General features: G+C 28.7%; 2 protein-coding genes across 2 annotated transcripts in view; one reads left to right on the forward strand and one right to left on the reverse strand.

The window, feature by feature from the left end:
* LOC107443667 (serine/threonine-protein kinase PLK1) overlaps nucleotides 1–25459 on the forward strand; it is a 184303-nt gene extending 158844 nt beyond the window's left edge. Inside the window, exons 4-13 of the mRNA XM_043051302.2 lie at nucleotides 3262–3485; nucleotides 5341–5436; nucleotides 5521–5796; nucleotides 8435–8516; nucleotides 11222–11318; nucleotides 11932–12012; nucleotides 15263–15425; nucleotides 17295–17424; nucleotides 18429–18539; nucleotides 22906–25459. Coding sequence (XP_042907236.1) covers nucleotides 3262–3485; nucleotides 5341–5436; nucleotides 5521–5796; nucleotides 8435–8516; nucleotides 11222–11318; nucleotides 11932–12012; nucleotides 15263–15425; nucleotides 17295–17424; nucleotides 18429–18539; nucleotides 22906–23106 — 1461 coding nt within the window. The 3' untranslated portion in view covers nucleotides 23107–25459. The remainder of the gene's footprint in view (nucleotides 1–3261; nucleotides 3486–5340; nucleotides 5437–5520; nucleotides 5797–8434; nucleotides 8517–11221; nucleotides 11319–11931; nucleotides 12013–15262; nucleotides 15426–17294; nucleotides 17425–18428; nucleotides 18540–22905) is intronic.
* Nucleotides 25460–32698: 7239 nt separating this feature from the next.
* LOC107443668 (metalloprotease TIKI2) lies at nucleotides 32699–121482 on the reverse strand. The gene is made up of 10 exons (XM_043051304.2): nucleotides 121137–121482; nucleotides 97926–97997; nucleotides 92995–93202; nucleotides 91664–91807; nucleotides 87413–87609; nucleotides 72950–73093; nucleotides 70538–70703; nucleotides 64766–64856; nucleotides 37600–37830; nucleotides 32699–34575 (listed from the first exon to the last, which is right to left on the reverse strand). Exons 1-10 carry the CDS (start codon nucleotides 121185–121187, stop codon nucleotides 34395–34397), a joined length of 1485 nt encoding a protein of 494 aa, XP_042907238.1. The 5' UTR covers nucleotides 121188–121482; the 3' UTR covers nucleotides 32699–34394.
* Between the last annotated feature and the right edge of the window lie 6524 nt (nucleotides 121483–128006).

A 128006-nucleotide genomic window follows, 5' to 3' on the forward strand; every position in this document is an offset into this window, starting at 1 on the left:
GTTATAAAACAGTTTCTTAAAAATGCTGTAAAATGATAAAAAATAAAAAAGCTAATGGGACCTTTTTGCATTATGTAAAATTTACTTGGTTTGAAGAACGCAATTATTTGATTATTGAGATTCTGAAATTTAATACCCGATAATAAATTAAGTGGCTCTTCCCCCGCCTCGCTTTGCTCATCCACCCACGCGATCATTTTATTTTTTGACAGTAAACAAATTATTACCTTAAACTTAAAAATTATTCCATTAAAGATACCAAAATTATTTATTGTATTAACACATATTTGCCTTTGCATATTTAGTTTCTCATTTTATCGGGATAAAATTTAAACTTTATAATTTCATCTACACGAAAAATATGTTTTTGCAAAATTATCGCACTGTATGGTAAAAATATTTCTGGTGGAAATAATATTGGTAATAAAACCGAAATATACGTCATTCAAACCATTCATTTCGTAATTTTCCTAATCGTGTGGTAGCGTTTTACCAGATATTCTTGTTTTTAAACTTATAGTCCTTATTACCAAACATTTAGTATTAATTGAAAAGTAAATTTAACCGAATAAATGGTTTTTATACCATGCTCTATGGTATCATAATAACAAATTTTACCGAATTTTAACACAGATTATAAAGCTATATTTTATTTTTAATTTCACCCAAATCATTTCCAAGGCGGTTCTTTAAAAATAACCGTGCATTTTGGTGTTACCATGTTGTCAGAAACATGGTAAATTTTACCACATTCGGGTAATTTTGACCATACTTTTTTCTCGTTGTACTGTTTTTTTTTTAAATTTTGATTTAATTTTTGATTACTATAAAAACTTGTTAAATAATTTTTTCCAAAAGAATTATTGAGCAATTCTACAAAAAGTTACTAACATATCATTTAATAAAAGTAAAATAACTAATGATTTTTGTCGTAAGTCTCACACATTAAGGTAATGTCATGCGATTGCATTATAGTATTATATAGAAACAACACTTTTAATTTGAAAACTATATTTGTGCAAATCAGGAAATAATTCTAAAAATTAAATCAAGAAAGTAATAATAACAGAGAACAATGTTAAGACGAAATGATAATATCACAATTAACTACAGATACACATGGAATAAATTAATAATTTGCAGGTAAATAATGTCATAACATTAGTTAGTCCAAACTTTGGATCGTTCACCTGACTAAACTATGGAGACCATATTTTCCAGACTGCCGCTGCCCACTATATTTTGGATTGATCCCGTCGAAAAAAGTATTTCTATGCAGAGAAAGAACGTTTTTGTGTCTGATTTCGTAATTTAAAATATCGTCTGCACTTATTAATTAGCATATTTAAGGTCACCCCCTCGAGCCATTGAGATTGAGTCCTAGAACGGGAAGATTCGATCATTAGATCAAAAGTTACTCAAAATGGTCCCTTTTTTTGCGCTCAATGTACGGTTTGTAGCATCTACTTAGGACAATCAGGTTCTTTTCCATCAAGTTTTAAAATTAGTTCTGAAGCTCTTCAACGGATAGCGCTGCTGGTGAAAATTAACCACAAAATAATGTTTTAATAATGTTCAGTCCTTTGCTATTTGCCCTAACATAATAACGTTCTGAAATGTAGCAGAAACCTGAATAATTTAAATTGGAATGATCTGAGTAACAGCAATAAAAAAATAATAACAAAAAAGAAAAAAATCGCCATTGTTTTACAGCTTATTTTAGTGAACGGTGCCATCTGGTGGCAATTTTTGAAACTAATTTTGAATTTCGTCAGGAAATTTATGTTTACTTAGTAGACGGTGACAAATTATATGTTTCTATCTCCTTTCTTATTGCTATTGAATTGATTTTTCAAATACACTCATGTCCATAAATTAAGGATAATGAAGTTCGAGCACAGAAAGAGACAGAAGCCAAACAAATTTGACTTATTTGTAAAGTCTATGTATTAAACAAAAGGTAAAGAGCAAAAAAGATGCTATATGTTTGACATAATTAATAAAAATTGCGATTTTTACTCCCTGGAGCAAATTTCAAAAAAGAACCTATGTACAAAAAACAGTATAACATGGTTAGTATGATGGTTAATACGGAGTATGTCTCCCGGACGATGCAATACAGGCCGTACAACACCTAGGCATGCTGAGTATCGTTTGCACGGTGAGGACGGACGTTGTCGTCTATAAACAGAAATTCAGCACCCATGGCGCCCCGAAACAAGCGTACATGTTGTTCCAGAATGACATCCCTATAGATGTGGCCTGTCATCGTTACACTCTGAACATGCAGGTCAGTTCTGGAACCAAAATTATTCCTCCCCAAACGAGCCATCCTGCACCACCGTAACGGTGTCGTTCAATGGTGTTGTCTTGGTGGTAACAGGTACCTGGCGCTCTCCACATGAAAGTCCAGCGAGAATCAGATTGCAAACTAAACCTGGACTCGTCGGAAAACATCACACAAGACCACTGTTGCGGTGTCCACAATGCATGCTCTCTACTCCAGGCTAATCGCAGGCGACAGTGAGTTGCGGTAAGTGGAACACATCTGACAGGCCTACGAGGATATAGACCTATGTGCCCTAAGCGTCTGTACACGGTCTGCCTTGAAACTGTCATACTGGTAGCTGAAGAGAGCTGACGAGACAGATCTGATGCTGTGCTCCGTCTGTTTCTTTTGGCAGTAACTGCCAAATACCGGTCTTCATTCGGCGTTGTAACTCGGGGGCGACCTGTGCTGTAACGTCTACTCACATTACCATCATCTTGGAATCGTTGCCAAAGCCTGGAGATGACACTCTGGGAGATTCCAAGTTCCTCGAATACTTCCAGCTGGGTACGTCCACATTCCAGTCGTCCGATGATTCTGCCACGTAAAAAATCATCCAAATGCTTCATTTGTGCCATAACTATGCTGTTATTGCACTGAAAGGCTTTTAAAGCGCTTGTGAACAATTTTACTTCTTTGCCACCATTCCTTATATACCCCTCTCTTACACTCTCGCCATTGTGACGTTCTACCAGCGTCATCTAGTGGTTTCCTGTAATTTGCATATTCTTCTTCAGGATGTGTGATAATTCTACAGGTGAAATTTTAATTTTAGAGTTTGATTTCCGAGTGATTCTGAATTATCCTTAATTTATGGACATGCGTGTATATTGGTTACTTTTGGAACATTCGGTATTTATGCCTTGTGTGTTTTTACACTTGATATTTTATTTTTAACTTTATGTTTAACAAGCTGGCTTTATTTTTTTTAGTCTCTCGTTCATGTCCTGAGGAGCAGAAAGTTCTTGACTGAACCTGAGGTTCGCTACTTCATGCTTCAGCTAGCTGAAGGTGTACAGTATACGCACTCTCAAGGAGTAATTCATCGCGATCTGAAACTGGGCAATATGCTTTTGTCTGAAGAAATGGAAGTGAAAATTGGTGATTATGGACTCGCCACTCATATTTCAAATGTCGATAAGTGTGGTAAAAAATTGTGAGTATTTAGAAACATTATTCTTAAATTCTGAATTACATTCTGAACATTCTTACATTCTGAAGCCCTTTTTAACGAAGAAAATGTTTTCACTGCCCCAAATGTATATGTTATAACATACGGTGTGTTCCGTTACAGCCGTCCTCATTACATGCAGGTCCACAAAATTCCGTATCTACCCTCTTAACTTTCGAATTTTTGTCTAAGTATAGTAAATTGATGTCTAGGTATAGTAAAGTTTCTGTGTGCAACTAGATGAAAGCGTTTATAATATATAGAGAGTTAGCGTCTCTCAAATCGGCTCGTTTGTCAAAATCTGTATGATAGAGAAAGAAAGTAAATTACATATTTGTAAGACATCCATTCACTTTGTGCAAGTAGAAACTTTGTGAACATTAATGCGTATCAGGAATGACTCGTTTAAAATGCCCATTTTTGTTTGATTTCTTACACTGAAATGTCAGATTTAAAAGAAAAAGAAGATAGTTTCTTCATTTTCGACCGAAACAAATCAAGTTTGAGCAGTGAAAATAAAAATTTATTTTGTGATAACGAATTTTTTTTAAAAAATAAATAATAATAATTAATTGTAGAGCATTTGGGTAGAATTGTTCTGAAATTACCCAGCTGCCTTCTCCACGTGGAGAAAACTAGTTTTTTTTGTACAGAAACGCTACTAATTGGAAGTTCGGAGAAAGCTAGAACTAGCACTTGGTGTGTTAAAGCGTATTATTTATATCATTATAATAAATAATGCTGTAAGATAAATTAATTAAAAAAATATAGCTTAAACTTTTGCCTGCTGCCCCAAGCTAAGCAATTGAAATTAGTTTTCCAGAAATTTATTCAGAGGATTTACTGTTTTGTGTCTGCTTTCATAACTTGATTAATCCTTTCTTTTAATTAATTTGCCATCTGTTACTCGAAAACCCGATCGTTACATCAAAAATTATTTTAAATATTTCGGATTTTTTCCCCCACTTCCTTAACCAGAACTGCGCATAACAATAACAATTTCCCAAAAATTAAAAAAATTAATAACTTAAACTAAGTCATTTGATGCATCGATTCAACAACGTTTGGATTTGTTTCTTCTTCATCCCCCCTTTTTTTTTTATTTATTTTCGAAAATTCTATTTAATCCTTTAATTAATAATTTCTGTTTTGAAGTTATTAATTAAATTGCATTCCCTAAGTATGAAAAATATACTTTTATAATTTGAAACACGCGTTCTTAGTTTCCATTATTTCACTTAAATTATATCTTCTGCACATGAAACCTTAGATAAAATCTGTTAAACCCGTTTTTTTTTAAATTCATTACGTACATTTTATTATGTGTTTACATTTTCTATATTTCTTTATACATTAATACTATGTTAAAAACCTCCTATGATACTATGTTAATACCTATGTTATATGACCTAAATTATATTTTCTAGACATGAAACCTAAAATAAAATCTATTAATTTCATTTATTTTAATTCGTCATTACTTATATTTTTTATATGTTGAGATTTTCTGCTTAAAGCGTTAAGCCATATCGCTGGTTCAAAGTTAAAACGACACTTCTGCACTCACTTCTCATTCAAATAACATGAGAAGTGAGTGTAGAAGTGTCGTTTTAACTTTGAGCAAGCGATATATTGATACTATGTTAAATACTATATTACTCATGACACTATATTCCATAATGTTAAAATAATTTAGAGTTTATATTGGTATAATTTGTTAATTTTTTAATGAATTGTAATTAGTATCATTAATTTATATAGTTAAATTTGTGCGGTGTGTTGTTAATTCATTAAATTTTCATCATAATGTTATTTTAATTTGGCTGAAATTTTCTTTTAGCACTGTTTGTGGAACACCGAATTACATAGCTCCAGAGGTTCTAAATATGCAAGGCCATAGCTTTGCCGCTGATGTTTGGGCAATGGGCTGTATTATGTAAGATGAATATTCCTTGTTTGCTATAGATTTTTGTCAACAATTTATGCGTGAAATCTAATTTTCTTCCATTTTAATTCTCAGGTATGCTATGCTGGTAGGACAACCACCTTTTGAAACTTCCACACTAAATGAAACCTATTACCGGATAACAACGAACAAATATACAATTCCTAGTTCAATGTCTGAACCAGCTCGCCATTTAGTAGTCAGAATGTTGCAGTGCAAACCATCTGACAGGCCATCTTTAGATGAAATAATAAAGCATAGATTTTTTAGTTCCGGTTATTTGCCAACTTCTTTACCTGCCACATGTTGTGTTACTATTCCTAAACTTCCAATTGGTGTATTTATTAGGAGGTGAGAAATTTTTTTTTATTAAAGAATTATTTATTCTACAATATTGCCCTATAAAAAAATCACAAATTAGTATTAATTGTAAAAATGAGATATTTGTGTGGTTGTTTGATTGAAGAATTATTCACAGCAACTATTAAGAATCATATCAAAAGTCAAACTTTCCCGCTACTTATCAATATCGAACGTTACAAGATGTACATCTACTTAGCCGCTTTTTTGTTCCCCCAAAAAAACTAATTTTGATATTTATGCAAACTTGATGAAAAATGAACTGATTTCCACCATTAGCAAAAGAAGCAAGGAGGAAAATAACACTTACCTTGGATTGAGAAGTTCTCTTTTCGATTACGTCAAAACGTAATAGACAAAACTTGTGGTATAAAATTTATGCTCGAAAGCTTGTAGAATTTTTTTTGAGCAATCCCTTTGAATTTTGAAAGTTCCAAGTGTTTACATTAAAAACCAACAAGTTAAAAGGCTTTACCCATCACGCGTTTCTATTTCTATTTAATAAAATTGTTTCGATTTTATTCAATCGGTTAAAAAGGGCTTATTTCAAATGCAAATGAATTATTTAAGGCATTTAAGTTTTATGATTGTGAAATGACTTACATTTGATGAGGTAGCGCACAATATGCAATAATTATGCCGCAAATGCTTGCACAACAACAATGTTCAAAAACTTGTTATCGGTAAGTACGATTTTCCGTTGTTCTGCAAGATTTTTTGCTGTTGCTATTTTTACCATTAATTATTAAATTGATTATCCTGCTTTTTAATCCCCTCTTTGTAGTTGTGTCCCGCAGGGGTCTAATCATGAAGTCACAGTTCCCTGTAGAACACCGAAGTCAATCATCACTGGCTGCGATCAGTAAGCGAGTAGAATGACTATTTTGGTCAGCCTGCTTTGGGACTGAGGATGCGCGGTATCGGGTATCGGTCTTCGTTAAACTGTTCTACCATAAAGTGCTAGACCTCACTTACAGGTCTTTGGTCTACCTAAGCGGAGGAGCCATCCTCTCTGTAGAGGATCAAAATTGTGATGTCGCGTTTTTTGATCATCCTTTGGGATGTTTCCTAGACCTTCGCCAATAGTACACTGTGCAGTACCTACCTACATACAATACGAGTTTTTCATAAGTAAATGAGGATACATTATACAATTTTTCCTCATTTAAATTATCAACATTCACTTTTGAAGGTTCTCGTTCACATCTCCGAATTCGCATACGCGACCTACGATTTTTAGCACGCAAATACATTCGCATATCCTTGAGTTATTCTTCATGAATGCAGTGAGAACGCTAGTTTGTTTTTAAGGTCTCTGATTTTGGTTTAATGAATTTTTTAACAGAAATAGGCAATTAGTAGCGTATTGATTCATCACAAGTTCCTTTCTTAAAAGTAAACAAAAAGCTCATATTTCAGTACTTCCTTTCGATCCACTTTTAAAAATTAAAACATTACAATTAGACAAAGAAAAAAAACATGTTTAAACCATATAAGCTACATTTCTTACTTATTTATGAAAAGATAGTATTATTTGGGCTAAATATGTTGAAAATATTTGTTAAAAATTATGATTCTTTATTTGAAGCTCTTAGAATTAAAGATGTCTTATTGTTCCGAACATAACGTCACTCCATATCCTGGTAAGATTGTCGTCAAAATTCATTTTCAATTTAAAATAACACAACAGATATTATATAAAAATTTCAATGTCCGATTTCTCTGTAGATTTCTATTGCTATGGGGGGCCTGATAGGTTTTGAGGCAACTTTAATGTAACAAACAAAATTTTCGTGTTTTTTCCTTTAAAGTTAGAATTTGGCTGCTCTCTCTTTTTAAAGAAATAATATGTCTGTTCAGAGTGGTCTAACTAATACTGTAGAATTCAGCAGCTTTCCTATAAGTCGTTTCCCCTGATAAAACTTGCAGCAGTGTTAGTACGAACTGCTGCATTACTTTTATACTTTTTGCTTCTAATTCTTGTTATTAGTTAAGTCTAATGAGTTCCTAAAATAAGAAATATTAACTATTAATAAACACAGATAATATAAATTAAAAAATATTTTGCATGCACAATATCTTTTCGTTGAAAATCTATTTTTAATAAAGATTAATTTTGTATATGTAGTGTCCCACTGGTTTTGCATATGTAGTCTATAGTGGGCCACCTCTATCTGTCCCAAGGTGCACTATTTACCTAACATGAAATTTTAAACTGTCATACTTTTAGACTTAGCATTAGAACAATTAAATTTGATATCTTCTAAAGAGAAAGCTTCATACTTCATTATATTATCCTTTATTAAAAATAATTTCATTTAAATTTCTTACTACAACTAATTAAACTTTAATATGAAAGTAAGTAAATTTGCTTCAAAAATAAAAATCTTAATAAATTCTTACCTGCTTAATCAATAGACTCAAATTATGTTCCAAGGTTAGATGATGCTAACATTTATCTGAATCTAAAAGAGCTAAAAGATAATTTAAAATTTAAGGCCAAAAAAAAATGTTCCAAGATGAGCCACCCTACCTAATAGTTTTATGTTAAATGCTACCTTAATAATTTTTTTTAGTCTTTTTTTTAATCTTTCTGCCAAGTTTTAATAACTATTGTATTTACTTTTAGAGCTTCCAGTGAACGTGATGTGGATAAAATTGCCAATCGTGTTGTAAACTTACAACTTAGTCCAAAGCCAGATGTACCAAAGGTATATTTACAATCCATCAGTTGATATTCCATCATTGAATAATTTTTTTTGTTTTTTTTTTGTCAAATTATGGTTGTGGCCCAGAGGCCAAATGGGAAACTTAAATGGTGAATGTAGGGCTTAACTAAAAATTAACTTGAATATCTTATAACTAAAAAAATGAGAGACACAATTTAGCTACCATAGGATGTTTCATAGCTGTTCTTTTTTAAATAATTTCTGTATGCTTTGTTTCAAAATTGCAAAATGAAAATTAGATTTTAATTCAAGATTAAACCTTTTAACTTTAATTTTTTTTTTTTCAGAAAACATTTTCAACCAAAACATGAATGTAGTAAAGGGTTAATTTAAAAATGGAAGATTTTAGTAATTTACATAGAGTAAAAATATTACTTTTTTCACAGAGAAAGTTGTAAAGATATTATAATTAAATTTTAATAAAAGAGACTTGGTGTGGAAAAATTAAATTAATTTTTAATTCAGAAATATTTTTCATTTATTTTGTCTTTAAATTTTTTAAGTAAATTTGTATAGTTCTTATTATTATATTTAAACTGATTATATTGTGATTCTAAAAAGCTGTAAAAAAAGATTGTGCACTTTTATATAACGACACATATATGACTTCATTTTCCAAATAACACACTTTAAGGTAATTTTTGAGTAATGTTGCTAATATTATAATGTAATATTATAATTTCTTCTAATTTATTTTAAAAACTGTATGTCAAAATAAACAAATCTCATAAATTTTAAGTGTTTAAGTTACTTTTAGTTAGAATTTCAGTGACAGGGATCATATTGCCTTGGGGTTAACATTGTTTATTCTGAAAACATTAATACTTTTGTATGTTTTTGGTATATCTTTATCTAAGTTATTGGTGTTTTAGTATACTTTTAAATCTTTTACTTATTTAATTTCATAACTCTTTGTAAACATAAGTTTGTCATATCATTTATTCTAAAAGCATGTGATTTTTTTTTAATGTACTTAGCAAAAAATTATTTTTAATGTTTAGGAAGATATGTTGAAAAATTATTATGTTACGGTTTAATTGATTTTCAGGACTACAGTCATGTATAATTAAGTATTCTTTCTATATAAATTTCAGTTTTTACACATAAAGTACGTAGTTTAGAAAATTAAAATATTTATATAACTTTTAATTGAAAAAAGTTATTATTTATTTTTGTAACATAAATTTTTGTTTTTAGTTTTTTTCTTTTTTCAGATAATTATTTAGAAAAAAGTTGTTGCATTTAATAATTTACAATAAGAATCTTTTTTTCCATGCTGTTTATGGATTTTAAATTTTTTAATGCTCTATCTCTATAAACTTCCTAGTTTCTATTACTTTTTTTTTCAATTCAATCCTAGTTTATTTATTATACATTTTAATCTGATTTATTCACTATAAAATGGTTGTAGCATAAATATTATTTTTTTAATAGTGTTTGTTATAACCCATTAGAATTAATACTATAAACTATGCATAGTATCTTAGTTTGTTGCTCTTAAACTTTATTCAATTGTATTTTTTTTTGGATAAAAATAAAATATGTGTTGCATAAATATAATTTTTATTAATATTGTTTGTTATTAATCGTTAAAAAGTTTCATCTTCTCTATTGAACAGGGATGTGATTCTTCCGCGGATTCGTGGATTTCCGCTTTTTTTCAGATTTTTCCATTTTTTCCGCTAATTTCCCCTGAAATTTTTTTTTTCTTGCACAAGTTAAAATATTTTATGAGGAATTAAATTTTCCGCGAAGCGAAAGCATTGAAGTCCTCATTCTTCCCTCAAACATTGATTTTCCTATTTACCTGATTTAAAAGTTGAATGTTGCGATTCTTAATCAGACGATTTAAATGTCTTACATTGCGATTCTTATTTACGAGATTTAAAAATCCAATATCGCGATTTGTAATTACGCGCTTTTAAAATCCTATGTAGCGATTCGTATTCATGCAAGCTTAAAATACAATGTCGTGATTCGTTTTTGCGGTTGTAATATCAAGCATCGATTTTCCTATTTATACGTGCTTTAAAAATTAGACAGTCGGATTCGTATTCGTGTTCACATGATCTAAAAATTACGCATCATGATTTGTATTTTCGCATTTTTTAAATTCGATATAGAGTTTCATATTCACGTGATTTAAAAGCCTCATTTCGGGATTCATATTCTCTTAATTTAGAATCATGCATGTGATTCATATTCATATATTCATACAATTTCAAAATTAATGATCGGGATTTATAATCACATGGTTTACAAGTTTAAAAATTGCACTTTTTTGTCAAATTTTTGTCTGATGTGTATATATATATATATATATATATTTATATATTCGTTCTTGAATTTCCTCTTTTTTACTTTTCAACTACTCTCATCCCTGAATGAATCGAATTTTAGGTAAATTTCAGTATTTTATAGCTATTGAAAACGAAAATTGTATTGCTTTTAAAACCTAATTAATGTTAATCCTTTTTATAAGGCTTTAAAATTGTTTAAAAAGTTAAAGTGAAACCAATATGTATAAGTTTAAAAGTAGCTTTTGTTCGAAACAAAGCGTCATTTGAGTGCTTTATTGTGAACGGAAAATTTTTCCCAATAATATTTCTTTTTTTTTTATTATGTCATTAATAATTTTATTTAAGTTTATAAATTTAATAATAAATAAAACTCGTTCTTTTTTTTAGATTCATGTAAAGTCTGATGAGAGTTCTTGTAGAAAAGATAACTGTTTCCCTTCAACTATCAGACAAAAACTGACTAATGTTCTTTGTCCAGATAAAGGTATGGGTATAGTAATATTTTATGTTTACCATAATAAAAAAAAGTATGAGTATATATATAAACCCGCTGTTTTTACATACAAAGAAATGTTACATAGAATTCGAGAGAACTTCCTATCAGACAAATTTGTTTGTGTAAAAATATTATTTGTTGCTAAGTTTTATTTAAATTTTTCCTGAACATTGAACTTTTTGATGTATTTATTTTTAAAAGAGCGTTGTGTAGTAGTATTTTAACAATATGTGCAATTTCATTTGTCCGTGATTTAAACTGTATATTAAGGGTTCGTTTCAGATGAAAAAAAAATTTCTTCTTTCATATTAACCTGTCAGATATTATAACAATTCAACTTCATTACTTACAAGGTTATTAATTAGTATTTTTAAATTTTTATTTATTAAAACTCTTTTATTGTACTAAGTACCAAAATTTTAAGTATTTTTTCAACTTTTTCAAAGCTATAATAGCAACTTCGGAAAAGCTTTAGGAAACCTTAAAATTTTTAATTCTATTACAGGGAACATTGGAATACTTTAAAATAAAACAAAAATGTGTTCCAAAATTCTGAAACGATGTCTTCACTGTCTAATTCCTTTTTTCTTTCTTTTATTAGTTATCAAAAAACCAAAAGAAAGCTCTAGTTCTGCTTCGATGTTTCATATGTTATTAAATGTTTTAGAATCAATACCCGAAGGTAAGTTAAGATGGCAATCTTATATATTGTTCTTATTTTCACTTTTGTACTACTGCAAAAATTTATAATTATATCTCATACTATTCAAAAGTTAATAACGAAATGTATTTCTGATGTTTGGAATTTTACCAGAATTTAATAGCTAATGATGACTTTTTTGTAAACTTTTACTATTTCAAAGGAAAAAATTTATGTATTTTTAATTAATGTACTGCCTGTACTTTTAAAAATTTACATTCAACCAATTGAATTAATTTGTTATTCTGAAATAAATATAGTCAAACCCCGCTATAGTCAACACGGTTTATAGAGAACTCCCGGATATAGTGAACGAAATGTTCGGTCCCGTGCCTTGCTATACACGTATAATGTTATTTTTTGTGGATATAGTGAACTAAGAAAGTGAGGAAGTTAGATATAATGAACTTCTTTCTGTTTTCGACTCATTTTTTGTGTGATAATTTTGAAATTTCTACTTCAAAATAAATACATATGCCGATTTTTAAAACCATCTATAGAGGGGAATGTAGCGATAAAATTTTTTTTTCGTGTTTGCTTCTTTTATCTCACTTTCCCATCCCTAAACAAACCAAGCAGATGTTTCCATCTCAGGCAGATGATGCGCCTGCAAGGTGTCAGTGGGATCAATATGCATTTTCTGTCAGAGGGGATGAGTAATTATTCATTATTATTCACAGGATTGGACACTAATATGTGTTGATAAGGCCCTCATTTCAACTCCTTTTTACTATCCAAATCTGCAGTTTCTAACATATAGAAAAAAATCAATTAATAATTTCTGCTCGTGAAAAAAATTTAGATGGCAGAAAAAAGTTGAGAAAAGCGGATCACAAGGATGTTAAGGAAGCATTACTGAAGTGGTTCACCATTCGAAGAAGCTGCAATCTCTGGACAAATGTCGATGAATTTGCTAAACGATTTTATGGTAATACTTTTATGTGCGCGAATAGCAGGTTAGACAGGTTTAAAAAGCCGAATAACAGAAATTCAGGAAAAAGTATTTGAGAGTCGGGAAGTGTTTCCGTATCTGAGGTTGAGGATTGCTCATCAGCTGAAGATTACAAAATTTTTTTTTTGTACACAAGACAAAGAGTAATAAAAAGTAACGCATTTTTTGCTACTACGTAATATTTTTCAATCATTTATTTGAATAATGTGTAATAAAAGGAGGAGTTTGGGAACCATTAGTTGAATTGCCTGCGTAACGGATATAGTGAACTCCCAGTTTTAGTGAACCGAAATTTCGGTCCTTTGAAGGTTCACTATAGCGGGGTTTGACTATATGTCATGAAAAGTCCTTGCCATCATTTAGAGTGATCTAACCAAACGAACTGAAATAAAATCATCTGACAAAGGATGGGCATCACATATATTATTTTGTTTGTAGTTTTATTTATTTGTTTATTTTATTTTTTATTTATTTACATACATTTTTTTTTGTTATATATGATACTTGTCATGGATTAGGTTATATAAAATTGTAATATGTTTTTGATAATATTAAGTTTCTGAAGTTCATTTTTAACAAAATAATTTTGAGTTACAAAAATAATAAATTATGTCACAATACTTGAGAATTTTGTGCTCTGGGAATTTTTTAAAAATTAAATTATAATTGCTGAATATCGATAATTATGTTACCAAACCCATTTACTTGAAATTTATAGCTTTGAAAATCTCTGTATACATTAGAAAAAAAATTCTTATGAGTTTTTCATTACTGATTTTGATGTCTATTTAATCGAATGGAATATTTAGATTTGATTTTATTTAGTCATTCGACGTGTTGCTTTTATTTTGTCTAAAAAGTTTTATTATTTCTAAACTATTATGATTTATTATAGTCGGCTATTTTAAATTTACATTTTTCTAAATACTTTATATTTATTTAATACATTGTAAAATTAGATAATTTCGTAACTGCAACTATCTGAAATCATTCGATTATATTATTGACTGTTTCAATTGACTTTTTCTCACAAATCAGTCACTTTAATTTCTAAGTAGGTGGGTAAACTGAGAATAACGTTGTTTTACTGTCTGTCATTAAAATAATTAGTTATATAAACTGAGAATAACATAATTATATTTAACATTTATAATATGTATTATATTTAAAAACTGTGAAGTGTTCTCTTTAATATGATGTACTTTACTTTTCATTATTTTTATTATTATTTTTCAAATTTAATACATTTCTGCTGCAAGTTCTGCTTAAAAAAAGAATATATATATTTATAAATATAGTCTTGAAAATNTATTTATTAGACTATCTATATAACTATGATTATCATTATAGCAAAACTGTCACAATATTGTAGCATTTTTTTAGAAAAACAAGGTAACTTCAATCTTTTTAATAAAATTAAAAATTTTACTAAAGAATTCTTAGTTGGATAAAAAAATACCCTAAAATTCATAAAAATGCAATTAATTCTACTACAAGCTCAGCTATTCAAATATATATGTAATATAATGAAAATTTAATAAATGTTTAAATGTCATTATGTGTATCAATCTTCCAGAGGGATATGCAACATTAACTTTATATTTGTCAAAAGTCAAGTTTTATATTTTATTCAAAAAAATATTTTTTTCTAAATTGAAGATGTATAAATGTATGTTTATTTAATTAGGCGATTGTTAATTTTCTAACTTGAAGCAGAATAGACCAAATTTCTTCGCAGTTGTATGCGAAAAAATATCTTATTTAATTCATAGAATTAGCATTTTGAGAATGAATTAGAACATAAAATTTTCATTCATATTGATCGGGAAAAAAATTCCTTTGAACACATTAAAATCTTAGAAATTATAAGAAATATAAATATAATTTAATACCAATGTTAAGAATATAAGAAGAATTAGAATATAAAATTTACATATTGACCTGGAAAAAAATTCCTTTGAATACATCCTAATGTTAGAAACTATAAGACATATAAATATAATTTAATGCCAATGTTAAGAATATTAGAAGAATTAGAATATGAATTTTACATACATATTGATCTGAAAAAAAATTCCTTTAAAAACACATTCAAATATTTGAAACTATAAGATATATAACTTTTATCTAATGACAATCATTTGCAAATTTTTATCACTATATTGCATTGCTTTAAAAAAATTTCAGCTTTTTGTCAGTTTATTATAAGTCAATAGTATAGCTTTTAGAATTTGTTTTGATTGTGTATTTAAATATGTTCTTTACTTTTTTTCATTTTAGATTGCAATAGTAATCCACCTCCACTCAATTATAATTTAAGTCCTTTTATTTCAAAATGGGTTGATTATTCCAATAAATATGGATTTGCTTTCCAATTATCCAACCATAGTTTTGGAGTCATGTTTAATGATTCAACAAGAATGAGCATGTCTGCCAATCGATCGTAAGTTTTCTGAACTATTTAAACTTCATTGTATTTCTGTTTGGTTTTTGACAGATGATAAGCTTATTAATGTTTTTGTCACAGTAGCATGTTAGATTTATATGAAGATATTAAGCATTCATAAATATTTTATATAATTAACTGCAGTACAAAAATATTAATATATTTAATAAATATTAGTATACATAATATACATATATTTAATATCTATGAACTGTAGTATGAAGTTATCGAGCACTCATAATTATTTAAGCTAAATCTCAGTTGAAAAAAATTACCATAATAATTTAATGATATGTTTACATAAAAGTAAAATTAGGAATTTGATTTGCCTCTTGATGTAATCTTTCTTCTATTCTCTTATCTCAGATTATTAATTATTAAGTTTGAAAGTTATTTTTGCTTTTTTTAATGAATGTCTGATTGTTTATATAAGTTTTAAAAAAATCTCTGATATCTTAAAGGCTTGTGTACTACTAGTTTCCTTCACTATTTGACAAGTAGAATTTTGTTTTTTATTAAATGGCGAAGGTTGTAACAGAAGTTAAGTTTTTCACTGATAATGATGATTACTTATAACATTGATATAGCTATCGCATGTGATAATTTAGGCTTCTTTTGCTGTAAATGTTTTATACTTATATGTATTTTATAATGTATATGTTTTATACACTTTTATAATCAACATATTATTGTTAAAAAATAGTATTAATCATTTATGAAGTTATATTTATATTGTAAGTTTTTCATTTATTTAAGGAAAAGTGATAAATATTTAATTTTATAACTGATTTTAGGTTATGCATACCTGTTCTAATGACTTTTTGATTTACTTTTTTGTCATAACTGATAAAGGAATTTGTGTATGATGATACTATTAAAGAAATATTAGCTAAAACTGCTTTGGTTTTGAAGTTTTTAAAATTTGTGCAAAATAAATTATAGAAGTAAATAAAAAGTCAAATTTTTAAATGATATTGGATTTTAAATTTTATCTAATGTAATCATATCTTTATTTTAATTTAATTTTTTTGATGAAAAATTAAAATTTGTATGAAATTTGTATGTTGAGAATAGTTTTGTAAGTTTGTGTTAAGTGTTCTTGTAAGTTTTCTTAATGTTCTTTTGTCTATTTCCCATCAGAGTTAATAGAAAGTTTTAGTATTTCAGTTACTATTATAATTTTCTTAATTTAGAGAGCATTTACTTTTAAATATTTTTATTGAGTGATTATATATTTCTTTTGCATTCTCTAAAGACTTATATAATCTGACATAATGGCTAATTAATGATAGTGAAATAATTATAACTAGCTAATTATAGTGAATATTACTGCTGGTCGATAAAATTTTTTTAATGCTATATATTGTCATAAAATGCAGACATACACTGATGTATTATTTTTATATTGCCTTATTTGATAATTATAGCATAATTAAAGAATGGTTTATGTCCATGAAATCTAATTCAACAGATGACAGTTAAATTGTCATTTTTCTGAAAAATGCTTACGTTAAAAATGGACATAAATTGTTTTTTCACTTGGCCTTCAATTTTCATTATTGATTATCATTGCAACTTTATTGCATTCATAATCATAAGGAATACAGAAATATTATATTTGCTTCTAATCATAAAACATGGTTGTGGCCCCCTTTAAAATACATGTGACCAACAAGTGGTTAGCAAGCATTTTATACTCCAAAAATGGAACTTAAGGTTCTCACTGTTTCACCTCTCCTTCTTATAGCATGGTTGTCGAAATATAATTTTCTTTTTTTTAAATGTATATTTTACGATATGTTGCTGTTTTTTTTTATACTGGAGTGAATTTAGCAATTAATATTTGTTTATAATAATCTGTTTTAGAAAAGTGGAATTTTATGATACAAATGGTAAAAGTAGCACTTACAGTCATTCCAACATTCCAAGTCATTTAGAGCCAAAGTTTACACTATTCAAAGACTTTGCTGAATACATGGATGAAAACCTCAGTGAGGTAGGTAGATTTTGTCACTTTTACATTTTTATTATATGGCATGATTTTTATTATTTTTTTAAAATACCAGTGCATTTTTTTATTGTCTAGTTTCAATTTGTTGCATTTATCCATTTTATGTCTATAAAAATATCTTAACAATTAAGAAAAACTTGATCAAATAGAATGTTGAATGCATAATTAATAATGCATAATTTGTGTATACTAAAACAAAAAACTTTAAAGTTTAAGAAATGAATAATTTCAGACTATGCAATTAACTTCTTAGCTCATTCAGTTAATTGTCTTGCGTTATTCATTAACTCCACTACAGCATACAGTGAATAAAAAACTTAACAATTATTAGAATTTGGTTCCAGTAGAAAATTAAATGCTTAAATTTCAAGGTGTGACTTGTATGCACTTAACAAAATATTTTATTTGTTAAATTTTATAAAAGGCAGAAATAAATCATCACACAATACTATTTACTACATGATTACTATTATCTTATCTCATGCATTAAAGTTTAAATTTTGAATTTCAATATAACATAGTTTTCTCTTTTAATTTTTGTCACTAGGTGGAGCCACTAGATTTAAAATGAATATTTTACACTTCAATTTGCTCAATCTATAGATGAAAAATTTTCTGTATACGCTAAAAGAACACTGTGTATTTTATTAAAATGGTGCTCCAGATGGAGCCACCAGATTAAAACAAAATACTTTTTACTTTACATGCTCATACTATAAAAGAAAAATATTCTATCAAATACCTTATTTTAATATTTCTTATGTAATTTATTCTGTTGATTAAAATATATTATTAATTTATTTGCTATGATCTGTATTAGTTTTTTAATGGTTGCATTAACATTTAAAAAAGTTTTTTTAAACGTATGTTGATTTTGTATGTTAAAGTATCCTTTATTTTATTCTTATTTCACAATTGTTATAAAAATATTGTTTGGTTATGAGTATCATTTTCAATATGATTATTACATTGTTTGATCATTTTTTTAGGGGGGAGAACTACAGTCTCAAGATCTAGTCCGCAAGAAAATACCTTACATGAAACGATGGTTACGAACAGCTAATGCTGTAGTCATGCAGTTAAGTTCTGGTACTCTTCAGGTAATTGAATTAATTTTTTTATGTAAATTATTTGCCCATATTATTCGACAGTGATTATTTGTTAAGAAATCCATTCTTGATTACAAATATATCTTTCAATATAATACTTAAGCTTACTCTGTATTTAATTAAAATAGTTGATTTTGATTTAAAAATTGAATTTCTATCATAATTATGTTTTTTTAAATGCTATGCTAACTTTTTAAAACATTTTATTGCAAATTTAACCTATTGTTTATACTATCCCTAGAAATTTTAAACCTTTTTATTAACACTTAGATTATCCAGTGGGGTTCCTCGTAAAGAAATTAAATTTATAACAAAATTGATTTTGATTTGGAGTCACTGAAGGACTCCACCTGGTTATGGTCACTGAACAAAAAGCAGCGGCAAGAAATATTGTACAGGCAAATAATTTGGTTACAAGCATTATGTCATTATTATTGTCATGATTTTTTCAGAATGACATAATGACAATGATTTATTAAGTTTGATTTTATGTTTTGCATACAAATTCCTAATCTTAATTTAAATTTATCATCATTTTATTTTTAAGCTAATTTATTCTAACTGTTATAAATATTATTTTATGATTTTAAAAACTAAACTGAGCTTCATTTCATATTAGAAGTAAACATGTTTTTTAATTAATGGTATCCATATTAATTAATGATATCTTTTAATTAATTATGTACTTAAATATCCTTTCAAGTTTCTACCTTGTCATCCAAATGCTAAATTAAAAAATTTCGCAATTGTTAGAAAATTGCTACAACTATGATTTTCTAGCTATTTGAAGCATTTAGTTTGATCATATGAGTTCCAAGTTTTGTTTTCACAAACAATTTTATACAATTTAAACAATTCCTAGAACCAAAAAATTTTTTTTTCCATCTTGAAACTTAAAAATTATAGTGTTCTAAATACTCAGAATTAAAAGCAACTATGTTATGGTTTTAATGTTGAAACACTTTCCTTTGTTATGTTTACATGCATTGTAGAATTTTTTTTCAGACATAAGGATAAATGTGAAGGGTGGGATTTGCCTTAAATGGAAATAATAATTCTTTTTTCAGCTTTTATATCATTATTCAAATCGTAAATGTTTTTAAATGCTTCAATATAAGTATATATTTCTAATCTCTCTCTAAGTTTCTTCTATAATTTGAGCAAGTAATATTTTCAAATTGAGGAAATTTATCATTAATAGAAAGTGTAATTATAGTATTACATTTGTTGCAAAATTTTTTGTTAAAACTGCACAAATTTGAGACGATGGGAATTTATTTTTAACTAACTTTTCCTATAAAATGACGAGCATTGCTCTGTTTTTATTTCTGAATGATTTTTCATAGCATAAACTTTCCGATTTGCACCCTTATGCAACTGAAACTCGCTTCTTCGATTCAAACTTGTTTGATTTCTTTTTGATAGAGGCCATTGTCTTAATTCAACTGTAATGTTAAGTTACTGTTGAAGTAAAAGAGTTGTATGTCAAAGAAACTTATCTCTTTTGGCAGGTCACATGCACAATATTCTTTTTCAGCCGCTGTAAAAATACACACACATTTTCTCAACTATGGCTTTGGAGAATAGTTTGTAACTGTGGCTTTCAAATTTGTGTCTGTAATCATCTAAAATATTACTTTAACTCTTTAAATATTTGAAAGTATGAACAACATTCTTTTTTAAGAAGAATTAGGCAGTTAATTTGATTTAGAATGATTATTTAAAAATTTTTTGGATACAATGATGATGAGTTTTAGTTTTTAGAATTGTCGCTATTAAATATTTTAAGTTCTTATGATTACATATTTTGAATATTTAAAATATGCAGAGGTGATAGTGCTCCAAAAAAAAATCAGAATCTCCAGATTATTCGCTTACTGCAATCCTGAAGTTTCAAGAAATTATCAATTACATTTATGTATGAAAATGCTTGTATATTTTGTTTAAAAATATTAGAACTAGAATTTATACTTGACATCTCTTTCATTTGTAAATATTGTTTCTGGTTGAATAATAAATGTGATTAGAGATGAAAGTAAACTTATAAATAATTGTTCATTTAAATTCTGCTGTATATAATTTATATAGAATTTTATGTTTTGAAAATATCAATGATTTAAATGTAAAAAGACATTTATTTTTTGAAGTACGTCATTAACGATTTTACTCAAGAAATTTTCAGGATTTTTTAGTTTGATTCACTATTGCCCCTGAATATGATAAAAGTACTTTTTAACATTTTCTTAAATAGTAATTTGTAATTTTTAATCTTTTTATAATTACAAAATACTTATGCATTAAAAGACACATACATCTTTCCATTACTCCATTGTCATGGAGTATGTGTAACATATAACCAAGTTTTTATCTTCCTATGCCTTTGATTTCTCTCCACTAAAGCCATTAAAATAAAGAATGTCTTCTCTATAATTTTTCAGAAATAGTTCTATAGTACTTAGTCTTCAAAATCGAACTATCCTGCTGGTTTAGAAACTTTTGTAACATTACAGTTAAATCTGGAAACAGAAATTTTTTTTTGAATAAATCGAGCTCAAACCAGTTGTTCGATCGAATTTTGTTTTAGATGCATAATGGTCTAACTTTATTGTACTGATGTTGGTGCTTAGTAAAACTTTCTATAGAACTTAGCCTTCTATAGAACTTAGAATAGTTCTATAGAACTTAGCCTTCAAAATCAAACTATCCTGCTGGTTTAGAAACTTTTGTAACATTACAGTTGAATCTGGAAACAGACATTTTTTGAATAAATCGAGCTCAAACTAGTTGTTCGATCGAATTTTGTTTTAGATGCATAAGGGTGTAACTTTATTGTACTGATGTTGGTGCTTAGTAAAACTTTATTTGCAAAAAAAAGCATTTTAATAAAAAAAATAAGCTAGTCTCTTATTAGTTGGCGTGTGCAAAGGGAAAGTTGATGTTGGTGCTTAGTAAAACTTTTTTTAAGAATTAAAAGTATTTTAGAAGAAAAGCGCATGTGTGCTGGGAAATTTAAGTGCACCATTACAATTTATTCCAGTGACTAATGAAAAGAAGGCTAAAAAATAGGGGGAAAAAATGGGGAATCTGTGGAAAGTTAATATAGACTCCTTATTTCGTGCTTAATAGACAAACAAATAAAAACCTAGCTTATTTAAGGAGCTTTCTATCATAGTAATCCAAGGAATCTTAAATAGTATGTCTGTTTAGAATTCACTCCAAAGAATGGTGCTCATATTTTGCGCATTTTAACAGGGTAATTTAAATGTAATTAATTTTAAATGCCTTTTTAAAAAGTGCTTAAAGGTACTTATTTTAGGTTTTCGTTATTTAAAAGCCCTTCAAGGTGCTTTTTCCATGGGTGTTTTTAAAAGGTGCTTAATTTTCCTTTTTCTTTTGTTGATTTTCTCCACAAATTATGCAAAAAGACGTCCTATTCAATTTTTTTGCAGTTAATTCAACCCCAATCTATTTCGGCGTACCTTCAATCTGTAGTTTTCCGTCCTCTGTACTACAGGGTGCGTAGCTTTTTTAAAAAGTGCTTAAAGGTGCTTATTTCCGATTTTCGTTTTTTAAAAGCCCTTAAAGGTGCTTTTTTGTTGAGTGTTTTTAAAAAGTGCTTCATTTTCCTTTTTCCAAAATGAGATTTTTCCTTTTCCATGTAAATTTTCGCTACGAATTATGCAGAAAGACACAGTTCATACACTATTCAGCGTTTTCAAAATTAATTCAACCCCAATCTATTTCGGCGTATCATCAGTCCGTAGCATATGAAAATGGCATTCGATTTACGTGATTCAAAAATTTTGACAGTTGTCAAAAACAGTGCCAAAAGGTTTTTTTTTTGACAAGACGACTAAAACCAGATAAGGCCGTCAATTGTCAAAAACTTTCTAACCCTGCCGAACTATGATATTTTTTTTAAGTGCTTAAAAATATTTTTTGAGTGCTTGAAAAGTGCTTAAAAGGAGCTTATTTTTTGTTGAAAAATCTGGCTACGCACCCTGTAATAGAATCGAAAAATCTCTCGACTTTTTGCTGATTATGGGGACCAACTAAACATTGTAAATTTTTCCCCTCTCTAATAGCGATAAAAAAATTTCATTTCTCTTGTTAATTTCATTGTTTGTGACATGCCATTGTCTTCGTCATGGCAAGCAGATAAAACCATCAATTGTCAAAAACTTGCCAACCCTGTCTAATTATGATATTTTTTCAAAGTGCTTGAAAATATTTTTTGAGTGCTTAAATGGTGCTTATTTTTTGTTGAAAAATTTGGCTATGCACCCTGTTTAATATTCCTAATCAATGGAAAAGTGTTTTGATACAATTAAGTATAAGATATAATTTTTTTTTCCAGATTAATTTCTTCAAGGATCATACGAAGATAGTGATATGTGGAGATGGAACAGTAATGTATATTGATGAAGAGAGGCATTCTACTACTTATTCCTTAAATGCTATTGGGCAGCATGGGTGCAAACCGATCTTCCTATCTCGTCTCCAGTATGCAGCTTCTGTGCTGCATGATTTTGCTCAACTGGAAGGCGATTTCCTCTAAATGGAATGGCAGCTTCTTCTCTTCCTTTTATTATTTTTTTTTTACATCTTAATGTGTAAATCATTCAATCATTCTATACATCATCCATGTATGAGTATCAGTACGAAAAAGATAATATAACTGTTTGCTTTAAATTAGATTATTTTAAACTAGTGTTAATTACTTCAGTGTTCAGTATTAAAACTCATAGTTGACTAATATTCATTTTTAATTTTGATATCTACTTGCTTTTAAAATTTGATACTTAGTATAATTTTTTAATAACTGTGATTTTTTTTGTAAAAGATCATTAAAAATTCTTAGGATATTTATTAACTTGCAAAATTTAGTACTTGACTTAATTATTTGATTACTTTTTTGTTATTTTCTTTTATATTACATTAATTGTTTTGATTAATATTATATATTTTCAGTATTAACAGTCATCAGAATTAAAGAAAATTATATTTAATACACAGAATTATTAAAATTAACTGTAAATAATTCTTTTAATTTTTTTCATTAACATATAATTTTGTTGACATTAATGTATGTAATTTTGTAGAAAAAAAAGTTTTATTTTTTTATCTTTAAAAAAAAACATTTGATTTAAAATATGAATTGAGATTTTAATCAGTATTTAACTCATACGAGGACAAACCATTTGGTAATGAATAAATGATTGAATGTCATATTTTTATGGTCTAATGTTACTTTGATTTATCAGTTCTTGGAATGATCTGCTTTCATCCACTAAGTGTTATTTAACTTATTTGTATCTTTTCTACTTAATTGTTTTTGCATTTTTTCGTCATTTAGTCTTGTCTAAGGGTAATGTTTCACACTAAATGTCTCAACAACTTATCTTTTGACTTCTTTATGGAATTTTTATAAATTATTTTCTATGGAAATTTTATCCTTCCTAAAATGTTTCCATTTATATGCTAATGATATCTACAATTCATGTAAATCTGATTTGCTTCTTCTTTTTTTGTTAGCTTGTGTATTTCCACACAAAGCCTGTCACAATCATGATTTTCATTGTAAAAATTTTATTGAATGAAGTCTTCCATTTATATGTAGGAAGCAATGTGTAAAAATATGTGTAGAAAAACTCCACTTCATTGCTCATCATAATAATCTTATCTTCCATGCTCAGAACAAAATAGAAAAGATAATATTTTTTTTTAGTATGAAATACATTTAGAGAAATGTAAATTTAAGTAAACAAAAAGCAGTGAAATTGCTGCATAAAAATGTGTTTTTAAAAAATCAGAGTGATTATTTTGTTTACAAAAAGTACTGGGCCATAGTCAGATTTCATTTTAGAAGACCTTTGTAATTTCCATATTGATAACTAACTTCAGGAATATTGTAAGATTTTTTTATTATTTACGCTTATCAGTTCTCTTGTGCTATACTGTACCTTTTTTTACAAAATATTTTAATTTAATATGAATTATGCCTTATGCTTTCCATTCATATTGTACTCTAAAATTTTATTTACGCTTAAGAACTTGAAAGTAGATTATTAAGTAATTGTTTTCCAAAGACCTAAGTTTAAATAAGAAACAAATTATTTAAAATCAATGTGTTTCATAAAATATTGACTGTTTTATTCATGAAAGAAATATATATATATTTTGCATTAATACTGCCTATGGCCCTGATAAATGTCTAATATATCTATTTAATATATTTATGTCGCCAATTTAAGGGATAGTAATCTAAGAAAGCTAAAAGAACTTTACTTCTGACATTTTGATGGACAAAGTGTAATTTTATATTTCATTAAAATATTATTCAAATTTCTAAACTTATATAATTTAATACTTTTAACGATTAGATAAACCATCCATGTAAAATATATGTCAATAATTTATAATGTGAGTGTTTTAAGCCAATCATTGTTGAAAAATCAGTGATATTCATTATGCATTTGGTTGAACAAATGTGCCAAATGTATGGCAGTTTCATGTTCTTCCATTGTAGAATTATTTGGTGTGCCAAATGTAACTTCTCTTATCAATGTAATCAATTTCATCTTAATTCTATTTGTGAAAGTATTTTTTTTATTTACATTTGATTTCATTTTTCGTGCTATGCAGCTGAAGACTGAATCGGTTTTTAAAGTAACTGCTATTTTATATCTTATTAAGACTGATATTAATTTAGTTTCATAGTGATGAAAATATAATTTCATTGAATTATTTTCTAATTCATTGAAAATTTATTTAAATTGTATTGATTTAAAAAAAAAAGAAGGAAAAAAAAGAGTAAGCAATTGTGGTATTTTAATCTAAAAAATGCCTTGTTATGGAAAAAAAAAAGACTGTATTCCTTTTGTGTATTTTAAATAAATGTGTATATGTAATTTGTTTGTCTTATTTTTATATACTTTTTACGTTTGGACCAATTAGACAGCTAACAATTTTTAAATTAAAGAAGATTGATATTTATACCTTATGCACATTTTCATAATTATCTTTACATAATCACTACCCTTAATGTTTAGATTCGTTGTCCAAAATATATCTTAAAATTATTAAAAAAAAAAAAAAAATACCTACACATCCAGGTGGTTGCATATTAACAAACAGCATAAGGATATAACTTTATATATACAGTCAAACCCCGCTATAGTGAGCACGGTTTATAGTGAACTCCCGGATATGGTGAACGAAATGTTCAGTCCTGATACATGTATAATTTTTTTTTTTTCTGGATATAGTGAACCAAAAATTGAGGAAATTGGATATAATGAACTTTTTTCTGTCTTCGACTGATTTTTTTTCTTCATTTTTTGTAATAATTTTGAAATTTCTACTTCGAAATAAATATATATACCGATTTTTAAAACCATCTATAGAGGGAAATGTAGCGATACGCAATTTTTCTTGTTTGCTTCTTTTATCTCACTTTCCCATCCCTAAACAAACCAACCCAGGAAGATGATGGTGCACCTCTAAGGTGTCAGGGGGATCAATATGCATTTTCTGTCAGAGGGAATGAGTCATTATTGGTCAAAGGATTGGACACTAATATGTGTTGATAAGGCCTACATTTCAACTCCTTTTTGCTCTCAGTTCAGTTTAAAAAAGTCTGCAAACAAGTCTCTCAAATTTAACTATGGCGAGCAGTAAACGTAAAACATTCTTCATTGATGATAAAATGTGCTTAATCAGAAATATTGAAAATGGATGCAATCAAGCTGATATTTGCAGAGAATCTAAACTATCTGAATCTGCAGTTTGTAACATATGAAAAAATAGGCAGTTAATAACTCATTAAAAAAAATTTAGATAAAAGAATTTAATTTATTAAAAAAGAATTTAGATAAAATATTAGAAAAAAGTTGAGAAAAGCAGATCACAAGGATGTTGATGAAGCATTACTGAAGTGGTTCAGCATTAGAAGAAGCTGCAATGTGCTAAAATGGCAGGTTAGACAGGTTTGAAAAGCGGAAAAACAGAAATCCAGGAAAAATCATCTGAGAGTCGGGAAGTGTTTCCATATCTGATGTTGAGGATTGGTCATCTGCTAGAGATTACTAATTTTTTTTGTACGCAACACGAAGAGTAATAAAAAAAATAACACATTTTTTGCTACTACATAATATTTTTCAGTCATTTATTTGAATAATGTGTAATAAAGGGGAGGATTTAAGGAATCATTAGTTAAATTGCCTGTGTAACAGATATAGTGAACTCCCGGTTACAGTTAACCGAAATGTCGGTCCCTTGAAGGTTCACTATAGCGGGGTTTGACTGTATATATATATTTACATAGCAAAGGTAAACATTTTATCTAAAAATAATAACAAATCTTTTCGTAATAAATACTTTTATTATCTGCAAACACGATATGTATCCTTATTTACAACATAAAAAGTCTATAAACTGACAAAGAGTTCTAAATTTTTTTTATTGCAATTTGATACTTGCGAGTAGAGAGAAAAAAAGTCAGTTAAAAAATTCTCCAAATCTTTCCTTTTTTTCTTTCTTTACATGGCATTGAATAAATAATTGAAGAAGTTCAATAGCAATAAAACCTTAAAATTTATGTACACTGTCAGAACTAAATATAAATATTTATACAATTTTTAATAAACTTATTTTAAGAATTATAACAATATAAATAACATAATGTATAAAAGGGAAGCAAAAAAAAAAAAAAAAACACTGTTAAAAGGTGTCTGGGTCACCCGTAATATTTATTTTCATAGTTTTTGTCAAGGAAAAAAAAATACATATATACACATTAGGGTTCTAAATTAGTATTTAAGTGAAGACTAATTAATGGCATAAAAAACATCAAATCCTATTTGATAACAAGAAAACGACTATTTTTGCAGAAAGCGCCATTCAACTCTACTGTTTCTTACGGAAATTAAATGGAATTTTAATCGCATGGTTATTCTCACTGATGATGTGTCAGGTTTCGATAGTTTACATTTTTCAGGGCTGATTGTGCTCCGGAAAAAATACGGTTTCCGGAATTTTCCGGATATCGAAGGTCCAGATGTTTCAAAAAATCATTGATCACAGAAGTTTCCGGAAATCAAATTTTCAAAGGTGGAACTTAAAAACACAGTTTATTTTGTTTGTTTGTAAGGGAGAGCCAGAGAGATACTTTATAAGCTTATATTAATGATTAATATTCATTTTTTATCAGTAAATAGTTGTGATAATCATAAACTCAAGAAAGAAAGACATATTTGTAAATTTTAATTACTTCTCCAGGTCATCATAGGTATGTGTAAAATTTTAAATATATTTTAAGTAAACTAAGAAATATTGAGAAAAAGGAAGAAAAAAAACTTGTTTAAATTTTTTTCAATTTAAACTATTTTTTTTTTTTTTTTTAACTCAAGAAATTTTCCGGAATTTTGACTTGGGCTCACAATCACCCCTGCATTTTTCCTTTGCTTACGAAGAACAAAATTATATTGGAAATAATTTGTGACCGTTAATATTTTTTTTCAATTCATTTATGACAACAATTCTAAAAATAAATATGAAGGGATGTGATTACAGAATGTATACGCTCTATTGTGTCGGAAATTATTCAGTTTGAGGTGTTGTCAAATCGTTAGATTTTTTATTTCGATCACTATTTAAAATTTTCCAGTATATATGTTATAACTGATAATAAGCCTTGTAGTCACGAATATTTTAACTCTTCATAAAACAAAGTTTATCTACAATTTTTTCTTCATTTCTTTTAAAGCCCTTTATTAATAGATTTACGAAAATCAGCTTTTGAATATGAAATAAAAAATATTTTCCGTTTAGAACCACCTTATTTCAAGAAGTATAAAAATTAATTAGATTTCTGTGGTTACACCTGACTATGACGATCTTTTTAAATTCGGAAATTTAAGTATTTTAAAATTTCCATTTATTATGTTGTCTTTTTTCCAGCAAAACTTGCATACAGTTCGATTTAAAAGAATTATTAATTTAAACCAACGAAGCAGGTTAGTTTTTATTTCTCAATTTACCTCACTTCCAGCTATTTAAAAGGTGTCACGAAAGTTATTTCCCCCCCCCCTTTTTTTTTTTAATGAAGGTTAGTTATATTTTGATACCACTTTCTTCTTAAAGATCTTAATCTTCATGAAGTTTGTACAAAGTAAATTGCAACTGAACTAACTACTAACAAGAAAAGAAATTTAAGAAAGAAAAAAAAGAACAAATAAAGCATAATATTTCTAAATTTTTTGTTATTTGAGGGTTATTACATTTTCGCTAAACTTAACTTTTTATGCGCAGAATGTAATGGTAAATACCCTGTGCATTTCTATATGAGAAAAGTTTCTGAGATAATTATTATTTCTTATTATAATTAGATAGTAAAATAATGCTAACTACAACAAATACATTTAAGGATGTTTTATGCTTTTCAGATAAACTTATTCTGGTTGTTTTTTACACAAAAATTTTGGTGTCTTATGAACTTTTCGAACACATAAGGTCATGGTTGTAAAAAAAAATATGTTCACATCAAATACAATCACTTCATAATATGTAACATAATTCCATGAATCGACACCCTCAGCAATCTACTGAAAGAGTCGGACATTTTATCCCACTCTAAGAAAAAAAGTATAGTTTGTCTAAGCTGAGAACTCCTCCCGCCACAAAGTCTGAGGCCGTCTAGTTCTGTGGAAGCAAGAATGGCGCATTTTAAGGAGGGTAGCTTCACTCTAGGACTAACACAATAGACCGAAGAGATTCCCTCTTTCTCGCCGCCCCCAAACCACTCCAAAACAGGGACCCCGCACCCCTACTTGAAATAGTCATACCTTNGAGTAGAGAGAAAAAGAAGTAGGTTATAAAATTTTACAAATCTTTCCTTTTTTTTTCTTTCTTTACATGGCATTGAATAAATAATAGAAGAAGTTCAATAGCAATAAAACCTTAAAATTTATGTACACAGTCAGAACTAAATATAAATATTTATAAAATTTTTAATAAACTTATTTTAAGAAATATAACAATAGAAATAACATAATGTAAAAGGGAAAGCAAAAAAAAGAAAAAAACACTGTTGAAGGGTGTCTGGGTCACCCGTAATATTTATTTTCATAGTTTTTATCAAGAAAAAAAAATACATATATACACATTAGGGTTCTAAATTAGTATTTAAGTGAAGACAAAACATCAAATCTTGTTTGATAACAAGGAAACGACTATTTTTGCAGCAATCGCCATTCAACTCTACTGTTTCTTACCGAAATTAAATAGAATTTTAATAGCACGGTTATTCTCACTGATGATTTGTCAGGTTTCGATAGTTTACATTTTTCAGGGCTGATTGTGCTCCTGAAAAAATCCAGAATTTTCGCTAACAGTGATCAGGAAGTTTCCGGAGATCGAAGGTCCAGATGTTTCAAAAAATCATTGATCACAGAAGCTTCCGGAGATCAAAAACACAGTTTATTTTATTTGTTTGTAAGGGAGAGCCAGAGAGATACTTTATAAGCTTATATTCATGATTAATATTCATTTTTTATCAGTAAATAGTTTTTATAATCATAAACTCAAGAAAGAAAGACATATTTGTAAATTTTAATTACTTCTCCAGGTCATCATAGGTATGTGTATAATTTTAAATATATTTTAAGTAAACTAAGAAATATTGAGAAAAAAAACTTGTTTAAATTTTTTTCAATTTAAACTGATTATTTTTTTTTTTTTTAACTCAAGAAATTTTCCGGAATTTTGACTTGGGCTCACAATCAGCCCTGCATTTTTTCTTTGCTTACGAAGAAGAAAATTATATTGAAAATAATTTGTGACCGTTAATATTAATATTTTTTTTCACTTCATTTATGTCAACAATTCCAAAAATAAATATGAAGGGATGTGATTACAGAACACTCTGCATATTCTCTATTGTGTCTGCGAACATTTTTGTTTGTGAATTTAAAGAGGTAAATCACTAAATATCGCTGTCTACATCAGTCGGAAATTATTCAGTTTCAGGTATTATCAAATCATGAAATGTTCTATTTCTATCACTATTTAAAATTTTCAAGTGTGTATGTTATAACTCATAATAAGCCTTGTAGTCACGGATACTTTACTCTTCATAAAACAAAGTTTATCAACAATTTTTTCTTCATTTCTTTTAAAGCCCTTTAATCATGGATTTACGAAAATCAGCCTTAGAATATGAAATAAAGCATATTTTCCGTTACGAATCACCTTATTTCTAGAATCATAAAAGTGAATTAGATTTCTATGGTACACCTGACTATGAAGATGTTTTTAAATTTGGGAATTTAAATGTTTTAAAAATTTCCATTTATTATGCTGTCATATTTCAGAAAAACTTGTATACAGTTCGATTAAAAAGAATTATTAATTTAAACCAACGAAGCAGGTTAGTTTTTATTTCTCAATTTACCTAACTTCCCGCTATTTAAAACGTGTCACAATAGTTATTTCTCCCTCTTCCCTTTTTTTTTTTTTTTTTTAAATGAAGGTTAGTTAATTTTGATACCATCACTTTCTTCTTAAAGATCTTAATCTTCATGAAGTTAGTACAAAATAAATTGCAACTGAACTGACAACTAGCGAGAAAAGAAATTTAAGAAAGAAAAAAAAGAACAAATAAAGCATAATATTTCCAAATTTTTTGTTATTTGAGGGTTATTACATTTTCGCTAAACTTAACTTTTTATGCGCAGAATGTAATGGTAAATACCCTGTGCATTTCTATATGAGAAAAGTTTCTGAGATAATTATTATTTCTTATTATAATTAGATAGTAAAATAATGCTAACTACAACAAATACATTTAAGGATGTTTTATGCTTTTCAGATAAACTTATTCTGGTTGTTTTTTACACAAAAATTTTAGTGTCTTATAAACTTTTCGAACACATAAGATCATGGTTGTAAAAAAAAATATGTTCACATCAAATACAATTACTTCATAATATGTAGCATAATTCCATGAATTGACACCCTCAGCAATCTACTGAAAGAGTCGGACATTTTATCCCACACTAAGAAAAAAAGTATAGTTTGTCTAAGCTGAGAACTCCTCCCGCCACAAAGTCTGAGGCCGTCTAGTGCTGTGGAAACAAGAATGGCGCATTTTAAGGAGGGTAGCTTCACTCTAGGACTAACACAATAGACCGAAGAGATTCCCTTTCTCTCGCCGCCCCAAAACCACTCCGAAACAGGGACCCCGCACCCCTACTTGTTACCATACCTTGTTACCATAGTCACCGCCACAGTTCCAGACGAAAGTCAGGAGGAGTTCTTATTTTAGACAAACTATATATGTTCTTAACCAACGGTTCCCAATTTTTTTCGGCTATTGAACCCTAAATTATCAAGCTTCCTTAGGCGCAATCCCGACTTTATAAATAAAGTTTATTAAGATAATTGTAAACCTTATAACCTATAAAAAGCCATTTTTACAATATTTAATTAGAGAAATGAAGATTTTTCATCGTTTTACATTAATATTCTTAAATTAGGTTTCATCTCCAACAGTTAAATGTACAGTTTTTGTTCTATATCTACAGTTTTTGTTCTATGTCTACTTATGAATTTGTTTTTGGTGCATATACATGAAAGAAAATAAGTAGAATAATACTCCGAGATGAAAACTACTATTGAAAATGGGTATTAGGGAAATATATTTCTTTATTAAGGAATTATTTTGTATCGAAAAGCGCGATCGGAAATGCTTACGCAATACTTTATAAAAGCTTGTTTTTTTTTCCCTAATTTATTCAATATATTGTTATTATAATTATTATATTTCCTTTTAAAAAATGTAATTTCCATTTCGTTGGAATTTTACTTGAAATAATTTTATAAAAACAACCGAAAGGTTGATTCTGAATATAATCGGAGATTTAAAAAACATTTCTGTATATAAAAAGTATTAACTTGAAGAGCCACGTTCACATTTCCACGGAGCCCAAGGCTTCCGCAGAGCACCAATTTGGGAACCGCTACCTTAAAGCATGGCATAAAAATCATTTATTCGTTAAAATCTACTTTTCAGTTTAGTATTTTTTGTATTAAATGTCTAGACATAGGAACTATATATTTGAAAATCATATGAATGAAAAAATTACCGTAGATTTTGGTTGTTATTACTGGAGTTGTTGTTGTAGTTTATTTACGTCACACTAGAGCTGCACAATGGGCTATTGGCGACGGTCTGGGAAACATCCCTGAGGATGATCCGAAGACATGCCATCACAATTTTGATCCTCTGCAAAGGGGGTAGCACCCCCGCTTCGGTAGCCCGACGACCTGCACGCGAAATTGTTGGAGTTGCTAGGCTTTTTCTTTTTATTACTAGAATGGTCAATTCTGTACAGTATGGTAATTTTAATAAAATTTTTTTTTTGTGTGCGTGTAAAAATGGATTTTCATATACCTCTTAAAGCCGACGGGTCTGTGTAGGGGTTAGGGAACTGCCATTGCATCAGAAAGGTTCTGGGTTCGAATCCCGGGCAAGGCATGGATGTTCTTTCCTTCTCTGTACTATCTGTCCTTACTGTGGGAGCAACGTTGGCCCACCTAATATGGTGCCCCTGAAAGAGTGACCAACAAATCTGCCCTTAGATGCCCAGGTGGGTTATTCTAAAAAGGTGGGAATTGGAGAAAAAAAAATATAGCTCTTAAAGCTATTTGCGTTTTAATTGAATCAATTTTAGGCCCACTTTTAATGCTACATTACTTTGATGAATTTTGTTAAATATGTTACAAAAATTATAGTAGTATTATATTTTTTCGTAATTTTTTTGTTATTTTTATCTTGGCGTCTAAACACAGTTGCTGATAAACAAAAATTCAAGAGTTTTATATCTGTGTTTTGACAATTTGTTTCTCACTTATGAAAGACTTAATAAAATGTTTTTACATTTAAATTGTAAAGATAAAAAAGTTTTTCGAAAACATATTTTTTATTTACAAGACACTTTTTTTTAAAAAAATTCCTTCTTTCAACCCCTCCATCCTCCTTAAAAAATCATTCTTGCTATTTTTGACTTTCCTGTCCTCAAAAAACTATCTAAAAAAATTCTGATTATAAAGGATTAAATATTAAAAAAAAATTTTTTACAGACTAGTGACGTAAGCATTTTTTAATGTATTGAAACAACGATAAATATTGTGTTTTGACATCCAGTCGGAATATAACTACAAACGCTTTCCTCCACTAAAAAAAAAAAAAATTGCAGGATTCAATAGAACTTGATAAACTCTGATTTCAAGAGAAAATTAATTTTAAATACGTTTTAAGATTTAATCAATATAATACTGCTGATAATACGAAACACTTACATACATTACAATTCCTATCCTGTGAAAGAAAAACTCAGTAATGTGGTACAATTGTTCTAATAGAGTTGTCGCATATATACAGATGGATTGATTTAAAAGTATAAAAAACAACTATTTGTCATGCAAAAGTTTCATTTGACAATCAGCATGAACACTGATTTATCTAGAAATAACTTATTATTTATAATAATTGAAGTTTTATTAGATTAACTTCACTTTTAAAAAGTTCAAATTCTTAGTCATCTCCCAAGTGCTTTCATTCAATAACTTCCGCGTCAAACATTCGAAGCAACACGCTATGTCACGTAATTGCCATTTTCTGAAAAGAAAATCTTGTCAAGAAACTTATTTTCAACTTCACTGATTCTTCAGACGATATTTTAATCCTTTTTGAAAAAAAAGCAAACGATCTTAAAGGGACTAAAACAACAGCAATCAGGCTTGATAATACAATTGGGCTTTAAATACTTTTCGCTTGATTGCGTTTCAAATAGTTAGTAACTGCCTATAATATTGCATAAATGTCAGGCATGCAATCCATGTAATTCTTTCTAAAATTAGGCTCTGGGCTGAACTTATGCTGTTAGTGGTTGGATGCCAAATTTGTGTTTTTTTCTTGTATTTTCGAATGCTTTCAGATGCTTCCTGATCACTCTGATCACTGGACCTGAAAATGAGAATTATAGATATAATATGCTTACAATGACATAAGCACACAAAGCTATTGTAATAAAACTTTCATTTTGGGAAACTTTTACTTATCTGTTTCTGAAAAAGTAAGAATATTTAAAAGCAAAATTTAATTCATTACTTACGAAGAATAAGAATTAATTTATTAGGAGCATTATACATGTACTAGGAGGCTCCGCCCCCTGCTCGCTAACGCTCGCCAACCCCCGAGAATTGCTACGCAATCCTATGTGGTTCACGCCGTGAACCATGGCTCGCTGCGCTCGCTCGCCAATGAACACAATGTTCTAGCACAAAGACATAATATATTATCATCAAAGACATAGTATTTTATCATCAAAGACATAGTATTGTACTTATGTAGAAGAATTCTATCAATGTTCTTATTGGCTTTTAAAAAAGTATATTAGCTATTTAGATTGTACATGGTGAAAAAATCAAAACATTAGCTAAATGAGAAACATATTAGCAAAATAAATTATCAAATATTGCAGTTACTCACCTAAATTCAACTAAATGTGTATAATAAATTAGTTAATGCTAGAAATTCTGAAAGTTTTAGAAAAAAATTTTATTATTTAAAAATATAAACTTTAAACCCTAACTTTTCCTTGTGAGATAATAACCCTCAAAAAGTCTTTCATTTTCAAGAACACAAAAATTTGTTTTATCGCCAAATGAAATATTTTTTGGTGATCAGCATTATTGAAATCAATTTCTATATTAATTAACATTTGTGATAAAGTACATAACATTTTAGAACAAAATAAGGATGTTTTACATACAATAAATTAAAATGCATGGCTGTTAGCATTACCCGAGAAATACCACGTGGAGGTCGCCATGCTGCATTTCTAATCGGGGAGTTTTGATTTTGGCAGTTCCCCTTGCCTACTGCCAATAGAAGTTTCAATTAAATTTTTTCCAAAAAACATTTTTTTCTGCAAAGCTCTAAGAAATTAACACTAAGCATTTAGAATTTCTTTGAAAACACAATTATAGATTTGGCATCTTGGAGCAATTACTGAAAGGCTGTCAAATGACTTAACTCTTGACAGGCCAACATAAAGTTGTCCATGACTAAAAACTTGTTTAGTCAATACTAAACTGATTTTCTCAAAAGTCTGACCTTGTGACTTATTTATAGTCATGGAGAAGGCCAGCCTAATTAATTCCTAATTGAGTTTAAATTAAATATTATCATGTTTTTAGGGCATGAATCTGAATTGAACAACCTGATAATGCTCACTCTGGTTATTGTTTCCGTTTTTAAAAGCGCTATATGTTGAGCCACCTCATGTGACATTTGCCATGTGACATTTTTAGCAGCAATCATTGGTCGATTTTCTAACGTTGCCATTCGGGGAGTTGCAATGAGGCTTTTTTTTTTGGTGCCGTGTAAGAGAAATATATATATAGATACTGAGATCGATGAATAAGCATTGTTAGCGAAGTATAGTGCTGCTTTATATATCTATAAATTAATCAAGCTATTATCAAAATATTTAAAATATATTCTTTGTCCTATAATAATAAATAGAAGTTGTAATTAAATTTAATAATTTTTAAAATTAAAAAATAACGAAATTCTTTTTTAAAAAAAGTATATTTCCATGATCATTGGAAATTTAAAGGTTAGTTTCAATTTGTTAAAAGGATTTAGGATTTATATATTTATTTTTAAAGAAACTTTTACTTATCTGTTTCTGAAAGAGTAAGAATATTTAAAAGCAAAATTTAATTTATTACTTGCGAAGAATAAGAATTAATTTATTAAGAGCATTGTGCAAGTTCACTGAGATCAATGAATACGCATTGTTCGCGAAGTATAGTGCTGCTTTATATGTTTATAAAGTAATCAAGCCCTTATAGAAATATTTAAAATATCAATGTCCTATTATAATAAAGTTGTAACTAAATTTAATATGTTTTACAGTTAAAAACTATCAAAATTTTTTTAAAAAAAGTATATATTACCATGACCCCATGACCATTTACAATTTAAGATGATGTTTCAATAAGAAGAGAATTTTTAATTTTTTTTTTGGCTCGTCGAATAACTAATATTTTAAATTACATTACGACTTAAGAAAACTTTTGGTAATAGGGAAACGATGTCCAACCAAATCACTTGAAATGTGATATACTAACAATTTTCTAAAGAAACTGGATTTTGATTAATTAAAGAAATCTATGAAGATGCCCTTAAAAATCGCAAAAAATACGCTTAAAAACATAAAATAATGTCCTTAAATTAAGTAAAGAATTAACAAGAAGTAAACAAGAATTTCAGTACGATTTTTTTTTCTAAATCTACATATAATAGGATTAATGTTGATGCATTAAGAAATGGGAGACAATGTTTTCAAAATTCGCACCTCAGTTATTAAAATCTTAAACTATTTTAAAGTTCAATATGAATTTGAATATTAAGTCGTTCGTTTCGATACCCTGAAAATATTAACTTCGACCGAAAATAAAGTATTCAAAGTTTTTATTTAATTTAATTTTCAAATGCAGATTATTTTGGATAATTAAAAAATTTTTTTTCAAAGAATTCATCAAAATAGAGTTAAATTTCTTCCAAAAGCTTGAAACTGCAAGTTACTATTTTTTTTAATTATTATTATTGTTAGAAGTAATAAATTCAAAGAGCATACATTATTTTTTAAATGCTATTATTTAGTTTCATATAAAAAAAAATTGTCACGATCAAAATTAAATAAAGTAATAGCGAAAAATTGTCTGTCTGTTAAAATTATCTATTACCATATCTATTACTCATTATCTATTACTTATGTGAAAAAAATTTCTCGCATGAAAAGGGAATTAAAATAAAATAATAGTGATAAATAAATTGAAAAAAAAATGCGAGTCGAAATTTACGTAACTGGAAAATTATCTATTTCCCATCCCCATAAAAAAGTTTCTCTCATATATTAAATGGAACTAAAATAATAATAAAGAATTTGATTGAAAGAAAATACAAGTGGAAAATTACCTATCTGGATGATCCAGTTTCACCCACAAATCATTAAATTGTCTTTGCTGATTCGATTTAACTTTAGGTGTTGGTGTAGTTGTTACGGATCTGAGTAACTGTACACCATGGTGATGGTGACCCCTCTTCTTATACCGCCTACGTGAGCTCTCGTCCCAAGGGTTGGCGTTCGACGCAGAATGCTGATGGCTCGAGCCTCGTTGGCGATTATGATGATGAGGTCTCCTAAAACTACAAATGAAATGGTTATTAAGTATTTAAAAATATAATAACTATCTCACTAGATTCATAATCTTAAACAATGGATAAGCTTATATAATGCCATGTATAAAGAATATTTTTTTAACCGATCAGCGTTGCCCCCTGGTTTAGAAAATGAGCTAAGCGTGTCCCCTCTTCCAAAGAAGTTAACCTTATAGTGATATGATTGTAAGACGTATAGTGACATGTTCCCAGTAAAAATCCCACATCAGATTAAAATATCTCTGGCTAAGGTCAATGACCATATTGATCAGCTTGCGTAGTGACTAAGGGGTATTGGTCCTCGTAAAACTGCTCTATCCTAAAATACTCAACTTAACTTCGTGCTCATCCCAACGGGCTACCGAACCGGAACTTCCAAACGCTCTCTAGATTAAACTCATCATCATTATACTCATAGTTGGCCAGCCAGCCCAATGTGGGCCAATGTCTTCCTCAGAAAATTTATCCATAATGACTTCTGATTTGTCTTTGATCTCCAATTCTTTTCATTAATTCCAAAAAAATCAGACTCCACCAAGCCAGCCTATCTCAACTGGGGCCTATCCCGCTTTCTTGTTCCAATGGGACAAAAAAACAATATCTTTTGTATTGTATTGTCATCACTCATTCGAATCACGTGGGCCATCCAATTCATTCTATTTATTTTTATGTATTTAATAATATCGCGTTGCTTATAAAGTTCAAAGTTAAATCTACTTCTCCAGTTATTGTAATAACGTTTATAAATAATGAATGAAATAGATGTTAAAGAATCTAAAAGTTGTGTGTATTCTGTTACAGTCGCTTTCACACAAATGATAAACAGAAATGATGTTCTACAGTTTTCACTTAATTTTCATATTTATAACTCACACAATGAGATAACACCTATACAAATTTTTCGGAACTTTCCCTCCCAAGAAAAGAATAAATAAAATAAAGCAAATAATCCAGCATAAATAAGCTTTTAAAAGATAATTAACACTTCTAATTCACTCTTTAGGGCATAAATTTAACTTATGAAACACATACTTTTTATAAAGAGCGATAAGTTAATATCACACCAAACAAGAAAGAAAAAACCCAAGGGAAAAAGTTAACTGGGTTGCGCAACTTGGGCGGCATACATCAAAGAAAATAGAATTTTCTTCTTCCCACATCCCCCTGGGGGTTGCCGGCATGACCCCAGATCTGACCTTCAATAGAAAGTATCCAGTGGAAGCGGTCAGGTAAGTTTCACGCTTATTTTGGGGCGGTGCACATCAAAGAATATTGCAGAAAAAGGTTTCTTTTTTTCCTTTCTTTTAAAAGTTAGCCCCCGGAGATCCGAAAGATTACTTTTATTTCAGTTGGTTTATTTTTATTTTATTTCATATATTATTTTTTTTTCTTTTGATCAAAGCCGTGTTACTTATTTTAGAGTTTTATACGAACTGCAATCTTTTTAATGTCGCATTTGCAGCTGCTGCCCAGAGTTTATCTGGAACAGTTTATCTAGAATGCTTTCAACGGGTAAAATGTATGACTAAAGGATAAAATTGCTGTGAAGAAATGCAAATATAAAATGGTACTGAAATTATGTAATGTTATTGTGTGTTTTAATTTGCTGGACCAAAATATTAATTCTGTTTTTGCACACTAAAATTTCATTAAAGATTTCCATTAAAAAAAAAAACTCAAAATTGTTGAGAAATTTTCAATCAAGAATTTTTGGGAACCCCCAAAATAATAAAAAAATTCCTTAATCAGGACTTTTGATTGCTACTAAGAATTTTATTTTCCTTTTTTTAAAAATAAGCATGATGTCAAGTTAAGAAATAAAACCATTTCAAAATAAATGTTCAATTTATCGAACTTATTTTTATTTTTTATTTTTAGAAAGTGTATTACATTTGCTTTATTGCAGGCGAAAACTAAGTTATATTTTTTAATATTAAAACATTATTTTTTCAGTTCCACCAATAGAAAAGTACTTAAAATTTTAAAAAACTATTTGGAATAATAAATTTGATTTGCAGAAATGTTTCACACATTCAAGGCTTTTGAATAGTCTTAAAAATAAATAAATGAAAAAAATAAGTAAATAAATAAATAAATAAAAAATCTCAAAATTATTGAGATATTTTGAATTGAAAAATTATTTAACCGCACAAAAATAATAAAAATTTTCCCAATCAAGTTTTTTCATAACAATAGAAAATTTTCATTTTCTTTTTTTAAAATAAGCATGACGTCATAATTAAATATCACAAAGAGAATGAAGTTTAACGATGACAATTTTAAAATTAAAACCATTTTAAGATGAATGTTCAATTTATCAAATTTATCTTTTTTTTAGAAAGCGTATTATATTTACTTTTTGTTAGTGAAAACTAAGTTGTATTTTTTATTAAAACTTTATTTCTTCAAATGGGTGCTTGCAACTCGAGACTATTTTTAACTACTTTAATAATAAAAAATTTCTTAATCAGGACATTTTTACTACTGAGAATTTTTATTTTCCTCTTTTTAAAAAATAAGCATGATGTCAAGTTTCCAAATAAAACCATTTCAAAATAAATGTTCAATTTATCGAACTTATTTTTTTATTTTTAGAAAGTGTATTACGTTTGCCTTATTGTAGGCGAAAACTAAGTTATATTTTTTAATATTAAAACTTTATTTTTTCAGTTCATCCAATAGAAAAGTACTTAAAATTTTAGAAAACTATTTGGAATAATAAATTTGATTTGCAGAAATTTTTCACACATTCAAGGATTACTAAACAGTCTTAAAAAATGAATAAATAAATAAATAAAAAAAATAAATACGTAAAAAAAATATGAAAATTATTGAGAAATTTTGAATTAAACAATTATTTAACTGCACAAAAATAATAAAAATTTTCCCAACCAAGTTTTTTTTATTACAATAAAGAATTTTCATTTTCTTTTTTTAAAAATAAGCAGGACGTCATAATAAAATATCACAAAGAGAATCGAGTTTAACAATGGCAATTTTAAAATTAAAACCCTTTTAAAATGAATGTTCAATTTATCAAACTTATCTTTTTTTAGAAAGTGTATTATATTTGCTTTCTTGTTAGCGAAAACTAAGTTATATTTTTTAACATTAAAACTTTATTTCTTCAAATGGGTGCTTGCAACTAGAAAAGCAAAGTGAAGTGATTACGTCTATCCATGTGATTTAAATCAGATTTAATTGTATACTTGAAAGCGTCGTTACGCATGTTGTCGAACCTGATTGGTTTATGAATCAACAAATGCCACGATTTACCTAGGATGACGTCACTAGCAGGTATTTAATTCCATCAGAAGAAAGGCTCTTAAAATTTTAGAAAACTATTTGGGTCCATAAATTTGATTTGTTAAAGTTTTTCCGCGTTGTTGTCACAATGTCAAAAAAAAAGTAGTACATCAATTATCCAACAGTTAATATCTTTATGACTTAAAAGATAAAAATGATTAAATAAAATTTTCAACAAACTTAACTTTACCAAACAATACCATTGAGTATTTTTTTAAATCTTAATTTGGAAAGTAGATTCATTACATTTGATTTATTGCATTAATACATGATCCATAAATTTTAGTAAAAAAAAAAAGAATTCAAAAATTTTCGAGAATTTTTGAATTAAGATTGTTTTGATTTTAAAGTTTTTCCCCTCTTCGATCAAGGCTTTAAACTGCTTAAAATTGCTAGGCAATGAATAATAAAAAAAAAATATAATAATGTACCGTAGACTCATCATCAAATGTCTGTTATGAAAAAGAAAAATGTCTCAAATTGATTTAAAACTAAAATCGATAAATTGAAGTAATTTTAACTAAATAAACGAACTTTATCAAACTTAAGTTCATAAAACAAAAACATAATTATAACGTGACTATCAAATTTCTCAAAACAAAAAAAGTTCTCAAAATTTACCAGCATTTTTAGATCTCGTTTAATTTGATTTGTTATATTTTTTCTCTCTCTCCACATTCAAAACTTTTGAATATAACAAATACCAGCCAAAGAGCTTCGCAACACATCTTTGTTTTTCTTGGTCATAATAAAACTTCTTGATCATAATAAAACTTTTCATCATTACAGGATAAATCCCTACTATCTCAAACAAACTTAATGTTTTGAACTCCACTTTAACTGGTGAGACTGCACCGATTTCTTCATTTATCTTTTCTTTTGTCTAAGTAAAGTTCGAAAATGATGCAGTTTTCTTCCATTTCATCGTTACAAAATAAGTAGATACTTAAAGATAAGTACTGCCGTAGAAACTGCTTATTTCCGATATCAAAGCAGTAATCAGAGTTTCGTGTGGGCAAGATTTCATCTGATTTTTTTTCTTCTTCTTCCTTCTTTAAAGAAGATTTTTTTCTTCTTTCTTCATAATAGGAACTCATCTTCCAATTTTCATGTCATCAAAGCAGGAGAATTTCCTATATGGCTCTTATTATTTAATGCCCTTCTATCGATAAAAACAGGTGCAAAATGATACCGTATCGTCTGTTGCCATTTCTAATTGTAATCATTTCCAAAAATTTAAAAGAATGGTATATTTGTTTTATGAATAGAAAAAGTTTTGTTTTCGAATTGCATTGATCGTTTTTCTTTTATTCTTTCTCTGAATAAAAGTATTATTATTCCTTCGATCATAATAGAATAACGTAAGTTCAGATTTAATGCAGATTTTTTTTTAAATATTTATTTTAAAAGTTAGATGGTAGGTTGTAATCTAGACTTAGCACTCAAACTTAATTTCACTTTTAAGTCTATAGTTTAAGTTTTCTTTTACGAAAAAAATTCAACATTTTTAAATTTTACATCAGAAATGACGTATGAAGGTCTGTTAAGAATGTTAATATACAAAAACAAACTATATTTTTGATATGGCTCTTACTACTTAGTGTTCTATCGATAAAATAGGTACAAAATGATATAATATCGTCTGTTGCCATTTCAAATAGTAATCATTTCTAGAAATTTAAAAAAAAAATACTATTTGTGCAATGAATAAAAACAAATTGCATTGAACGTTTTTTCTTCTTCATATAAGTATTTTTATTCCCTCGATCATAACAGAATAATATAAGTTTAGGTGTAATGTAGAAAAAAAAAGAATTTATTTATTTTAAAAGTTAGATTTTTGGTATAGACTAAGCCTTCAAACTTAATTTAACTTTTATGTCTGCTGTTTAAGTGTTCTGTTAAGTATGACCAAATATTCTTCATTTAAATTTTCCATAAGAAATGAGGTATGAAATCCGTAGATTGTTAGTCAACGAAAACGAACTATTGTTGTAGACGAATTAGCAATCCAAAAATTTCTAACTTATTTTATTAAACAAAGGCGTTTATAAATTGAAAATTAGAAAGTTACTCAGAAAATTTATTATACACAAAAACGTTTGATCAGTAAATTGTATTGTTTTCAACCCCCTCATATTAAAGTCATTTTTAATTTATTTTTATTTTCTAATAAAATAAGCATATTTAGCTTTCTTGGTAACAAATTGTTCTACAACAGAAAATTGTAGTACTCTGTTGCATTAAAGGAACCGTTATAGAGTCAATTTCTCAGTAAATTGCACTATTTTTTTAATGTAAGCTAAATTCCTTTTTTCTTTTTTTACATTTTTAAATAAAATAAGCATATTAAGATATTTTTGAAGGTAACAGATTGTTTGACAAAGGTAGTTGTGCAAAATTTGAAAAATAATTTTAATTTTCTATTTATAGAAAATGTTACAGTAAATTTTTCCAATAATAAATATTAACAATAAATAATAAACGGAATGGTAAAAAATTGTTCCACAACCGAAAAATGTATCACTAGTGTTACCCAAAAAGTACCGTTATAGAATAATTTTCTCTGTAAATTGCATTATTTTTTTCATGTAAACTAAATTCCTTTTTNTGTTAATTTTCCAATAATAAGCAAAATGGTAGCAAATTGTTTTACAACAGAAAATTGTAGCACTGTGTTACCCAAAAAGTACCGTCATAGGGTCATTTTGATTTAAAGTTGTTAACTGAAAAAGCATAACTATTAAACAATTCTAACTTCTTACAGCATAATTTGCTGGAAGGAAGAAAAAAACAACTTAACACTTCTTCGGAAACGAATTATTGATTTTAAGTTGTTGTATTAGGCAATAGACACCCTATTGAAACTAACATGCCAGAGTTAGAAGAAGAAGAATGAATGAGAAACACTATATCCTGCTATCGCGGCATTTATGACATCATATCAAAATCATATTGACAATTACAATTTAAAATCTATAATTGGTTTCCACATTTTCTGAAACGAATTTTGATTTAAAGTTGTTAGCTGCAAAAACATAACTATCAAGGTATCCAAACTTCTCATTGCACAATTTGCTGCAAGAAAATAAAAAACTTAACACTTCTTCGGAAACGAATTATTGATTTAAAGTTGTTGTATTAGGCAACAAACACCCTATTGAAACTAACATGCCAAAGTTAGAAAAATAATAATGAATGAGAAGCACTATATCCTGCTATTACGACATGTATGACATCATATTAACATCTAGAATGCCACACATAAGCATGACAGATGATTCTCTTTTCAGCTTTTGGTCGGAAATCATTAATCGGCTACACATTCCCGAGAGATTCTCACTTTCATCAATGTGTAAATCCAAAAATAATGAGGTGGCCTAGAGGAACTTTTTAACGAAGACATATTTAGGCGAGACAGTCTTGGTTTCATTGTTGGCAGCAACAGATTATGTAGGATTTAAAGCATGGAGTTTCGAAATTATACTTCAACTTCTGGTAATGAGGGAGATCTGTTATATTAGATATTGCAAATTTGCCTCCATTCAATTTATGGTAAGAAACTAATAGCGTTTTCTTTTTTGTCTTTCTTTTTGAAACAGTTAACATATGTTAACGGACAACGTAACATAAAATGGTTATTTTTCAAGAATTAAAATGGGATTATAGCGATTGACATAGTAAAATAAAAATGCCATGTTGGGAAAATAAGGTCATAAGATATATGAAAGTTAACAATCACAATGACAATTTGGTATAATTTTTCGGGATCCGGAATGGGGTGAGAAACGATTTTTTTTTGTTTTTTTGATTAGGCTATATGCAATATATTATAGTTTTATGTTGTATGTGTACATCAAAATAATATCACAAAAAACTCTGGACAACAACTGGTTACGGTGGAGTTAATTAACTCAAGCGAGCCATTGGCAGGAGTGACAATGCGTGCATGTTCCCTCAATAATTGGAAAATCCCTAATATCCTAATTTCTAATCCCTAATAAGTTGTACTAGATATTAAAAATTTAACTCCAAATCATTCAATTTATGGTTAAGAACAAATAAAGGTTGCCTTTTTTTAAAAAAAAAATCTGAAAACTGTTAACATAGTGAGGTATATGTTAACGTACAACTCAAAATAAAATGATTATTTTTCAAGAATTAAAATGGGATTATAGCGACTGACATAGTAAGATAAAAATGTCATGTCGGGAAAATAATATCATAAAATATATTAAAGTTAACAATCACAGGGACAAAAGTTGTATAACTTTTTTGGGGGTCAGAAATGGGTTGAGAAACGAGACTGTTTCGGGAAAGATTTGGTTGGGCTATGTGCAATATATTGATAGTTGCATGTTGCTTATGCATATCGAAGTGAAGTACTCCCACAAGAAGCCCTGGACGACGAGTCCCTGGACAAGAAGCAAGAACAAGAAGGCCTGGCCCAACGAGTTAATTTGAGAAATGTCCCCTCAATAAATAAAAAATCCTTCTCAATATTTCAGACAAATAAGGAAAATTTTCAAAAATTATCACTGATTCCACTTAAGTTATGTGAAGCTAATCATTTTGAAGCAATTTAATTGAATCTAATAGACTATTTTGAATTCAATTTAGCAAATGAGGAAAATAATTAACATTTTTGTGTAGTTGAAGTTAGAGAACTATTGTATCTGTGTATTTCATCCCCTCCTTCCTCGAATTGGACCTCCAATGATTTTAATATTTAGATAGTATACAATTACTATACAATGTTTGAGAAAAAATTAATTTGGGAACTAGTTCTATTACAATACGGTATATAATTTTGTACACTTTTATAATTTTGTTTTTACTGGCTAATGTAATTCACTATCTTAAATATTAAATGAATACCAAAAATCCATTTATTTGAAAGTGGAAAAATTATAAATAGAAAATAGCAACCTTACATTTTTTCATACCTTCAATTTTTTACAAAGTAAAACAGTCTTTAAAATTAAAATATATAAGACACGCTGACCTCTACGTTTTAATTTTTTAAAACTTGGAATCTTTTTTAGCAATTTCTTGATAAACGATATCAAAATTATCAAAACATTATTTTGGTACGACGACAATCTGCTATTATTAAGAATTAAATCCTTAATATAATTAAAAAATTAAAAATAAATGCTATTTAAAACATTAAAATGTAAACTAAAGATTAAAAATTGATTTAAACAAAAGAAATTTTAAAAGATAATCATGAAAAAATTAAAACTATAATAATAAATTTAATCCATTTGATAACTCTAAAAATATATTTGAACTTTTATTATTAATGATTTCGAGCAAATTGCACACAGCACTATAACTAACTAAAGCAAATTCAATGTAACGATAATAACCAAAGCGATAAATCCCAATTTAGAATAAAAATTAATAATAACAATTTACAACGAATTAGTTGCATCAAAGAAATTAGTTGCAAAAAAGAAAGTGGAACAACTGGTTAAAAGCAGTTTACAACGTTCTTGAACTTGCTTTGAAAAAAAAAAAATTAGGCTACGGAACAATAAAAGAAAAATATAAATTCTTTGATAAATTACAGTTCGAAATGAATTAGAGAAAATGAATGAGGAAAATCAATTCCAATCGGAGGAAGTTGAAATTATTGTTCTGGATTAGGCTTATAGCGTAATGATATTGGCATCAACTAATTACAGATGATGGGTAATAATTTTGATTCGATCATCTTTTTTTTCAAATTTTTTTTTTTGTATTGTTCATTTATCTATGTAAGGATTATCACGATAAAGTTAATGATATTAATTGAAAGATTCGACCGAGTTCAATTGAATGTAATTAACCGTGATAACTTAATTGGATGCAATATTTACTTTTATATCGAGATTCAAAGCGTATAGGCTAAGTTCGCCAACGAAAATTTAAATTTGCACAAACTATATTAATAAGTATAGTTTTTATTATTTATTTTATTTATTTATTTGATATTTAGAGCGGTTAAACCATAGAGCGGTTAAACCATAGAGCTTTAATACAAATAAAGCAAGTCCGCTGTTACAATTCCCCACCTCCCAAACATTAGTGTCCTCTGTTATGCTTCTCTTTCAGCGATTTAGGCATTGGAAAAAAAGAGCGTCGTACGTAAATTGAGATATGTTCTCTTTTCTGTTCGATTCGTGTTTTGAACTTGTAAAGGCAATGAAGAAAATTTAAAATTACTATTATATCCGTTATAATGACGGAGCTGTAAAATATTGGATAAATTTTCGACAAGGCTTTGTTGGATATAAATTACTTTAGAATTCATATTTTTTAAAGAAATAAACTGTATAAAATCATTTGAATTTTACAAAATTGAGAAAATTTTAATTTTAAATGGTTTTAAAGACGTTAAAAATGATCTTCTGATAATTCAGTAGTGTTCTGGAACACCTGAAGTTATTTTGTAACAGCCCTGTATGATAATTTTTTTAATGATTTATCGATATTGAAACACATAAGAAACGCGTTTAGATGTTTATCTAACATAGATTTTACAATAGTACTACATCTTGTAAGAGCATGGATATCTTTTCAAGCTTTTTCAAAAAATTTAAAAGGATTTATAAGAAATGATTTTAGATTCGTTAGTTGAAAAATGAAATAAAACTTCGGTGTAGAAAAAGAGCTGTAATGAAAACTTAAAGGGAAAAAAAATCGCATCACTCTTATAAACTTCCAACTTTTATACCGTTGATAGGATTCTTAATTTTATTTCATGTATTATTGCTATTTAAAAAAATGAGCACAGATGATTTCAATTTAAAAAGATCTGATGATTTCAACAGTGGTGCACTTAGCAAATATGATAAAACTTTGCTTTATTTATCGAATAATTTTGTAATTGTCTTTCAGAACCTCTCTTCTCTTTGAGCAAATGTATTTTATTAACTAAATTAATTCAAAGCAAGCTGCTGAAATTAAAAAACATTGAAGAAATCATTCTTTCAAAATAATTATAAAGAGTAAAAAAAATTACAACGCAAATAAATGAAGAAGGAAGAAACAAGAGAAGTCACCAAAACTTCACCTACTAAATTTTAGCACTAAATTAAAAATCTATACACATATTGCATTAATAATCAATAATTCTATTACCTTATTACTAAGTTGTGTTTTTGTTCGTATATCTTTGCTTGGTAGATAATTGCAAAAAACATAAATCTGAATTACAGAATGAATAAAATGGAATAATTCGATTCGTAATGCTTTTAGGAAAAGAAGGACGTGCTAAAAGCTCATTTATATAGTAAATAAAACAATTGTAATTCCAAAAAGTGATAAATTAATTTACCTATGAAATGTATTAGGTCCTTTAACAAGAGAACGATCATCCAAGTGACACAAAATCGAAGTGCTTCTGAATAAGAAACTAGGGAAATTCTATCAAAAATAATCCCGATGATCTCAAGTAGGGAAACGTTAGTAATTATAAATGGTCCATAAGATAAGTCAGAGGAGTAATGTGGTTCTCACGGTTAGTAAAGGGAAAACGTTGAAAATGTTAGTTCATGCATATATTTTTTATGCATGAATTATATATACTTACATGGTATACTTGCATGGTATTAAATTTTATAATTTTAAAATACATATGTTGCTTTTTTGCGTATTGCTTATTTAAACGCGTATATTTGACATATATACTTTTTTCCCTGCCTCTTTAAATATTTATTTTCTTCGTATTCTCCATTTTATATATATAAGGATTATCAGATATGATGAAATGATATTAGTTGATTGATAATACTGAGTTAAACTGAATGCATTTGACCATCAAATAATATTGATAGAAACATATCTCCTTTTATATCAAGATTCAAATCATGATTTGTGCAGCTGATTTTTTTTCATCATTTCACGTAAAAAATTATATTTTTTTTTAAAAAAATGATATTTTAAAAGAAAGAAATCTTCAGACGCAAATTTTGCGAGAAATTTTCAGAAATATTTGAAATAATAAAACATGTATAAGTAATTTTTGGTACAGTTTTTTTTTTCCTTTTGCTTTGAATCAGATAAATTGTTGCATGAAAGAAATATTTTTGTTATAGCAAATAAATTCTCCAATGTATCACAATAAAATTAAAACATGAGGCTATCTCATTCCATAAAGGTGGAAAACGCCCTGATGCTCTTTACAAACATTTTAAATTCCCCAAAATCTATCACAGATCGTAATACTTTTCATCAGAACATAAGTTTGAAAAATCGTTCAAACTCAATATTATGCATATAATGAAAATAGAATAAAGAACGTTTTTTAAACGCTTTTACGTTTCCACTTAAATTTCTCTAAGCTCATAATCAGATCAAAATATGGATAATTCTGGTAACTAGGAGCGTCTAAACAGTTGTAATTGCTGATCAATCTACGTATTACTAATACTGTTAAGAATAATAATTTAATCTTTTAAAATCTTGAAAATAACTTTCATGAAAGCTGAATATTTAATTAAGCTTTCAATACCTGGAACATTAATAATGACGAACAATAAAAACAACAAAAAGCTCATTTTAGCGAACATCCATACAATAAATCATATTAAATGTTCACTCATAACTGCCAAACAGCAAATAGAAAAGGGCATTTAAAGCATCCACGGTCCATTAGAGAGAATGGAGATGGTTGTCACCCTTCCCCCTACCAGATAGAATTCCGGAAACGTTCTAAGTTCTAGAGAGCCCGGAAATAGGCGCTTAATCTCAAAACTGGATGCGATGGAGAGTTTGAGAGTTCCCTTTATCGAAAGGATCAAATAGGATGACTCACCTTTAGAATATATGTTAAAAATGAGCTGATGCTAGGAATTGGGATCAAACTGAGAGAGGGAATTTCGATGTCTAAAGGAGATTTTAGACAGTTTTCATACATTCAACTAAAATTAAATTATGAATTAAGATTACTAAAAATGACACGTAATTGTTACTTTATGGAACATGTTACAGCTTTCATATCCTCTAAAGCATGGATGGTCAATTTCAAAAACTCCTCCAAATTATCAATTTTCACGCGTTATCACAAGAGATGCTTTGAAGCATTAAACTGTGTGACGGATTTACACTTTTAGATGCTGACTGCAAGAATTCCGTAGCAAGTGTATATTAACTAAATTGAATTTGATCTATGTTATTTTTATATTAAGATAGTGAATTTGATAATGTGTTAAAAATTAATGATACCTTTTCCAGCCATTGCAATNATGGTTACGAGGAAAGGTCACTTCGAATAGGGGTGTGGGGTGAATAGTTTTGTCTTAATCTTAGCGTAGGCCGTCATAAATAAACCAATCGACACCTTCTTTCCTCCCTTTCACCCCCATTAGAAATGTGCTCTTGCTTGTTACCATAGCAGCAGGCAGCCCCAGACTTTCAGTCTTGAGGAGTTCTCCTCAAAGCCGCACTATAGGTTGTATTTAGTGAAGGGGAATCATCTCGTGATTTCTATAGACAGTGTGGTGTAAACAACATACTAGGTTCAAGTACCAAAGTTAGTGACCTAACGAGCCTGTAAACTTCTATGCGTTATCAATTTATTTTTGTAATCTTCTTCCTGAAGTATAACGAACTGAACTGAATTTCTATTGAAAGAAATGCATATGTACCATCGTAAAATTTTGTTCCTTCTCTCTTTTGCGCTTTGCTTTGCATCTGTCTTTTTGTTCTGCGAGTTTTATTATAACCCTTGATATTTTTAATTTAATTGTTAAAATGTTATTAAAGTTACGTTTCAATTTCATATTTTTTCCTTTACTATCTTTTACGATTGACCTATCTGAAATGCAGAATTTGATTCACGCAACCTATCTCGCCAAAACAGTATATTTCACAATGCTCCTAGTTGAAATTCCCTGTAAGGTTGGATATGGTATCTCAACTGTAAACGATAGCCACATGGAGCCACACTCTGAGAAATAAAACTCTCATTCTTGACCATTCGGCATCGTTAATTTTGAGAATAATTCCGTTCTGAAATCCCACGATTTGCGACAAAACGTGAACTCTCAAATAAATGACGAAAATGTTTCCTCAACTTAAAATCTCATCCTAGTGCAACGTAGGAGATTGTTAACTAGAATGAAAAAACTAAAATGAAGACTAGACGATCGAAAGTAAAGCGACGAAGTAAGCTGATTGGTCTATATGATGGTCAAGGAGTTGGCCTGTTACAGAAAGATCCCGGTATCGAATCCCGTTTAGTAAAATTAGATGCTCTGGGCGCTGCGAATTGTCTCTTTAAAAAAAATAGAATGAAGAAATAATTTTTTAATTTTGAGGAAATTCATTTTTTTAAAAGAAATAACGATGTTTATTACTGCTACTTTGACGTAAGCTTTGTTCGGAGTATGAACCAGGAAACGGTTTCGTCAAAAACGGAAAAAGTTTAGTTATATTTGAGTATCAATTTTTTACAGTGCAGTAACGTTAACGTAACAGTGCAACACGTCTTTACTTTTGTCTTGAGCTTGAACAACTATAATTTACAACAATTTTCAAATAACTTCCTTAAATCCAAAAATATTCCTAATAACTCCTGTTTGTTTCTCAGTAAAAGAGGTCAATGGTATTATTTTATTACAGTAAATAAATATTTCAGATGGTAAATACCGTTTTTTTTTATTCATTATTTATTTATTTTCCCGATTTTTCCGACCATGTCAGATATAACTAGGTTTTAGCATACTTTTAAGAATAATTAATTTTTTTCTTCAAAAACTTTTTCCTTTTGCATTAAATAATTTTTTATTTTGAAATTAAAAGGCAATCTTACAACTGAAACAAATATTTAAGTAATTTTAATTACAGAGTTTTTCTGGGAAGAAAAATAAATTATGGACTCGGTTAGATCTAAATAATCTCTACAGTGGATACTAAATTAGCTTCATAAAAGTTAAGATGGCTTCTTTCTTCTTCATAAAAACAAGTCTATTTACTACCAAAATATGAAATAAAAGCTTAAAATTTAAATTTAATAAGAAAAGCCAACCTAACATAATCTGAGGTAGGAACTCCAAAAGAGCGATGTTATTTTGTTGACGTGAAAAACAATTTAGTTTCAAGTTTCATAGTAACAAGTATAAAGTTACAACTATAAAGTAACAAGTATAAAGTTACAAGTATAAAGTAACAAGTTTTTTTTAATAAGATTCCTGCTGTTATTTGAGTATTTACTTCTGTATCTCTCTCTCCCTCTCTCTATCTTTACACATTGAGGGAAATAAATGTAAATTTGCAAAGTAGATTCGATCTCACATATAAGCACAACATGACGTTTAAAGAAAGGATCCATTTATTACATTAGGCGTGTCATTTAAAATGAAAATTACCAACCTTCAATGTTTACCGGTTTCATTGCTTTAAATCTTATCAAAGAAGAATGATTACAGGATTCAGAGTTTCCCCAGTGTTTTAGAGATTCAATTTCAATTCTATTTTTGAATTTAAATATGTTCTGGTGTAACTGCATAAAAATACGGAATGGACCGCTTGATATGTTTCCCCATTTATTTCCTTGTGATAAAAAAATAAATAAATAAATAGACAGCATACCAGAGAATCGAAATTGAGCTCACAGATAGAGGCAACTGTAGTCGATTTTTTTCTGCCCATCGTCACCGTGACAGGGCGTGACGGTTACAGTGAACTACTGTGATTTCTAGAAAATACGAAAGCTCATGATGAGCCCACCCTTTTCGAAGTAAAGAAAAAAAATTCTCTAATGACTCTCAAGGCATAGAAGTAGCAAAAAGGAAAAAACACCTTGGACCAATATAGGCCAAAACGGGAGTGAGAAATGACAGTTGGAAAAAAAGATGGTGATAAATTGTGAAAACAGAGCGTTGCCAATTTTTTTTTTCTGGTCGTGAAAAACATTCAGAAGTGCTAAAATACCCCGTCGTTTGTCAGTTTTTTTCTGCGACAAAATTTATCATAATATTTAACCTGTTGTTTGTTTCTTTATAATTACTGGCTTTTTTTCTTATTTGCTGAAGTAATGTAACAGCGACATTTGCCTAACTCAGAGAGTTTGAAGTAAAAAAATAAATTAATTTAAAAAAGTTTCTCACTTATGAATTGTTATGAGCATAAAATAACATTGATTTAGCACAGTTAAATATAAAATCAATGGTTAGGTAAGAAAACGCTTCACATGGAAATTTGAAAAACATAAATAATAATCATAAACAAAGATATTAGAACATTTTTTTTTTATTTAAATATCCTTTATCGAAGCAAGCACTTTATGATTTAAAAAATTGTGCCATTTGTTTGTAATGTAAAATTTGTACTACCCACAATTTATGGAAGAAGTTAAGAAGCTTGTATATTCTTATTATTTATATTTGTCCATAAACGATGACACGCTTGAGGGAAAAGGTAGGGGTTCTTAAAATTGGGACAGTTAAAAGGGAGGGGGAAAAATTTAAAATATCCTTTTACAAAGCAAGTAAGTATTTTATGATTTTAAAAATTCCATTTGTAGTAATGTAAATTTTGTACAAGTCACAATTTATTGCAGAAGTTAAAAGCTTGTATATATTATTTTAATTAAGGGGTCGCTCATAAGAAGTGTTGAGCTTGTAGGGAAGGGTTTCTTAAAATTGGGACAGTTCGAATCAGTTTGAGAGGGAAAATTTTGTAAAATATCCTATTGCAAAACATGCACGTATTTTATGATTTCAAAGATGGTGTCAATTGTTGTAATGTACAAGCCACAATTTGTTGAAGAGATTTGGAAGAAAGAAAATTATATTCTCTTAATTTAATGGTGGTCGCCTATAAGCGATACCACGCTTGGAGGGTATGAAAGGGTTAAAATTGGGACAGTCTGAAGCGAGGGAGAAGTTGGGGATACCAAGAATTGTAATTTCCCACATTTTGATTCGAGTTAAAACATTTAAAACCAGCAGATTAAATATTTTTACATAATTAGTTTTTACATGTTTCATATCAAAGCAACATATAATATTTAACCATTGCACATATAATATTTCACCATTGTTGCTATTCTCCCAAATGTCATTAAAACATATAGTTAAAGTTTAAAAAAATAATTTGATATGTGATCTAAAACATGAGTTTTGTTTCTCAGCTGCTAGCATGTGTTTATGCAATATAGCATAACATGCGACAAATAAAGTACGGGGTGTAAGAAGAAGTGACACTTAGTCACAAAATGGAGGAATGCGTCCGAAATATTCAAGAAAACTATGACATCATTTATGAACATTTCTGAAAACATTATTTCATTCCAGAAAAAAAAAAACTCGATATTACCAAGTTAATTGTCAAGCTTATTATTTCTGTCAATAGTTAGACCTAAAAATTTTAATTTTCAGTTAGTAGACTCTAATGAATTAGTTGCCACTTTTTCCTCAAAACTAAGGAGTCGGTGACCGATACAGATAGGTCTTTTTTCTCTTTTTGAGAACTTTATAGTTGCTTGGATTAAGTTTTATTTAAAAAAAATATCATATTTGAAATAATTAACGGCATTAAAAAGTTAATTCAACAATAAAAAGAAAGGAAATGTGTAACAAAATTTAGTTAAGCATACGAAGTTGCAACTTAAAAATATGTGAACTGTTAAAGAATTCTCCGTTCACATGAGTTTTTTTTCTTCCCCAAATTGATGGATTCTGAAGGATCAAAATTTTGAATTGGTAATTCTGTTTTCCGGAATTTTTTTCTGCATTGATGTACTGATGTACTTTTATCATTAAAAGATATTTTAAAAAGAGGAAAAAAAAGCAATGGGAAAAGTGATTGGGTGTTTAGTTTATATAAGTCGCTACTTTTTTTTCCATGAATCACATGTGGTGCGTGGTTATTTTCAGGTTTCGCAATAGTTACTAGTGCTGCAAATAACAAGATCGTCAGATTTCAAATGACCACAAGCAAAACTTTCTTCATGGTGTTTTAAAATATCTTAATTTAGAAGTTAAATATTTCAACAAAACGGCAAACGAAAGCATACATGCTTAGATTATTCTGTTGTTGTTGGTAATATGAGTAATTTTTCATTTCCAATTTAACTCACGTTTTTGGATCATATTTCAGTATTTTTTTATTCTTGACTAAACCATGCAGCTTAATTGAAAAAATAATTCTAACTTCTTAACACTTCCCTACCTGTTGAGAGACTATCCACCCACTCAATTCGTGAGCACCCTTTCCCCCCTTTTAATTCCCCTCCCCTCGAATTCACCCTCTAGTAGTCCTCGACCTGCTAGTTGGAATAATTGCTGCCGATGGAGAAGAGGATATCAGCATGAAGTTTGCTTGTTAGCACCGCAGGCGGGACTCATGCTGTCAGGTACACCTGCCACTAAAGTGGCTGAGGGTGAAGAAAAATATTACATCACCCCCTTCTGATGGATTGCCCAACTATCAAGTGTTGGGGGTGCAATCTCTTTCACGATCCTCCCTCCAAAGAATTACGAAAACTCTTGGTGAAATTTTACTCAAGCGTCATTGTTTAGAGTAATGATGCCAGGACATTAATGTTGGTGCATATCTATAACTGCGAAGATATTAACATTTCGTGTTATTGCATATTCAAACACATTGTAAGCGTTGGGTTATTAATGCGTATGCTTAGTGGTTGTGTTTAAGCTTCTTAGTGATATAGGAGTATTTAGAATGAATACTGAGTTCATGAATATTTTGAAATGCAGATGAGAAGGACAATTAGAGAAATATAAATATGTTTCGAGAATGGAAATTAATAAATTTTATTAATTTAAGTCAAAGTTAGTGTTGTAAATTATACGGAAATATGAATTAACAATACCAAACCTTCTCACAAAAAAAATGAAGATTTAGCAAACTCATATTTAAATGATTATAAAAAATATAACAGTCAATATTCCAGTGTCTTTAAATTTAAAGTGTTAGTAAATTATCCTTGGTTCGTTACGATTTTTCTTCTTCTTCTGAACTGCAAAATAATGAATATTTTGAGTTGTAAATATTGAAGAAATAGCAAGATAGTTCCTAAATAATAAAAAAAAATTTAAGAAAAGTCCTACTTTCTAACACATTAGTTTTTCCGAAACTATTCAACTAATTTCGTTCAAATTTCGGTTTTTTAAGATTTGAAATTACGTTGTTATAGAGTAGTCAAATCTGAGGCATTGTAATTCAAGATATTTAAATCATTAGTAAATTATATGATTAAGTAATTAGTAAATTAAAAAAATATTTATTACAAAAAATTATTTTAAGGAAAAGGCACTTTTAAAAGGATGCAAAATTTTATTGTTTATGTGTAATTCCAAGAGATATAGTGAAAATCGCCATTCTTTAAACATAGTTGCAAAGACCCTATTGATTGGAACTATGTTCATTATTATTTACCTTCCTTTGCATATTTAAAGGGGGGAAATGACGAATTTGTCCTAAAAATTGCATGCATATTTCAAGAAAATCCGCTTTAATGACTGATTTCGTATTTTAAATTTTTGTCTGCATAAATTGCATTTTATTATATTAAGCTCTGATGATCAACTTGCTTCGATTTTTATCTAACATATTGTACGTAATACGAATACGACAAACTCCAATTTAATTTTTCTTTTAGATGTAATTTTATTAAGAAGAGTGTAATAGTAATAGACAACTAATTACTCAGAATTTCATTCGATTAACATTTATTTGTATTTAAAATCCATCAATTTCCTTTTTATGCATAATTATAAGTTGCTGTTTAAATGTAAATTAACATTGCAGTGATTTTTTTAGGATATTTTGTAATAGTGCTCTGCTTAGTTTTGTTTAGAAAAAAAAACTATTTCTAGTTAATTTTAAAACAATAGCTCCCATAAAAACCGGATACAGCCCGAAAGGGAGGAATTTGCAGCTGTGACATAGGTTTAGGGATTAAGAAACCTCTCACTTGCAAGAAGGGTTTTGCTGAGGGGTAGGAATACGCGCTTAAGCCGCACCCACAGGAAATACACCCGCTGTTCAAATCATAAAAGCCAAACGAATTTCAAGAGATTGATCGATAAATAAGTGAGGACAAACAAATAAGTAAAAGAATAATTTTAGTAAAATAACAAAATGAGATAAATTATTATTATTTATTTTATACCAATCAAGTCATGTAGATACCAAATCAAGTAGATATGTACCATGAAAATCCCCTTTGAACCTCAAATAATAACTATATAATTATTTCAAACATTTCGAAATTTCAAAATTTGATGATAATATTTGAAGACCAACGGAGAAGAACAGTTTGTGACTACTTTTTGCAAAATAGACGATAAGAACGCCATTTGTTGCATTTTGAGGATTACTAAGTTTTGAAAAATTTTTACGTGAAAAACCGTTTCTCTCCGAGAGTTATTATACAGTGAATATGGGCTGTACTGGGAAGGAAAAAAAACCTTTCCTTGCCGCGCGTAAAATCGTTTCCTCTACGAAACGGCTTTTACGGACATAAACCGTTCTTCAACAGTAGCCTACATTTTTAAAAACTAAATTTTAAATCAATCTAAAATTATCATTTGATTTAGTTTCAATTAAGATACAGTATAAAAGGAAATAAAGCTGAATTTATATACTAATATGCAATCAATAAAATGACTATCAAGTTAGAAAAAGTACAAGAAAATGTATTCATTTTTAGTGACTAATTGGTGTTTGGAATATTTATTGCAGAATTTAAAAATGTAGCAACAAAAGCAAATATACATACAAAATAATAAACAGTTATGTTTTATATAAGACTTTATTATTTTCACTTTCGCTATACAATCTATACTTAAAGATTAAAATACAATTTGAGGTAACCCAATTTAAATTTCAGTATCGAATTTTTATTAGACCATTCAGTCAATCGTTGCAGGCTACAAATAACTGATCTCTGGTTTAAAATTTTTATTCACTCCAACTTTTAAAGGAAATAACAATTTTCAAAGAAAATGTTATTTCATGATTCATTTTGGACGTAAGCTCCAATCCTTATTAACAAAATTCAAACAAAGTATGTTTTATGATTTATTTTAAGTTCAAATTTCAATATTAACTACATACGGAAGCCATAAAAAATTTCAAAAAAGATAAATAAATAAATCGTGTTTTGCGTTTCATTATTTTAGAATCCAACTTCAATTATAAAATTGAAAAAAAATTGCGTTTTGTGTTTTATTATGACTCTTCAACTTAAATGATAAAAAGAAAAAAAATATTCATGAAATAAAATTTGTGTTTTGCGTTTCGTTATTTGATACTCCAACTTCAATAATAATAATGAAAAAAAACGAACTCCAAAAAAAAATAAATCATTTTTTGCATTTTATTTTAGACTTTGGCAAATTTAAAAAATAGAGACTGTTTTTATGAATTATTCGGATGATAACTTTATTAAACTTCAGGAAAAACTTTAAGATAAAACTATAAACTAAAACGATAACTTTAAGAATAACTAATTCGTTGTTTATTTTAGAATCCAATTTCAGTGATAACTTTGCAAAAAAAGGAAAACGAATTTATAAGAAAAATCTAAAGATAATTCATTGGATTTGCTTCCTATTCCAATAATAACTTTGCAAGAAAGGAACGACAAATTTCCAAAAATATTTTCACCATATCCGAATATCGATTTTTAGGAAGAATTATTCGCAGATGTATGAAAAAGATACAAGGAACTTCCAAGATCCGATCTTTATCTCCTCTTTTTCAACTCCAAATTTCTCACGAATATAAAACGTTGACCTTTCTGGTTCAACGTAAACAGAATCATAAAAGGCAAATTTTAAAAAGATATAAAGTCGCCAACTGGCCAAGTGTCTCACCCACTCTTCAGGTTTCTTAAATGCCTTAGCTTTATCAAAGGTGTGCGCCACCACTTTGTGGTGGACCACCAGGAAACAAAAATTTTTGTACTGCTCAGCAAGGGGCTACAAAAGTCACCAAAATCAGCGGGGTGGTGTTTATAGGAGGTCCTCCGCTCCACCAAGTCTTGAAGACGATCTTTCTTCCATACAATGTTCCATTTTATGTCACTTTTACGGTCTACCTGTCTATCCTTTTTTGTACTGGTAAGGTAATCCATTTTACCTGTCCGGCCTTAAATGGACAGAACTTTAATCGCTTGCTTTTAAAAGGAAGTTGTACCTGATAACCATTTGTCGGAAGTAGTTCCCTCCTTCCTCCATTTCATAGGTTATAATACTAAAATTGTGTAAAAGAACTTCCTGATTTAAGTTCTCTTGTCCATAAAAAAAATTGGAGAGATAGTCTTTTTAGAAAAAAATCCATGCATTAAAAATATTTTGTTATAAAAATGAAGATTGGAACGGAAAAAAAAAACTGCAAAAGTGTATCCAGAATTGACAAATAATTAAATAAAATTAAAATTATGGTTAAATTTCAATAGAATTAAATAAAAAAATAAAAATTTGCAATTGAATGAGAGAGACGCATCGGACATATGGTTAAATTTCAATAGAAAAAAAAAATAATAAAACTCAATCCAGAAATTTAAATTTAAAAATAGACAAATAATTAAATAAAATTAAAATTATGGTTAAATTTCAATAGAAATAAAATAAAAATAAAAAAATTGCAATTGAACGAGAGAGACGCATCGGACATATGGTTAAATTTCAATAGAAATAAAATAAAAAAATAAAACTCAATCCAGAAACTTACACTTAAAAATAGACAAATAATTAAATAAAATTAAAAATTATGGTTAAATTTCAATAGAAATAAAAATAAAAAAAATAAAAATATGCAATTGAACGAGAGACACGCATCGGACATATGGTTAAATTTCAATAGAAATAAAATAAAAAAAATAAAACTCAATCCAGAAACTTAAATTTAAAAATAGACAAATAATTAAATAAAATTAAAATTATGGTTAAATTTCAATAGAAATAAAATAAAAAAATAAAAATTCGAAATTGAACGTGAGAGACGCATCGGACATGGAATTTTTTAAAAATAATTTTAAAATTAGTTTAATTTAATTAATTTAAAAAAAATTAAAATCGCCACTGAGTTAAAAGAGGGCGTGCATCCGAAAAAAAATACAACCCTAATTTCAAAATAAATAAAGATTTGCAACAGAATAAGGTTAACAGACTGTGTCCCTAAAGAGTTATATTTTAAGTTTTAAAATAATTAAATAAATTAAAATTACCTTTTAATGACAGAAAGGGATTGCGGGTACTTTTTGCCAGAAATCGTTACATTGTAGATATAGATCTGCATATTTTAAAGAATCCCTTTTAAACGTTTCACTGACGTAATAGAAGTTATATATGAGTTGATTAAACATGATAATTCATCATTTTTTGATTAGATTTTTTCTCGACAATATAGAAATAAAATTTTTTGGCTACTAGACAATCCTCTGAAGAGAAAGATTCGTTAACTTTATCAACTGCTAAAAATGTCCCATGCTAAATACTGCTTGTCATATGAATTTGTATCCCAAATAGAAAAATAAAATCAGCAAAAAATTTCAATTTTTTTTCTCTCCATTCAAATTAAAAAGAACTTAATACAATCGATACCACACTAAAAACATCATGTCAAAAAGTGCGAAAAAAAATGGATTTTTTTTTCAGTTAATACTCGTGAGACCCCCGAGGGTTGGAAAAGAGAAATAGATGGGGTGGACTTCAGCTTTGAAGTTGCTAATTGGAGGTCCTGGGGATGGAGTGTGAAATTCCTCCCCAGATCATCAGTCAACCTTTAATGAGGTGACAGTTCAGTCAAGAAGTCGGTTACCGAATCTTCTGATGGCTTAAACAGGGAGATAGCAAATCTTTAGAGAGTTGGGACAAAGATCTGATTTGAATTCGGTTATCGGAATTCTAGAACGCCTCGTTTTAGCTCGTAAATTATGCATTTGAATTAAAATTATTTTAAGATTACTTGCTACAGGAAAGTAAAGTTTTGAAATGATGTTTAACTTCGTTATAACTCTTTCTAAAATTGAAATTAATAAAGCAATAAAAAATAGCATTTTTTACGAACTTATTCCTAATTTACGTTCCTGGAAAATATTTCCTAAGGTGTGGAAATCAGAAGAAAGAATAGATTTAAATGCTTAGAACAGAAAGAAGAAATTTAATGAAAGATTCTAAATTTTTCCAGAAGCATTGAATTATTAAATATAATCGAACCTTATATTTGAGTTATCTATCTTATTTCGTAATGCATTGAAAAATACTACTTACGTAAAGAATTCGTATGAATATGCGACGAATTTGCAGAAACGATTTATAAAGAAATTACAGAATCGACATTGTTTTAAAAATGATAAATTTGTGTTAAGTTACTTTATATTTTATTTCATGCATTCTATTTTAATTATTTAACTGTAAAATATTAAATATATTCTTTTATTTTTATATACATATGCGTATAGCATGTCTTTTTTCAAAATTGTATTTTATTCGCTAAAATCCTGATAAATATCTTATTTTGTTTTATTATTCTTCTTCTGCTTACCAACAAAAACTTCTGCTACTCCCCCTAAAGCTTGGTAACATTTAGTTAGATATATTTATTTACATATTGGGAGCACTTTTGTCCGAGTATATAATTTTTACAAAATTGCTCTGTGAAATACTTTGTATTTATATATGCAATTAGTTTTACTTTTATTATAATAAAATGAAGAGTTTGTCTGCATGTGTTTCATAGTCCTGAAATTTGGACGTCGCTGCAAGGAACAAACTTAGCCTCCGATCTTATAATTCGTTCGAAATTTTCAATTAGTTCGTTCGCTAGAACCGTCATTGGCTTAGAACTTGCCAATGATAAAAATGAAACTGCTGTAGGTGAATTTTTTTCTTTCAAATATTTTAAAGATGACATCAGTGATGTTTGCTAGTTTTTTGCACGTTCTTTCATATTTAACTATGTTTTAGTCGTTATGTCGGATAAACTCGTTCAACAGCATGAAGTTCTTAAAAACTAAGTTATTCTAAATTTATTATTTCTAAAGATATATTATTATCTATTATTTCTAAAGTTCTTTGAAACCATGTGTTTATTTTGTTTATAGTTGTGTTTTTGAAACATGAATTTCTATAACTAAATAATTCAAAATCGACGGTATTTGAAATTTAAAAAAAAGGTTAAATACTGAAACGCAAAATTAAGGAAAAAATGGTACAAATTTGCATGCGAGAAGCATAAAAAAACACCATACGAATATTGACTCCAATAATGCTTAATTTCATATCTAAGAAAAAAAAGTATATTCTAAAAAGCAAAATTTATGGAGAAAAGGCAGGAATTCTTTTAGGGGAGCTGTGAATAAAGAAATTTCTTCCCCGCATCCAGACCAACGACCTATCCAACTAATCGATAGTAATCACATTTTTTAATAATTACTTCAACTAATGTAATGACATTTACTATATTGATTATTTTTCCAATAAAATCTATATCCTCAGCATCCGATAGATATTTCTAAGAAAACCAAAATTCTAAAAAGAGGTAACATAGTGTAATGGTCCTAATATATATTTAAATATATAAGCATTTAGGTCCTTCACAAGCATTTTAAGCTCTTCAGTTCTAAAAAAAAATTAAAACTTATTTTGCGAATGTATGCAATTAACCTATATCTAAGTTCCAAAAACATAGAACAAGCGGCATTGAAACAAGTAAAGAACTTCTCACTTGATATCCATCCGTTTGGATCACTAATGACACGCGTACTCAAAAAAGAAAGGAGATGAGAGCAATTAATCGATACTTCCCACAACAAATTCAATGAAAGACCATAAACCACTCTTTCGAAAAAGTAATTTCATTGGAGCGATGATCAAAAAAACTAGATTGCAAAACTCTAGTCATTGAAAAAGGTTACATTGAAGTTGCAAAACTTCCTATGGGGTTTTATAAGCACTTACCCCAGTTTCAGTAGAAAAGTGCTTAAAAAAGAAGAAAAAAGGGGGCTTTCGTGAGACGTGTGGGGGAGGTCGGGCCACCAACAAAGCTGTACTATATGAAAGTGCTGCTGAGATTGTTATCTAGGTCTTTTGTATCTTTCAGACCCCGCCCTCAAAGTGTCTCTAGAACTGAAGGAGGCCTAGCAATGGGTTATAAAAAAAAAAACAGTAACAGTTTAGCCATTGATTCAAAAATGAAGGAAATTGTCATAAAATCTGATAAAAGACCAAACATATTATGATTTTTTATCTAAAGAGAGAGAGAAATAAGCAGAAATTTAAGAAAAATATGCTAGCAGTTCATTTAATTAAATTAATTTAAATTGATGAATATAAAAATTTCTATGAATACATACTAGTGAGGACAAAATCGAAGAGGTTAATATTCATTACATGAGAGATTTTTTTAAAATTTTTTATAACCGTCGTTGAACAGCCGACCCAATTTAATGGGTTTACGACTATTGATGCACAACTCCGCAACCTTGTAATTTTGAACCCAATCCAGAAGACAAGGGAGCTCCTGGATCGAGTATTGAGAGAAATTTGCCTTCGTGGAGGACTTCTGGATGGAGCTAACCCGCATTTGCGCTACATGGAGAGGAACACCACGAGAACCTCTTACGGTTAGCCTAATGGCAAGGGGACTCTAATCCATGATCCGTCCACCACTGAGGATATTTCACGTCAGCGCTGTGGTCGGTGCAAGCCGGATGAGGAATTCGTATCGACTGGGATTCGAACCCGGTTTGCCGCATTGGAAGACTCTATCTCCTGACTATTGGACGCTCTATCCCCTGAGTCATCGTGGCTCTACATTTAATATTTAAATCATTTAAACATATTATAACAAAGATGGGAATCAATAAAATTGCTTTAAAATATGACCTCAATTAATACTTGATTATGGTTAGCAAAATCAAATTAATAGATTTTTTTAAGACGTATAACATTACTATAAGCAGTTTAGATTTGTACTATTTATTATATTTTTAAAAAAAGTATATGAAGTCTTCAGTTATCAGAATTGCTAAATGGCAACAAAACTTTTTGTAATCTATTAAGGATGCGTCATGTGATGATGACGTCTTTTCCATAGTGTATTAAAATTTAAAATAAAACGTTAGTCGTAAATCCATAAGTTTAATTTAAAAAAAAACCATTACAATAAGCTATTAAAGTAAAATTCAATTGCATAAATTGTGAATTAGAATTTATTAAAGTTTCAGAATGACTGGTTTGAATTCAGTTTTTGAAAGCATAAATTAGTCTACACGCGAAAAAAAGTAAATAGATAAATTTTGTTGTAAAGCTTCTAAAATGCTACTTCACTTACAAATAAAAAGAAATAAATTTAAAAATATTAAAGTGTTTTTTTTTTTTTAGTGTTTTTTGAAAGCTTTTCATAATTTTATGACTAGAAATCGGTATAAATTGCACGAATAATTTAATAATAAGTATTTATAAGCATGCAAAAGATTTAAAAAAATAGGAAAAGCTGTTACTGTTTTAAATACAAAACTAGCTCTTAGATTTTCCATCTTTCTCCCCTCCCCCCCCCGTTTTTTTAATAAAATTTCTAAACTTTTCTATTTTTAGATTTAACTCATAATAGCAAATTAAATAAATGTGTTCAGGGAATAAAAACTACTTACTTTTTGATTTTGGCATATGGAGCAACTTGTTCAACTTGGTAGCCTTCTTCTTCAATATAATCCAGGACACTACCATTTCCAAGAAAATGACCTGAACGTAATAGAAAAAAGTTTCTTTTATCATGCGGTTAAAAAACATTTTATTTTTCCTCACTTAGTAACAAAGAATTTCTGACTTCAAGCTTTCGTTGTACTGTTATAAGTGTTTAAGAAAGTTGGTTGTGATTCGATTTAACCTTACTAGGCGATAAAATGCATCATAAAAGACCGAAGTAGAAGAAAAAAAAAGGAAAAGAAAAATGGATGCCTAAGTTTAATTTTTAGCTTCCTATGAGGAAGGAACGAGGAAAAAAAATTGGAATTTGGCTATTAAACAGCAATAAACGTTTCGAAATTGTAACTTGAATGCCTTACGGTGAAATAATTTTATTTAGTCAAAGGTGAAAATATGAAGAATTTTATTTTTTAAAAAAGACAAGAATATATATATATATATATATATATATATATATAGGAAAAAGAAATAAACATTACAAATGAGGATTGACAGAATGCTAATTAATAAGGTTTTTTGAAGATCTTTCGCCAATCAAAATTAAAAAGCCACAGTTTTGTGTTTTAGACTTAAAGCAAAACTATAATTTTAAACTATATATAGACCATCTCGCCGTGAAGAGTTACTTATGATATAGAACAGAGATATAACTTAAATATCTTAAAAGTTATCGAACTTTTTTAAAAATCGCCAATTTGGCGATATATTCCGACCCATATGAAAATTATCAAAATCAATGCCTTATTCTCATTTTTTAGAGCCCAAATAATGCAGCATAAGAGTAAGATTTTAGACCTGAAAAACTTTGATCGCAAACTCCTTTCATTTTCTGAAAACTGTAACTTTTCCTCATATTGAAATTTTTCGCAATTTTCCGAATTGCAATAGAGCGCGCTAACTAAAAAAAGGTTAAACTTGACTTAACAGCCATAAGTAACTGTTACGAACTCAAAGGAGTTATGAAAATAGCATTTTATTCACAAAAAAGCATGATTTCATGTGATTATACATAGGCTTACAAAAAACAGCCCTAGAGAATTTTCAACAATGTGCGCAAAAAAAGGCAAAATTGTATGGAACATGTATAGAGTGAGTTTAAAAAACACCGGGGAGAAAGCCTTTAGAAAAAAGCACTATTTTAACAATTATATGAATTTAACAGCCAAGTCGATTCGGGCCGTTAATCCCGAATTTGAAGGAATTAAAAATAGCAGTTAATCGTTTTAAAAAAATCAATTACTGTACAATAATTAATTTTAAGCTCACTGTAAGGATTTTTAATTATTTTTTATTGTATACCTTAAACAAGTATTAAATTAAAAATGAATCAATATACATTAGTCTGTTCGGAGTTATTCTGTAATGTGCTAAAAATGTAAATAAAAATAATTAAGAATTTTATTTCAATACAATTTTCGAAAATAAAGTAAAATTAAAACTATCATTTATGAACGAATATCAAATCACCATACGATACATCTAATTAGCAGAATTTGGGAAATTGTACAAGAACTTCTTAAGAGTCCTTATCATTTAGTTAAAAGCTATAAATGTGAAAGGTTCCTTTCTGAAAAGCTTCAAAAAACATGTTTCTAATTAATGTACAAGGATGAATTAATTTTTTTAAAAAATATCAAATAATATTTAAATAAATATCGAATTACATTAATTTCAGATTCAATGGTTCGTCGTTATATTCATATATAATTGCTTGTGCTTTTTTTCTGATATTATATTATTTTTTCTGATTATTTTTTAGGTCTTTATTTTTGTGCTTTTTTTAAACTCTAAACTTCTACGAAATGTCAACAAATTTTAAGTTTTCACGAAATACTTTCGTAGGATTAAAAATTCTTTCTGGTCGAATGGATCCTTGGAATGCGTATATTTTTCACATCATACTGTAATTTTTGCTACTGTAATGGTAATAATAAAATTCATAATGATTTTCTGGACTGAAGATACATTACTAAACTCTAACTTATAATATAAAAAAATTTCAGAAAAAATTCAATAATACAGGTAAAAATACTAATATTGAAGTTTTATCTTGTACGCGTTTGCAATTCTCATTAATTAAGTACACATTCTATTTATCTAGCAATTTTTTTACACGCTATATTTAGGATCATTTATTGATAAAATATGAGACTTCGAGTGTTTCACAACTTTCAAACAGAACAAAATTACACATTTTACTTTTCAAAACCTTGAAATTGAACGACAGTGAAAGAGAAACGAGTTTTTAACTAAAATTTAATCGATATAAAATGACACCTTATGAAGAAAAAGGAACTAAAGCTTTCCCCGTTACATCACATTTAATGAATAGTGAAACTGAAACAAGCTGTGCAATCATTATCGTCATGGAAGGTTTCGAAATACATAATCTTCTGACCGCTCTTATAGCCGCACATGTATTACGGCTTTTGACTAATAGATACTTAAGCAATCTCGATAAGAAGCCGCACTTCCAGTGACGTAAACAGCCATGAGAGTCGCGTGCCCATTCATAAGAAGATAAAATTCTTTACGATAAAGCCGTCGGTGTGTTCTTCTCTGTTATTAAGAATAACTTCAAAGGCACCGCAAAACATAACCCTTCATTAGCAAGAATGAAGAGAAAAAAAGAAAGAAAGAAATAAAGAAAGAAACTTGATCAATAGACTCGTACTCGGCGCCCTCAGTTGAACAAGAAAGTAGAACTTTTCATTTAAAATGAATGGCAACTGTGGTGGAATCAAACGACATTTCAAATGATACGGCATTGCAGCCGCTTTTTTAATGGTTGGATTCCATCGAAGTCAATTTAGAATTCAATTAGCATTGATTCTATTGGATGTAATTCAGAGAGGAATCTTGTAATTGATATACTCATGCAATATAATTATTATTTATAATTAAAAGATCAGTATCAGTTGTTTACACCGATTTGATGTGCAATTTAATGAAACTGTTGGATTGGCCTTAGTATTTAATTCATTTATCTTTATGATATTGAACTTCTTTTGAGGATGCTGCTTGGGAAATAAATTTCATGTGATGGCGCAATGAAATTTTAGAGGACTTGAAGAATACGCTCATAGTAAAAGATAACCGATAAAGTGAGAAATGCTTATAAGTTAAAATTATTTTGCAGTCTCACGTAGCTGTTTAACCATTCACATTCGCAGTACAGCTACAACAGAATAAATTTGCTTCTCAACAGATCTTGCACAGAATCAACGCACATAATCATGCGGGAAGCTACGTGAAGATGAAGAAATCTCTTTCAAGGAGAAGAACCTACGAACATGACCGTTTCCACACGTCACGTACGTAGGTACTGCTCAAGCTCTATAAAGAGCCAGTGAGATTCTGCACTTTCACGTAGCATTCTGTACAGTTGCGTACGTAGGTTCTGCGTAATTTCGGTAGAAAACTGAGGTTGTTCTGTTGTAACTGTATAGTGCAAAACCTACGTAGGCAAATGTGAAGTTGAAAATACAAAATCTTTCTATTTTTATAATTAATACAAATTCAATTGTTACATTGGTGTTTCCTTTGAGTTAATGCGAAAAGCATTTTATATAGACAGATTTTTAAATTGTTTGTCATCAATATTATATTCGTTGGTAAAACGTACATTTCAGGGATATTCCAAAAAAAAAATGTACCATAACCTGTTCTTTTCCAAGATTTATTTAGATAATAAAAATAAAGAAAGAGAGAAAACCTAATATAACATAGATATTTATTATTTCAATTGATTTGAAAGGTATCTAAATCAAAAAGTATGTTTTATGTAAGACTGATTTATAATAATTTTATGGAATTTACTAATTTTCATTACAAATAAGGGGAACTTTTATTAAAACAAGGCTATTTCATAAACTGTTAAAAAACATTAGTTAAATTTGAACTACGCTATCAAATTTACTGAATATTTTGTAAAGCATATATTAGTACAAGTACGCATCAAACGTAAAGCATATATTAGTACAAGTACGCATGAAACAAGTACGCATCAAAAAATTTTGTGTTTTTTTTGTTCTTTTTAACCCAATATTTATAAAATTGTGATTACTACAACAACTATTAATCAGGTTGTACCTAATACAAAGAATAAAACTTTCATATTGCTAATTGAAAATTTTATTGAGAGTTATTAAGTGAATATTTAACAGCATTTCAATGGAAAATTTTATATTCTTGAAAAGATTTGAATCCTTATCGAAGACTACATTTTACATATGGATTGAAATCTGCAAAATTGTATTAAAATTCGGTGAAAATAATTTATGCAATTCATTTAAATTATTTTTAGATCAATGGCTCAGAGAAAATTAATCTTCTTTGAATTTCTATCAGATCTAATGATATTTTACGAATTCAATTTAATTTTAGTAGCTACGTGGATGATGCATGAAATAAATTTTTGATCAAGTATTATTGTAATTACCTGTTCGAAGTGCAAAAAGAAAAACTTTTCGTTTTAATGTTGATAGATAAATGTTCTATTAAATACATTTTATATAAAATATCACGTTTTTCCTCTTTTAATATTTTTAGTTAGATCTGATACAGATCTAACTAAAAAACAGTTGTGATACACAACTCATACTCAAATAGAGTATAAATTTTAAACATGCGAGAACTTTTACATTTAAGGCTCAAGTTTAGGAGGAAAAAGTTCTATAACACTCTATGCGGGGAAAAAAATTCTGGTAAAATTACCTTACTGTACGGTAATGTCATTTCTGGTAAATAAAATATTAATTTTCGTTAATAAAATCGAAATATACTGTGCTTAAATAATTCATTTGGTAATTATTCCTTTCATTTGGTAATGATTTACCAGAAATTATGGTTTACAAAATTGCAGTTCTTATTACCACACGTACCTCAAAAGTAAATTTAATCGAATTAATGATTTTTATCGTCTAAGGCAGAGTTTCTTAAACTGGGGGTCCCGATTCCAATGGGGTCACGGGAACTGCAACATGGGTCACATAAAAAAGGTTAGTAATTTTGATATTTCTTCAACATATTATAATAACTTTATAATTACCAAATATTTTTGCACCATCTGTCTGAAAATAGATATAGATGAGACAATAACAGACGCAGAAAAAGCAAAAACGTTTCGACGCGTTTTTATTCTCACGCATTTTTATTATATTTTTAAGTTTGTTATGTTATTAACATTTTCATATTATTCTATGTTTTAAAATTAAACGTTAAAGCCATGAAACTGCAATAGTATATTACAGTACAAGAAGAAACTGAGAATTTCACTTACGCGTTTGTTAAATTTGCGCAAGGCTTATGGGGTGCACAAAAAGTTTCGTAAATGTAATGGGGTCCCCACACTAAAGAGTTTAAGAAACCTAGATTTAAGGTATTATGATAAAATTAGCAAATTTTACCAAATTTTGTCATAAATTTTAAAAACCATATTTCATTTCTAATTTTGCTAAAATCATTATCAAAGCACTTCGGTAAAAATTACCGAGCTTTTTGGTGTGCCCATAGAGCCAGAAACACACTATATTCTTTATTCGGATTTTTTTTCCTCAGAGCATGGGCATAAAATGGATTGATTTGACCCGCAACGACATTGCTGGCAGTACATACCTTTCTTTTTTATCGAAGTCAGATTTGATGATATTCGATTAAGTTTAAACAATTGTATGATACATAATATTAATGATTGGTCAAAGTATCATTATAGTTACCTGTTCCAAATGCAAAGAAAAAACTTTCATCTGGATGTTGCCTCAGTAACTGGAGGACTCTATCGGCCATTCTGGCGTTTCTTTTTTCAATCAGTTCCCTCCGAAAATATCGGTTGATGTCCCTGGATAGTAACAGTTCATCGGCCGAGCTGTCGTTGTCAGAGAGCTGTTAAGAATAAAGACGACTTGAGCTGGGTTGTCCATTAGTCTCTATTACACAATCTTCATTAAATTTATGTTCTGGTCGGTTAATGACTGTTTACCAGTTTCTCGATAAGCCCTGAACGTTGCATTTAAGGAAAGACTGGAGGCAATTATGTACAATGCACCGTGGGCGAGAGAAAAAACGCCCAATAAAGTGGTAGATTAAAGTATAGCATGGATTAAAGTGCTAGCTTCTAAGAAAAACGTAACTGGGCTTGTTTGCATTTCGATCAAACTATGATAGGTTTACTCGCATTTAGAAATTTATAACGTGGTTAAGAACTTTGATTTGGGTATTGTTTTGCTAAAAATGACAGTGTTAAAAAGGGTGTTTACAGTAACGTACGTAGACTCTCCTGCACCCTCTGAAAAACTTATGAGGGACTTGCCATAAAAAATTTTGAAATTACAATGTGAAACAAAAGCACTGTGTAGAAGAGATATTGGAATATTTATAATCATTAGTTTTAGTTTAATTTAAGAAAATGAAAACAGTAATTGTGATAAAAAGGTAGAATTTAGGTAATAAATTGAAACACTGCAGTTAACGCATTAGCACAACATTCTGCTTCATATGAGCTATTTTTTTATGCGTCTAGAGTTTTTTCTAAATTAAATAATATCCCTGAGAAAAATTAAATGAATGAAATACGCTTTTGTAAAATTTGAAAAATGTTTGCCCAAATTATTATTATTCTTTTTTTAAAAATTTGAAATTTTTTTAAACACTTGTTAATTAATTTCTAATATTTTTAACAGATTTGTTTACATTAACAGCATTTGTGTTCCAAATATACACTTTTGTGTTGTTTATAAACATTTTTACTGCTATGTTTTATTCAAGCATTTTTAAAAGTTAATTATAACAAATGATTCAAAAGAAAATGTTATTACTTCGATATTTTTAACAGAGCCAAGGTATATAAAATAAGAATACAGAAAATGTGAACATATTCTTAAAAAAAAAATATGAACATTACAGATGACATTGTAAGGTTTATCTTAATATCGAAGCAATAAAACCCCAACAAGGTTTATCAATGATTAGCAAATAAACCAAGCAAGCTTGAAACAGTGCTAGTATACGAGGAATGAGGTTTGGATTAAGCTTGTATAAACAGCTCTTTCTTATCGAGATTGAATCGAAGAAAACTGCACATCACCATTTAAAAGAGTTTGAGAACCTTAATACACAAAGGAAAAAAAAAAGTTCAAGAATAAAATTTGCTATCAAAACTAAGAAATTATATACAGATCTATATATTTTATGAATGGTTTATGGGTGCCTTTATTTAATCTTTACAAAAATAATATTGGCATGTAACATTTCTGCTTTGTAGGAATAATAGCTAACCAGTCGACCTTATCGTACCAATCAAAAGAAACCGCAAATGCAATGAAACCCCCAGGAAAGACCAAGTGACTTCCTCTATGTACGACCACTTTTGGGAAGCAACGAGTTTTTTCCATAGACTTTGTATAGAAGAAAACCTTTAGGAAAAACCATCAAAACCTCTCCCAGCGACTGGAACAACGTCTAAACCAAATGCGGAAAATATCGAATCAAATAAGTAGACTAAAAATGTATTCAAAATATTTATATGAGGCTCTTATTTAGAAGTTGAAAGTTAAATAAGAAAAAAAAGTTATTTTAGAAAAACCTACGCATCTCAAGCAAGCAGACATCTTCTCATCTTTTAAAACTAACGGTTTTTTATGATATAAAGTTAAATGCTGACTTACACAAAAACGTAATTGTTTATTTATTTAAAATAATTTTATCTTTATTAAATGGTTTTATCATTCATAGTTGGTAAATTTGTTTTTACACATAATTATATAAGTTGGGATCATTTTTATTGATGGTAAATTTTATTCACCGATCCGATTTTCACGAAGCCAACACAAGTGGCATTTAAACACCAAGAAAATGACACTAAATAAAACTTAAATCGTTTGATAACATTTCAGAGATAACCCCTAAGAACGACCAACTTACATTAACGACCATTTTACTATGAAACGAAGAGTGGTCGCTAACGAGAGGTTTCACTACTACGTTTGCCGTGAGTTTGCTTGCTTTTTTGTTTATAAATATATTCTCATTCAAAATATGAACATATTCCTACAGAATTAGGAAATTAGGGAACAACATTCTTACGTAAACAAATCGGCTAACTAATTATAAATCGGTAAAATATGTCTCACCAAATCTGTGTTTTTGAACGCATCAGAACTGAGATTCCTGCAATTGTAGTTTCGGACCAGTTCATCCGTGTCATACATGGATGATGTATGTCCATTCCTAAGTTTCTCTAGCCTCATCAGAGTTTGATTTAAGGCAAATATGACCTATTTGAAAAAAAGAATATTGTGGTGATACAATAGATGGCAGAAAATGTATTTTGAATCATTAATACTGAGATGCCAACTGCTCCGGGCACGCCAAAATAACTTAAAAAAACGGTAAATAACTACAAAGTATATTTTGCAATTATTTTTCCATTTTTGCTAGCTTTTTAAAAGGTATAGCATGACAAGTACTATAAAGTGCTGAATTATATAAGCCTACGAATTGTTTAGAAATAGTGGTGGATAAAAATCTACTAAATTGAATTTATTAAGCAAAGAATCACAATTGATTAATTACCACTTTAAAATATATATTTGCTGTCCGGAGCAAGTAGGCATCTCTGTCAATATATACACAAAGGGAAAACATTAGAGAAAAAGTAATAATTTAATTAATTTTTTTGCATTATTAACTCCCACACAGAACACATTTAAATAAATAAAATATAATAATAAAATAAGTTGAAATGAATACATTTATTTAAACTACAAATATACAGAGCATATTGCATGAACACACACGGAGAAAAAAATTCTGGTAAAATTACCGTACTGCATGGTAATGACTTTTCTGCTAAAGAAAACTTAATTCTGCTAATAAAACAAAAATATATTATAAACAATTTATTTGATAATTTTTCCGCTCATATGGTAACGATTTACCGGAAATTCAGGTTTACGAAACTCATAGTTCTTATTGCCAAACATTTAGTAATAAACACAAAATTTAAAAGTAAATTTAACCAAATAAATAATTTTTATGCCATGTTTTAAGATATCATGATAAAATACAAAATTTTACCATATTTACTAAATTTTAAATCATTATAAGGTAAATTTTACCAAAGCAGTTCCGCAAAAATTACCGAGAGTTTTGGGGTTCCCATAGAGTTAGAAACATTGTAAATTTGACCATATTCTGGTAATTTTGACTGCATTTTTTTCTCAGTGCGAAATATTGTTACCAGAAAGTATACTGCTTGAATGAACAAGAATTGGAGAATTAGAAATCCTTTTGAAAATTTAATTATTTCTTAGATCGGAAAAAAAACATTTATAGAACTATCAGTAGTATTTTACTTGTTCAAAGCTGCATAAATTCAAAAATATTTGTGACGTAATATTTGTGCTATATATAAATGTTAGAAACATATAAAACGCAATTAGTTATTTTTAAAATAAAATTTTTTCAATTCCTCATTTTTTCTCTTTTTTTTATTTTTAGTTTAGTACCAATAAATGTAAAAATTATGTACAAAATTTAACTGATTGTACCTCTTAAATGCACTTCGAATAAAAATATAGTTAACAAAAATATTAACATTAATTAAAATATTTCGAAACAATGCAACTTCGTCTTATAGCAAAACAAAAGTTTTACTAAAGGATTTTACCATAGAATCCTAAAATTAATAGTTATATCAAGTAGCTAGCTCAAAATATTCAAGTCTATTCTATTAGAAGAAATAAATTATAAGAACTGAAACAAAATAAAATTAAAAATTGCATTAAATATTGTTTAAATTATAAAATAAAAATACATTTTGGTAAAATTGTTATTTTACTGTTTGTTATTTTATTCGTCAAAAGAATTAGTTTAAATAATAATGTATTAGGCAATTCAACTAGAAAATGAATTTTGTATAAAAATTTCAAGCATTAATTTAATTTAAAAGTTATGCCAAAATTTCAAATGTCGAAAAGTTATTTTTTTTCTGGTAACTGAATGTCAATAATTATATTTCATTTGATTACGATATTATTAACAAGTTGAATCTTTGGGCTCTGGCGTATACTGTTTAAAATTAATGTAGCAATTAGATGTTTGCCAATCACATATAAACACCCCCTTTCCCAAAGCAAATATATTTTCTGGGGTTTCTCCAAAATTATCATAATTCGTAGGACTTAATCTTCAACACTACATAATCAACTAGTCAGCAATTAATTATGGATCTCGCGTCCATTTTCACAGACGGAAATCAGTTCAGCTTCCCTAGCTTTAGTCATTTGTGATTAGATTTAACACCTACTGAAGTATCTGTTATTAATCTCCCTATTTGAATCTTTGGTATTCTATTAAACTTTATAACCTTATGAGCTACAAACCTTGATTAACAGGCAATTGATGATATTGGCTGTCATTTCGAAAGAATAAATGACTTCGTAAACGGAAATTTACCTGAACTGAAATGAGATTAATAATCATAGGAAAATTCGTCTTCGTAGAAATTGCGCAAGGATAACAAAACAGGGAAACTTCTGATATATGATTTAAAAATAGTAATTTAATTAGTTTTTGTCTCTCTTCCAGAGTTTTTAACATAGAAATAGTAAAAAGTTTCAAATAGATTGATAAAATAACAGTAATCCTTAAAAATTTTATTTCTTATACTTCTTATTGACTTTAAAAACTTATAATTGTAATTCCCTATTTCTAAATTTGTATTGGTTTAATTATCTTATTTATTTAGCATTTGATTTTCTGAATTTTCATGTCCTTCCTTTTTACCTCTTCTTAGCCCCGAACACCTCTCTCGTTAGCAGACATTCACACTGCCTCGAAAGTGTCCACCTTCATTGTAAAGAAACTGATATCGGACATATATTTCGGATGTATACATATAATCGGACCTTGAAAAAAAAATAGCCCTCGCACATGGATTTCAAAAATTACAATTATTTTAATGAATAGTTTTAAGATCACTATAATTTTGAATATGATTGTGTTGTATTTACACGAGTGTTAAACAGCACTTGATACCCGGTAAAACTGGTACCGGGAAGGGAAATTCCTTTGCTGGGTCCTGGTAATAACCGGTCAATGAAAATGTGTCAGCTAACCTAGTACGTGTCTAATAAGTTTACATTTCAATAGTTTTTAATTAAACATTGTTCAAGCACTCAAAAATCATTATTTTCAACTTATATTATGTGCATAGGAAAAAAACATTTTAAGGACGAATTTTGACTCTGAAAGTGTCAGGGCTATTGTGACAGGGCTCTGACAATTATTTCTTTAATTGTCTATGAAGAAATAAAGACGTTAAAAGGTCAATTGATGATACAGAACAGTGGTTGCTTGGGGAATAGAGAGTTTGCCTTCCAATGAAGTGAACCGGGTTCGAATCCCAGCTATGGCTGGTCGATACGAATTCCGCACCAGTCTCGTAACGACCACAGTGCTGACGCAAAATATCCGCAGTGGTAGACGGAACATAGGCCAAAGTCTCCTTGTCGTGATGCTAACCGTGGGAGGTTTTCGTGGCATTCCTCTCTATGCAACGCAAATGCGGGTTAGCCACATCAAAAAGTCCTCCAAGAAAGCAAATGTCTCCCAATACTTGATCCAGGTGTTCCCTTGTCTTCTGGATTGAGTTCAAAATTACAAGGCTACGGAGTTGAACATTAGTACTAGTAAGCCCGAAAATTGGGTCGACTTTTCAACGACGGTTATAAAATAAAATAAAATAGATGATACAAATTCTGTTACAAATTCGCATAATGGGAAATTTAAATAATTAAGAAAAATGGTAAAGAGTGGTTAGATATAGCGTTTTATGTAAAGTAGANCGTAAAACTACAATAGGGTCGACTTTTCAACGACTGTTATAAAATAAAATAAAATAGATGATACAAATTCTGTTACAAATTCGCATAATGGGAAATTTAAATAATTAAGAAAAATGGTAAAGAGTGGTTAGATATAGCGTTTTATGTAAAGTAGAAAGAAATAAGTAGTATTTACGGGCTAATCCAAGGCGAATTTTGAACACTAAAGGCTCTGGTAACTATTTCTTTAACTGCTTTTGAAGAAATAAAAGCGTTAAGATATCAATAGAAGATAAGAATTCTCACTATTCTCTAATGCATTTACTCTATGGGAAATATAAATAATAAATGAAAATAAAAATTTAATGTTCAATAATAACATATATTTACGTTTAAACTTAAAACGAAATGGCAAAAAGTATAATAAATGACAGTGTACGGTGTAAAATAGGGAAAAATATAGTGTGATAATAGAATACTTCGAGACAAATTTATAACACTCGGGTTCTGGTAACTGTTTCTTAAACTGTCTGTGAAGAAATAAAGGCTCTAAGAGATCAACAGATGATATACAATAGAATCTACTAAAAGCTATTTGGCAGCCCAATTCATCGAATTTCCTTTTTTGCTCAGACGATCAGTTAAGCTGATGGTGACGTTTCAGGGAAATTTCCGTCATCAGCCCACCAGGCAATATTTGGTTCCGGAAACTCTTCGTCCATCACTGCGAGCGGTGTTTGCCTTTACCGCGCTATCAGAAATGTCTGCGTTGACAAATTGAGGGGGAAACGAATTTCCCGTGTTTGTTCGAAACAACCCCTGGTTGAGAAGATATTTTTATGAACATTCTCTCAGTTGAGATGTTATAGAGAAGAAGCAAAATAGAATTTGTCAATATAAGTGGAATAGATAAAGGTCTAGCTGGGGAGACATTATTTTGTTTGCTAAGAGATCTATATCTGAAAAGCAATATCTGAAAGATTTGTTTGGGCTGCGAATGACAGTTTTTGTTGAAATTTCGTGAATTCATCCTAAACACTGTTCTATCTTTTGACGAATGTCAGGTTATTAGGCTCACTTCAACCTTTTTTTCCCTCCAAAGTGTAGTGAAAGAATTTGACTAATTTTGAAATTTCTCAATAAATTTGTATGGAGCCGTTGTGGCTCAGGATGTTCGCCTCTTAATGAGGAGATCCAAGTTCGAATCCCAGGGTTGGCAGGTTCATGTGAATTTTTCACCCGGCTCACATCGGCCACAGTGCTGTCACAAAATATACTCAGGGGTAGACGGATCATGGCTTAGAATCTTCTTGCCGGCATGCTAACCATGGAAGATTTACCTCTTCTTGCCGGCATGCTAACCATGGAAGATTTACCTCTCCTTGTAACGCAAATGCGGGTTAGTTCCATCAAAAGTCCTCTACGAAGGCTAGTTTGTCCTAATTCTTGATCCAGGAGTTTCCGTGCTTTCTGGGTCGGGTTTAAAAATTACAAGGCTGCCCGGTTGAACATTAATAGTCGTGAACTCAGAATTCTGTTTAACGCTGGTTTTAAAATAAAACATAATAAATTTTTAAGAATGTTTCGATTTTTCTTAATTTACGAATTTCTTTTGCTTATTCGAAACGCTCTTGTGTTAATTTTTTTAACGGGAAATTTTACGATGAATACCAAGTGTTGCGTGAATAGCAAAAAATAGTCTTCGATAACTATTCATTTTTTTTTCAAGAAAAAAAATGGCTTAATATTTCATAATTCATAAATCCTTTTTCCATCTTAAAAATTCCCTCCTTTTTAATTGAATTTTTTGTTCAGTAGTCTTGTTAATAGTCATTATGTAGTTCGAATATTGGCTTTGGATTTCAATATACTCAATTTGATTCGTTTAAATAAAAAATAAATCATTTCAGCTAAGGAAAGGCGAGGCACAATATTTCTTAAGATCAGAACGCTTCCGTAAAGAGAATGTGCTTTGATGCGAATTTCAATAAAAACTAATAATAAAAAGAGCTTCTTTTGCTGCCACTTGAAATACGTAATGAATCTTACATAGTAGCGCATAAATATTAACATACATGAATATATATAATTTCATTGAGAAGGCATTCGGAGTACATAAAACATTGTCATTCATAAAGAAAATAAGAATCGTCAAAACGACATTCGGAATAGCCTATAAAACAATTGAATAATGCTGAGAGCCATTGAAAACAGAATTATATATAATTCAAAATATCATGTTACCCTCATAAGGGTCATTTTCCCTTGATTGATGCTGCAATAACACCATCATCACTCGAACAACACATTTCGCCTACCCTTTCATAAATTTTCTAGACACACTATCCAGAATGTTTCAAGCCACCCAGAATAGAAACACTCACAAAAAAAGACGACTTTTTTTTTAAAGTAACAATTTAAAGAAAGTAAAAAATTGCAACCCTGAATCTTCTTGTAAAGAAATTCCCTAAGGCCCACATATTTGGGTAAAATATATTAGCTGGGAGAAGTAAGTCAACATTTGAAGGAAGGGAGGATCGCCCACGAAGTGTGAAGTCGGGAGAAAAAGAACTGAGACCAGAAGCTGGTAGATTGTTTGCTAAAGGGATTAAAAAAAGTGCTCAGGAATTGTAACTAATTAGATGGAACATTATTTGTCTATAAATTTACGTCTCACTAGGGAGTATTCTATAGTTTTTGAAGAATTACCATGTCGTTTCATTTTTTTATTTCTGTATTAACCCATAAAAGGGTGGACTATTGAATTTCATTATTATTTTTAAGTTTGGGAAAATGAAAAATTTTCGTTCAAAAAATCAGTTTACTAAATGGCTTAATGACTAAAAGATTATTTTGAATAAATTTCAAATAGACTTTAAAGGGCCATTTGAAGCACTGGGAGAATTGAGGATGGACCCGCTTCACTCTGAGCAGATTTCGAGGAAAGCAGGGCAGAACCAAGGTTAAATATGTTTCATTTTATAACCGTCCTTGAACAGCGGTCCTACTTTTTGGGGTTTGCAACTACTAATTTTCAGCTACGTAGCCTTGTAATTTTGAACAAAATCCAGAAGACGAGGGAACTCCTGGAGCAAGTAATGGGAGAAATCTGCCTCGTGGAGGACTTTTTGATAGAACTAACCCACATTTGCGTTGTATGGAGAGGAAAACCACGAAAACATCCCAAGGTTAGCCTGAATGCAAGGGGACTTTAATCCATGATCCATCTACCACTGAGGATATTTTACGTCAGCAGGTGGTCGGCGCTAGCCGGATGCTGAATTCTTATAAGCCAGCCATCGCTGGGATTCGAGCCCGGTTCACCTCATGGGAACGGGAACGCTCTTTTCCCTGAGCCATCACTGCTCAAGGTTAAGTATAGTAATAGAATATGACACTATAATATTTTTTTGTATAATATATAGGTAGATAGAGTCATGGTGATTCAGAGGAAGAAGCGTTCGACTCGAAATAATATGATCCAGGTTCAAATCCCAGCGGTGGCTGGTTGATACGAAATTTGCTCCCGGCTCGCACTGACTACAGTGCTGGCGTAAAATAACCGTTGTGATAGATGACTTAATAGATTAGAATCCCCTTACAGTGGAACTAACCATGGCGAGTTTCAATGATATTCCTCTCCGTGTTACGCAAATACGTATTAGTTCCATCAAAAAGTCTTCCATAAAGGCTAGTCTGTCCCAATGCTTCATCTAGTGATCTTTTGGGTTGGGTTCAAAATTACTAGGTAAAGGAGTTCAACATTTGGCAGTCGTAAACTCAGAATAGGCTCGGCTTTTTAACGCCGGTTACAAATTAAAATAAATCGGCATGCAAATTAATAATATAATCAATCAATAATGATAATTTTTTTTACAATATGATTTAAATCATGTACTTTAGAAAAAAAAGATCTACCATGGTTTGGATCGCATTGGGTCGAACTAGTATGCGTTCAAGTTTTTAAAATTCTACCACTGACCTTGATTATAATGAATGAAGTTTAAGTTTTTTGTCAGCTTTAGAATATTTGGAACTGAAAAACCGAGTGGATCAAAAGAATGTGTGTGTTTTTGAATAATGGAAAAACTAGTAAAATTCACAAATGTGTACGGATTTTGAAGTATGCATAATGAAATAAGCATATTAATAAGTATCAATTTCAATAAATAACCCAACTACATTACACAGCTGTTTTAATGTTATATTTAAAAATCTCATTATAATATGGAGTAAATTGATTAAAATAAATTAACTTAAAAATTATAGTTTTTCAAAAACCACTTTCATTTGGTTCTATTTTTGTTTTTTATTTGACTTTATTTTGTATTTGGCCCAGAAAACCTTTTTGGTATTGTGGTAATAAAAGTTTGGGAAATCGTTGTTTGGATTCAAAATAAGCCAGGACGTCACAAATACAATATTTCTGTGAAATTACATAAAAGTATTAATGAAACAATTGCCGGTGAAGTATTAGGAATACGCCAAAAATTAATTAATGAGCCAAAGGAATGCACAGGTGTATCACGCCTCATAACAGATCTCAAATATCGCATCAGAGGCGGCGAGTGAGTGTATTTTTATACCTAAGGAGAGCTTCAGATGATGGATTACAACTGAAAGGTGAGACTAAAGAGAAAAAAAATAGGAAAAAAAAGAAAGGGCAATCATCTTCACAGCGCACCCAGGAAAAATCCCATTTTGCACCCTAGAAGTGTGGGAGTCGAAAAAGGAAAAAAATAAATAAGTAAAACAAAAAATAAGAGGAAGAGGAAAAGAGATTGCAATCTGGGGGATTGAGGGTGGAAGACTTTCCCCAAATAGATGCGACTTCCCATTCTTTAGTTCCTTAAAAAGTCTTTGTGCGAAGTCGCAAGGCTCTCTTCAATTTATTGGGGACTTCCCCGTTCGACTAATCCCTGCTGCAAACTTCGAGGAATGAAGCTAGGGGGTATAAACTGTGAATTGTTGTGCAAATACTCATGCGTACTATGCGTGCCTTTTGGGAATGTTTTATTGTTATGTAAATGAGCGAGAATGAAACCCTTGGGGGTATTCAGAAAGGGCTGCTGGAATGAACTGCGTGGGTGTGAGAGCCGACTGATTATGATGATTTGTTCCCAGTTTCGTAGAATGGAAATTCATAGAGATGCAAGTTATTTCGCCGTTTTGGAAGATATTGAGTTTTTGAATATAAAAGTTGCCGATCTTGTGATGAATGTCGGTTTCTGAAAATCTCACAAATAAAAATACCGAAAGTATGCACACATTGGAGCGATATTAAAATAGAGTAGAAAAATCGTTGCACTTGCAAAGAAGAATAGCATGGTTTTTGTATTTTGTGAACACATAAAAATACAAAAATGCGAAGAGGTTCAAACTATATTTATGCTATAAATATGTAAATGGTTTATTCAAATTTAAACTATGTGAACTAAATTATTATATTCAAAGCATGTATCATCAAGTTATAGCTGATTTCTGAATAATCATAGTAACTGCGATAATCATAGTAATTATAATGCGTAATTTAAAGAGAGAGATACATAAAAATTATAAAAAAGCAGGGTTGTAAATTTTGGTTTTGTAATTATATTTTATCTCTTCTTATAGCAGTGCGTGATTAAAATAGTCGTAACAAAATTATTAATTAGTTTAATTTAATTGAAAAGATTAGAATTTCCTAATAGTAACAAAATGATGGAGAGTTTTAATATAAATGATAAAAATTTTAAGGAAATAGCTTGTTGTGTTATTATTTAGCCACATTATACTACATATTGATTTCTGCATCACAGAAATTAAATTTTTACTACATTGGTGCTATTGGTAATTTTTCTTAGACTTCAACAAAATTGTACTTTATCGCTCTGACTGATTCCACTCTTGTTAACTTATCTAAAAGATTTTCAATTGAACCGAAGCCTTGGTTTCCATATTGCTTGTCTGAAACCATTATGTTTTGCGAAGAAATTCATTGTTTTGCAGAATGTGAATGTGCATTTTGAAAAATAGCAATATCTTGTTGGAATATATCCCGGCTAGACCCCCTAAGTGTCTTATCGCTACATTCCACTCTATAGATGCTTTTAAAAATCAGTATAAATATTGAAGTAGACATTTCAAAATTATTTTTAAAAAAAACGAAGAAAAAAAAGCCAGTTGAAGACAGAAAAAAGTTCATAATATCCAACTTCCTCACTTTTTAGTTCACTATATCCACAAAAAATAACATTATACGTGTATAGCAAGGCACGGGAACTCACATTTCGTTCACTATATCCGGGAGTTTACTATAAACCATGAAGAACTGTAGCGGGGTTTGACTGTATATATATGTATATATATTTACTGCCGGAGCTTATCAGGCAACCCTATTCTAAGTTAATGACTATCAATGTTCTACTCCATAGCCATGTAGTATTGAACCCAACCCAGAAGACACGGAAACTTCAGGAATCGAACATTGGGACAAACTACCACTCACGTTATTACGTTACATAGAGAGGAAAACCACAAAAATCTACCACGGCAAGCGAATTCCAACCCATGACTCGTCTACTATTGAGGATGTTTTACATCAGTACTGTGGTCAGTATGAGTCATGAGCAGAATTCGTGTCAACCAGTCATCACTGGGATTCGAATCTGAGACATCTCCTGGTGAGGTGAACGCTCTGTTCCCTGTGCCACCACGGTTCTGATTACTACATTACCCCAAAGTGAAGCTTAAGCATTTAAAACGCTTTTCAAAACGAACATTTTGAAGAGGTATCTGTAACTAGTTCGAATATATGCCGCCTAGTCTATCTAAATATCCATACACGACATAAAATATTGTTCTAACAATCGCCGATAGGGAATAGATACATTATATTTCGAAATAAAATAACTGCATATCACAGGAGATAGTAGACGAAATCATGATGGGCAAAATATGAAATTTTGAAAGGGACTAGAATCATGATGCATACGTAATCTGTTTTTGGAATCAGGGATATTAAATACAACAAAACAATTCTGGCATTTATGAAGCACACATGCTATGAAGACTGAATTATGATGATGAGAGTTTTGATGAATATGAAATCATGATAGAGAAATGGTAAAATCAGTTCTGAAATTTCAGATAAACTATTCATCGAATCAAAGTATTTCCTAATAACTCTATTTTAGTTTGCGTAATGTTTTGTGTTATATGGCGGCTCCACACCAAAGACAATATGAAGGGACAATTTCATAGGTGTTTTTATAAATACGAATAAAACTATTTTTAGGTATTAATATTTGGTACAAAGATATTTTGGAACTTTCGAGTAATATATTAATTACTTGTATTAACGGGACCTTGGCCAAAGAACGGGACAATTAAGAGGGGGGGTTGAATTCCCTAATTCTTAAGTTTGGCAACAAATTTTTCCTAGTTATAAAGAAACTTTTGTAAGTTATTTGTAGTAGTTTTGTAGAAACTCTGATGATTGGAACTCGAAGTAATTGTAATTAAAATTTCGCTTCTTATCTGAAATATTAATTGCTTGGTTACTTCATGTGCGGTACTAAGTAATCAGGGGTCTGTCGAGGCCGAATTTACTACCGTTTAGCGGTACCTTCACAAATTCAACTTTAGGACAAAAAGTAGTTTCACAAATTCAATTTTAGGAAAAACGAAAGTTTCACAAAATACTTTTTCTTAAAATTTTATTTTTGTATCCCTTAAGAAACGATAAATCCATATTTTTTGTGCTGATATTTTAATATAATTTTTAATTTTTCACAAATTATGCCTAAATTTTCACAAAATAGATACCTTTCAGAAAAACCTAGACAGACCCCTGGTAATGTAATTGGGTACCCGCAAACGTGGGTATCGAACCCAATTGGTCCCTATATCATGGCGTTTTCTTATGCCACGAGTTAATATAGTTTGACATCCACGTGTGACGTCGTCGCTTGAAGATACCCAATAAAATCTGATAAAAAAAACTGACACAGCTTGATTATAAACCAAACCAATAAACCAGCTCTTTTCAATTGTCTTCTTTTTCTCGAGTTGCAGGAATCCAATTGCCCTGCTATTAAGTTCGGTAATAAATAATAACTGATCCAAAGCTAACTCTTAAACGTTATTAGATTGTAGCAACTCTGTTAGTTAGAGCAGAGATAATTCATGTTTTATATGTAATATGAGACATTTATAGGAATCTCTTTGTTCAACTTTGAAAACATCAACAATTTGCATACAAATCAATACTGATTTGATTAAAACTTTAAAATTTTATAAAAGAAATTCATTTACATGTATAACTGACCTTAAATTCGTTTGTGCCCTTTGAAAACCTTCTACATTAAATTTAGATCATCTTCCAAAAAGAGTTGATATAGTGCTTTCTCGCAAGGCTCTACCTGATGAAAAGAATAAGCCCACGATGCATGTATTATTCTTTTTTTCTTCTGATTCACGTTTTTTAAAAGTTTTATCGCTGTTACTCTTGTTGACAGCCTAGCTTGACGGATGGTGGGTAATCCTTTCCTTCAATGCCGCTGATTGCCCCGCACATTAACACCGGTGCATACCTACGATGATAATCTGTACCTTACTCAGCCTTTGGCGCTATTTGTATCGAAATTATCTGCCGACTTATCTTTTTGGAGGGCACCCTCGCCTTTACACGTTAAACTTGGAACTAAAAGTGGAAATGGGTAGGCAAGTTCAAGAAGAAAAGAGTTTGTATTCCTCATCTTATCCCAACCTAACGAGAGAGAAAAAAAGAAGCTTTTTAAGCTTTTGACTCATTAAGATTTTGATTAGTTTTTGTGCCAAAACAGTGGAAGCAGCTGAAATATGAGATTAAAACTGACTGTTGTCGAGGATTCGGTATCGAATTTTTCTGTTTCAATTTTTAATTTCGGGAAGAATAGGGATTATTTTTGGAAAAGGGAAAAAGAGAAGAAAAAAAAAGTCTTACAAAAGTAATTACGGAGACAAATTATAGAAGACTTCCTCACTTGATCTACAACAAAGATTGTGAGTCATTTGTTAGAACAGAGGGAGAAAAGTCTGTCTTTTTTCATTTTTTTCAAGAGACATTTGTATTAGATAAAACAGTTTGGCAAAGAATACCAGAATGCTTCAGAAATTTTGAAAAATGTTTAGTCGAAAATTTTTCATTTATGTTGATTTATGTGTGAAAAATACAAAAGGAATTCATATGTATTATTTAACCTCACATAAAAAATACACCAATTAACAAATATTTTTAGATTTAGATTAGATTTTCATTGTTGAGAATGACATAGCAACAATCAGTGGTTTACAAATTCCAGCCACCACGATTCCTAAATTTTACTATTTTGTGCGCCTAGTATTTTAGCAAAATTTAACCTTAAAAAATCCCCCTGAAAATCCAAACTGGTCATAACGCCAACAAATTTTGACTGAAAATGTAACCATGAATAATGTAACTCGGACCTCTTATATTTTTTTGCGTGTTTTGTAGATTATTCCCATCAAATATTACGTAGACGCAGGATTTACATAGCTTTAATAATATTAATTTTGTTTATAGTATCTCTTATAATTTTGTGCGAGTTCAACGATTACTCACATCGAACATTGCGTGGACGTCGACCTCATAGCTTTTATAATACTATTTTGTTAACGTTTGTCTCGTTGCATATATCCCCAAGTCACAAAATACGCAAGTAATAGCATCTTCATACTTATATCTTCATTTCTTTTAATTTTAAACGCTGTATTTCATCTTGAAAGACATTTTTTTAAATCTCTTCAAAAATTTATGTCTAGAAATTGGCGACAACTTTTATAAAAGTAGCAAATAATATATTTTTTTTCGTTTTTTGGCTTCATAAAATCGTTGCTTTAACAAAAATAAGAATATGGTTTGACTTGCAAAGTATACAGCATAATTGATCAATATTATTGGTTAAGCCTGTTGCAATATTTTAATACCTACATTTGTTGCTTCATAATAAACAAAGCAATAATTATAGTAGAAATACGCATATTTTATTGCAAAACGTTTGTGATTTGAAAATTTAAAACTAGCATCAATATTTTTATCTCTGCAGCGGAGTTACTAATTTATCAAACGTGCATGAATATCTTCAATAAAAATTGTGGCTTTACATTTACATTGATTACTTCATGATAAGAAATATTTTCACAATTTATTATAATTGCTTTATGAAGCAATATTTTTAAGAATGTAGAAGCATGCGTATTTTAAATTCAAAGCGTCTCTGTCAATATTTTGGAAATGTTAACTTCATCAATAACAATGTTAACTACATTTTCAAAATAGTAATGGCGTAACTGGTTTGCTAAACGTGTCTTAATATTAAAAAAAAAAAAAAATAAAAAACTATGGCTTTAGAATGACATCGATAGCTTTATGATAAACAAAGCAATATTTTCAAGAGTCTAAGCATGTATATTTTAATACAAATAATAAATATAGCAATGGCGCAACTGGTTTACTATATAAATGTGTATCAATATTTTCAATTAAGACTGTGGCCTTATGCAGGCTCAATTAGAGTCATGATTGGAAAAAAATGCTAGGTATCTGGCTAAAAAAAGTCCCAACTTTTGTAATGTTAAACTATAAAAGATATAATATCTTGTATTGAACTAATATCAGATCATTTACGAAAAAAAAATATTACCAAAATGTTTGTTTTGTTCTTAACACTTTTTTGAAATTACTTATGCATAACAAAGATATACATTTCATCAACAATACTTTACCTGTGAAACATCCAAGCCATTCAGAGGTAAGCACTGTTCTTCAGCCCGCTCTACAGCTCCAGATTTTTTACCTAACCTAGTCGCTTCCCGAGCCAAATATAGATCTAGGACAGGAATGCCTCTAGTTCGAACATCACTTTCCGTCAAGGAATTCAACATGAGCATCACCCACACGGGTCTTTTCTTCTCCCAGTTACCTGAAAAATAAATAAATAAACTACTTGACCACTTCAATAATGCCGAAATTCAACCTATATTGAGAAAATTGAATATTTAATCTTATTTTTAATTGGATACTTGCAAATGATGTCATCGTAGGCAAATTGTAGTTTGTTGACTCTAAAGCCAATCAGGTGGGACGCACACGCGTGACGTTTTTTACAGGTATCCAATTAAATCTGATTTAAGTCACATGATTAGGCATAATCACTTCACTTCCTCTCGAGTTGAAAGTGCAATTTAAAAAAAAAATTAAATTTGTGACTAAATTTACCTCTTTGTATGTTAAATATTTCATTTTTCTTAGATATAATAAATAATAATTCAAAGACATCAAATTAATTTGAATTAATTTAAATTATTTTTAGGACCAGCTACTGGTAGTTACTATCGGCACTGATTCAACAGCGTGGAGAGAATTCGAGTTGAATATTTTTATAAATGGTAAAACCGAGTTTCAATTCAGTGAATACTTTATTGGATTGAAATCTTGATTTAACAAAATACTAACAACAATACTAAAACAATACTAAAAGTGAAAGTTTATGCCTAACTAGCTAGTTATGATATTCACCAAAACGGCGACAAATGATGATCTGTAATAACGCTAAAAGTTTGGAGAAAACATTTTGCAAGGATCGTTATCCAAGTCTCGGCGGTCCTCTCACAATTACACACTGTGGAACAATTTTGTTGTTGCATTTACACAAATATTTCCTTTTGCTTAATTCGGGCGTGGGACATCCAATCATAAATTATTTTTGCCCCTAAAGCTACATTATTTTACTAAATGTCATTTTAAGGCTATTTTTTGTCGAAATGTGTAGATTTCAAAACGTTATATATTACAATGGGTCGCGTAAATGTTGCTATAAACTTCTAAGGGAGTTAGGGCACATCATCAGGATCAAAATTGCATAAAAACCCATGCCTTTAAATGCCGTCGTATATGATTCAGGGCGCTTCCGTATTACGACCTATTCAGAACTAAAAAAAGATTACTTCTTAATAGGGAAGCACCCTAGCTGCGTATGATGACATTACTTGACATTTTCTATGCAGTTTTAATCCTGGTGTTGTGCCCTAACTCCCCTAGAAGTTTCTCTCAACATTTAAGCTACTCATTGTTATATAGAACATTTTTAAACTTGTATATTTCGACAAAAAATAGAATAAAATGTCATTAAAAAAACAATAACTTGGTGAGAGAAATCAATTGCATACTTGATAGCAGATTGGAAAAATATCCGAGATCCATTAAAAAATCTCACGCATCAGAGAAAAAAATATGTTCTCCAATGTGATTGTTTTTTTTTTTTTTTAATTTTTTTTTTAATTTTCTTATTATATTATTTTTTTTAATGCACTCTACAATTTTTCGATGTTGTAGGTTCGTTTCCAAATTAAATATTTAAAATTGGGAAGTTATAATAATTTTTTTTTTCACCATAATAAAACTGCTCATCATTAGTTTGTTTTAGTTTTAACAATTGACTAGGTATCTATTTTAAAAAAAAATAAAAATACATGTATTCGAAAAGATCTCAAGATAGAAGAGATGTTATCTCTTCTTTTCTTAACTCATTCCAGGAAGTAAATGAATTTTTTTTTAAATCTTATTGTTAGCCAGTTTCTATTTTTAAATTATTGTTTACACAAACAATCCTTACTGCAAAAAAGCAAAGGAGAAAAGCAATTTAGCCAGTTCTTTCGGTCGTTAACGTTGTATAACAGTTTAGAGAAAATAATTCAGTCGCTATATAGTTTTGAATTAAATTTGATCCCTATTTATATTATTATACTATATTTCATACGGAGAAGACGAGTAAAGATATACTTAGTGGTTTTACTATTTTATAGTGCTGTCACTAAGGGCAATTCCACCATTTGCGAATGCCATATTTGTAGACCTAAAAAGAATATAGCTCAGTTAAAAAAAAAAAAAAATCCAGAAGCTCTTATAAAATTTGTTAAAAAAAATCTTGCTGTCATTTACACTTACTCCATTTTTTATTAGCCTTAATAAGTTTAAAAAAAAAAAAAACTTTTTAAAAACTAAAAACACGAGGTACAAAGGACGTAGTGCACAGTGTTACAAATGTAACTGTCAGTTTTTAATTTCTAAAAAGAAAATTAAATTTCTGAAACTTAATTACAAAAAATTAGAGCAAGATACCAAAAATTATTTTAACAATAATTCTTAGAACTACTTGACTTTTTTCTGACACATAAGCAAATTAAAAACTGAACTATACGTTTGCATTTCATTTTAATTACATTTATAACGCTATATATTTTCTTAAAAAAATATTTATTCCTTATTGCTGAGTTTTTTCGGCAAACGTTATTTTCCGGCAAAATATTATTTTGAAAATTGCTTGCTTCAAAACTGAATTCTGTACAAGGGAAACATTTTTGATTAAATTCCTTAGCGACTTCAGATGGAAAAAAAAACTCTCCCTCTATATATATAAATAAAAAATAGAGTGTTTTTTCCTTATTCTTGTAAAAAAACCAAAATAAAGCGGGAAAACTGTCACTTCTGCTAAACTTCGTTCGCGTGATAAACAAAGTTGACATGCCGCAAGGATGAAAGAAAAAGCATCCTGGCTCTGCATCAAAGAAAATTATGTCAAAGTTGCGAACAGTAAACCCCAAGAACAGATGTATAATCGCAATTTATTAGTTGAAGCCTTTTTGCTCATGTGAATCTATCTTACATTAAAACATTTAGAAGTGCTTGATTAAAATTGGATTGTTTATGCGAAAATAACAATAAGTCCTTCTTTAAATAATTATTGTTGCCTCTCGTCTGAGTGAAGAATGAATTTCTTTCCTTCGTTTGATGTATCTTTCTATAATTGACTTGTCTTTTTCTGTGAGTGACTTTTCGAAGTTAACTCAGAGCAACGTACCAATTCAAATAATAAAAAAAATTAAAAACTTTCACATTTAAAACAAGTAACTATTTTATAAATAATCATTAACCCTTTTGCTTTACGCCATTAGAAGTTCATTTAGTGTTGCATACCAAATCAAAAAAAAAAATTTTTCTGTAAAAAATCATGTCATTATTTTAGAAATAATAAATAGCCTTTTTAGGGTGCATGCCTTTTGAAGTTTATTCAGTGTAGAGTACCAATTCAAAAAAAATTATTTTTTTAGTTAAAATTTATGTCATCAATTTTACAAACTACCAATAACCGTTTTGCTGCATGACTTTCGAAATTATATCTTCGAAAAATTCAATGCCAATATTTATTCGGCAAATATTGAGCATTAATTTCCAAAGATTAAAATTTTGTAAAAGTTTAATAATAATATATTTATTTTATGATCGAGACATTTAACAATAAACCTGGAGATAGCACAGTTATTCCTATAGAAAAACAATTATCGAAAAAGTTACAAAATCGCACAAATTTATTATTAAGATTAAAATAAATTATTTTTACAGCTATTCAAATAACTATCACATTACAAAATTTTGTTACTTATAAGTATTCATTACTCTGTAAAAAATTCCGAATCAAATTACGGTATAAAGTCTCTGAAACTTTGGGTGCATCATCCGTAAAATCCATTTTTACAGTAAAATATCATACCGTAAACTTTACAGTAATATTTATTTAATTAGAGTGATTTTGCGATTATTACTGTACAGTATTACCGTAATTTTTATTACTGTAAAAATTATGGTATATCAGATTTTTGTTCCGTAATATGTTCCGGTAAATATGGATTTTACTGTATAAGTGCAAGCACCTTGAGTGCTGGTACTTTTCACCGTAATTTGGAATGGAAATTTTTTAAGTATATAAGAAAATTAAAACTATTATAAAAGTTGTTATTAAGGAATTAATATTTAAAATTTCATTCAATATTTATTAAAATTCAATCATTTGGAGTCAGCGTCAAGAGAAATTTCGTTATACGCAACCGTAAATTAACTCACTCTAAGAAATTACTTTATACAATATGTGAAATAATTCTTTTTTGAAAGATTTATAATTACTATATAAAATAACGTACCAGCCATTGCCTTAAAGAGATATTCAGCAAAAAGTCCTCTATGTTCATCTTCCATCCAGTTTGGAATCATAAGCTTCACATAGTCCAGGTGCCGTTTTAATCGACGATAAAGCTCTTCGGGAAGAATATCTGATAGAGACTTCCCTGTAGTTGAAAAGCAAAAGATATAATATCTACAGAAACACTTTCTTCACACTTGACACTTATTGAACTATTAATAAGATGCAAAATGAATTATTGCGTAACCCTACAAAAGTATTGTTTTTCTTAGCAGTGAGAAATTTTTAAATTTATCTGGAATAAAATTGATGAGTTGGAATTGAAGATTGAAACAGTTTTTTATTGCCAAAAGTCCAAGATTCGAATCCCAGTGGTGGCTGATTGATACGAATTTTGCGCTCTGCTCGTGCCGGTTACAGTGCTGATGTAAATTATCTTCAGTTGCAGGCAGATCATGGGTAAGAATTCCCTTGCAGTCAATTCCACACAATTCAATTCAATTTCACTATTATAATTTACAATTATATAACTTGAAGCTTAAAAATATTTCAAACGTAAATACTGATTGATACCAAACCATGATTGATATGAATTTTGCGCTCTGCTCGTGCCGGCTACAGTGCTGATGTAAATTATCTTCAGTTGCAGACAGATCATGGGTAAGAATTCCCTTGCAGTCAATTCCACACAATTCAATTCAATTTCACTATTATAATTTACAATTTTATAACTTGCAGCTTAAAAATATTTCAATCGTAAATACTGTTCACATCATCGTAAAAGTAATATAGTAGAAATTCATGGGAGTTTACGGAGATGATATTAACAAAAAATTTCAATTTCATTACCGGGACTACTTATTCAATTGCAATTACACATTAAATATTCAAACAAGAGATTTCAAAGTTATAGTTCTTATTACTACCCCTTTAGTAAAAAAATACAAAACTTAAAAGTTAATTTTACCGAATAAATAGTTTTTATACCAACCAAAGAATTACCAAATTTTACATAGTTTACCAAATTTTAAAACTATTTTATATAACAAAAACATATTTTATTGTTAATTTTACCAAAATATTACCAAAGCTCTTCGGTAAAAATGACCGAGTTTTGGCGTAGTAACACAGTAAATTTTACCATATTCTGGTAGACCATACTTTTTTCTCAGTGTATACTATAATTAAATATATCGTGTATATATTTAAATGTCATATATATTTTTGAAGGTTTAATATATTTAAACATTATGCATGTTTAAATGTTTCTATAATTTAAGCGTATACAACACATCTATTCCATGTCAGTAATATTCTCGCTGATACACTTACCCGTCGGTAACATCTGACAGCTAGCAAGCTGTGCCACTGTTTCAGGATCGGATAAGTCAAGCTCAAAAAAGACACTGTCAGCTCTTTCGAAAGACTTCTTGGCTGGAAAAGGAATGTGGTCCCATACCATAGTGTACGGTACATGGATCGTACCGAAGAAATACACCGGCGGTACTCTCTCGGACAATGTCCATAGAAATGAGGTATCCTGAAATTAATATCAAGAACTTAAATCTTATTTCTCATCAGTACTTTCTTCTCTGCATCCTTGTAGGAATTTCAAATAGCGTTAAACCATGATATCGTGAAAAAAATTTGCTGCAACATTAAAATTGTGAGAAGTCTAACTATATTATCGTGAAAATTAATAAATTTTAATTTGATTACATGATAATATGGTTCAATCTGAAAGGCTACATGGTTCAATTTTGCTCTTTTTCGAACATAAAATTTAATAGAAACTGTTTCGAAAGAACAAAAGTACATAATGCAATTGGATTACTCTAATTAAAATAAAGTGAAATTGTGAAATTACACCAATAAGATTACGCTAAATTTTTAGTTGCTGAAATTTTTTTTAATATTTGCTTCGTTTGGAATATGAAGTGCTGCTTTCTTTTTTTTTAATGCTAAATTGGAAGGAAAAAAAATTAACTTCAGAAGCTTATAAAATAATCAAAAATAAAGGACCAAACTGTTTTTTCGCTGCACAGAATTATCTGTAATCTCTAAAGAAAGAAAAAAATGTCAGCTTACTAGTTTCCTTATCTTGAATGATTAAAGCTGGAAAAAAATTTCACTGATAATTTGTGTGAAATTTGAAAATTTTCATGTATTGCCTCTGGCACAGCATTGTGTTGGTTTAAAATATCGAGTTTTGGAAAATTATTTTAATCCACTATTTTGCGTATTTAAACTTTTTCCAGAAAATAAAAAAGGATTAATTTTTAGAAGAGTTTAAGAAGGTGTAATTTCGTTTAACTTTCTATTTCAATTTATATGCATGGTTCTAAATATTTACTCTAGAGTATTCTTATTTCCAAAACTATTTATATGTATAAAAAAGGTTCTACTTTAAACCCATTATCAAATTTCGTGTAATGCTTTCGTGTACAAAATCTTCCTAGCGAACAGTTAGGAAAAACATATCACAATAAAAATTTTTTTACTCATTTGCGGAGTGTTTCGTAAACAACACCCTTACATTTTTAAAACATGGCAGAAACTGAATTTAAAAAACTATGCTCGCTGACGAATCATTATTGAAGAAGACAAGATAATAAATATTAAAAAGAGTTTGACTTTCAGAAGAAACGGAGGAATTGATAGGTGATTATCAGACACAGTTTAAAACAGAAAAGCTAATTTTGATATTTTTAATCTTATCATCATCATTCACGATTCTTCAATTTTCCATAACGCTATTTTTTTAAATTTTATTTGCTTAAATGTTAAGTGACCTCTAATGTGAATAGTTTTTTGACTAGATAAGGTATTTAAAATGTTATATTAAAGGTGGTCATTGCGATACGCCATACATACAAGATTTATACAAATTTACTCAAGTCGTACAAATACATTCAATAAATAAACCATCAAATTTGCAGAGGGATACAATTTCACAATTATAATATACAATAAAAATTTTGGAAATTAGACCAATCTAGGCATATGGTAAAATATATTTCACCGAAAATTAGCTAAGTCATTCAGTTATAACTTGAAAATTATGGTGAAAATAAAACTGCATAGTAATAATCGATAAGTGTATTGATTAGAGAAATTGAATAAAACAATTTCATTTCCTTATTAATATAAACGGATGCCAGCGATAAAGATTGCGGCGTTTTCAATTGATGCAGTATTATCTGTTCCCAAAATAAAGCTCATGAAAATTTTCTTAAGTTTAAGGACATTCCATGGACTTAAAAACTAATAACCACGTGTATGCGGAGATCATGATCAGTACACAAAAAACAGAGACATTGGCACTAAAAACTGATTTAGTGCTGACATTAAATTTAATGATGTGGCAAAAGACTAAGCCGCGTCTTTAACATTGACTGACTGTTCACTTTTGGCGCCAGTGTCATTCAGATTGGAGGAGCGGCAAAGCGCTTTCTTTTCCTCCTTAAACGTTTAACTTTGCCATTGTTATCATCAACAAATATGCGTGAATTCAATAATGAGTTTGTTCCTTAGAAATGATTCGAAGTTTTTTTTCTCATAGGTTGGTTGATAAAGTTCTAGTTAGTATATCATTACTACTTTTTGGGTAAAATTTGATTCCCTTCCACGCCCTTATGATTTCATTTTCAGAATGATCTAATGGTATCGATTTTATTAATCTACGAGCAAACTTTTAAGTTTAAATTTTATATTTTTACTCCTAATCAGATAACGATTTTTTTATAAATTTGAATTCTTAATAGTCATATTTTGTGAAATTTAAGTTTCCATTAGCTCACATTTTCTTACGCATTTATTACGTCTAAATTACGATTTTTGCTATAGCGTTGTGATAATGACAAGAAATATTTACATGTACCGTCATGATAATCAATGAACAAATATTTTAAGTCTTATTTTTTCATTTTGACCCTCTCATTTTGAATAAATTTAAATTAAATAATTATTAATACACACCTTTAAATTCTTGTTATTTTACATTAATTATATATTATTATATATTAATATAAACTATTGTAATATAATATAGATTTATTACATTTTTCTAATAATTATTATATTTATTTTTGTCATAACACTGCGATATCATCACCAAAAATACTTACAAATATCGCTCTAATAGCTAAAGAACGGATATTTTAAGTCTTAATTTTTCACTTATATTATCTAAATTTAAATTAATACTTAATACAAACATTTAAATTTATATTATCTTACATTTATAACAGATNACCTTTAAATTCGTGTTATTTTACATTAATTATATATTATTATATATTAATATAAACTATTATAATATAATATAGATTTACTAGGAGGCTTCGCCCCCTGCTCGCTGACGCTCGCCCACCAACGGAACTGCTTTCGCAGTTCATTTCAGATTGCTTTGCAATCCAATGCTCGCTTTGCTCGCTCATTGGATACGTTCTTAACGTCTAGCTTTTGTATACTTTTTTGAATACTGAAGTTCCGAAAACTTTTCACTGTAGAAAATTCTGAACCTGTACATTTCAATATAATCTGGGCATTTGGCGATACAACACTTATAGAATTGAAAGATTTATTACTTCAAGCGCTCAGGTATCATAATTTTGATCTAGTTGCGCTTCTATGTCATTTTGATTTATGTTGCTAAGTTAACTTTCAAAAAATTCGATGGCTGGCAACAGCATTTTTATTTTTAAAGTTGTTTATTTTTATTTCTTTTAGAATTCGTTATTTTTTTAGCGATACGTTTTTTGACCGAACAAAATTCTTTACCGACTGTTTTCTGTATATATGAAGAAAATAAAGTAAATATTTAAGTGCTGTGAAAAGAATCTTATTTAGTTGTACAAAGTACTTCCTTAAAAATGAAAACTGTTGCCACCGGCGGAAAAGAAATACAGCCAAAATTTGGGAGCCACGTAAGGGAATTATATATATTAGATTACATTTTCTAATAACTATTATGTTTATTTTTGTTATAACGCTGCGATATCATCACCGAAAATACTTACAAATATCGCTCTAATAGCTAAAGAACGGATATTTTAAGTCTTAATTTTTCACTTATATTATCTAAATTTAAATTAATACTTAATACAAACATTTAAATTTATATTATCTTACATTTATAACAGATTTATTACACCGAATGACCAATTCACATTGAAATAAAAAAAATGCTTCCCCGTGGTTACATTTAAAATTTAAAGAGTTTGATACAACCTTCGTAATCATTTTTAAACTCTTATGTACAATACAAACTTCCTATCCCATTTAAATTTGACTGGGACATAATAATTGCATATTTACGAAAGATGATGGATCAAATTCCAATAAAAAACTAAATATTATATTCGAATTAAATTTTTTCTTCAGAAAATCAATAAATAGTTTTTAAAAAAATGGTAAAATTGTATGACAGTCAAGAATAAACTGAGTTTTTAAATGTGATTTTTTAAATTCGAATTCTTTCAATTCTCCCACTTATCACTTTTAAATATCCCCTATATTTGAATCAAATTTCAATTAAAAGATTTTCAAGAAATCTATCATAATTTTTTCTAAACTTCCAAAATAATATGACTCCCAGAAATAAACTAAGTTTTTAAACGTTATCTTATGACATGTTTAATAATTCATATTCTTTCAATTCTCCCACTTATCACTTTTAAATATTCATTATATTTGAACCTAATTCTGAATAAAGGATTTTGAAATACTCAATAATAATTTTTTTAGAATAATAAGATTATATTACACTAAAAAAAACTAAGTTTTTAAACGTTGTTTTATGAAATACTTGTAACTTTGAATTGTTTCAATTCTCCTACTTATTACTTTCAAATATTCACTATATTTGAATCCAATTCTAATTAAATGATTTTCAGAATTTCAATTATAATTTTTCTAAAATAACAAAATTATATTACACTCAAAAAGGAACAATATTGTATAATATAAATAAATCAAATTTTTAAATGTTGTTTTATGACACGCTTTTTATCTTCGAATTCTCTTACTTATCACTTTTAAATGTCTACTTTATTTGAATCTAATTTTAATAAAAGGATTTTCAGAAAATCAATACAAAATTTTCTTAAAATTGCGAAATTATTTAACATTAAAAAATAAAATTAACTAAGTTTGTAAACATTGTTTTATGGCATGAATTTCAATTCGAATTCCTTCGATACCCATCTTAAAAAATATGAGAATTTTAGAAAGATTATTGAATAAAAATAATAATCACCCACTTGTTGTGATTGTTCGCATGATAATTGTCGTTTTTTATGTCTTTTAGCAGTAGACATGGTCAATGACTGGACCTAAAAAAAATGAAGGAAACATTATTCAAAGCAAAATATTACTCTGCTGAAATTGAATGGGAAAAACTTTGTTCGCAAGAATGAAATGAGCTTGTTTGTTGTTTACTAAAACTAAAATAGTTTTCACTTTTTTATAATTCAAAAAGGAAAGTTGTTAATAAAATGTTTTTGATTACATACTATTCTAAAAAAATATACCATATAGAATGATTAAGTTACATATAAGAAGAAAAATCATCCCTAACTAAACTGAGTGTTCATAAACATTAAAAATAAAACACAAAAAAATATTGTGAGTTTTGATTAAAAATAGCTTGCTGTGTTTTACACCTGATTATCAGGTACATAATGAATATCCTTTATTTATAATGTTCTAATAAATAAATATTTTTTTCTTTTATTTATATATTTATATCCTTTATGTACTAATATTGGTTTAAAAATATTCTGGAGCAAATTAAAATCATAACCACTTTTTAACAATTATTAACTTTTCAGATATAAATAATAAATATATCATCTAAGCTCCCATCACAAGATTTGATGAAATTCCCACAAAACTTCCAATTTCCCTTTAGTCAGCTGAATCCTGTCAATTCTGAAGTGATTAATATTAATCGCCTTCATAATAAAGCTCATACCATAAAGTAAGAAGCTCATATTGATTTTTTAATTGTTGAGCAATATGGAGCAAACGAACTGATATATCCTGTTAGAAAAAAATCATGAATAAATTTCTGAAGGAAATAAATATAAAGCATAGACAATTCACTTAGAACCACTTCGCCAGGTTATCTTTTCTTGAACGATGAATTATGAAGACAATGATGAATAGACCACAAGTAAATCATGATTAATAGCCGTGGAAGGAATGATGAATCGAGGAAACTTGATTATCGTCTTGATAAACAAAGGCACAAAAAGGCAATATTAAGAGCCATTTTTTTTGTCTCTGTCATTAGAATTGTGCTACTTAACAGCCTTTAACAATTATACGATTGCTTTAAATGCTGTAATAATTTAAATTCATTTCAGACAAATCTGGAATGAATTTATTAATTACACAGCCAAAATAATGTGAAACATTAATTGTTGTTTTTCGATATCGCCTAAGGAAAATATGGTTTTTAAATGGAGTAAATTAAAAATGCATTAGTATAACATTAAACTGTTTGATTCAATATGATGGATTAATAAACTTAATGAGATTTGATATCCATTGCAATCGAATATGAGGCCCTAATTAAATTTTAAAAGTAATAGTAAATATTGATGTGGCATTCCGTTATTTTAGCTTGTGGTTTATATCTCAAAGTAAACAAAATATAAGGCAAAACCTTTTTTCTTAAGGAAAACAAAAAGTAATTTTCTTAAACATAGTCTAAAATTTTTAAAAAATGTATTTTCGATAAATAAACATTGTTTTTAAAGATATTTTCTGGGGTCTCAATAATGTTATTTTGATGAATAAAGTTTTTTTTCCTCGTAGCTACAGCTATGAAATTGAAAAGAAAGTATATTAACTTAAGAGGACTCCATATCACAGGAGAAACTTTTCGTTTCAAATTCTCTTTCACATTTACTACTAATTTAAAAGAAATAAAAATAGACTTCCGACAAACCTTATTGGAAGAGCACTGCCCCATTGCGTAATCCTAATTTATCTTCTCATAATTTATTTTCATTTTGACATTTTAAAAATTTCTTTTCAGTATTTAAAACTCTAGGGCTTACTCTAGGTTTGTTTGAACTCACTTTTTCTATACTTTAAATTTTAAATTAATCGTGAAAAAGAATTTGCAACGAAATATTTCCTCCCCCCCCCTGGTATGGCGCCCTTTTAAAGCACAGAACTGAGATTATTTGCAAATATTGCATTAAAAAAGGATTTATTTTCGCATATATGCATAAAATAAAAATAATAAAATGAAATAAAAACTGCAGCATAAATTATACCAGAATCTTTCTTTGAATCTAACTCAAAAGAAAATACGAGCTGTAGAATACGCTAATTGCTATAATTTAAGCCATATCTTTCTGTTTCTTGTTTTGGAGAAGAAAAAAAAGCGAAAGAAAAAGAAAATGAAAATGCAAATTTTAGCATATTGCATAATAATCTTGAGTGTTAAGTCAGATATAATATTTTCAGATGCATATTTTATGAAAAATACATAAGGATTACGTTGCAACAAATATTTTGCGCAACCTTGAAACAATTTAATTAAGTTTTATCCAGTAGCTGAAATGATAATATTTTAGTTTGTATAGAGATACATAAATTTAGTAAACGTGTTTATCTTCAACCTTGCGAAGAGTTTTTCAAATTTGAATGCATATTGTGTCTCTAATAAGCATTTGATTGTATATTAAGGCTCGCCCTTGAACTATTTTCGAGATTTTTTTCTACATCATCATCACATGGCATGTATTTTCAACAAATATCTACCTTCATACTCACACTGAAAAAAAATTGGGTAAAAACTACCAAAATATGGTAAAATTTACCATGCTTTTGGCTCTATGGGGATAACAGAAAGTTCGGTAATTTTTCTCGGCAATGTCATTACCATACAATATGGGTATATTACCAGAATTTATTATATTTATTACATTAATTTATTACCGAATTATTAGAATTCTCTTCTTGCATCAAATTTAGTTTGGGTACCCTATATCAAAGCAGCAATTTTAAAAGGCTTAAGCATGTTTTTGGCACTAAAAAAAGTTGCCAAATCAAACAATTAATATGCTAGTACTTATCACTAAGTAGGAGACATTTGTCTATTGTATTGTTTCACTCAGGAACTCAAAATAGCATCTAAAAATGTAGTTGCCTGCGCTTAATAGTAATTTATCAGTTCTTGAAGTACCGTTGAAAACTTATACGTTTCCAAAATGCCATTAAATAAATTTATGGAGAAAATTTTTTTATCCTCCCTGAGATCCCCGAAATCATCAAATACCAAATGCTTCTCGATATCTTCCACTTCCACATTAATGGTAAATTTAAAGTGGAAGAATAAATTCAAACTTAATAGGCGTTAAATATTGAAAAGGTTCAAACAATAGTGACAAGTTCAAACATTAAAAATGAATTTAGTCAAAAGCAAATTTTAACTAAAGATAAACTCAAACTAGCTTATAAATTTGCAACACACTTTTCTAAAATTCATAAACGGGATGAAATAAATTTATTTATCGATATATTTCTATTCCACAATAAGAACAAGCTTGAGAATGAAGATTAAATTTAAATATTCGGGATATTAAAATTAAAAGATAAATTTAAGCACTAACGAAATGTTCCAGCTTAAAACGCGAAGTGGTACATAAATTCAGACAAGTAGATAAATTAATATTAGACTATTAACATGATGATAAAATTATATCAGAATATAGATAGTAGTATCAAAATATACATAGTACTATCAGAAGGGTATATAAATTTATAGCAAACCTTTCTGAAATTCAAATATGCGATGAAATAAATTTATTTATCGATATATTTCTCTTCCGCAATAAGAATAAGCTTGGAAATGTAGAATAAATTTGAATATTAGAGATGTTAAAATTAAGAGATAAATTAAAACATTAAGGAAATGTTTCAAGCGTAAAAGATGAATTTAATCATTTTAGATAAAGTTTAACTAAACATATATTTTAACAAAAAGTGATATTCTAAAACTTAAAATAAATAACAACAATAAAATTTAAATCCTATGAAACATAAAAAATTAAAAATAACTTAAAATAGTACTGATAAAGACTAAGTGGGTATTAATCACGTTTATTTTACGTATTTCTAACGAGTAATTGATAATTGAAGCGTTTTATGTAAAGTATTGTAAAATATAAGTTATCAAAAATATTAAAATTTGAAATGTAACATAGTACTAAAATATATATGATCTTTTTGCTTTATCATTACAGCAATAGCGCCTTATCCATTCTGAAGAGACAGGAAATAAAAGATACTGAAGATGATAGATATGCTATGGATGGTTTGAACTCGGAACATGGAGAAAAAATCTCCTTTTCAAGGGGCACCACAGCTCGTAGGCGGGTTGGGTGGGTCTAAAGGACATGTTTCTCTCGATATCCGATGACCCGAAGGAGTGTCCGATAACCCATCGGCACAGTTTTCTTGTAAATGTCCTTCTATAAATATCTGTCACATTGGCCAACAGCGAGATGACATTCATTTTTATTTATTTTGCTATCATCTTGGCGATCATTTCTCTTTTCCATTTTATTTTTTTTTTCTTTTGAAAAATGTAGGTTTAGTTTGCGAGAATTACAGCCTTATATTATATCGTCGCCAATTAAGCCACTCCCCCACCCGAAGGTGGATTTAGTGAAGAATTCGGTGACAGAGAAGCTTAATAACGCATCGCTGAGTTGTTGATGAGTAGGAAAAAATTACAACTCAGCTTCAATTTTCGGTGCCAAAGATAAGAGATGAAGAGAAAAAATTATGGAGTGCTTGGGTAATTTTAGAGTGCTGTTTTTTTTCTTCCAATGATTTTTATTTTAAATGGCTGAGAAATGGCTTTTTAACTAAACCTCACATTTACCATGTATCATGAGTCAATAATAATAATAAAAAATTAGCAAGATTACACTGATAGAAATTTTGAAGCATGTTGTTTAATTTTGCTACAATTTGAAAGCAGTGTCATGTTGAAACAGTACAATTATCGTGCATATTTTATCATTCCTAAACGTGATCTCACGATATTACTGCTCAAGTTCAACAGAATCGTTGTTCAATTTAACAATTTATAAAGTTTGGAACTAACTTGCTCGATAGCATTTACCACTGAAATTATTTTTCCCTAAGTGTAAATCTAAAATAATTTTAAATTTATATTAGAGTAATATTTTATTAATATAGTATATATTTTATTAATATAAATTAAAAATGTAGTGAATCTGTATAAATATGTTATGGTTAATGCTATAAATTTGGTTATTATTCGTAATAATCCGCGATTATTAATAATAACTACGTTTTTTGGTTAATCTGATAAATTATGCACATTAATAACATTAATAGGCTATTATTATTAATTGATTATGAAGTTTGGTCAGTGTCATTAATTCGGCATAATTTATTGAAAGTTCACCATTTACATAATTTTTGTATGTCTATGTGCAGTGTTAATAAATCTGTCGCTCCAGATATTTGTAGGATTTCAAAAAATAAGGAACTTCGTGAAAGATGGATTTTTACTAATGTTTTAATTTGAAATAATAAAGCTTTGAAAGTGAATTTTTTTTTCATATATATTATTATATTTATTGATGTATGATAATTTTTGAAACCTTCAGATTATAAAAAAATATGAGATATAAATGATTCAGTAATATTACGATAATTATTACAGTAAAAATTACGGTATATTTAATAGTAATACTCATTTTTTTTAAAATGATTCAGTAATTTTACGATAATTATTACAGTAAAAATTACGGTATATCAATTTTTCTTGATCCGTAACATACTCGAGTAAAAATGGATTTTACGGTAAAAGTACCGGCACCAGAAGTGCAAGTACTTTTCCGGTAATTCAATCAGTAAATTTTTTACAGTGTACTCAATGATTAAAAAAATGATAAAAAAAATGTAAAATAATAAAAAAAAAAGCTTATTCAACCTCTTTTTAAGGTTGCAGCAACATTGCACAATATTACAGATTATTACAGATCTATGAAAGAATATTATGGCTCAACGTTGAACTGATTTTTCCTAGTAAGTGCATAAAACGATAAATAGAAAATAACATTTTCTTTTTCTTCTAAGGATATTTGCTGGCAACATTTATTAAAAATGTATCATGTTCAGCTTCTGTACAAGTTCTTTTCTAATTTAGTTGTGNGTTTGCGAAGCAAACCATATAAGATTGTGTAGCAATATTTGGGGGTTGGCGAGCTTTAGCGAACAGGGGGCACCACCTACTAGTTTACATAATTTTTGTATGTCCATGTGCTGTGTTAATAAATCTGTCGCTGCAGATATTTGTAGGATTTTAAAAAATAAGGAACTTCGTGAAATATGGATTTTTACTTATGTTTTATTTTGAAATAATAAAGCTTTATGAGTTAATTTTTTTTCCATATATATTATTATATCTATTGATGTACGATAATTTTTGAAACTTTGAGATTATAAATTTTAATATCGCTACATGAGATTAATAAAAATATTAGTGTATGGAATGCGGCTATTATTAATAATCGCTATTTATTATCTTTAATAATCGGATTAATTAAGGGAAGTGAATGCCATTGCTTAGTTAATCCTAAATATTTTTTTTTTTTTAGGTGAGGTGTCACAGCTTTTGAAACTTATTTGTTTGGTATATCTTACACTAATGTTATGCAAACTAAGAGAGAGCGTCTGCATCCAAAGAAAACATGCAATTGACACCGTCTAGCTGTTTGAGCCAAAAATTACCATTACGCATGCATATTGTAAACCTCCTGTCAAAATGCGTTGAAATCATTACACTAATACTGAAACACACTAAAATTATAAATGTTTGACCCGAACATCATTGGTTATCATTAATAATAACTGGGAAATGTGATAATTTCTGATAAATTACTTTAACCGACTAGCTTGCATAATATTAATAATCACCGGCTACTACTAATAATAACAGATTAATTATATTGAACACTACATATATACTGCATAGGTTTAAGTGTGTAATAAGTATGCAAGCATATACTAAATAAGTTTAAAGATAAATTTATATTGGAAATCAATAAACTCAAGACCCAGAGGAAGGCCAGAAAAAAAGGAAAATTAGATGATATAACGAAAAATCTTAATGAACGTTACTAACTAGAAATGGAACGCTAGGAGCCGAAAGATTTATAACAGTATTGTTCAGCAAGCCAAGAATCCCAGCGGGCTGTAGAGCCGTAAAAGAAAATATACATATACATAGATATAATATTAAACATTAATTTTAATTAACCGTTAATTCCATGTTTAGGTGCATCTTTAAGTCATCAAAATCTTTCTTACCGTGAAATATACTACCGTAATCTTTACAGTTATTTTAAGATAATTATTGCTGTAAAAATTACGGTATATCAATTTTTCTTTAATCCGTAACATACTTGGGTAAAAATAGATTTTACGGTAAAAGTACCGGCACCCTGAGTGCAGTTACTTTTCCCGTAATTCGATCCGTAAATTTTTTACAGTGTATTCAATACTGCGGTTCAATTAAAATGATAAAAAAAAGGTTTATTCAACCTCTTTTTAAGGTTGCAGCAACATTGCACAATATTACAGATCTATGAAAGAATATTATGGCTCAACGTTGAACTGATTTTTCCTAGTAAGTGCATAAAACGATAAATAGAAAATAACATTTTCTTTTTCTTCTAAGGATATTTGCTGGCAACATTTATTAAAAATGTATCATGTTCAGCTTCTGTACAAGTTCTTTTCTAATTTAGTTGTGAGTAAGTTCCCCACGAATGGATACTATTTTTTTGGACATAAGATGAGTATAATCCATCTTCAAAGGTAAAAAGCGGATTACGCTTCCATTATGTGAGAAGTCTGAATAATTAAAAAGAGAACGCAGGGAGAAAAATATGTTCCATAAATGAATGATACCAGAAGTTAGTATATTGTAGGGACTTCACTCTGTTTGGCGTTATTCGATTTCTTTGTTTTATGCCTTGAACAGAGGTATTATAAATTACTAACGTGCTATAAATTTTAAATATAGTCATTACTCATTAAAACATCGTTTAAAATAAAAGCATAACACTAAAGCTATCATAACTCAATTGAAATAGCAAGTTCAATTTTAATTTTTGTTTATATTCTTTTATAATTTAAGAAGTTGTTTCAGTAAAAGTTTAAACAAGTAAATCATGACCATAGTACGTATTTGAATTTTCTCAGAACTCATTGCATTATTCAAATAATTTGTATTTACATTTAAAAGCTCTAAAACTAATACTGAGATTATAAAACTTTGTTCAGTGAATTAATAAAATTGTAAAATATTTTTAATATGAAAGACAGTTTAACTTTCTTCCTTTTTTTTAAAATAATCTCAGATCATTTTTACTTACATCTGCCCTACTATTAGATGCAAGCTTTTTAATGCTATTAACTAAGAAAGGTGTAATATTCATAAATATTATAATACAACGTTTTCTTTTGTCTTTTTAACAAGCATGTTGTTATTTCCGATAATTTAGCACATGTTTAAAACAGCAGTTAAAAAATTTGCGTCATTTAAAAATTATTTTAATGATTCATTCAAGTGATTAGTGTGACGTTGACATTTAATATTGATAAGTAAATGTACTCCATAAAATACTTGACAAGTTAAACACTAGACAAGATCCAAGTTCCAGTTTTTCTTTTGAAAAAATATTAAAAACAGGTTTTATTAAATGTCATAGTTTGCGTTTGGTTAAATATTTTTCTTACTTATAAATACCTGTCTACGTTAACTCCATTAATCTTATGTGAACAAAAAAAATATGTATATTAGAAAGGCATACGTCCAAATTAGAAAAACTTTTCAAAATTAGGATGAAAGTTTAAACCTAAGTGGGAGAAAAGTTTTAAATTCAATGAAACAAGTACAAGATGTGCCTAAATTATGTCCCTTCAGTTTTTTTTGGCAAATTTGTAAAACTTGTGAACACCAGCCTCATTCTCCCCTACTAAAGGTAAAGTTATACTGCCGATAATTTAACGTTTATTCAGAGACATTTCTGCAACTAACGGTTATGCATTTAAGTTTCTTTTTTAGCACAGTATACTAAAGCCGAAGTTTGTTTTCGATAGTTTCAAATCGGCTCAGAAACGTTTATGCTAAAACTACATATGAGTTTTATTTGTATAATATTCTAAATCCGAAGTCATAAAAGTAATAGTCAGTCGGGGTTTCAAAACTATTAAGATAACCTAAGAAATTAAAAAACGTAAAAAAAAAGGGTACACGAATATAAGAATAACATTAAAATTAAACATAAGAATTAAAATTATACGTGCCTTACATTGATAATCAATCAAAGGTATGTATGATCGCAAAATTAAAAAATACTTATCCATTTGGGGAGGGGCATAAACTATTAACTTTTACCACAATGACCATTTTTAGGTTCCTACACTGAGAATAAAAAAATATATTAAAAAATTACCAGAATATGATAAAGTTTACCGTGTTGCTGGGGCACTATGGGCACACAAATCTCAGTATTTTCATCAACGCTTTGATGATGATTTAGGTGAAATTAACAATAAAATTTTTAATTTCAGCAAATTTCTGGAAAACCGGTATCATATGAACGGAAAAATTACCGAATGAATATTTTAAATACCGCATATTTTGGTTTTATTAACCAGAATTAATGCTTTTTTTTCCCAGAAATGTTTATCATATAGTACGGTAATTTTACCGGAATTTTTTTCTCCTTGTATCTTAGTATATTAGATACCAATATTGACCGCACTTATTACCTTTTATCATGATACCAGTAGTACTCATTACTACAATTATTTAATACAACAATTACTTATTACTACAATTTACTTATTTTCTCAATAGCGTCCATAATAATCTGGCAAATTTTTTTTACAGAAATAAATAAATATTTATTATATCGTAGCAAATAAGTAATTCCATAGTTCAAAATAAATTGCTTTTTAATTATAATTTGGCTACATATTTATCATTTTATTAGACACCAGTATTTAGCCCATCTGATATAAGCACAGTTTATGCTGTTTCATTCTTGATCTTTATCCTTCAGATCTAAATCTACTACTAATTCTGAAAAAAATATGACCAAAATGACCAAAAAGCATTACTTAAGTTGTATTTTAATGAGGTAATTAATTATTTCAATCACAAGTCACATTATGCAGTACGAATTCCAGATTAAAGGCTGTAAAAAAAATTCAAGCAGAAATCAAATTTATTAAATGAAGAGTTAATTAAAAACCCGTTTATCAGAAACCATCCTTTTCTTAACTTTATTTTTTTCTTCCCAATCTTGTAATCAAAAAATCCAGTATCTCACTTTAGATGAAAGTCACGAAAACGAACGACAAAGGGTACGATTATCAAACGCAAAAGACTTGTGACTGTCATGTTATCGCCACCAAAGACTCCTTAATTACGGACATTTGAGGTGCTGTATATCTCACAAATGACGTCCATTAAAAGCACTGTGTGAGCGAAAAGTAAAAATAAAAAAAAAAGAGATTGCAAATCATTTTAATCTCAGATGGAATCTTCCGTTGATGAGAGGTATGAAACGTGGAGAATTAATGACTACTACTTGAGGAAAACGAGTTTTAAAAATCGGTTTTCGGGACATTTTCATTCAAATAATGTACACGAATATGTTATAGTTTTAATTTTATACATGTTATTAAATTAACCCGGAAATTGAGCTCGTTATACAAATAAAGTATGTTGAGTACTTAATTTGAGTTTGTTAAACCTTATTTGTATTCATTTCTTTTTAAGTATGAAATATTAAAGAGGAAGGTTTTGAAAGGTAATTTTGTTTAACCGTTTAAGCTCCAATGCTCCATTTTCGGAACATGTCTATTTTTCAAAATGGCAAAGACTGGTAATTCAATTCCTTCATTCTTTGTAATTATTCTGGAGTAGCTGAATATTGATATTAGATAATATGAAACAATATTTTTTCCGGAATTAAGAAATTACTTTTTTAAAAATTAGTAGCTGATAGTAGAAAAATTTAACTGAATTTATATGCAAACCTGAAACTACTTTTTCCTTTTACCTTTTTCATTGAGGCACACTGAGATAAAATAAGTATGGTTAAAATTAACAGAATGTGGCAAAATTTACCATGCTTCTGGCTCTATAGGTACATCAAAAAGCTAAGTAGTTTTTATCAAAGTGTTTTGACAACGATTTAGGTAAAATTAACAATAAAATATTGTTTTAAAATATGTGATAAAATTTCGAAAATGTGGTAAATTCTGGTAATTTTATCTTGATATTTTAGAGCATGGCATGAAAACCATTTATTCCATTAAATTAACTTTACAGTTTTGTATTTTTTTATTAAATGTGTGGTAATAAGAACTATAATTTTGAAAACTAGAATTTCCGATAAACCATTGTCAGCTATATGAGCGAAAAAATTACCAAAAGAATGGAATAAATACCGTATATTTTAATTTTATTAAATAGAATTATGTTTTTTTTTTCTTCACTAAAAATGTCATTACCATACAGTACGAATCACAAAAAAAAGAATGTATTAAGAAATTTATGAATTAAAACTCTTAAACTGTATTCATAAAAAGATAATGAGAATTCGTCCCACGTAAAACTATCTAATTTATGTAAATTAGTGTTAAATTTGCTCTTATCAGTTTTAATTTTTCAAACCTGATGAGTTTGATAACTGAGCCATAGTTGAAAATCAAAATTTCATTGAAAATTCCAGGAAAAATTTTTTGTTTGTTGAACCACCATTTATTCTAAGCAAGGAGAATCTAACAGCTCTTATGTGTTATACACTTTGGGTAATGATTGAGAGTTTAAGGATTCAGATTGCTAAACTTCAAAATTTTTACTAACTGGAGTTTGTTTTGTTGAGAAGATGTGTAAGATTAATATGCAACTAAATAATTTGATAGAATACAACTAAAAATTTGATGACATGTTGAACTATTTGGAAAAAAAAATATAAAAATAGATTCAATGTGTAACAATTAATTTAAGTGGTTCTCATATTTATATTGAATAAAGGTATATAATAACTCTTAGCATTAACATTACTCAAAAATTACAATACCCTTCAAAAACTAGCAATATCTATTAGATATTTTTACTTAAATCTTGATGTAAATTCAATTTGAAATTAAAAGCCGAATTTACCCAATCCCGTTTAATATAAAGTACTAAACACCAGTCAAAAACTTAAGGGTCCTAAGTTAGAATTCAATTAATTAATGAGAATTCAGTGATTAATTAAAATATTATACATTAAAAATTATATTTAGGATATTTGGATACTTATATATATTGGGATATTTCATATTACATCATATTTGGATACATATATTATCATAAGTATAAAGCGAAAAAAGACTTTTTTTCCTAAACACATATAAAATTTTGTGCAATACTATAATTATATACAAACAGATCATTGTAATTGCTGATGGAAAATTTAGGTATCATCCTTATTGGAAGTATTTTATCATTTATATCATCGAACCAATTTGGTAATTGGAAACCAGCAAGGGACGTCATCGTAAGTAAATCGTGGTATTTGTCGATTCAGAAACTAATCAAGTTCGACATACAACGCGTGACGTCGCTCACGGGTATCCAATTAAATCTGGTGCGGCATAATCACTTCACTTTTTCTTGAGTTGCAAGTACCCGATTGTAATAAAATGTTTAATAAAATTTTTCTTGATTTAACGCTATAGTTAAATAATACTTAAAAAAACATTAAATTCATCAAAAAATTATTATTATTGTTAGTCTAACTTTGAAAGTAATATAAAAAATGCGTAAAATGTAATTGCATACAACCACCTACAAGAAAGTTCTTGATGATGCTAATTTATTAAACTTTAACTTTCATCAAAGACAAATTAATTCTGTAAACTCTTTCTCCTCTCATTAATAATTTTGAAATCTTTTATTAAAAGTACTCTAAGGGATATTAAACATATTTTATAATTTATTCTAGAATGCTCGTTTTCCTCATTTTGAAGCGATTTTGCAACACTATTTTATATCAACACATAACGCATATTCAAAAGAGGAACTTTTTATATAAGCTTTTTAAGAAGTGTTTTCTGAAAGTTTATATCATTCAATGTATCGTTTATTTATTTATATATCATTTTATCAAATATTAACAATAGATGCTCATGTCAGACTTTTCAATAAGTTTTGTAGCAAATATTATATAGTCTGATTTTAACTATTTTCTCTTACATTTTTCCTTTAATTTTTAAAGCTTTCTGAAAAAATGCAATTAATACTGAAATTTTATAAAATCCATATTTTTAATTAAGCATAAATAAGTTATACAATGACAATAATTAACATATAAAGATAATAAGAGTTTTTATTTGAATTTTAGATTAAGAAAATCAACCTTTTTTGTTATTCTTTACTCGTTTGCAAACCTGCAAATATGCACAAGCCTCGATTATGCATTACACGGAGAAAAAATTTCTGGGGAAATTTCGTACTACACCATTAATTAAAATTTATTATACGTAATTCGAAGGACAGCCATCAAAACTTAACATCACCGCTTATTGAAAAAAGTAAAAGACGATGTCTTAAAAACTCACGACGTCAATTTTTAAATAAAAGTAAAAATACTTTTAAGTTCGAAATCAACTCAGAGATCAAAAATTTATTTTTTGCGTTAATTATCTATTTATTAAGATTTATTTAATAGATAGGTCGAATTTCACAAACACTAAATATACGTAGGGAAGCAAAGGTTTAATAATAAATCTTGCAAATTTAATAATATCAAGGCGATGTCGTACCAACAATGCTCTAATCATTTGGTACTTTAAAAAAAAAAGAATAAAATTTTAAGAATAATTCAGTAAAAAGATAACTATAATGATATTGTTAATCTTTTTAAGCAATTCATATAATTCTAATATATATATAGCATTACACATAATTTACCATTGTCTAACTTAACATCAAATACTTCATTCAGAAAAGCAATCTTTATAGCATAAAAAGGTTAAGAGTTCCATTCAAATTTATTGCATTCATCAAGACAATAGTTAAATTTGTCTTTACTATCCCCATTCATGTGAGCTCTTTCATCATTCAAAATCAATGAATGAAAATTGAATACTGATATGCGTAAAGTGTAAAGCCATGGCCTACATATTCCAAAATATGCATTCCTTCACAATCTTCCTCCACTCTGAGCAAAATAATAAAACATCCTTAAATGCCAAACTGTGAAGTCATTAGCATTTTTCTAGCGAAGATGACCTGATAGAATTATGAAAAAAATAATGAATGGAAGTTATATAAAAAAAGATATTTAATCGCGAATATCGTAAAATCTAGTTTACGGACCACAAACTCAAGGAAAAATGGTGCATTTTTAACAATTATGTGCTTAGACGCTACCTTCTCACATTACACTCTCTCAGCAGCTTCAAAGGAAAAATTGGAGAAAAAAAAGTTAATAAGAATCTTAGATCGGTGTTGTTGATTCGGGCATAAAAAAACTTCTAATAAGAATCGCTACCAGAATACTTTTATTTGCAAATAATTGCATCGACACATTCTCAAACTTCATTTTTTTTCATGTAGATATAATTATAAATGTTTTATTCTTCACTAAATAACAAAATAACAAATTCTTGTCGTAAAATGAGACAGGTAATTGCAAATATTACAGTAATTAACCCGTAATAAAATCGTAAAAAGTAATTGACAGACAAAAACCTTTTCTTACAGTAAGTCTTTAAAAGCTTCACGTAACATTTAGGAATTGATATTTAAATACCTAATCACTAAGAAGATATATACCTTTTTACTCAAGAAGATTGTTTTACACAACATCAAATATTTACGATAATTGAACAGTAAACTGAACTGTTGTGGTAAAAAGTATTATCACCCTGAGTGCAGTATCCGTAAAATCTATTTTAACGTAAAACCCGTTTTTACCGAATAATTTTATTATTTTCTTTTGCAGTATACTTATTTAATTACAGTGATTGAGTGATTTAGCTGTAAATACTGCAGTAAAAATTAAGGTAGATTAAATTTTTTCATTCCTGGAAACTTTATGGCGAAAGCGAATTTTGCGGTAAAAATTACTTTTACCCTGAGTGTTGTTTCTTTTATACCGTAGTTAGATCTGAAATTTTTTAGTTTGGANTTAACTTTAAATGAAATTATAAAATAAATATAAACTAATTTTATGATATGTTTATATTTAAAGTTATTTATATTCAAAGTTAACTAAGTATAATAATCTTAAAAGTAAACTGAACTGTTGTGGTAAAAAGTATTATCACCCTGAGTGCAGCATCCGTAAAATCTATTTTAACATAAAACCCATTTGTACCGTAAAATTTTATTATTTTCTTTTGCAGTATATTTATTTAATTACAGCGATTGAGTGATTTAGCTGTAAATATTGCAGTAAAAATTGAGGTAGATTAAATTTTTTCATTCCGGGAAACTTTACGGTGAAAATGAATTTTACGGTTTACTTTCACCCTGAGTGTCGGTACTTAATACCGTAGTTTGATTCGAAATTTTTTAGTGTGGAACACTTAAATGTATTTTCATTCTTCTATAATTTTTTTTTTTTGCGACTCCTTTCGAAGCTTTTGATCATTAATTAACTTCAAATAAAATTAACTTTGTGGCCATTGCTAGATCTCTGGGTGTTTTAAATTATGATATGTTATTAAAAATATTAAGATTGAAACTTTTTAGAAAATATTGAACTTAAACTCCTAAAAGGTAGTGTTGAAAAATTAATTGAAGGATTTGAACATTTTCGAGTTGTTTCATACGTAATAAATGCTTAACAAAATTAAATGTCGATTAACATTAAATTACTGAATCATTGACAATTATTTACTTATAATCTACAATGAATATTATGACATAATTTATTTATTACTCAAAAAGAAAATCTCGCACATTTAATCTACCTATTTATGCATAAAAATTTAAAATAATGAAAAGAAAAGAACCGCGCATTGAGAAAACAAGTATATTCAAAGCTACCAGAATGTGGTAAAATGTATCGTGTTTCTAGTTCTATCGGAGCATCTATAAGGTTGATAATTTTCACCCTAGTGCTTTGGTAATGATTTTGATAAAATGAACAGTAAAACTTGATTTTATACGATGTGATAAAATTTGGCAAATATGGTAAAATTTGGTAATTTTATCATGATGTCTTAGAGCATGGAATTAAAATAATTTATTCGGGTAAATTTATTTTTCAGTTTTCTATTTGCTACTGTATGTATGGTAATAAGAACTATAATTTTGAAAACCATAATTTCCGGTTAAATGAACACATAATTACCAAATAAATTATTCAAATAACATGTAATTTGGTTTTGTTAACCAGAAGTATGGGCCTATTAATCAGAAATGCCATTACCATACATTACGGTAATTTTACCAGAATATTTTTATTCGAATATGGAAATGGGAGATTTATAAGAACTTGAAACAGAAAAAAAACTTTTTAAATCTATCTTTTATTTATACACGAATAATTGTACTTTCGTAACTGATATATAAGTTATGAAACTCGGAAAATAGTATTTAAAAGAACCGCTTCAATTTAAACCCTAATATCAGGTAAACTAGTTTATGACAGAAGAAATTGCATGTGGGATTCAATCTGAACCCTAATAACATGTAAACTAGTTTATGACAAGAAATTGCATGTGGGATTTATTTTGGCACTCTATTAAGATTATAGCAAAGTGCCTATTACAACTGCGTGTTTCGATGTTTAAAAAAACAGGTTTAAGCAGTCATAAAAAGATACTAATAAAAAAATTTCAATTTCACAATACCACCATTTTTTGTTCAAAAATACACAATTCAGAAAGTCAAATGTCAGACTTTTCAAAGAAAAGAATTAATAGCCATTCCTCATTTTGAAACAAATACGAAAAAAAATATATTGATGTAAATTTTTTCGTTACAATGTGCTAATTTTCTAAAAAATAAACAGCTTCGGTCAATTTAAAGTCAAGCTTGGGGGAAAAAATTTGACTGCTATTTTTTTCTTCTTTTCTAATCTCTTCCTAAACAAATTGTAATATATTATTACCCTGCTTTAGTATTTCATCAGCTTTTATTTAAATCATTTTTTTAATCAGTTAACCAAAAACTAGACAATTTCGGAGTACTGTTAAAAATTCCGAATCGAATTGCGATATAAATTATCAACATACTGGGTGCGTCATCCGTAAAATCCGTGTTTGCTGTAAAATACTGTACCGTAGTTTTTACAATAATATTTATTTAATTAGAATCATTTAGTTTAAAAATTACGGTATATAAGAGTTTTGTTCCTTAGCATATTGCGGTTAAAACGGATTTTATGGTAAAAAGTATCGGTACCCTGAGTATTTTTTATCGTAATTTTAACAAGAATTTTATGATTTTAGTTTTTTTTCCCTATACAAAATTACGCAATTAAGGTAATGAAACATCAAACTTATTTATAAAAAGCATTAATATCCATTCCTAATTTTGCAAATAATGTAAAAAATAAATAAATAAAAGTAAATATTTGAATAAAAAAATTAATTTATGGAAAAATAAATAGTCTTCCGTTTTCACCTAAACTTTAAAAAAAAAAAAAAAACTTTCTCGCTTTTAATAATACTTTTATTACAAGGTAAGGATAACGGTAAACTGCCCGTCTAAATGGTTCAATATGTTTTAATAAATTAAGTATACATTCAAAGCATTATTATGAAAAAAGTTAACCGAAAACAACCCATTTTCGTATAATAGCCTTAAGCATTTCTACTCGTAATATTCAATAAGAAAAGTCTTTTTATAACTTTTTCTTATCCCCCCCCCCAAAAAAAATGCAAGTTAAGTATTAAAATTTCAAACTATTCAACGAAAAAGCAAGTCTCCTTTATATAAAATTTTAATTTCCAGAAAAACAAATAGCTTCTATTTAAGTTTAGTTAAAAAATTCAACAGTTACCCTTCGTAATATATAATGTTCACTTAATTGAATTCTTGTTTTCTTACCTTAAGCAAATACTTTATTCATGTTAGTCTAACACGTCAATTTCAAAAATAATTGAGGGTAAAATGAGTTTCTTTACAGAGTTAATTTTTTTATTTTACCCTCCCCCTTAGTTAAGCATATTTAACCTTCAAGTTAAATGATTTAATAAATGGAGAGTGGATACCTATAATCAACAAATTTTAATTTCTTCACAGCAGGCTTTACTTCAAACAGCTGTGCTTTTTACCAGGGCAGAACAAATATTAATCGTAGTGTATTAAAACCCAAAGCTCGTTTAATGTTTAATTTTGTTTAACTTTCGAACTTTATTAGCCAGAAAGAGCTCTTTTTAACATTATTCAAGCATCATTAATTTTTGTTATTTTGTTAAAACATGTTTTCATGTATTGGTTCAGATTAAATCAGAAATGTAATGTTCACATTAAAACAACCATAAGACGAACTAAAAAAAATCCTTTTTTTCTTATAAATTTAATATTTGTCGGGTAGTTTAAATATTGCATAGTAATATCGAAAAAAAAATATAAAGAAACAATTTCTGAAACTTCGTTTTTTTTTTATTACAGCACTTAGCATCCATGCAAATAGTATTGGGGAAGAATCAATCAATAAACTTAGTTCGAGTATCAAAGAGCAACTACAGTAAAAGTTACAGTACTGTAACTTTTTTTTTTGAATTCGAATTGTTACCTGAAATGAACTGAAAAGAATTCAATTAACTGCATACGTATGAACCAAGAGCAAAATTAATAAACAAACCGACCACCCTGAATAACCTTTGATCTAATGATCGGTCGTATATTTAAAATTAAATTTCTCGATCGATTTCAGTCAAATTTTGCATCTTGCCATTTAAGATTACATTATTTGAAATGTTGTAAAAATTGTATATCTTACAGAACAAAAGTGCTTCGAATATTATTAAATAAAATAATAAAAAATATCTTCTAACGTTTATATTTTGAGTGGAATTATCTTTGGAAAAAAGAATTTCATAATTGGGTACAAAAAGTTTTCAACTTGCTTAAAATATTCTCGAGATATGGCGAAATACGTATAAGGTAATATTAACATTAATATGGTTTTTCGAAGTTGTTTCGCCAAGGAAAATAAAACTTTGTGCCATTAAATTCTACATTCAATTCAATTCAATCCAAGGAAAATAAAAAAAGTCACTAAAATATTTTACTTGTATTCTGATTGAAACAAATTTTCTCTTCATTGGATATCAAACTAATTAATTGCCTTCCTGTCATTAAAATTTTAGGATGTTTAGTTTGAAAAAAAAATTTAATCGTGATTTTACATGCAATATTTTTGATTTTTATAAAAAAATAATTATGAATTTGCTAACTTTGATCAAGGTGCCTTTTTAAACAATACGTAGATATGATTTATGTAACCACCCATCTTATCCTATAAATGTTAAACAAGAATAAAAATAGACCTAAAATAAATGAAGATATTAATTTAATCATATATTTAAACATCCTTTCCAGATTAAAAGAGGATTTTAGTGTTTTCCTCATGTACTTAAGTCCGGGTCACATAAGATATCACGATTATGCTAATTATTTCCTTATAACTGCATTATGCCGAATGAAGGTTGAAGTAATCATGACTACGCTTTAAAGTAAATAAAATATTTTAATTAATTAATTGATAACTATGCATTACAAACCAGCAAATAAATTTTTTCTTGTATTTGTGCAAAACAAAAAAAGCTTATTCTGAAAATATTTTTTATTAATTTTTTATAATCGAACTATTTAGAATTTTAATTATTGTTATCCTATATTTGACCTACGCCAATTATTTTAATAACTTTTAAAGACAAATACTAAGTTGAATAGAGACTCAAGTTAAATTTTTTTGGTCCTATTTCGTACAAAGTAAAAAATTCTGGTAAAAATTACAGTACTGCATGATAAGGTCATTTCTGATGTAAAAAAAGAAAATAAAAATCATTTTTGTTAATAAAGCAAAAGTATGTGGTATTATCTTTTTGTAAATTTTTCCGATCATATGATACGGTTAACTTTTACCTATGAATCTTGGTCATCAAAATTCTTATCACTACACATTTAGTAAAAAATACAAAACTGAAAAGTAAATTTAAACAAATAAATGGTTTTTATGCCATACTCTAAGGTATCATAGCAAAATACCAAATTTTACCACACGTACCAAATTTAATCACATGTTATAAAACCATATTTTATTTTTAATTTCACCAAAATCCTTACCAAAGCGCTTCGGTAAAAACTACCGAGCTTTTTGATGTTATGTTCCCTTAGAGCTGATAAATTTTACCATATTCTGCTAGTTTTGACAACACTTTTTTTTTTCAGTGTAAAACTTAGGTTTCAGTTTATCGGTTGGGAATTTTTAAAATATTGTTTGGAGCAGTTTTCCTAGCAAAGTTTAGTTATCTTAAACAAATTTTTCCTTAAAAGATGTAGAATAGAATTTTAGGCATCAATACTTTTTTAATAAATTCTAATACTTATTAGTACGTAAAATAAATATATGGTGTTACAAAATGTTTACTTTTATTGAATACTTAGGATACACGAATCCTTCCTAAAAAATAAATGTGGTCAAAACATTCTTATTTAATGTTTAGATGCAATGCTTATCAATCAAGTTCAATCAGTTTGCATGAGTAACAAAAACGTCGTAGTAGAAAATTGTTTGAACCTTTGATGAAATTATTAAAAGATATCAAAACAAAAAAAGCAGCCGAAGTTGCCCATGAAAAGGTGAATAAATATACGAGTGGTATAAGAGATTCAAATGATGTACGAAATCCCATTTTCATGAAATTTTGATGATGACAGTAACTTTTACCATGAAAGGAAGAAATGTGTCACTTTCATTGTGTCACAATATTTGAGTAGCCACAATGATTAACTATAAAAAGCTTGGATAATAAAACTTTTAATTCTACAATTTTTACAAAGATTGTATAAGAAATAGTATACCAATCGTATACTATTTCTTATATCCATGATATAATTTAATATACTATGTTATTAACATAGTGTAAATTTCCAGATTAAATTAATGCAAAAAGTATCAGTACTCAGCGTGCCGTTCATTGTAATCGAGACAAGTTACGAACTAAAAAAAATGCGATACCGTAATTTTTACAGTGATAATTACCATAAAATCACTGAATCACTCCAAGTAAATGAATAGTACTATAAAATTACTGTATAATATTTTACGATAAAAGAAAAGAATTTAACTGTAAAGCGGATTTCTAGATGATACATCCAAAATGTCGTTACTTTATGCCTTATTTTGAACCAGAATTTTTTATAGTTTAAGTTGTTCGTGTAATTTATATATTTATTAGATACCGGTTCATCAAGACAACAATAAATGTCAATATTTTTTTTTAACAAGACTATGACTGTAAAATTTTATCTAACATTTCCCCAGATATTTTATGAAATGAGATTACTTATTTTAGGAAGGAATTCCTACAATTTTATGCATAAATTTAATATTAAACTGATTAGGAAAAAAGAAATATGCATATTTTATTAGTCAAATATGGAAGTTATTTATTGCGAATAATTTCATAAAAATTCGACACACTAGAAAATATATGCAAGTAAAAAACGTAGCATTATATACATATAACATTATAAACGTAACATTTCAACATTTTAAAATTATTTATGAATCTTAGATTTTTTTAAAATCCCTCAATAGCTTCCCATGAGGTCATTTGAGTTATATATGATAAAAAGCCTGGAAATATTACTTTAATAATGATGAAATTGGTCTATAAAAACCTTTTCTTGCTATCTACGAAAGATTATTGAGGTTATTAAATAGCCTTGAAAGATTTTTAATCGTGGGGTTATTAGTAAATAAAGGATCACATAAAATCCTGATTAAATTAAAAAAGAAAGCGAGCTTTAAAAGTATCCTTTACAAAACTTCTTACTATTAAAACCTTTCAAGTAGTAGCACAGAAGATTCGGACTTATCCCTTTGACGCAGATTTGGACACCTGTGCCCCTTTCGTATATTTTTTCACACATTCCAATTCGAAGCAAAAATATATTTCGGTAGTTTTTAGCTATAAAAAAAATTCAAATAGTTACTAAAAAATATTTTGCTAGATTATCGGAATTATATTTGAACTAAAATAAAATCCAAAATATCTAATATGAATTTTTTTTTTTTCATTCATATATTTCATTTTTTTTTTATTCATAAAAATTTATCAATTGATCATGTAAATTAAGGAAATTGAACTGAAGAATAACTGTTTCTCTTAGATCTAAATAGGTGCAAATTTGAAAAATTATTGCTTGGATTACTTTAACACAGAAAAAGACACCAGACCAGTGTTTCATGTTGTATTTCAAAATCATAAATTATTAAAATGTTAAGTACAATATTTTTCACTTATTTTGAACTAAATAATACCTAAGTAAAACATTTTTAATGTTGATTTTGAGAAATCATTTAGGAATTTTCTAAAGGAGCAATGACAGTTTGTTGAAAAAAGTTCTTTCAATTCCAACTCTTTTTTTATTAATTACATTCGAATTTCTGCTTAACTCATATTCAAATAATCATTCGAAACCCGATTTCTTATTTTCTTTAATTCTGCAACGGCTAGATAATATTAAGAAACTTAACATAATATGAAGAGAAACAATTTTTTCAGAAAGTATTTTTGTGTGGAATTCTTTATCACAAATTAAAAAGATAATTTTGAAGTTGCTATCCAGTTAGAACAACAGATTAAGAATAACAAAGCTTTTAAAACTTACCATGAATAATTATATAATGAGAGTTTTTAATTCCATGTTTAAAGCAAAAAGGAAGACAAAATCCTCTTTTTAGCAATTTTTTCATTCAAACATTACCGCATAATTTCGAATACAAATTTTCCCTTGCTTGAAAAAACAGACGATATTTTAAAAAATTTAAGACACAACAAACTTCGTAACCGTTGGAATAAAATGAATCGTCTGGAAAAAAAGTCTGAATATCTTTATACGCTCTTAACTCTGAAAAATTAATTAAAACTTTTAAAAGAACATTTTATTTATTGACTTTTAAAAAATTATTAAGGATTTTTTATAAAAAAGAACAATGGTTTTTCCCGTAGCAAATCATATTTGGATTGTGATTCAAAAAATAAATAATAAAAAAAAAACTTATTGGACGGAATTGTAATTAACAAAAGAACTTTTTAAACAATAACTTTCGATGAATTCTTTTTTTTTAAATGAAAAAGATCTTTTTAAAATCAATTTTATTTTAAAACAACAAATTACGAGCAACAAAACTTGGAAAACTTACCATGAATAATGATATGATGATAAAAGTTTTTAATTCCATGTTTAGAAACATAAGGAGGCATCAGCCCCCTCTATTTTGCACATCTTCCATTTAAACATTACCGCAGAGTAACGAAAACAGACATTTATCTGCTTAGAAAGACAGACGATATTTGAAAAACTTTAAAACACAACAAACTTCGTAGACGTCGGAATAAAATAAATCGCTTGCGTCTTTAGAGAGAGTTGTAGAAGACACGTGCTTTTTTCAACTGTAACCGAAACCTACTCCGTAATGTAAACATAAGAAAGCGGCGGAGAGTAGAGAACGCAGAAATGTTTCTTGTTTGGAGGATGAGCACGCTTTGAACGAGGCCGCCGCAACGGAAGAAAGGGGAAGAGTTGTAGTATCTTGAGATGTGTTGCGATTGGCTGCGTTTCCAGGGCCCAGTCTCGTGCCATCCGTCAATCACTTATGAATGGTGAGTGACGTCGGCATTTTGCTTTTGATACGTGACTGATACGAAAAGAGAACTACTGAAAACAAAAACCGAAAAAACATTTAATTTGCTATCTCAGGCTTTCTACATTCCAAAGAACAATGTAGTAGTCTTAAATCGATATTTATAAACCGAAAAAATACATAAATTAATATTTTTCTAATCAAAGGATAACTGCGTAACACACCAGAAGCATGTATTACTGTCAATACGATCGCATACCAAGCATTTTATGGGAAATAAACGTTTTCTATTTTTAATTTCGGAAAATAAAAATTATGACGAACTAAGGCTTTGGTAACTAGGGCAACTTGTTGTGAAATTAATATAAAAAATTACCAAAAGAAATACTGCCTGACAATTATATATTTTTATTTGAAGAAGTAAATATATTCGATACATTTTAGAAAACTATTTAGAAAGTTAAAAAAAAGTAGGAAAATCTATTACTCTTATAGTTTGAAATTTTTTTTTTTAAAGCTTCTTAAAATTTCTGCAGGTATCTATTTTATCTCATAAGATACGACTGAGCAATGCGTACAATAAAATTGATAATATCTTATTCGCGTTAGCTACAAATATCAGGAGTGTGATAAATCATAAGTATAAATATTTCGCGTAAGCTTAAACAAACTTAATAATAATTTGGGGCAGAAATAAAGGTTTAAAGCAAACCAGTTTATTTTAACAGACTTCTATAATTTTGTTCTAATTATGCTTATTAATTTTTACAAAGTAATTTAATAAACGGAGCTGTATTTTTGTTTCAATAATACTTCATTATTAATACAGGAGAATCATTACTATTATTTAAGCTCGGATTGCTGTGCTTTTTTCAAAATTTTATTTAAATATCTTCGTACATATTTTTTAATACATTTAACGAGTTCATGTAGTAAAAAAGGATTTTATACTGTTTAATTTTGAATGCCAAGTACTGAAATAATCTATCGTATGAATTATAGTTGTATAATTGTCATATTTGTCTAATTATAATTGTTATATTTGTATGATTATAATTGTTATATTTGATTGATTGTAATTTCTATGATTGTATGATATTTATACTTTTTTAAATTATTTGTTCCAAATGTATTTTATCTCTGTGTATAGAAAAACATATATATTAATAAAATCGTATTATAAAGAAATTGAATGAAAGGTTTAGAATTCATAGATTTTGTAGAAAGTATATGTTGCTTATTTTTAAAACCTTATTTTTTTAAGAAAAAAAAATACCAGTATACATACAAATCTAGATAAAAACATTAAAGCATCCAATGAACGAGCGAAGTAAGTAATTAATCAAAAACTATAAATGTAGTACAAAAAAATATAGATGACGGAAAGTAAATAGGTACCACTGTCTCAAAAATAAACAAACATTTTGAGAGGGAAAAAAGAAGAAGAAAGAAAAACGGTAGAACATAAATATGTAACGGTGCGTTCTGCACTGGAAACTTATTCTTTATTAACCTCAAGTTTCAAAAATATTTATAAAGTTCATTAACAGATGGCGCAAATAAACTTGCAAACTATATTTTTCCAATAATGACCGCTTGCATCAACAACAAGGCACCATCTGAAGAGAAATTAACGAAAGCTCAGTGCAAATGTTTAAGAATATTTTGGCATATGACGGAAATCACTGTTTTAGATTCCCCCTATCAATAACGCCATCTGTTGATGCACTTGGTAACTAATTTTGAAACTTCGGGAGAAAAAATAAATCCGTTTCCTAAGCAAAACAAGGCATAACTTAATTTCTTTCTCCCTCCGTTTTTCTGTATTACTAATTTCATTCCTCCTGAAAAAATTGCATTCCAGAGGAAAGGAATTTTTGGTCCCGATGATGCACATTCGTCAAAGTTATTATTCACTCGATATTGTATATCATTTTCATTTCCAAACTAAATCGTTTGACTAAATTATTATAAAAATGTATTAATCATTTTCAGTAAATAGTTTACTTTTTCATTTGCTTACAAAAATATTTGTACTTGGAGTTTATAACTTTGCTTCCTCTATTAATTTTAATCAGTTTTCCTTTGGAGGCAGAACACGCTCTACACCCCTCGGGCAGGCCAATGAAGTTCACCTCTATAAAAGATACGTTCTGATGACAAAATTAAATTTAGTTTGATAGATCTTTTAGCTCTGCTGTACAATTTGATCATTATCACATGATTGGAAGAAAGTTTGTCACAGGGACTATAATTATTTCCTATTTTCGACCCATAGATGCCTGAATTGACAGTGTTTAGTCATCTGAATTCAATTAACTGAGGACGAAGTAATGAAAAATATCTCAACAGGGTGCAAACATTCTCAGTGGGGAGTAAATGTCCCCTTATGAGCCCCATTCTGTTAAAATGATTCATTCACCCCCAATTGCTTTCTGGTATCTAAAATCGTCCCTTTTTTTTTAAGAAAAAAAATTGTCCCTTTTTTGAAATAAAATTTTTTTTTCTGTTAAAAAGAAACAGTGTATCTAATAATATTAAAATAGAAACGACAGTAAAAATTATTCTTGCGTGTATAAATTTGTTAATATTTTCATTTAATTTTATTTGTTTATTATTATTACGATGGTTTTACGTTTGTTTATTGCCCTGAAGTAAAACACTCGTCATTACTTGATCGTAATGATTATACACTAAATGGAATAAAGGCAGCTTTTGAAATTTATAATAAGAAACAAATGACAATACAATAACTACGAGTGCTGAAATTTAATTACCGATTAAAAATAATAAAAATCACTATGCAGTAGACAAAAAAAAAAAAAAATATTTCAAAAACAATATAATTCAAAATTATATGTTGATATGCGATTCTGTTTTTTTAATTGAAGAAAGAACACCGTTGTTAAGATTTCATAAATACAATTTTAAATTTCATTTTTATGTATTTCATTGTTATGTACAAATGAGGACGTTCTAAAGGTAATTTAGAAGTTTAATTTCCGGAAAACTTAAGTACAAAGGAATTTAAGTCTGGCTTTTTTTTATGTAATCAATCTGAATCTAAATGTGATCAAAAATTTATGGATGAAAATTAAAAGAATTATTGTGTCAACGAGCATGTAAAAAGGCAGTTTTGAGAAAATTTTGAAGCACGTTTAAACAAAATGTGTCTTATTCTTCTCGTGTATGTAAATTTCAACTTAAAGGACTGTGTTTCCAAATGCGGATACCATGGCGTACTATTATTTGACACCAATACGCCTAGATTGAAATACGTAAAATAAAAAATAGATTTTTAAAAATTAAACTGTTGTGTTGTCTTTTATGCAAGAGAAAATTAAGTACTCCTAGAAAATTTAGGCTCTCTTTTCAAATCTCAATCAAAAATAAATCAATAAAATCAAAGCAAATAAATAAATAAATAAGAAATAAATAAATAAAATCTCTCTTTTCGATCAAAAATAAATAAATAAAAACATGAAAAAACAGAGGGTAAAAAACTATTTTTTCTCCCAGTCTAAAATTACAAATTTTGTATTTTGCCTTTAGACTTTTTTATACATGGCTGGTAACTAATCTCCGAAATTAGATTAAGATAATATTTTTTTATTACATGGTGTTTCGTAATAACAACCCTTAATACGTTATAATCCTTGTCACAAAATGAAATTTTAAAAAAAATATGCGCATCTCGGGTTTTCAATTAATATTCAAGAGACGAAGAAACAAAAATTATTGGAATAGGCTGAATTACTAGTAATAATATAAAGATATCAAAACAAGTTTGATTGCTTGATGTGTTTCGAATAATTCCCCTTGACTCCTCTCTGTTTCCAATGGCAATTAAACAAGTTTGGTAATTTTAGTACTTGCCATTGTAAATAGCAGTTCGTTAGATTTAGATAGCATTTTTTGTTTTTTCTTCGTTTAAATATTCTTTTGCAACCTTTGATATGCATAATTATTTGACATAATTTTAACCAGAACATTTACTAAGGCTGATCATTACACCACATCGTGTCTATTATGGTATCATACAGGTACTAAAGTTTTTGTTTCAGAAAAATAGCTATTATGAAGCTTTTAATTTATTTTTCAGCTTCACTGTTTGTAACTAAATTGTATGGTACCATTTTAAAGACGGATTTGAGTAGAAGATATTTCTTTCGTATTCTAAAGGAGAAACAACACAGTAAAATCCTGTAAAAAAGGACTTTTTAAGCAATTTTGCAATGATTGTGAGAAACTTAACATACCATCCTAAATAACTTCTAATCTGATGATCAGATCTTCACGTTCTGGGACTCAATCTTAGTGGTTTGGGGGGGGGGTGACCTCAAATATGCTAATTAGTTAGTGTGGAAGATGGTTCAAATTACGAAATCCGACACAAATTTTTTCTGAATAGACATATCTTTTTTCGTCGGATTATTGACCCCCGAAATATTGGAGGTTGGTTTGGTGAAGATGTGATTTTACATGGCATTTTACATGATTTACATGGTTAGAGATTTTACATGGTTAGAGAATGTGATTTTACATGGCAAAATGCAAATTTTGAGTGAATTCGGTTGAATAGTTCCTGAGAAATCGAATTTTATAAAACTAGGTTTTTTTTCCCGTCAGTAATCCTTCGTGTTCTGAGTCAGTAATCAGAATACTTCGTAAAAAAGAAATGTTTACTCAGAGAAAGTACGTTTTTGCGTCTGAACTTGTAACTTAAAATATCGTCTTCTCTAATAAATTAGCATATTTGAGATCACCCCTCAACCATTAAGATTGAGTCCTAGACTATAAAGATTCGATCATTCGATCAAAAGTTATTCATGGTGGTCCGTTATTTTTTTGCGTTATTAACATATTTTAATCTTCATTTTATTATGTTTCAAATACAAACATTTAAAAAATTAGTTCTTAGACAATTCAATACATATTACCTATTTTTTTAATTATCTAACTTGCTCATAAATTTAAAAAATCATTTCAAACTCGATACAGTTTTTTTTTTTTTTTTTTTTTTTTTTTCTTTTTTTTTGAACGACCTGAGTGTAGTTTCCTTGCTCGTAAGATATCTGAAAAAAAAGTTTTTTTTTTCAGAAGATGTTTTTTTTTTTTTTTGAAGAAAAAAGAAGTCATAAAATAAGTGAATAACTCAAAACTTGTCAACCCAATTTACAAAACGTGCAACGAAAACTAAATTTATTATGAACATTGCTTCAAAATATGAAGTAAATCGGTTGAAAACTGTATTTCGTTAGACATACTGCAAGTAAGAGAAACAAAGTTTCGAGTAAATTGAGTTTAAAGTTTTATGATCAATAATCGTATCAGTCTTAAGTGCTATCCCTTTTTCTTGACGATCCATCCTCATGGGACGCCTCATACGTTTTGAGTAGCAACCAAAATTCTGCTATCATTTTCATTTTGAGCATATTCTTCGGCTGCTGGGCCTACATTTATTTATAATTGTTCCTAAGCTATCAATAACCCCTAGCAACCTTCATTAAAAATTAATATAGCTAAGAAAGTTGAAGTTTTAACTCTTTATATTGAAAGTAGGATTAATTACTTTTCTTAGATAATTAAACAAATTATAACCCATAACTAGATGAGAGATGCAGGATACATGAATAGAAAAGAGAGAGAGAGGGGTACAGAGAGAGAGAGGGGGGGGGAGTATAGAGAAAACATACAGATACATCCTTTATATACATACAGATTATGTTTACTTTCAGTTGTTTGCCTCCAACGGTATCATTTGAGAATACCAGTTTCATTGAGGATCTGAAATCCTGTGTACTAGTAAGTAGTAAGATCATCATGAACTTCTAAAGCAGTTGGCCCTAGAGGTTATTAATAATATCCCTTCTGAGGTCCTGGCTACCAACACGAATGGCAGCAAATTTGAAGATTATTGAGCTAGGAGTGGTGTTTTCCTTAGCAACTCTGAGGAGGAAATTAAATTTAGTATCCTTTACCCCAACTTTTACTCAATTTTTAGGTCAGAAATTATTGCTATTGGGAGGACTCCTAAGTTTGGCCTTACTACTATAATAGTATTCCAATTTTTACTGACAATAAAAGTGTCACCCAATACCTAAAAAAATGGCCGTAAGCCTGACCAGGCCTGGGGAACTAGGCCTGGGGAAATCAGTAAGCCTCCAGTGAATTCCTTCACCCGTTGGGGTGTATGGTAATGAGGTTGCAGGGACTCTTGCTAGAAATAGTTGTGATCTTCCGATCTCCAACTCTGTTCAGCTAACTCCTTCGGAAATCCACTAGCTCCACAAAAGTAATTTACTTTCAACTTGTCGCTTCTCACCAGTTCATAACTGGTATGCTCCAAAGGGTCGGGGCCTGTCTCTGTTGTGCAGCTGCCCCAGGCCCCAGGATCCTACACAGGGCCTGATTACCGAAAAGGCACAG

The sequence above is a fragment of the Parasteatoda tepidariorum genome, chromosome 6, assembly GCF_043381705.1.
Source record: "Parasteatoda tepidariorum isolate YZ-2023 chromosome 6, CAS_Ptep_4.0, whole genome shotgun sequence".
Lineage (NCBI taxonomy): Eukaryota > Metazoa > Arthropoda > Arachnida > Araneae > Theridiidae > Parasteatoda > Parasteatoda tepidariorum.

Bases quoted from the DNA above. Each gene is read 5' to 3' on its own strand.
- LOC107443668 (XM_043051304.2), bottom strand. From the start codon at position 121,187: ATGTTTCTAAACATGGAATTAAAAACTTTTATCATCATATCATTATTC. The intron at 97,998-121,136 runs GTAAGTTTTCCA...CATTTTTTTTAG, and splicing joins TCATCATATCATTATTCATG to GTCCAGTCATTGACCATGTC. The intron at 87,610-91,663 runs GTACGTTATTTT...TTTATTTTTCAG, and splicing joins TCTCTTTAAGGCAATGGCTG to GTAACTGGGAGAAGAAAAGA.